Genomic DNA, 142978 nt, shown 5'->3' on the forward strand with positions numbered 1-142978 from the left:
CACATACTCACGTCCGTAAACTAATGGACTGGGAAGAATTAGAAGTAAATAATTAGAAGACAACTTGCAGCCTGTACATTATGGCAGTTATCATACGACGCGTCAGGAGTTTTCAAGCGATTCTCCACGCGGTCCCTCAATTAGTTCGTGTGTTAAAAATCGACGGTGCCTACTACCTTGCCAACCCCCGCAACCGCGACTTTGACCACATCGTGTGATAACCAGCGACGTGCTGTTTGGTGTCAGTGCATCAGCCCCATAGTCATGATGTTATAAAAGTCACTATCAGTCTATCGACGTGCGTTTACAACTCCGAAATAATAAGCAGCAAAACACAAAAATAAAAATATTTTATCTTCCAAATACCTGTTCCGAAATTGAAAGCGGAAATAATCTATTTTATTCCGGACATATTAACTTTAATAAGACGGGAGAAAATTTCGTCTCGAGATTTTAATAGACCCGTCGTGGAAATAATGGAAGGACTGAATATTAATACCGAGGTGAATGGCAGCTCATCTTTGCATTGCAAAGAGATTTACTACGTTCAAATTGAGTCCGCTGGGCATTAGAGCGCTATGACGAAGGACCGCTATGCTATATGTATAAAGTTATTTGTTTATAATGTAGCGGAAATACAGTTCTCGAAATTCGCAGTTTCCTAGGTTAAAGATAAATTATTAAATTCTGATTACTAAATAAAAATAGATCTAAAGGGGGCAAAAACATTTTCTTTTTTCAATGGAACTTATTTATGAATTTTAATCAAGAAAAATGTAATAAGTGCGACATTTTTGTCATTTTTTTTTATGACGTCTCAGGTTGCTTACGAATTCCATAGTAACTTCGTGTTCTGACGTTTAATAAAAACTAGTCAAATCAGTTACTGATTTGACTAGTTGTAAACTACCCTATTGTATTGGATATCGCGTGGACAGAAGTGTATGAAGTACCTACTGAAAATTAATTTTCTCGTCACACCCCTTTTATAATAGCTGTTTGATTTTACTTTCCACTCCAAAATAAGTTTTTAAATATGAATTTCTTAAGAACCTTAATCAAATCCTATTCTTTTGGGAAAGTAAAAGAAAATGGTCTGTATTTTTAATTATATAGATTAAAAGCGACCTCGGGGATTTCAAGAAGGTTGTTTCTGTGAAAAAAAATAAGAAAATCTAATATACCGGAACTTTGTCACTAATGTATTCTGTGAATATTCAAAAGAGCATGACCCTTTTCACTTTACTCTTTTGTGCACTTGAGTTGATTGAAGAAATTGTCTAATATGTCCTTCGCTGTAAAAGTATCTATGCTCTTCTCTCTCCATATTTTTTTATTGGTTTTATATGCAATATAGTGTCATTGTCTAATTAAGAGTCATGTTAGTCTGTGATTTCATATCGAATTTATGTACTTACCAAAAAAAGTCCATGATCTTTGAATTCGAAAATATAGATAAAGTAAACTTTTATTCGAATTGTTATTCAAAACTTCATTCACAGAATAACCCTTGATCTGAAAACAGTAACCCAGAGTATAAATAATAAACAAAGGGGGTCTGCCGTCGCAATGAAATATGGACGAAATAAATCCTAATTCAGTGCATTACATTACAACAAGCGCTGCCCGGCCGATGATAATCCTGATTTATGAACAGTATACTCTGTCTACCAACAATTTAGATACAAGTTCACGATTTTTAATGACTATAATAGATTTTTCAAATTGTATAGGCATGCATCTACAGCAGGCCAAACGGGGCTGTTTGGGGTATGCTAGCTAGCGCTAATTTGTATAATTTAACTGCTTGTTTGTTTTTTTAAATTGTAATTAAATGTATATATAATGTGTATTCTACTCTAAACATGACCACGTGTAGAATTAGAATTAAGTATTTGGTACCTATCACGTTGGTCTAACAGAAAGCTCGGTGACGTGTGGGTACATAGTTCACTCACTTTCAATAAGACGAAATAGCTTAAATCCAATAAACCCTTTAACCTAAAGTTAAATATAGAACCTAAACTATTACGGATGTGTTGTCAACCACGAGCCAAACTAGCGGCTTTGAACTTTATCGATCAAAACTTTATCAATTGCTCGGGACGTACACAAACAGTACATGTAAATAGATGTACGTCATACTAGATATGTACATCGCTTTCAATAGAATAATAGATACACTGTTATTACCATAGACTTAGAAATTTTACGCGCTTATTATGTACGCGAAGAACGAACGAACAGAGCGCGGAAAAGATAAACTACTCATTATAATGTAAACTGCTCAAAAGAGAAAGTGACAGACAACAAATCTAAGGTTCTTACGCATTCATCCAAGTATTTAATGCAATCTGAGGTTTTTTAATTAGTAAGTTTAGAATATTTCATATAGTTTCCAGACGGCCGGCACCTAACTCTGCTGTAGAGGCGGCCATTCTCCTCGCGACAGCAAACACTTCAGCGACGTCCTCTCAAATAGTACTCTGAACCAGGGTTTGCGCCTACCTAAACACCCTCAAATCAAGTACGTTGTCTTAAACAATATCAGATGAAGACCTTTAATCATTCCCCGTTTGCTGGACCCGAGGTCAAAAAGTAATAAGATTTTTGCTCAACTTAGAAGGCTTATAGTATATTACATCCCTAAACTGGGCACATGCCTCTCGGAATCCCATAAATCATGGAGTGTATATACAGTACCGTAATACTCTACCCATATACCTATACTCCATTACGCTGAAGGAAATTCACACAGTTGGCACGGCACAACCAGTCGTTATTTTCTGCCAACCCCAGAAGAGTCATTTAACGGTTCAGAATCAAATACCTACATACAAAAAGTATTTATACTTATATTTCTTATTTAAAATTACTCTTAGTAATCTACACATAAATACAAAAAGTTTTTTGTGAAATGTCTTTTTCACTGTGATCTTACAGCCTCTGTGGTCCAGTGGTTGAGCGTTGGGCTCACGATCCGGAGATCCCGGATAGAATCCCGGTGGGGACATATCACAAAAATCAGTTTGTGATCCCTAGTTTGTGAAATGATCCGTGCTTCGGAAGGCACGTTAAGCCGTTGGTCCCGGTTACTGCTTACTGATGTAAGTGAGTAATCGTTACATGAGCCATGTCAGAGGCCTTTGGAAGTTCAATAATAACCCTGACACCAGAGTTGATGAGGTTGGTAATTCACCTCATAACCCAAACGATAGAAGCAGAAGACTGTTATCTTAAATGACCTACCGCTTCTGTCAATATTAATGGTTACCTACTCGATAAAATAGTCGCCCTGAGTAAGTTATCCGTAACGGCACATTGCTAGTGCTCAGTATCTACGACGCAACGTAAGCCTTTCCCAAAACCTTTCTCATCCCATGCAGGTATTGTGAAGACAAAATATGAATCACTTCGGCGAAACGTAACACATACCTAAACATCTGTGTCCGTAATAAACCTTTTACGATGGTAACACTTGCCCATTTTTCTGAATCCTGCTTTTTTTTTTTTTTTTTTTGACGTGACTTATTGTAGATTTGCCGCAGATGGCATTAACTACTTGGCCGGACAAATGGGGAGCGCTGAAGGCTCTCACCCGGTACAACGTTTAAGACAACAGGCCTGAGGGTGCCCAGTTGGGCGCGAACCTCGGCTCAGGGCGTCGTCTGAGAGGAAAAATATTTGAAAGAATTAATCGACCCTAGTGGGTCGATAGCGATAAGCGCTGAATGAGGGAAATCGTCGACCACGCCGGCGGGGTCGGTATCGGGGTCCTGAACTGAATCCTGCGAAACCGTCACCAGTATTGTGAAAAGGACAAAATTTCGTACCATCGCACCAAAAAAAAACTTTAATTACGCCCGTGGGTTCCAAATTCAGAAATCATCCAAATTCGTAATGTAATTTGGCCTAGTGGTATCTATAGAATGCAGAAATAAATACCAAACTCTTGCGCTATAGTTATACTAGTATTAGGCATAATGACTTGAAGCCGTAGTAGCCCGCTTGGTAGAACGCTAATTATCGATGCAAACCGATGATTATCGAATTTCTTTTCGAATTCATGTTTGGATCATAAATGATTTATCACGTGCTCAGCAATGGAGGAAAAACATCGTAAGGAAACCCACATTCCCAAGAAATGCATTTTCGTAGGTATGTGACCTAACATGTATTGGGCTAATTTTTGCCTTCGCTAGGGAGATGATGTGCTCAGGTAATGAAAACAGGCTCGTACCTTATTATATGGGACTTATGTAGACATAGCTGGCGAGGTACACCTCTGCCTAGCCTTTCGGGGACACAAGCGTGATGCTCTGTTGTTCTATATTATGTAGTCATCATTTGGGAAAACGGCCTCTTCATTTTCGAGATAGGATGTCTTAAGAAATTCCATCCCTATCATGTTAAGTTGTATACTTACTCAAATGGTCTGTCCTGAGAGATGCTGAATAAGACACACGACTTCGGTATCTCTTTTGACTCTTATTAAAATACCCTAAGCTACATGAGATCCTACCCGACTGAATGGAATACTAATGGCTGCTGGAACCAAAACAAAACATTTTGGTATTTTTAAGCTACAACCAAAACCCTGCAGATTTCAAAGCAGTCCCAAATCCTAAAGAAATACATAATTTTCTTCGACATAAGAAATACTTAAAACGAAAAAAAAGAAAGAGAGGAAGAGGGAGACCAAGAAGAGCTTACATAGAACAGATTGAAGAGAAAGCGAACGTCGTGTCTTATAAGGAAGTGAAGGAATTGGCCTTTGATAGACAAGAATGGAGAATGCTACACCGACAAGAGCGTGGCTCTTAAACTAGTGATGAAGAAAATCTTAATAAATACAGAAAATAATAGAAAACGTATAAAATTATTTACCAACTCTATCTCTCTCTCTCTTAATCGCGAGCACGGCTAGCGTTTCACTTCTTTTCCTTTTTCGTTTAATAATTATCTTTCAACCTGGTATTAAATTCTGTGGAAGTCACTGTGGTTCTGTGGTACACCGGCTTGTTTCCCAAACGGGGAGCGCTGGTTCGAAGCCCGGTACCGGACTTGCACCAATGAGTTATTAATATATCTGAAATGCAGTATTCACTAATACAGTCGGCTCGACTGTTATATACTGCGATACGGCTCACCACCTACCACGTTGGCGGAATTCTTTAGAACTTGAGTAGCTTTAATAAATATTGTTGGTTTTATAAATACTTACCTATATCTACAGATCTTTTTTATCTGAAGTAGGAAATTAGATTACGTTATTTAATTTACATTTTGTACGTAACAAAACAAACTTCCTAATTAGTTAATTAAAAATGTCTACGTAATATTGAGGAAATTTCTATAATTCTTTCAAGTCCCTTGAAATTAAGAGGTTTCATTTATGTTTATGAAAGCCGACCGAGGCAAATTAAATAACAAATAAAAATAATAGTTTAAAAACTAAAACCCGACTACGGAAAAATCACGCTCTAAAAAGTATGAAACAAGAAAGTAGATAATACTCAAAACATTTTTTAAAAGACCTCATTGAAGCTAGACATCTGAAAAAGTAGTTTTACTAGATGAATTGCTTCAATGTGGCATCTTTAGCCTCTCTTTATAGTCGAATAATACGTAAACAGACGAACGTTATTCGGGTAGCTTGGGCCACAAAACTTTAGAGAGTATCTTGCAGCCATGTTTTAATATGTATACCTAGTACCTAATAAATAACAGGTGAGAGGTGACCACCGTATCGGCTATACTTAATACATCCAAATAACATTTACGACGTGAATCTATATGCGACATGCTCGGGATGATAATGTGCTTTACCTATTCGTTATCTTTCAGTTTTTATTTCCAACAAGATCATACAATGAACTTCACATAGGAGTGTTTAACATAATTATTATCTCAAATCTTGGAATGTTGCTATTAGCGTCGACTAATATGAATCCATAACCAAAAATTTCAGCACGCGCCAAATAATGTCGGGGAGTAAATGTAGGTAAATATTTTTACCTACATATAAAAGCACCTCGCATTAGAACAATAGCAGTAGGCATAAAATTTAAACACCTTTTATACCAATCATTGGCTTGCAACCGACCTTCAAGATCATTTATTACATGAGGTTGTTGGGTTAACAGCGAGAAGTGCTTTCCATCTTCGTGTCAATGACAAATCGTTTGAATTGACCTATTTTTTGTCCGGTTCCAACCCCGGTACCGAACTTGCGTGTTTTCATTGACACGATTGGCTCGACCTTTAATAATGGCGATACGACTCACTACCTATCGCGGCAGTGTAACAGAAAGCTCGGTGAGGAGTGGATACTTCGTTCACCTTGCGATGGATGTACCTATAAGTACCCCGATTGGGATATAGTCGTGAGCTTATGTTGTGTTATTTTTTGTCAGCCTAATATGCTGCAACAGTACGGACGGGAGCCCTCAGATCCACTCGTGAGAAAGATTCAGGGCACTATAGACGTGAGCATAGGTAGGACAAGGCCTACGTTATTGCTCCACATCGTCTGTGAAAGCTTACCTACCACGTCATTATTTACGACAATTCCAAATACAGGAAATAAAAAATATTTTTTAATAAGGATAAAAATCTATTTGAAAAATTTCTCCAAACGACGGCGGCAATCCTCTTATCTTACCTTTCTCAGAAAATACCTACTTTAACAAATACCTAAATATTTTGACAGACTTAGACTGATATTATCTTTTTTATTGTGCCTCGTTATGAAATGCTATATATAATCCTAATTCTTCATTCGTTTCCTTAACATCCTTTAAATTAGACCTACTTTTATAAGGATGTTGACTATACTTTCACAGATACCTATACGTTGAGGACGTAACAATTAGTATGGAAAAAGCGCAGCTTATATTTTGTAACGCTCTCCCTACTCGGGAACCTGTCAAACACAACAATGTTTTTATTACAATTTGATTTAATTTTAGACTCCGGCAAATGCAATATAATACAAGTACTTAAATGAACCTTTCCTTAACATAAAATAACATTCGCAATATTAACAAAAATGCTTTTAAGTTATTTTTTTTTCATTATCACTTAAGGAAAACCACAAAGGGAAAATTAAAGGTGACTCGGACAGGACTTGAACCCGCAGCTCTTGATCTTTCGATCTATGTATCGTCATTAAAGTGCTTTTATTAAAATATGCGCAGTAATTTCATCTATTATGTTGTTTATTAATGTTGAAAACAGAGTGCTTTCACGACAAAGTGGTCTTTATTATTATAATATAAATAAATAATATACTTACTTACAAAGAATGTTCGCCTTCCCTTTCATGTGCTATAGAAACGCGACTCCTCGTAAAATAGATAGGAAACAATATAAAGCAAACATTATCAGCGGGAGCCTTCATAACCACACCGTTTATGTCTTTATCGACTCAGCTTACCACATAAAATGATTTCGTTTAGGTATACCAAAACACAATCTCATTGCAAACAAAGGAACACACACCAAAAACAATATAGATGGCGTTGTACAGCTTTAACGTGTTAATTACCTATTTTCTCATTACTCGGGTACATAATTATTCCAAAATACAATGTGATGGCCGAAGCAATAAAAATAATTATTGCTTGATATTTGGATCACGGTGAGGAGCTCGGTGGCGCAGCGGTAAACGCGCTTGGTCTGCGATTGTTGAAGTTAAGCAACTTTCGCAAAGGCCGGTCATAGGATGGGCGACCACAAAAAAGCAGTGGGGACGTAATGGGCTGATGATGATGATGATGATTTGGATCACATTATGTATAGAATTATATTGCTACCTATTTTGTTCTCTTTATTTTGATGGTGGGTGGAAGATGTGTTGTGACAAGGTTCACCATTTATACCCAAAAACAAAAATAAAAGATGTATATGACTGTTAAGGTAAACCTGAACAGCGCCATGTATTTTTCTTTTTTTGGGGAACGTAGCCTGGAAATTCTTCATAACATGTGCATAAAAGTATACAATAAGAATATACTTAGGTACCTGAAAAAATTTAAAACGGACCTAATTTACGCGAATGGCTAATTACTAATAGATTTTTATAGTATTAGTGTTTTTTTATATATTTGCATGCTAATAATTAGCGGGATAGAGATTTTGTAACACTGTGTTATACCATATTGTGACATTTTACCTAAACAAGAGTAGGTGAGGAAATTCGTCCCAATTAAAAATCCATTACGGGTGACTACTTAAGGGATCAAAGAATCAGCTTCCAAATGGCCCTGAAGTGATGTTTACGATTACAAAAGAATCAGAACGAAAATATTGTATTCCATTAAAATTATCATTTATAAATGACCATTTCAGAATTATTAATTCATGCTGTCACCGCCAGAGACTTGGCTTTGAAGTATAAAGCTAGTAATAAATAAAACGGTACAAAAGAAAAAGAGACAAAAGATTCAAAAATGAAAATAATGTTGGTGTAAACTTAATAACAAAAGAAAACTAATCCTTATAAACCCGAGAGCTGAAAGAGAAAATTCGTGTTCGAGAAAGTTTCTTTGGAAGTAATAAGTAAAACGGCGGAGGATATAAATTCCGCAAGGAAACCACATTTTACATCCAATATCCAGACATTAATACAGATTTGCCACGACTATAACATATTGGAATACTTTTAAAAAGGCTTGGAAAGTTCTCGAACTCCTTACCCTTGTAACTTCATCCTGATAAAGGATAACCGTGAAATATTTCTGAGTTCATGAAGAGATTTCTTAAATGTCTCACTGCTTCTGATAATAATAAGTAATATTGACTTATAGTGATGAGGTACCTACGCTAACAGTCAACTTACCTAAGTATCATCAGTCAGATTTGAGTATCAATCAACTTAATTATGTTCTCGCTAAATAAAAAAAGTAGAAGATTTTTGAACAAAATTTTTGACCCTACCGGAAATCAAATACGGGACCGTAATTTAAGCAGCTTGGCAGTAGATAGAATAAGTAAACAAAATGGTAATTTCTTCCCGTTTTCATTCCAAGTTAATTGTATACTGAATTGAATACAATGGCTACTGAAGCAATAGGTATTTTTAATAGATAGTTTGTACGCATTACGCATGGATGAAAATTGTTTTTTGTTCAGACATATGGTTCAGCATTTAATTTATATAATTATATATATATATATATATATATATTAAGATTAATATTTAATTATCAATTATGTATAACCATAGTGTACCCGTAAGCGTATGGATTGATACAATATACCAGCCCATAAAAAGCCTAGTCAAATATATATATATAAATATTAAATCTTAATTGCGTATTTTATATCGTGACATTACCGGGATAATAATGATACATCGTAGACCATCCTACTAAATTCTTCCTTTGATCCCTGAATATAAAAAAGAAATAAGCGCCTAATCAAGTTTCTGGAGTCTCTAACGTTAATCATAAGTATGTAATTATTCAGAATAAATTTCCGTTTGATTTACCTACATAAGGATTCCTACTTTCGCGTACTTGGACTCATTTCTAAATAGGACAACAGATTGCAACACTCACTCGTAATTAAGTACATCGGTTAATTGTTTTACTTTCTTGAAAACTTTATCATATAGCGTTCAGCATCGGCGCTGAGCACATCACTTAGGATTAAGTACTGATAGATTTTTTTCATTTATCATGGAGAAAAGCAAAGTGGATCCTCGACCGTCCTTAAGTGAAATATTTAGAACATTTGAAAAAAGTCTAGGGTTCAAAAACGACATAAAATGGGTCAATTTTATATTAATCACTCTCTACCACATAATTGGAATGTATTGGAGCTACTATTACGCCTTTCCTGTGAAGTGGCAGACGTTGGTTTTTGGTATGTACAATTTTTATCATTCCTTTTTTTAAGGTTCCGAACCTCAAACCTGTCCGTCCGTCTGTTCGTCTGTCTGTTAAGAATGGCCGGAAGTATCGAGTTGTAATGAACATTTATACTTATGCGTGTGGTCCCTTAAAGCTGTAAAAAAACGTAAATTTGTAAATCTCTCTCTTTATTTACGAGCTGCGCTCTTGTCGGTGGAGTAATCGCCTTCGCCTTTAAATTTGTAAATAAAATAAAAAAATGAATGTATTAACAAGCTACTGGTAGGAGTTAACATTCCATGTATTGTCAGGAATGAAAAGAAAACTCTAAAATGTAACATGCTGCTTATTAGCACCCCTATTAAGTACAGGCTACATAGGTTAAAGCCTAGGAGCCTTCACCACAAAGAGGTCTCCACTAATGGTCTCTTGGCACAAAAATTGTGCAAATGAAATATCTAGATGGAGTTCATTTTCGACCTATAAAGCAATGTGTGCAAGAACTTCATTATTGGCAACTCTGTCGCCATTTTTATTTACGGCATCATAGCCGCTACTGCAGGGACAGGTACTGTCAGGGGCAGGGGCTGTAACCTAGATCCTGACAGGGCAGCAGTAACTGTCAGTACTATTCAGAGGCGAAGGATCCTAGTACGGCTTTGAAATAGACTACTCTGGGCGCCACCCCACTCGCGTTTGTCAGAGTTCTGCGGGGCGGAAGGCAAGAGGGAACCACTGCCCTATTTTTCCCTAAAAAAGTGGCATAGAGAATGCTACATCGATAAGAGCATGGCTCTTAAATTAGTGATATGATGAATAGGGCCGTCACCACGGGTGTAGCCTAAAGGGTCACCAGACCCTAAATGCGGCGCTGCTGCCTATCATACCGGCCATGTCATGCCCTCACGAATTCCTATCATCGACTCTCCTCACGACTATAATATCCCAATCGATGTATTCAAACGTACATCCATCGCAAGATGAACTAAGTACCCACAGCTCACCTAGCATTCTGTCAGAACAACGTGATAGGTTGGGAGCCGCCGTCTATACCTAATGATCATGCCAACTGTGTTAGTGAAATTCCGCTTAGGGACGGTACTGAAAAGTATCGGCGTCCGAAGGACGTAATATACGATCCCGACGACCCGATTACTCTAGCTAGCCATAGAGGCAGCCAATCAGCTCGCAACACCAAACACTTCAGGACCCCGATACCGACCCCGCCGGCGTGGTCGACGATCTTCCCTCATTCAGCGCTTATCGCTATCGACCCACTAGGGTCGATAATTCTTTCAAATATTTTCCTCTCAGACGACGCCCTGAGCCGAGGTTCGCGCCTAACTGGGCACCCTCAGGCCTGTTATCTTAAACGTTGTACCGGGTGAGAGCCTTCAGCGCTCCCCATTTGTCCGGCCAAGTAGTTAATGCCATCTGTGGCAAATCTACAATATATCACGAAAAAAATAAAAAAATGTGTTAGTGAAAACTGCTAACTCATAAATGCAAGTAACTGAGTTCGAACCGGCGCTCCCCGTCTGAGAAGAAAGGTGGTGAACCACAGAACCACAGTGACTACTAAATAAAGTTAAAAAAAATATACGTGTCCCCTTGTTTATTTCAGCTGCAATAATGTACGTGGCAAGTGGTTTCGGAGTAACCGGAGGAGCGCACCGTCTGTGGACACACAAAGCTTACAAAGTCAAACTTCCATTGAAACTTTTCCTTCTCATGTGCTTTTCCAGCGCTGGACAGGTAAGTCTTTAAGTATATTCAAAAAAACAATAAGGAGATAGACAGAAAAAAAATACTATTCAAATTCATATAAAAAGTATCTTGTTTTAGTAAAATATCACTTACCTATACATAACACGTTTCTTTTCGGTTAGTCACAGTCCAATGAACTACTGATAAATGAAGTTAAATGAAGGATAAAATTAGAATACAAGTTCAATAAATGTTCTGTGATGATCCTTTACGGTAAATAAACATTTTTAAAATTTTAGAATTCCCTCCTTCAATGGGTCCGCGACCACAGAGTACATCACAAATTCAGTGACACAGAAGCTGACCCTCACAATGCTAACCGAGGACTGTTCTTCTCACACATTGGCTGGTTGATGATGAAGAAGAATGAAGAAGTTCTCCGCCGAGGCAAACAAATTGACATGAGTGACATTGAAAATGATCCCATACTAAAAGTATACAACAGGTAACTACAAAGAGGCTGACACGCTGATATAAAAGCTAACGTAAGGATGGAAGGATGATTATTAATTATACAGATAATAATATTCATTTCTTCGAACACCGGAAGTCATTATCATTTTACCGCCATTACCGGGAGCCCAAATATATATTTGAATCTTTTATCTTTTTCGAATACCCAGTTAGAACTTATTTATCTTGCAAACTGGACATTTGCAAAAGGAAAAATATTCTAGAATATTTTTGCGTTAACGGTATACTTAATAAGATTGACCGCCGCCGCGCCGCCAGCCGGTGTTCGAGATCTACCCATTCCTTCCACAAGAGAACGGCCTGAGTCACTGTCAAATAAGTATTAATAAATGCTAATTACACGGCTTTAATACCTATTGGATTTAAAGACTATCGACATTACTCCATATAAAATACAATTGGGTAGCTTCCTACGTGAAAGATAAATTATGAAATACTAAATAACGACAGATCTAAAGGTGACAAAAAACGTTTTCTTTTTTCTATTTAACTTATTATGAATTTTAATAAAGAAAAATGTAATAATAAGTGCGACATTTTGGTACGTTTTACAATGACGTCACATTCTTTTGCTTTTTCATTCAATATTCCATAGTAAATTCGTTTTTTGCCGTTTAGTAAAAAGTAACTGATTTGACTAGTTGATAACTAACCTAATTAAATTCCACTATTTTTCCATTCAGGTATTTCGGGTTCTTCAAACTTCTCTTCTGTTATGTTCTGCCAACGATGATCGGTATATGGCTTTGGGGAGAAGAGTGGAAATGCGCAGTCGCATGGCAGTGCTTCATTCGATACCTCACCGTCTTTCACAGTGAGCTGACTGTCAACAGCCTCGCACACACCTTCGGATATAAACCTTATAACAAGTAAGATCTTCTTCGTTTTATTCATATTATACATATCCTTTGGAACTTCCAGTGCTGCTGAATAGATTCGTTTATCTTCGTGTAATGTTGCAGAAGTACGGGGTGCGAACGGAAATGTATTATAATACACTTCGTAATATATTTACCTCCGTTAACATAATTATGATATTATGCAATCCCTATAGGTACGAGTATTTATGCAATCCCACCGTTGACGACCAATTTCGTGACTTTTTATTTAAAACTAAATAATGGAACTCATCTGGTTGATGACCAATTTCGTGATTTAAAATTTTCTACTGTGATATTATCTTTGCAGGACCATAATGCCCGCTGAGAACCGTTTCGTATCGACATGTAGTCTTGGCGAGGGGTGGCACAACTACCACCATGCTTTCCCCTTCGACTACAAGGCAGCTGAGCACTTTGATATCTTCAACTTTGGTGCTAGATTCATCCGATTCTTCGGCAAGATGGGCTGGGCTTATGACTTAAGAGAAGCCACACCTGAAATGATAAACGGTATTGCCGAGCGAATGGGCGATGGAACCCCAGTACACTTTCCATTGAAATCAGATTCCCACGAAAATAGGGCTTGTGGATGAAGAGATATTTAACCGAGATATTTATAACTAAACTTAGCTTCTAAAGTAGTGTTTACAATGTATAGATTCTAGAGTATTAAATCATAAATATATACATATAATCTTTTCTTCTTTATTCTCAAAGTTTTACGATCATCAAAAATTAAGATTGTCTTGTCATAGCAGTCATTGCAGCTCACACATTGCAGTGTGTAAGGTTATAATTTGTAGCTGTGATATTTTGTTTAATTTTCTCAGTTTCTATTCATCTACTTTAATAACAACATGCCCGCAATTGACATAACAAGGCCTGATATTATTAACTTTCTTATTGAAAGCTATGATAAGACGGCCAAACTACGTATGAGATGGAATACTCTACATCAGAAAAAACTGCACGAGGCCGCTTCCTTCCATAAGGAAGAGAAGGGTTATCGCGATGTGGACGTGATAGAGCAAAGCATGACGGGTGGTATGCCCGCTACATCGAGAGACTTCGTCGCTTCTGGTTATAACAGGCGACGTATTCCAATTCGCGATGCTACGTTTGTCCCGGGAGTAGCAAATCTTCGTAAAACTCACACCATCGAAAGCGTAGGACTTGGCGATCGGAAAGAAGACCCAAGACTGGCCCGTCCAGACACCGATACAACTTTTGATCCTGTTATGAGACCAGTGGGACCGGAACAACAAAAACTAATATACAAGGGTTTGCCTCGTTATGGTCGCGAAGCATATTTGAAAGTACGTAATAGAATAACGCCAGAGGATAAGTACTATTTCCAGGAATGCGGCGGATGGGAGTATGGTTGGAGACTTAAGGACAGTTACTTCTCACGCCACGCTCCTTCACACGGGCGTGTGTTTCGCATGACTCACGGTTCCATCAGCCGCACCGGCCCGCAGCCTGACCCACCACACTACAAGGCCTCTGATATCCCCGGCCCATCTAAGTGCCCGGAATAACAATTTATACGTTATTTATTTGTAGATTACTATTTAATACCTTGTTGATTTACTTACCCAAGTTATTGCGTTTATAGTAATATTAATTTATAGTAATATTATTTTATTAATACCAATAAAAATATATTTTAAAATGTATTTGTAATTTAAATAATTTTATTTATATTGTTTTATTTTCAAACTCCACAAAAAACAATAAACGTTTTGAAGAATTTTGACCAGTACCAGATCATCTATAATTGCCGGCTTTTAAGCTGCGTGATATTGCAGACCAGCCTCAAGCACATGGGAAAAGAATAGTCTGTAAAAACCAGAAGCGCCAGCCCACCGCGAGTCTTTAACCACAGAATTCATTTTCCGTTACAACATTCATGTATTTCTTTTTTAATTATTTATATTCTATACTTTTGCGATGGAAAAATTCACTTGATATTAACGTAGAATCATGGTCTGGATCATCCCTCAAAGTTTTCGTTACGATGTCACTAATACCTGTCTACTACTTAAAACTTAAATGTTGTGGTTCGAGCTCAAGAATTTGCAACAAAAGGAGAACATAAGTACATTACAGTTTTTTTGCTCAACATTTGTGCTAAGTAGATTGATAGCTTAGGATAAATAAACTACACAATGATTGTATTTATTCAACCAGGTATTTATTGTGTAGGTATGTAACATATTATACATCAATGTATATATCACATACACATGTCAATACTTAGAAACATAATGTACTTATTCACAATGTTACTTATTATTTAATTATTCACAACTTCAAGAAGTTCGATAGCTAGACAAGTCTGCTACCTAAGCATATCTCCAAAAGCAGACATAGGAGGGTGATAGGTTCAAGGAAGAATGGCAACCAACTCCGTAGTTTTTTTTTTAAATGCTTGTAAAGGAATGAAATCAGTTCAGCTCGTACTGTAGATTCTATTACATTGAAAATGTTCTGGTTTGAGATGAGCCCTGACATTTTTTGCTCAAAGCATTCTTCAGAGGTAAATCAGTTCTGCTCGTACTATTGAGGAATTCAGGGGTAGATCATTGTTTTGTATAGCTATCCGAGGTAATATAGTCAAACCATGGTGTCGTATCTAAAGTTAACAACAATATTAACAGGTTTATTCATGCAAAAAAAATGCATAGTCCATATAATAGCCGAACCCATTGCCATTAACCGAGCTCAAATCCTGGAAACCACGTGATATCAATTATCAAACTCAAAGTCGAATCCAGTGGTTTAGAACCTGAGCCGGGATTCGAACCCCGGATTATTATGGATTATCACCGTCTTGCCGCTAAATAAAGCATCAACGAAAGAAACGACTGACATCTTCTCTTGCTTTTATTAAATTGAACGAGATTGCAAAAACTCCTGTCGTGTCCCAATTTGTATTCGATTGTCTTCGATTACTATTAGATTGCTCCATCTCCTTATATATCGAATCCACCTTTAATTCAGCTCTTCTTATTATTTCGACCCACAGACTGGAAGGATTTGCAGACAACGAGAGTGCAGTCGGACTAGGAGTCAGACAATTATAATGATCTTTCGTCACTATATTTACTTGGCTGTTGTTTGTGTCGTAAATCTTTCTGCAGACTAAACACATAAAATCGTCTTCTTTTTCAATCCGGATTTGATAAGGTCTAGCTTCTATTTCATTGAAAATGTTCTGGTTTGAGATGAACCCTAACGTTTTGTGCTCAAGGTATTCTTCGTAAGCGGTATCGTTCTGCAAAAGATAGTGTAGATGTTGGCTGAGCAATTTCGGCGTTGGAAAGTCCTCCAGCAATATGGCCGACTTGTTGTTCGGCAGCCAATCCCTTATCGACGGTGAACCATAATAAATCGGCACCACACCTATCTCTATTGCGCGCCATAACTTTTCCGTCACATAATCAATGCAAACTGTGTTCTCTATAGCTATAATGAACTTGTATCTTGCAAGATATCTCATCAATATATCTTCATACAAGTCGTCTACGAGCCCTAATACAAAGGGAAAATCCTTGTTGTGAAGACATTCGCCATATGAATCTATCTGAATGTATTTACTTAACTCCCTGACATACATTTCTCTTTCAGTAAAAGTGTGACAATCTCGATTAAAGAACACAACGGGCGCAATGTCACGAAGAAGAACATTCTTTGTCGGAGTCTTGACAAAGTATTGAGTACTAGTAATGTTTTCAAGTCCTCGTAACATATGCAACGGTATAGGAATATCGCTATGCCTGCTAAAAGTGGACGAAAGGTTAAACAAATTCAATGCTTTCTCATGGAACAATATCGGATTTGTTAAAGGAGTCTCGTCCATTACCAAACCCCAAATAGTTTTAGGAGAGCGTGGCAAAGGAAATCTTTTGATGTCCATGCCATAAAATACATACGCATCGGGATCCTCTGGCGCCCAGTCCTGCGACTCTGATAAGTACAAGTTGCATTTGAAAGAATCAAAGCCGTTATAGCAAGTTATTGATTGCGGTCTTTCTGAATCTGATTTGTACCATGAATAATCGTGCCCATAAAGGACTATGGCGGGGTTCTTTGAAACCCTATTCGTGACATGTTTTTTTGAAGACTTGCTGCATCTTAAGGGAAATATCAAAAAAATATATAAAGTAAAGGCTATACGTTTGTATTGCATTATTATAAAACACCCGTTTTTCTTGCAGTAAGTATTATGAAGAGTTTATAGCTAGAAAGCAGCTCAAAAATACTCTCGCTTTCACATCGATTTTTTTCACAAAAAACACTTAAATCAATATTTATAAATGTGGATTCGAGTAACAAGGATCTTGTGGCCCACTTGTGGCACTTGGATAACAGTGACGTGAGCACGGGGTTCACCCACAGACTGAGTCCATTGTCCTCTATTCTCTATGAGGATAAAAACAAGCTCAAATGAAGGCGGCAGCACTGTTGAGAGTTCCTAAATTTTGTCAGTTCTCCTTACAGAGTGTCAAATGGAGTGTATCACATCTGAAGGATGAGTTACGAAATAAAAAAGCAGCCAGTTTGAAAAAGGCAGTTTTATTCAAAATAAGTTTCTCTAAGTCTCCTTTATTCCGATCTTTAGGGATAAATATAACACTATGATTTTACAGTTCAACGCTGCGCAATAGTTATAGTATAATAACAACCAAAACAATAATATGTTTGTTAACTGCAATCGTATGGGGAACTGTAAAAATTTAAAAACACTCAATAGTAGTGACACAGGCAGTTTTTATCTTCTAGGTGACTTATTATTTATTCGTAGTTCTAGGTACATATATCACAGATTAGAAATATAAAAGTGCCTTCACAGCAATAATGCCGCCCATTTGTACTGTTGCTAAATACTTTATAAATGTTTTATTTGTGTGCAGTGAAGTATTTGATTTTGATTAGGTACTTACCGATTTTCGAATTTTTTCCTTTACTTGTACTGTAATACCTTTCTTCTTCCCAAACATGATTCTAGGGCTGGTATTAACAAACTAATCTCAGCTTTGAGACTGCTCTCAAGATCATGTCAATGTGACAGTTCTTATATAAAAACAGGTACTTGAGCATGATCTTAAGGGCAGTCTCAGCTGAGAGTAGTTTATTAATACCACCCTAGGTCTATGGGAATTATACCCCACAGGTTTTTGGTATCCTACGAAATGTATGAAAATAACGTTAAAAATTGCCATATCTTTGAATTGCATTGATATAGAAGCTTGATTACGCAGACATAGACACCTCCATTCATATCCCAGAAAAAGGATCTAGATAGACATACAGACGAACATCAAAGTGTTCCTATACGGGTCCCGATTTTCCTTTTCAGGTTCGGAACCCTAAAACCCAAATAAGTTCATTTGATTATAACGGTAAATTACCTAAGTCTGCCCCTGAAAAGATACCTACTATACCCAAATGGGACCAAGAAATCATTAGCACTGTCAACGTATATGCAGAATTCAGGAAGTAGGCGTGACAGCCTAATAAACAAATTCACTTTCGCATTTATGATATTATTTGGTACCTAACGATTTTCAAGCAATCGTACACGATCCCCATCTAATCATAATGAGACAAAGGTTTTAGAATCTACAATAAGAGAATATGAATGAACGTTTTGAATAATATTGACCTGTATCCTATCAGAGAGTGAGAGAGGAGAGATACTAAGAAAGGTCTTTGTGGTTTTTTTTTTACCACATAAGTAATATTTGCTCAGAAATAACACGATAGTTCTGTTTAATCACTTTTTTAAGTATTTATTGTATGTGCCTAATATGGTACACACGCATAGAGCAACACGAGCCTCCATCCACACTTATATCACTTCGCTTCACATTCAACAAAGAATTGTCAATAAATTCTCAAGACATCGGTACGTTGGCGAGTTTAAGATAGAATGGAAAAATCTCCTGCGTATCCCAATTAGTATTCGATTTTCTTAAATGACTATACGATTGTTCCATCTCTTTATATATCGAATCTACCTTTAATTCAGCTCTTTTTCTTATTTCATCCCACATACTGGAAGGATTTGCAGATAGCGATAATGCAGTAGGACCAGGAGTCTGACAATTATAATGGTCTTTCGTCACTATATTTACTTGGGTGTCGTTGGTGTCATGAATCCTTCTACAGACTAAACACAAAAACTCTTCTTCTCTTTCAACCCGAATTTGATAAGGTCTAGCCTTTATTTCATTGACAATGTTCTGGTTTGAGATGAGCCCTAACGTTTTGTGCTCAAGGTATTCTTCATAAGCGGTATCGTTCTGCAAAAGGTAGTGTAGATGTTGGCTGAGCAATTTCGGCGTTGGGAAGTCCTCCAGCAATATGGCCGACTTGTTATTCGGTAGCCAATCCCTGATCGACGGTGACCCATAATAAATCGGCACCACGCCTATCTCTATCGCGCGCCAGAACTTCTCCGTCACATAATCAATGCAAACTGCGTTCTCTATAGCTATGATGAACTTGTATCTTGCAAGATATCTTAGCAACTTACGTCCATACATATCGTCGTTTTTCTCGTCTAATTCAAAAGGGAAATCCTTATTGTGAAGACAATCACCATAAGAATCTATCTGAATGTATTTCTTTAACTCCCTAACATACGCTTCTCTTTCAGTAAGAGTGTGACAATCTCGATTGAAAAACACAACAGGCGCATTGTCATGGAGAAGAGCATTCTTTGTCAACGTGTTAACAAAGTATTGTTTACTTCTTATATTTTTAAGTTTTCGTAACATATGCAACGGTATAGGAGTATCGCTATGTCTGCTAAAAGTGGACGATAGATTAAACAGATTCAATGCTTTCTCATACAACAATATCGTATTGCTTATAGGCGACTCGTCCATTACCAAACCCCAAATCGTTTTAGGAGATCGTGGCAGAGGGAACGTCTTGATGGCCGGGCCATAAAAAATATATGCTGCTACATCCTTTGGCGCCAGCGATGCTAGTAAGTACAAATCGCATTTGACAACAATTAATCCGCTGTTGCAAGCTATTAATTTTGGGATTATTGGTGGTGGTTCATACCATGGAATTTCGTACTCATAAAGGATTATGGCGGGATTCTTTGAAGCATTAGCCGTGACATGTTTTACTGGCCAGTTGCCGCATATTGGAGGCAATATTGAAAAAATATATAAAGTTAAGGCCGTACGTTTCCATTGCGTAAAGAAACATTTGTTTTTATTGAAATATTTTAAGGAATTCTTGTCCTGAGCGAGACTTGACAACACATTTGTTTTCACTTCGAGCATTCTTCAAATTAAACCTGCAATTAGCAATAAGTGAATGTATCCTCAATACTACGTAATAGCCTAAAAGTACCACGTTTTACTTTATATTACCTACCTACCTACATTCCAAATTGGATTACTTACCTAATTTCTTGAGTCTTTATAACCTGATGAAATTTTGTATTGGACATAGAATGTGCATTATTAAATACATGAATTCACGTTAATAATAACTAACAGCGTAGGCAGAGCCTCATTAAAATAGATAAAGCTTTCAAATACTGACCCAATTTATATGAACGTACCTATGGTCCGTAGGATGGAAGTATGGTTCGGGTTGACGATAAAAACTGTTATCTTTCAAATCCTTTGGGTCTTTGGTCAAATAAGTCAAGGTAATGATGATAATATAATTCTGTGCAATAAAGTATATTTGATTTGATTTTGATTTGATTTAATGACGACGTATTAATGACTAACCACAGACATACTGTGAAAACAGTAAAGAGATTCTTATACGTATATGACATTCAAAATTTAGTTTTTCATTTATTTATGTTATGGATTTCTGACATTTTACGATTTCTTATTTTTAGCAAGTTTATTTTTAAGTTGTTATTTTTTATACTTACATTTTTCGAAGACATTTTCTTAGGTAATAACTAATAATGCCTATACTCGATATAACAAAACCAGAAATCATCAGGTTTCTCAATGAGTGTTATGAGAAAACTGCTAAAGCTCGATTGCAGTGGTTAAGCAAACATTCTGATAAATTAAAGGAAGCTGCTACACTGACCCGTGAAGCGAAAGATCACTTTGAGCAAGACGTCCTTAAAGCTGGGATAGAGACATTCATGCCAACAATTTCAAAAGACTATGTTTCATCTGGCAGGAACAGAAGACGTAAAGCCGTCTTTAATGGCCATATACCCACCACAGCGGACTTAATAAAGGGACACTCAATCGTAGAAATGGGACTGGGTGATCCGAAAGAGGATCCCAGACTTGCTAGGCCTGATAGCAGCCTAACCAAAGATCCCATTATGCGGCCTGTTGACAAAAATCAGAAGGCAATACTTTACAAAAATCAACCAAGTTTTGGTCGAAAAGCTTACTTGAGGAGCAGGAATAAAATGCAGCCGGAGGATAAATTCTACTTTCAAGAGTGCACCACCTGGACTCATGGATGGAGATTCAAAGACAGTGCATTTGGCAAAAATGCTCCATCTCGCCCTCGAGTCATGCATTTGACCAAAGGAACTCGAACACGCACTGGACCACAACCGGACCCAATTCATTACAAGAGTCCTGATAAACCGATGCCCACGACATGCCTTTAAAAACCTAGTAGCTATTTTATATTTTTATTAACTTTCTATTTCTTTTTTCGTTGCTTAAAGAAGTCGTTTGTACTTGTAGTATACTATATTTTTCTTTTAATCCTTTAATAATGATTATCTTTATTTTCTAAACCCGATATTTTATTTCTTTTATAATTACATTTATAGGTAATTTATGGTTGTGTTAGGCACAGTAGACACCGCAAGACGAATGACTATAATGACTGCTGCTGCGTTTTACGCAGCTATAACCTTGTAACCTTATGTAATAACCTTTTTTTTATAAGTAGATGAAACATAAGGTTATTTGGATTACTAAGATATAAAAAATCCTTAGGGTTAGGTAGGTACCAAGTTTATTCTTCCTTATTTATTATTTACGATATTTTTTCTCAATTTTTCTACATTATTTTATAATAGTGTAGACACGTATTAATAGGTATATTTACAGGAAATTGATTGCTGTTCAACTTTTAATACGAGTATGTTTTCAAAAATATCAGCCCTAAAAGCATTAAAAAACCTAAATGGACTAGAAGAGAAAATCGTAGGTAAGGTTGAAGCAACATTTTATCGCATAAACAGAATCGCACTTGCGCTTATTTATTCGTAGGCTTACGCAGAGTATTATTGGTCCACAGAGGTCCGTGTTGCTCTGTGGTTTCACCCGTACATAGAGGTGCAATGAAAATAGTAGTGACCTGTGAGTTGTCTCCTCAGCACTCACCCGCCGTAAGCCAGTTTTGTACTTTAAATAAAATAAAATTATGCTCATCATCGTGTGTCGCAATCTAACTTTAATAAGGTACCTATAGAAAAATAGAGAACGCGCCACGAAAGAAATCCCGCAGCCGTGGCGCAGTATCTGCATATAATTTTTATGACTTGTCATTTAGTTCCATTGAAATCTGCGGGACTTCTTTCTTGGCGCGTAGATACTTTAGATACCCTACCATGAATGAATATATAATTGTTATTTTGTTACCAAGGAAGTATTAAGTACTAACGGTATAATTCTATTGGTAATTTTATTTACATACATATTATACTCTAACTATAGGTGTACCAGAATCTGATGGCAAATGGGGAAATAAAATTTCTATAGAAAATTATTTTTTTTACTTTTTTATGCCATCAGATTCTGGTAGACCTATGCGCTTTGGACCAAACACTAATACTCTTTGCTTTGGACTCTATCAACGAATGATCAACGATCACGGTTGAATTTGTATCTATAAAAAGCATAGAGCAACACGGACTTCCTATTTACATTCTCTTTGTTTTGTATGGTTTACATTCTTTTTGATACCTATTTTTACTAATTTTAACATGATTTATACAAGTGTTTAAACTTTTATGTTTTTATTATATTACCGTTTTTCTATATATTATTAAAATGCCAATAGACTACAAGAAATACGCATCCGTAAGGTTTTATAACGAACATGCTGAGAAATTGGTAGTCCAACAAATAGCCTGGTACGAAAAGAATAAGGATAAACTAGCCCAAGCATGCACCTTTAAATATAACGCAGGGCGTACTGAAGAAGACATTTTGAAAATATTGGTTGAAAAATATCTCCCTGCTCTTACTAAAAGCCATGAAGTGGCCGACTTATATCGACGCAAAAAGCCTATTCGAGACGGACCAGTTCAGTGTACTCAAAGACTTTCCGAGTTTCATGATAATCTAGGTACTTCCTACCTCACCAAATAAAGTTATGTACCCCGTAGATCCGAACGAATCTAAAATACTTTACGACGATCAACCAGACGGAGGGAGGCGTGCGTACCTCAAGGCTCGGAAACGGAAAATTCCAGAACAGAAGTACTATTCGTGTGAAACTAGTTATAGTAAATATGGCTGGAAATTTGTTGAGACTTGCAAAGCAGCACAAAAGATAGATAAAACCACATGCCGACGACCAGTGCACGGCTGTCGATACACGCTAGTAGAGCACGGCCGAACATCAGGAGCGAAACCAGATCCTAGTTATTATCAAGAACCAATTAATGAAAAATATTCTGTGGTCTGTGCCGTTTAACGCGACGAATCGGATGCTATTATATAATAAATGTCTATTCACGCAAACAAATATAGGCATTTTACTTGTCTACGAAACACATTGTATTGACTACAGAGATATATAGACTCAATAGGCGATACATGAGCCATGCCAGGGGTCTTTGGCTGTTCAATAGTAACCCTGATTACCAAGGTTGGTGAGGTCGGTCATTGATCTGACAACCCACGCTAGAGAAGAAAAATAGGCTTAATATTACATATTATTGAACTTATGTGGTACTTCAACACAATACCCGTATCTGTTCGAGCATTGGGTTGTATTAGAGGAGTCATCCTGAAATCTCAACCTTTTTATTCGTAATTTTCAAATCGGTCGTAACTACCTATATGGCCAAGAAAAGATAGCTCTACATTTATAAATCAACTCGAGGGTGATTTCCCTTCTTTTCCACTTGCTTGATTAAATCACAAAAGCCTAGGGATGTTTGAAATAATTTTCAGTTTGGCAACAGAAATAGTAGCTTCGATTCAAAGTAAATTAACCCTATGGCAAGCAGATCCCTGCAAACACAGTGTAATGGCCACAGGGGACGAAACTTTTATCATCTACCCGCCACGCGCCGGTGGTAGGACTCGGCGTTTGTAACTTTTATTTTACTCCTAAGCGCTGTTGGTAGACAGTTGGTGGGCTCTGAGCCCCTGATATTCTAACCGTCGAACAATTATCATCGTACTTAGAATTTTACGCGCCCCAAAGGCGCTTTATACCGTTATCTAAGTAACTTTTCGTGTACCTGCCTATCCACGAATGAGCGTAAGAAACAATCTAGATCAAAATAAGGAGTTCGTGTTCTTGCAGACAGACACAATCATAAGTGATTGTTTTTATACTTAAAAAAAATACATGAACAGCTTATATGCGTCCTACTGCTGGCTCCCCTCAATCAACCGCAAGGGGTATGGAGCATACTAGATCTTTGAATTAACTCCGGTAAGGATGCTTTCACATTCCAGACTGTCCTACAGTATAATATTATGGGGAAATTGTTGCGAGGTGAATGATATATTTATCCTACAAAAGAAATGTGTAAGAATTCTTTCTAATATCGATCATATGGTATCCTGCAGACCCTATTTTGTAAAACATCAAATTCTGACCCTCACATCTATCTATATTTTAGAATCGTGCAAATTTGTAAAAAAACATCCTAACTTATTTACCCCACTGCAAAATAATAATAAAAGAAATAACAGAAACCTAAATAAGTTATTAACACCGTTCACCAAATTAAAATTAGTGTCCTCCAGCCCCCACCACATGGTCATCAAGATATATAATCATATCCCTTACCATATTAGGAGTATAGACAAACCTACACTCTTTCACAGTAATTTAAAAAAGTTCCTTGTAGGCAAATGTTATTATAGCATTCAAGATTTTTTTGCAGATAAACTAAATACTTAAATGCTTTGATGTCTCTTTTTTCTTAAGTTGTTTTTTTTTTCTTTTTCTAATCTTGTTATATGGTTTTACACGTGTGGTGCGGTACACACACTAAACAACTGTATGATATAATTTTGTACCTACCTAATTACTTAATAATAATATTTAGTTAGTTGTTATAATATAATTATAATAAGGCACCTAGTGTCGCCTGTTTTATATTGCCGTGCCCTTGCAGGGCGTCACATGTACTTTTTTACTATGTTCCACCTTAATTTATGTTTGTGACATGCAATAAATGAATATGAATATGAATATGAATATGCTTCTCCAGTCACTACAAAACTGCTTTAGGGCAACATGATATACTTAGTATTGTGCGTATCCCCGCCGTTTATAGATGGAAACATACTTTTGATACGAAATCAAAAGATATGATATGATAGATGGATATGTCGTAGCGACTATAATTACTACTCTCTATAGTTAGGTACCTACATTTACGCATTCCAATTTTTTTTTCTAAATAAACATATAGGTATCTAGGTAACTACTACATTCATAGATCATCATAGATCAAAAGCGAATTGATGCGAACGTGTAACTAGAAATTAAATTGCTTTATTATTAGCTACGTATTTACTAATTAGCATTGCAATATAACAGATAGTATTCTAATCTAATATCTGTGATTCTAATACAATATGCGACCTAATTATACTTACTACTATTGAGTATTGCTATAATACCTACTTGTACTGTAACGGTAGTTTGATTCAATAATTTTAACAGCCCTATATGGAAATAAGTAAAAAGGCTGCATGCAGTCTCCGCAAAATTGAGTCATTATTTTCCTTTAAGTTGTTAAGTTTTCACCATTTACTAGGATGTTACTTAGATAGGTATTATCGTTGGTGGCGGTCAACCTGGTCCTCGCCTGCGATACTTTCCAGCAACCTTCATCAATTATATTTAGTTAGTTAGTATATTTAGTATTAAGTATTTATTTATCAAATGTAACTATCGATTACAAATACATTTTGTAGTGCATTTTATATTGTTGTGTATTGTATATTCTACAGCTTCGTTTTAGCATTGTGGGGCTTGTTATCCTCTTTTTAGCGTGCAGGCAGGGTTTGTTTTTATAATTTATAACTTTTTAGTTGTTTTTATTGAAAATTATTACTTAAGTACCAGCATTTTCTAGTAACTGTTTTTGCCTGCTCCTGCCCTCTGGTGTCGAGTAGCGGAATCAATGAGTGCGCGAGATGAAGATATAAATAGATACATTTTTAGTTGATTTATTTAACGAAAATTTTGCAGATTATTATGTAAATCCCAGCCTTTTCTAGTAACTATTTTTGACTGCTCTCTGATGTCCAGTAGCGGAATCAACAGCTGACAGCAATCTTTCGCTTCTTGTCAACAGATGGCGTTAGAATTATTTATTGATAATTTTGTAAACAAACGAATGCAACGAATATCCCGTTGGACTTTCAGGATAAAATGTGTCCTATGACACTCCAGTGATCAAACCGAATCTAACGATACCTCTTACATTAAAATACATCAAGCCGTTTAGGCTACAGGAAGCCACAAAGAAACATACATACGCACATATACATTATATTATTTTTTTCGTCAAGCATTTTTTTTTTGATAATTAAGTACATTTTTTGAATCCTCGTCCTCCAGTTAACGACAATTTTCCGACAACTTCTCCAAGACTCACTTCTTTATCCGTAACAACTTCTTCTATCTTTATAAAATCTTCAGAGCATGCTTTGTTTTTTTTTTCAACATTTACCGTGCCATTAATGTAAATCCTAAGTTTTACCAACGGAATGGTGGTAAAAGTTTTTGGTAAAGCTTTTGGGATATTTACCATTAGGAATTGGTAGATCTTAGGTTATACTGGAATATCTTAGGATTTTCTGCAGTTCTAGCTTTTACAGTAACATAATAATATACACTTGAAAAACATTACCCTCCTCCTTTGGCAGTCGGGTAAAAACACCTGTCTACCTAGTGTTTTATATATGTGGCTTTCACATAAAGAAATCCTTATTTCCAGACTGAGTGCTTTACACATAAATCAAGTTAAATCTCTCCTGTATCGTTTAAGTGGCAAGATCGTAAAATATAAAAGTTCCTAACGATAGAAGTTCTCAAATCCATCATAAGCAGGCAGGTAGCTTCTTGGGTTCAAATGGAAAGCGTTAGTCATCTTAGGATTATGTAGCAGTGCAAACTATTTATACGTAACCTACTTACACCTGCACCTTTTCCTGCACTTCACTGCATTCTACTTATACCTACATTTGTTAAGACTACAGTAAGTACCTAACTATTTACCTAGTTGCATTTTTCTTAAATAGTTTGTCATTATCTGCGCTAGTAATCGATTGTGGATCTTTAGATTCAGTGCAGAAAAATTGTGAAGAATTACTTTGCGAATATCACTAAATGTGCGCCTACCATGAAAAGCCATTTTGCGATCAAGGAGCTTTATCATCGTATTCATCATAATCGAATAAACAAGGAATTTAATCATAGGATCACACCTACACAGCAGCCTCCGGACTCACTCCATTCTCCAAGACCAAAAGACCGTATGAGGATTCGGCGATTGAACTTTCCCTCAATTTTTATAATGCTAAATAAACTTGCTCCATATTTGTGTCTCCCTTGCACTTCTGAAAAACGTCAATATGTTATCCTCAAGTTATCCTGCTGTCATTTCACACCTATGTTTTACTGGAACACAACGCTTTGTCAAATTGAAAACACAGGGCTTTTTGGCGGGAAACGGGAACGGGACTTTTGCTTTCTTCATTGAATAATCTAAATAATTAATACGAAGTGGTGTTTTGTGGTTAACGGTCGCATTAAGTTAGTCGGAAGACATTCGCGAGTGTTAATATATCGGAGTATTCAATAAACAAAGTGTATCTGCCTATTTTCGCTTCGTGCCAAGAAGCCGCTTCATAACTCGAAAGTTTATGCGGACTTTTGAGTTAATTCGTTTGGGGTTCGGAGTAGGAGTCTACTCCGAGGGTGGGTTTCATCATCATCATCTTTCATCATTTCATCAATCATCAAGAAAAAAATACGTAAGACATGGCTGTATGGCCATAGTTCCCTTTGCCTTACCCTTCGGGGAAAACCAAAACAAAAAAAAAATTGAAAACACAGTTATTACTCAAAAAGATGGATGAGAAAGGGACAACGCTATTCAACTATCGATCGTTTCCATTTCTCACTAACGTTCAAAACTTTACAACGTAAACGTAATATTGTGAAATGAAGGAAGGAGCTGTAAAATATACTGTAAAAATCTTCATAAATATTTATATGATTACACCGTGCACATACGTTTTTCCAATCAGTAATTGACAATGCTTTAAATATAGTTTCTATTCGTGTGTTTTTAGTAGTTTGGGAACTTTGTGAGCGGTGAATACCGTTACTCTTTATTTATGAATGTGGGAATCTTCAACAGAGTTAACAACAAGGCAAGTTTTTTACCATAGTTTCTGATAAAAAGTGTTTTTCCTCTCGAGCTGCATAAAGCGGGTTATAAACCGCGATGGACAAGGAATATAAGGTAATAAAGATGACTCTTAAAATGTCTGGTGCTCTTGGAAAGTAACATTACATTTCTTGTAGATTACTAATATATTTACAGTTATTTCCATAACAATTCTAAGCATAATATCAATACGGCCTGGCCTTGCTGAAACAATGAGACCTAGTAAGTTAAGTATTTGCATGTATAATAAACAGCACACATAGGTACAGGTGTATTTAGTAATATAGGAATATAATAATAAACATTTTAGTCATTAAACTCACTAATAACCAACATAAGTTTTTATGTTCTTTCGAATGATTTGGAGTTGTGCACTAGCCAGGATAATAAATAATTTTTAAATAGACAATTTCATCAGCCGACTGATGAAATGAAGGAACAGACCTGCTTATGGTCTTCGGACCGATTGCAAGTGGTCACAAAATAAGAAAAAAAAATACACAATTTAGATGACTGATATTGAGTATCAACATATGCAACAACAATAATTAATGCAACATATGTTTGTACGACAGTACAGTACAGTGTTATGATGTGTCCATCATAGTTACTTTATTACTGTAACAATTGTTAAAGGCATCAGTATATTCTGGGTGATTTGGACAGCTTCAATATGTGATATTTCCATTTCTCCCAATAAGATTCCTTATATAATATTACAGAACAGCGATTGCGACGGCATGTATTCGGAGTGGAGTTCACTGCCATTGGAGGGAGGGGGGCGCGGCGTGCTAGGGGTGGTGGGGGGCAGGGATGTCGTGCTGGCAGTGGTGAGGCAACTCGCCTCTCATGAACCTAGTCCACTGAACACAGACGCTGAGGTAAACAGGAAAAAGATTATTTCTATGAAACATAATTACCTTGCAAATGGCTGATAATGTTGTCTTCAAGCCAAACTAAATAACTAATGAAGGTTACCCACCTGGGGGTCACAAATCCTGGGGTTGTCTGTATGTCATAGAAATTAACTGCACAATACTAACCCCATCTTTCTTGTGTCTTTGAGTGAACAACATCGTAATATTTGTTGTGTCTATTAAGACATTATTAACTTCTTGTGTACTGGAAAACAGATCTCTACTAGACACAATGTAAAATAATTGTATCTGGTATCTCGGCAGATTAGAGGTTAAGCTGATCAACTTGCACATTTGTATAACATGAAAAAGATATTAGATAATCTTTTTGTAAAAAATGTGAAAAATATTTTTTGTCTATCCTAGGTGGAGTGGGTTCTAGAAGTCATCCGGTATGGGCTGTCGCTCCCTCTTCATGAACATGAGGCGCTACGCGACTGTGTCCGCGTGTGTTGCTCGTGGCTATCCCCGCTGCTTCCCCCCACGCCGCCCGCGCAGCCGCCGCCCCCGGCCGTGCCACCACCTGTTGCAGCTGCGCCCGCTAGATATGCCAGGAAAATACTCAAACATCTACATAACTTATTTGTTCCTAGGCCCAATGAAAGTAAGTATGGTTAATAGTAGTTTGTCGCTCTTGCATGATATTCTATTGTTTCTTCTTCTTTCGGGTTGATGACATTGTACAGTTTTGATCTTTAAAGGCATTTTTGCAGTAATTGCTGAAAGAGGATATGGGAGTGATGTCTATAATTATATTATTAATCTAATAAAATAATAATAATTTTGTATGAAGCCCTTACATTGTTACTGTTTTACTTGGATAATGGTGCTAATTCCTGTAAATACCAGTAAATTTTATTTTAAGTTATATCTGTCATTTTCTTATCCGCCGAAAAGGAAAGGGACGGGTAATCGACAAGCATAAAATTTATGGAACACACGTAAATTTTAAGCACAAATCTAAACCAACCATCTAAAAATTTTACATCAGTCAATTACCCGACACAGTTAAATAGACAGCACGTCAAACGGATTGCATACCAGCGACGTACCTTTTTGATTCGCCCGGGTTATTCATTCATTTACTCATTCTTCCTAAAATTAAGAGCTGTGAATCATCCGTCCCTTTCCTTTTCGCCGGATATGAAAATGACGGATATAACTTAAAATAAAATTAGGCGGTGTCTGCAGGAATATCGGGGCCATTGTGTAGTTAGTGACTAATTTTTTAAGCCAGTTAATTTATTTCTGCACTTGCACGAACTTTAATTAACAGCTTAATATTTTCTTTTCCAAGCACTGACATTCATATATCAGCTGGAATTGGGTAAGTGGTGCACAATAAACTAAAAATATATTGTAAATATGTAAGATATAATTCTGGGTATTATCTGCAAACTGCTATAGTACTAATATTACAAGTAGTTTAGTTATTATATTATTAAAAATGATTTATGTTTTATAACATTGGAAATAGACAATTTGGTGTTCAGAGTACTTTATTGAGATATTACACTTTTAGATTCAACATCAATAGAACGAATTAACAGAACAATACATGCAATTTATGTTTTATATGATACAGGTGGCGACCTCATAAGCAAACAAGCAGTGCTATGCCACCGCGTGTTGCGGCTCGCTCGTAATCTCGCTGGTAATGCGAACCTTGGCGCCAGCGAATGGAGATCGTTATTACTGTTGCTTTTATCTGCTGCGTCTGCACTGTTATCGCCTCCAGCGCCGCACCATTCCGCTGCGGAACAACTGTGCGAGCGAGTGCTGTGTGTGCTGTTTGAAGTCTGGATACTGGCTTGTCATAGGTACGAAAGAGATGGCTATAGAACTCTTCTATCGTGTGGGTTGTGAGGTGGAGTACCAATCTCATCAACCCTGGTGTGAGGGTTACTTTTGAGCCGCCAAAGACCTCTGACATGGCTCATGTAACGACTACTTACTTACATAGTAACCATAGATATATAGAACTGCAGTACAAAGAGAATATAAATAAGTTCATTTCCCACTGTTTTGTCTAATAATAAATCAACATGTACTATATTAAAATAGCTTGATTAGGATGACAGCTAGAACATTACATTTTCCTAACATATCTCTTTCGAACTGCTGCTAGCTGACTCCACCATCAAATGGGAATAATAAATGCCAAAGAGAGTGCTGCTGACTGTATACTATAGCCCTTTCAATGTAGCAAGATTATTGTGACAAAACTGTTACTGCGAAAGAGACATATCTCTCGTCTCTTTTCTCCTAGGCCATGTACTATATCTCTATCCTGCTGTCATTCTAATCATGCTACGTTATTAGGGGTATAACTGTAAACACCTAACTTTTTCAACAACTCAGTGTCTTGATAAAAATTTTTCTTCTCAATATAATATGTGACATAATAATTGTGATTATTAACTTTTCCACGTTTTCTTTAGTCATTTAATAGTAATAAGAATTACCCGGATAATAAAAGTCGTCTATCTCTTACAGGTGCTTCCCGTCGCCGCCTCTTTGGCGTACATTACGTGAGCAGTGCATAAGATGGCGCCACCGTGCCCCTCTCACTGAGCAATGGACTCGCGCTTCACTTTGTCTAACTGCAAGGCTTTTAAAGCATATGTATGGCCCGCTGTTCCCTGCCATGCCTATCAGTAAGTACCATATTCCTAATTAAACTTTCATTCGGTTACATATTATAGACCACGATGAACGGCGATACGGCTCACCATCTATCAAAACAAAACCAAAACCGTTGGTCTAACAAAAAGCTTCGCGAAGCATGGGTACTTAGTTTATTATGTATATTGTTTCACATACACTTTATAACAGCCTGGTCCAGAAGTTGAGCGTTAAGCTCACGATCCGGAGGTCCCGGGTTCGAATCCCGATGGGACCATGTCACAAAAATCACATTGTGATCCCTAGTTCGGTCAGGACATTACAGGCTGATCACCTGATTGTCCAAAAAGTAAGATGATTCGGAAGGCACGTTAAGCTGTTGGTCCCGGGTACTACTTACTGATGTAAGTAGTTGTTTCATGAGCCATGTCAGGGGCCTTTGGCGGTCAAGTAGCCAATTCTCGCATCCAAGCTTTTATGGCTGATTCCTGGTAGTGTGCTTAGGCAGGTGGAATAAATTGCTTCAGGGCAATAAGGGCACCCATTTGTGCTGTTGCTAAATGTTTTAAAAATGTTTGTATGTTTTGTTTGTGTGCAGTGAAGTATATTTGATTTGAATCCTCGCCGAACGCCGTCACATAGGTCGAATAATAGCTTTTCTTAAATCTCGATGCCGCCCCGTATGGTTCGTCCATTTCGTTTCCGCTGAAGCAGATGCGCATTTAGTATATTTTTTTTTCTGTGAATTATATCTGCAATCAGTAAGCGTCAGATTGTGTTACTATGAGCAGATGAGCTGAAGTGGAACTACACTACAATAATTTTGACCTTTTAAAAATGTTTAGGTGAGGAAGATGCTAACCTAATACCAGCGGATATGAGTGCGGAAGCCGTGATGCAGAGCTGGTACAGAATATTGCACACCATCGGGAACCCTGTAGACCTGTGTCGACCGCATGTTATCAGCCAAACACCCGACTTTCTACAGGTCAGTCATTTTTTAAAACGCTGACTCAAGTTCATAGATTGAGATTACTATTCAAAAAAAAAATTTAAAAAGTCTGCAGTAAAGTGTCAACGAAATTGTAGACTTTATTAATTTTTAAGCGAAACTTTTTTTTTCTAGTGCTATTTACACAATTAACTCCCTTCCAATATTTTCCAGTATTCAATAACCCAAGAGGATGGGGCTCGCGATCCGAGTCAGCACCCTTGCCTGCAAGCTTTGCCTTCCATCTTCCACAAGGCTATGAAAGGCATAGCTGCCCATGTAGATGCCTTCCTTGGTATGTACTCTGATGTTTTACTTATGGGTTATGTGTTCGAGCTAAATAAATATCAACCTGAGAAAGGTGATTTTAAGTCTCAATTTTAATAAAACACTGACTTAGTCATACTCTTAAAATCACTTTCCCGGCTTAAATTCGAAGTTTTTGAAACAGCCATTGCACTTTTTTAATTTATTTTCTTTTTAAGTAGTTTAGAGATTTGAGTAAATTAGAATTTAGTTTGTCACTTTTTGGCGTCACAAATAACATGAGTTTTGGGATGTATTTTTTGTGTTTATTTGGTATTTCGTTTGATTTTGTTTTATTTTGAAAGAATTGGGTTGTTTGGGTTGTTGTACAATCAATTGGTCTGAAAATGCAATTCATTTCATACATTGGCATTTGTTACTTATTTAAAAAACAAGATGCACACATGATTTGATTGGTCACTGCTTATCACATAATATTTATGCTATACTAAATGACTTATTTTCTCTCTGGCTCTGTTTTTTGAACGATAATGTGAAGGGTCCATTTCTTCTATGCAAACTATTGCAAACACGTTATTTAAAACGCACAGTACCTTCTTCTACATTATCTTGATACAAATAACTACTCGGCAAAGCGTATAAAAAGTGCTATCTTTATAAAATCATGTTTATCTAAATAACAGAGTTTTCGTTCGATTATGATATAACTTTGCCGAGAAGTAAAGGTACGGTTTTGTCCCGATTTACCATTGTTTAACGGAATTGTCACCTTTTATACAGGTTGTTGTTAACATCGTAACGAATACTGAAGGGGACGATTCAGACCATAATTCTGATTAATATCAAGTGGAGTTTCCGGTCGGAAATTTCATGTCAATTTTAGTGCTTTTTTAAATTATTTTCAGTTCCATAGCTGACGGATAATTCCACTTGATAACTACTCAGAATCATGGTCTGAATCATCCGTCGAAGTTTTCGTTACGATGTCACTCTATCTGACCTCTTAGTCCTGTATTTAGTCTCTCTCTAATCTTGTTAACTCTTGTAACATCGGGGCAAAACCGCTGTGGGTGTGTGTAGAGTACTGTATAGCATTGGGTGTGCACGGGTAGGGCGCGGGGCGGAGCGCTGGTGGGTGGCGGGCGTCGAGGCCGTGCCCGACGACGGCGACGTGACCCCGCCCGCACACCGCCGCCTCGCCAAGTCCTTCAGCGTGTCCGCCAGCAAGCCGAGAGACAAGCAGCCCGAGAGAAGTATGTTTGTCGTCTGTCAACATTACCACAGTTCTTGCGCTCTAGCATGGTGCGCATGACAGCAGGACAGTAATATAAGGTACAACTGAGTGCGAAAGAGATAAACCAAGAAAATGTAATCACTACTCTCGCAGCTGAGGACAGCGTTATAGTTATAGTATGGTGTGTAGGAACACACCATACTATAACTACCACGCACCAGGTACCATACTATAACGTAAAAGGTTCTTTCATTTTTATTTATTTCTTTAAGATATAAAGCGTTATAATTCCTATTGCAGATGTTGATGAAGTTTTTTAATGTATAAAAGTGCATAATTAATTTGACTTTTTGCGTGATGCTCAAACAAACCCGGAAAAGTTTCAGCATTTTATAGTAATTTTGACAGACAATTTATATATACTGTGTGTGACTTTTTTTTGAACGTAAATGTGTGATTGGTTTTTGTTCTGTGTGAAATTGCACTAGGGGTTATTCTTATTGGTACTAAAATAGAGTAAATAAATGTAAGAGTAGTTAGTTTTATTGCACCAATGTAGATATTAGTTTGTTGCACAATGTATTTGAAACCTGCACCGTTTTATTTTAGCTTTTTTGTTAAATGTATGTATATACATACAGCCACAGCCAGTTGAGATAATAATCGTCTTCCCCCTATAGAATACACTCTCATTTTAAGAATATAAAAAATGCTAATAACAGTTTATACTTTTCGAATTTTAAAAGTTATTTATCTTCTTGTATCATGTGGGTTGTGAGGTGGATTACCAACCTCATCAACCCTGGTGTCAGGGTTACTATTGAGCCGCCAGAGGCCCCTGACATGACTCATGTAACGACTACGTATACCGACTTAACTCTTAACGTGCCTTCCGAAGCACGGATCGTCTTACATTCGGACAATCAGGTGATCAGCAGTTGATTTATTGTCGTTATAGTGTACTTCTATCTACTTATGTTGCATGTAGGTACGCCGAGGACTTCTCTTATCGGTCTGACTAGCAGCCGCCCCGCTAGCGTCGCGCCTACTACACCGCCTAACTCTATTACTTCACAAGGTACGGATATATTTTGATCAGTCATTACATATTACTCCATTTCGCTAAAGGATATTATGAATTTATGACACTTATGAGTGGACACGGGGCGGAAAGGGGGGGTACGGAGAAGGTTCAAAGAAATTATAGAGGGAGATGTCAAGCGCAAACATTCCCCTCGTTTATGGAAAAGTTGATTTTTCTTATGAGTGTGCGGCAGTGGGTAGATGTGTGCTGTACTAATTGGCAGAAAAATATAGCCCAAAGGCTACTCAAGGCATTGAATATACTAAACAATAAATGATGACGCGATAAGTTAAAAACACCGACACTTCCAACTGGTAACTTGCAGCCTATCACAGCTATAATTTGTGATTTCACGTGTTTAATAATCGGACACTCCAACTATATCATATAAGTTTATCACACCTATATGACCACTTGTTTTAGTGGAAAAACCCACTACTTCTTAACCAAATCCGAACCAACCGAACCGGCGTCCGTGTATGAAACGATTGATGAATGCGGAAGCAAGAGAAGTATGTCGAGATCGCAAATGGAATTCCAAAGTCTCTGCTTACGCCTGGGAAATATGCGTGAGTTTATGTATGTATGTGTTCTTAACCAAATTAAACATCATAAGATCATTATGTAAGATTTGTTGTGATTTAAACAGATTAGATAACGCTTCTAGGATAAGGAAATGTTATAAACATACTAAATTCGTAAGCTGACATACTCTAGCTATGGCATGTATGCGGGAATTTGGTATTTTTACTTCGTTTTGCAGTTGGAGAAGTTGAAAAACCGCCATTGACGCCGTTGCGTCCAAAAGTGAACTCTATCTTCCATCTATTCGGGGAATGGCTGTTTGAAGCAGCCCTAATCGGGACCTCACCGCCTTATAACAACCAACGTAAGTTTATTTTATTTTTTACGATGTAGTGACTCTACCCACCTTCGCCAGAGCATACTTTGGAGAAATTCTCATTCAAATGTATTAACTGGTCCTCGAGATTAGCTCGAGCAATCGAGCATATACCCTTATATGTACTCCCTTTTATACTATAATAATATTTAAACAGTAAGGTTTTTATAACATTTAATCCTCCTGCGGTCCAGATTTTCGTTACAGAACAGTTAAACAATTGGATTTTAAAATGACTTTGAGCCTTAAGATCTTGAAGCTAGTAAGTCCAATATTCTTTTATTTAAAATACACCCTTTGTTATCCCTATTATACAGGTGTTAGTGACATCGTAACGAAAACATTGAGAGACGATTCAGACCATGATTCTGAGTTGATATCAAGTGGAATTTTCTGAATCATCCCCCTCGGTATTCGTTACGTTGTCACTAACACTCTGTATACCTATGTAACCATATGTCTGGAAACCAGACCTTACGAAATCAAACCTGTTAGCTAAATCAAAAAAGTGTACTTACACAATTTTTACATTTTTTGTCTTAATATTGACGTTTTTGATTTTTTATTTTCTACAGCTCGTTCTGAAACTACCCCGCCACCGCCTTCTTTGTCTGATTCACAATACAAATTGAATATGCTGAGCTACCAGCCAGGTAATTATTATTTATATTCACCTCAATAATTTATTTATTTATTTTTTTATAATGATCACGCTAAAACTCAATTGACAAGATCCTCCTGCTAAAGATCCTGGGCGTGTCGTAAACGGCCACTGAGGAAGCATGATTTTTCAACATGATGTCTATATGGCCTATTTGAATCCAATAAATACCAACAGGCAAGAGGACAACAAATGATATAATTCTATATAGTATATTTCTATATAGAAACACAATTATGACGTCATCATTAAACGTGGTCAAACGAGATTAATTCAAGTCTATATGACGTTAGATCATGTTAGATGTTTGCTTGACAGTCAGACATTTCGATTTTCGTCTGCGCGCGCACTTGCGGATTTGACGTTCCTGGTGATGTACTTGCTACCTAACATTATACAGGGTGTTAGTGACATCGTAACGAATATTGAGGGGGATGATGCAGACCTGAGTTAATAAAGTGGAATTTTCCGTCGCAAAATTCATGTCTTTTTTTAATATTTCCAATTCTATACTTTACGATGGATAAATCCACTTGATATTAACTCAGAATAATGAGCTGAATCATCCCCCTCAGTATTCGTTACGATGTCATTTACACCCCGTACAATTACATACAAGTAGCCATACGAAAATCATGGTCTGCACCATCCCTCAGTTTCGTTACGATGTCACTTACACCCTGTATTATTGTCTTTTATTTTTAAATATCCTACAGGTCGTGCGGAAGCGTTAGGTACTCTGTGCCGCGTATTGTGTTCTAAGCAATGTCGGGAGGAAGTCCTAGCTCCGTATTTGGCTAGGTGCTACGCCGCCATACACCGCGGTTTGAGGGACCCCGCCACAGCGGCCGCTGTCGTATTGAATGCGGCTGACATATTCAGGTAAGGTTTATGGTTTACCATAAACAAACGGTTTTTTTTTACTACCTACTACTAGTAGTGGGGATGGTACATATATGTAGTTTTTGTACTTTTCTACTTATATGTAGTGTTGTATTTATTTATTTATTTGTGTATTTTTCTATTTCTCTTTTGTTTTGTATTTTGTTTTATCCTGTTTGTGCAATAAAGTATTTGTTATGTTATGTTATTTATCCTACACCGTTCATCATTACCCAAGCGTTTATCTCGTTTTTGTTTTTAAAAAGATTATTGACCGATTCGAGAATACAGAAGCAACTGCCACTCTGACCTTTCAACTCGTATAGAAAACTAGCCTATATCCCTTATAATGTGCATCATTAGAGTGACATTTCAATCGTCTCTTTCCCGCTAGGCGGTGTACATCAAGAGACGATTACATGACCTAAATTATAATTATACCCTTTTATAACGTAGCATGATTAGAATGATAACACGAATGTGATATATTTCTGTCCTGCTAATGGTAGTAAACAGTTTTGAATATATAGTTTATGCCTATAACACTTCGTCCGGGGTGTGGCCGTGGTAAGCCAACTCTTAGGACAGATTAACATTCGACCCCACGGCTATCTCCTAACATCACATTCTTCCGAATAGAATTTCAGAAAATATACCTATTTTCTTGTTTCATACTTTTTATAGCGTGATTTTTCCGTAGTCGGGTTTTGGTTTATAAACTTTTTACTATTTTCATTCTTCCAGGCTGGACCTCGACGGAGTATTGGTCTTAGTACCGGACTTTATAACGGCTTTAGATCGCATTCTATCCGAAAGAGAACCAAAGCTGGACTGTGGTTCTATAGACAAGCGAGAACTTCGCAAGGCAGCCATCAGCGCTCTATTGTCTCTGGTCGCTTTCCCACATCATTACAAAGGATTGGCTGTTCCAGAATTTCCGGGGTGTAATGAGTAGTGAGTATGGATTTTTTAATTATGATTTCTTTTTAAAAGTGACTTATTCTCATCACGACCCCTAGCATTGTATCGTTTTCACAGGGTCCGCTTACCTGACCTGAGTATTTGACAGGTCCAGTTTTATAACTGATGTCTATGAATCCAAGTTGTGTTGGTACGCACTAATGCTTACATCAACCTACTGATTACTGATTTTAATGCATAAAATTAACAGTGTTATCAGCATAAAGATTACTTTTTTATACAAATCAATACCCAAATGATTTTTATGAAATAAACGTGACATTTTCAGCGCCGGAATGACTTTAGGCGACTTCGCAAGAGGCAGAATATCGCTAATTTGTGTATCAGCCGTACAAGTTGAATGCACTGATGCATTAGCTGTCCCATTACTGAGTGCATTATACTTGTGCGTACGACATAATGCCCATGTCAGTACAGGGAAGGCACATAGTGCGCCGCCTGGCTCTACCCTGTCCCATAGCACGGATTATAAAGGTATGAAGAAGGAAGAATTAATTGTGTTACAAACAGATTATTCCAAATATGTATTGAGGATATACGGCGGTGTACTTTAACTTCAGGAATCATTTATCTCCGCAAACATAAAATACCCGCTTCAGTTGGTCTGTAGTACCTAAAATGATATAATGATATGTTTATACACCCCCATTTCTGTATACATATTTTGAATATTCTCTTGTTTGGTTTTCTACTTTACATTCACAATTTTGTCACCTTACGCTTTCCTACATAAAAGAGTAAATCTGCTCATACCTCTAGCATTATAATACTTAACTTTTCACAAATACACATTTACATTACAGTAATTGCTAAACGCAATTTAGTTTTGATTTGCAGAACTTCACAAAAGAACAATATTTATTAAACGACACCAAATGCACAGAATACATTTTAAATAATATCTTTATCTAGATTTTCATAAGACTAAATAATGTCTTCATGCCTTAACGATCTTACAACAAAAGAAAACTAGGGATGAACACGTATTTAAGAATTTGACAGCCAAGAAAACTTTAATTAATTTTGTATCAAATTCATAACCAGTGAGAGCTGCATGGGTTCCTCATCGCTCGCAAAGCGTCTAACATGCCAAATTTCGTACCTACGTACATACAATGTCTACATACCTACGCAGACAGTTTACGCTGCATCGTTTGATCGAAGCTTGTCATTATAAAGCGCACCTTGGATACAGTGACTTACAGTTTAAAAAGATAAAGGACCGGTAGATGTTATTTAGTCTTATTTTATAGCGCGTTCGGATAGCGGCAGCGCGACCGGCAGCACGGATCACTCGTCGCTCGAAGACTTTGCTGCTGACGTTAGGGAGCTAGACCCTTCATCGCCTGTATTCGGTAACTCCACACTTTATTTGAAAGATTTTTAGGGAGATCTTTGATTAACTGCTGCTCTTTGCATCGAAAATTGGCCGAAGAAATTAAGAAGAGTAACTGCTCTAAATTACGCCCCTATTAATTAACCGCATAGTCATGTAATTTTTCAAAGATTATGTTTAAGGCGTCTGAATTAACAATAATACTCAGTTTTAAAAAGAACGGAAAAGTGGAAATCAAATATCTCCCCTTTTTAAGTTATGCTTTTTGTTAATTTTGTTATCAATGCTTGCAATGATCGTTGTTTCATTTGAATTTTCATGCAAGATTTCATTTTTTATTATTTTATTTGTCATCATTATTCACATGAAGATGACTGGAATAAGCACTTAGAATATCGATATACAAATCTACACGAGCAACAATGTAAAATTGTCTAGTATCTCGACGTATCCGTGGTTGAAATCATTGATATCATTCTACAAAATTGACTTGGAATGTTTAGGTGCTGCCTTGGTAGTCCGTGCTACATACCTCGTTTGTCATCGATTAATATCCTCGTGGAAAGGTGACTTACAAGTTTCCCTGGCTGCCCTGGAACTCTTATCTGGTCTTGCCAAGCTTCATTCTGCTAAACCAGGTTTGTCTCTTCGAATATTTTCAAAAAACGCTTCCAATATTTCAAAAGTCTCAAGACTCATAAATTTTATCGTTCAATTTCTTTTCACGCTGTCTAGAATTTGTGATTGGTAAGTGAAAATAGGATTAAGCTTATAATACTCTAAACATGTGTCCAAATCTGATACGTAACGTTCTCTACAAAGCAGTCCTATTCCGACAAATCAGATTTAATCGAATTGGATCAGCATAATATTCTATATTTTCTCAGTGTTAGAGGCGCTTACTTTGTCTTATAAACCCAACGCATTTCCCTCAGAGGCAATAGAACGGAAGCGTGCAGTACGTTGGATATGCGACTATATCACAGTGCAGTGCAGTCGACCACCGCAAGCGCACTCTAGAGATCTCCACTCGTGTGTAGTCGCTGCGTACTCTTGCCTAACCTCGTGGCTTTGTCCGGCGTTACTGGCAGATCCTGACTGTCTAGCTACTTTGATGGAGGTAGTTGAACTGGGAATATCTGGAAGCAAAAGTCAAGGTGAGTTCATTTTTTTTTTTTTAATTTTGATTATCTAAAGTCACTTTCGATAGAAAACTTAAGAGACCTGAGTTACAAAGGCCACATCGAAGCAATTCATCTAAAAAAGCAATATTGCAATTTAACGTTTGCGCATATAAAAGTAAGTGCGCAATGCAAACAAATGTCAAACAGTATAACTTTTTTAGATGAGTTGCTTCGATTAACCCCCCTGTATTGTTTCTTCTATGATTCCTTTTTATAGAAAAACATCCTCATAAGCATCAAAGTACATTGTATTTTTCTTTCAGGCAAACCTGGTGAACCACCAAAGATGAAAGATGAAAAAGAATTGAAACCCGTATCGATGAGGGTTCGTGATGCCGCCGAATCTTTGCTGATGCTAATTTTGGAACAGGTATTGTTTGGAGATATTTTTTAAAGCGATACGTCACATCTAGTATGGGCATATCATATACCAGGTGTTTCAATTGGAATCGATCAAGTACTACCACTCTTCGAACAAAGGTGCTAGATTTGATTACTCAGAAATCGACAATTTCGCAGTGATTCTATAAGGCTGTGGCTTTCAAACACACGCGATTAATCCCAAACTTCCAAGTAATATGAGTTTGCTCACACTGTTCGTATGTGCGCATGAATCGAGTGCAAAACGCATCCAGAGTGCAAAAGAAGATCTCAGTAAAACAGATTTTCTACAGTCTTTTCGTCTGATTATTCTCAGGTTGGTAACAGCACCACTGGAGGTGCATGGTGTCGTCTGGACGAGCGTTGGCTTTCAGCGCTAGGACACGGAAGACTCAGACATTACATCGCAGATGGAAATATTCTGCTCTCCTTGCTTGAAGAACCCCTTGCCAACAGTCAGGAGCCGCAACCTACTCTCATCGGTATGAAAAGTTATTGATTTTTTTGTATGACGTTATCGATGTTTTTGTAATTTTCCATAGAAATTTCTTGTTTTGACGTTTCGTAAACATTATATTCTCTGTGCTCTAGCCTATACTCTTCCATCCAATCAGCCCGCATCATCCCACTGTAATAGTGGGTAGAGGACTCCTCTATTTTGCACCATCCACAGCTTTTATCCATCGACCGGCCCCTCACCTCTTCTTTGTCTAGCCAAGTATCCGGCCCATTTCCACTTGAGACGAAAGTTTCCGCTTTCCCACGTCATAGACTCTTACACTCCTTTAATTTGATATACCCGCAGTAATAATCCGGTGCGGCTGGGGTCGTTACGCGTGGTCGCTGAGCAGCCGCGGCGCGGCGCGGTGTGCGGGACGCGGCGGCGGTGCGGCGTGTGCGCGGCCCATTGACATGCTGGAGCCGCCACCACGCCCGCAACCTACCTGTGTGCCGCTGCCGCAGGCACCGCCTTGCGCTGTGTACGTACAGATAGATAGATAAAACATTTAGTCTACAGATATACATGCTTACAGACAAAAAATCAACAGACTCGAAGTCAAAACTCTGATAAACACGCTAGACAGCGTAGCCAAGTTGCAAGTGTTCCTGTTTCTACGCTCAAATGTAACAACACGTGACTTAAAAATCACTGAACTAATTAATGCATTCACATTATTTTTACATTATGCACTTAGCCTAGGTTCAATTTTATTGCAAATTATTAGCATTTTTTTCACGAATAATCACCATGTAAAATAAATATTTATAAGGGTCGCGCAGGCGAGCCAGCCCGGCAATAACTATGACATCAAATATTCGAATCAGATGAAAGAACGTCGGCCTCCAATTTCAAAATTTGAACATATTAACAAAACTACAAAAAAATAAAAACAACTGTTCGCGCGCTGCCTTCACGATTCAAGTCTAAACTATGTTCGGTTAAACCCAGAAAAATTACAAAACTGTAACAATCTCACGAGTCGCCGCCTGTTCAAAGAACCGAATATTCTAAAACTATTGATACCGGCAGTTTTGCGCGCTTTTCACGGGTTTGTAATAAGAGTTCTATTATAACAGAGACTCCGCATTTCCGAGCTTGGAAGCAGTGTTGAGACAGTTGAATGATCCAGAAGCACCGACACTGTTCAAACTGTTGGAACAACAAGCTGCTATTGAGAAGAAAGTCAGAGAGAGTGAGGATAATGTGGTGAGTGTATGTTCTTTACCACAACTTTGTTAATTTTTTACTTGTCGTGGCTCGCGGTAGTCCGTCAAAAAGTTATATTTCTATGAAAGCTTCTGCCATTTGTATTGTTCTCTACTTGTTACTAGTTGTAAAGAAACTTCTAGGTCCATATCAAACGCTTCTCAGCAAAAACATTCGAGAGTGTTCCAAATATTAAAACTGTTTGTATGTACATTTTAGGTGCCTGAGGAATACGTGCCGCCCGAACCAGTGACTGAATTCCAAACTGCGAGGTTGTTCCTGTCACATTTTGGATACCTGAATATTGGAGGGGATAAGAAGGTAAGTTACGCTGCAGAGATTGATTGTTGTGAAAAAGGGTCATTGCTCAATAGTGGAATATATTCCACGAAAGGCACGAAATTAATCTTTTCCTACAAACTACTAATGCAAACAACAAATGATACCACAATACTAGGTGTGATTGCAAATGTCTTGAATTGGTGGGATTATTTGCGTGATTTATATTACCACTAGTTTTCCGCCCGCGTGGACCAATTATTGCGCGCGGCACGTTTTTTCTATCTACTTTTCATCCCCTTAAGGGAAGATTTCCGGGATTAAATTTTACTCAAACTATCTCCATACCAAACATCTCAATCGGTTCAGCGACTTAAGCGTGAAAGGTAATAGAAAGACAAGAGTTACTGTCTTATAATATTATAGAATGTGGATGTGAAATTATCCATTTGTTCCTTTTGTAGTTATTGTCTGCTAATTCCCAGGGCGGCCCACCGCGTCTGGTCGCACTAGACGACTCTCTGCCGGGCTTCTCATCAGCGCTGCGTCGCATCGACGCGTGCGGCAGTCGTTGCGCGGTCACTGCGCACGTGTTCTGCGTGCGCGCAGGACAGACCACCGCGGCAGAGATAGTCGCCAACGCGGGCAGTTGCGACACCGTACCGCCTGGGTTTATTCGCATGTTGAGAGGGTGAGATATTTGTAATTATATAATGAACTTCATATCACCTTTTTCCGTATATTCTCACAGTTTAAACCTTCCCTAGACTGTAAGAAACATTCCAAAACCAAAATCAGTCCACCGAGTCGTTCTCGAGTTTTAGCGAGAAAAACAAAGAACAATTGATTTTTCTTTTATATAATATTATCTTATAAAGATTTTATCGACTTCCGTGATTTGTGTCAGCTCGTATGTTCCATTTACGAACCTCGGAAGTTTGCAGTTAACGCTTTGATGTACCTTTCAGTCTGGGCTCACCAGTCCGAGTCCGCAGTCACCCGGGATGGACAGGACACATAGATACCAGCTACGATGCGCTACCAGATTACCACCACTCCGGTCCCCTACCATCCGTTATCGAAGAAAAGGCGCCTGCCTTGTACAATGGAAAGGAACAGGTGAAAAACTGATGAAAAAATACACTAACCTAACTTTCCGTTCTAGCATGATGCGCATGACAACAGGACAAAAATAGAGTACAACCTAAATTAAATATTACGATTAATCCTCAACATTTTAGTGAGTCGTGGTAGCCCAGTTGGTAGAACGCTTGCCTCTCACTTTGAGGTCGCATGTTCGAATCCAGCACAGGCCTTGTCGAATTTGTTTTCGAATTCATGTTTGAATCATAAATGATTATTACGTGCTCTTCGTAAATTAAACATCGTGAGAAAACCCACATTCCCGAGAAATGCATTTTCGGAGGTATGTGACTTAACCTGTATTGGGCTAGTTTTCCCTTCGCGGGTTGGAAGGTCAGACAGGCAGTCGCTTCTGTAAAAAAAACCAGACCTGTGAAATCTTCAGGTTAGGTAAGCGGACCCTGTGAAAAACGGGATAATGCTAGGGAGATGATTTTAGTGCGAAAGGGAAATACCAAGAAAATGGTTTATTTTGACAGCGTGTCACACGCAGCATACTAGAACGCAAATAACATAGTAAAAATAAATATTTATAATCAACGACCTCGGTGGTATAATGGCTTGACTCTTGTAGAATGAATTCCCGGGGTGTTGCTGGTCGGGCCAATTAAAAGTAGATGACTTTTTTTTTCTTTTCATCAGTCTACGTATCTGAAATCCGTTTTTTAATATTTCATCTTAACGACCGATATAGTCATAGTTAGAAGGCCCGTTCTAGCAAAACGGTATATGTAATGTATGTATGACTATTTTGGAACTATAATGAAAAACTTCATAGATTTTGATATTTTGTAGCTACTAACACTATGCAATGGGATGTGATGATGATGATGAGATCCAGCCGGTTTCGGCTACGGCAACTGCTTAGCTCCGACGTTCATATGCTTGTATGTGGCTTATATAACCTTGTTATAAAACTACCTCGCACATTGCGAGATGTACAAATATATCAAACAGCTTATGCCATGTATTTTGTTTAACAGGTGCTGTATTGGTCTGATTCGACGAATGAGATAGCATTCGTGGTGCCCTCAGGCTTGGATACTTCGGAGAGCGACGACCGGCTGAATGATAGCATCAAATCAGACGTCGACGGATCTGTACTCTCCGTTAGGTTAGTAATTATGTTCAAAAAAGACTCATTACATGTCATTAATTTAACAGCCACGTTCTTGTTGGTGTAGCATTCTCCATTCTTGTCTATCAAATGCCAATAAATTATTTTACTTCCTTATAAGACACGACGTTCACCTTCTCTTTAATCTGTTGCATGTAAGCTCTTCTTGGTCTTCCCCTTCCTCTTCCTTCCTTTACTTGTAGCTTCCTTTCTCTGGTGTTTTTAACAAATTCGTCGTGTCTTATTATGTGTCGTGTTTGTTGAAGTATTACTACACCAAAAAATAAGTGAGTAGTATGTACTTCTGCTGTGTGTGTTTTCGTACGAATTTGACTCCTGCGTACACGTACACAATCTCATACTTTCAAGTGTAATGGGAGCGCGTACACTTGGACTCATCAAGATGGTCGTCGTAGACCACTGTTGCAACGTGTACAAGTGCGATCAGTCTACCATAATTAATGATGTTTTGTACGACTTTTTGCTTTGTTACGCCAATAGGGGTTCAGACAAAGCAGCCGGCTCATGCTGGGACGTGTCGAGCAACAGTTCTGGAGCGCCGTCATACGAGCGCAGCATCAGCGAATCAGACAAGGGAGAACGCGGCAGGGCAAGTCTCAACGAGAAAGTGCGCGCGTTGTCGCTCGAGCTTGATAAACAGCCTACTACTGGACTTACAGGTACTTAAATTTTAATCAGATTGTATTACTTTTCTATTACTACAATAACAGTGTTTTATTTGTGAAATTGTTGCCCAAGTACACATAGCTACCCATCCGAAACAAAGAGAGTACTTTACTTCTGCCTGTGACTATGCCGTAGGCTCGGGGACTATCTTCTTTTCTCGTATGTCATAGATTAAACAATAATACGTATAGAAGGGATACTCTGCGCCCCGCACCGATACGAGCTTGATTGAGTAATCAAACCCCCGATTTGCGTACACACTTCGGTCCGTAGGATGTAAGGAGTAAGGGAGCGCGTGCAGATTGTTTATCTCGCTCACAGGCACAGGTAAGAGACATTTTTGTATGGAATGTCCGGTGTGTGGTCCGACCTCACCAACACACTGGTGGTTTTTTTTTTTTGACGCGACTTATTGTAGATTTGCCGCAGATGGCATTAACTACTTGGCCGGACAAATGAGGAGCGCTGAAGGATCTCACCCGGTACAACGTTTAAGACAACAGGCCTGAGGGTGCCCAGTTGGGCGCGAACCTCGGCTCAGGGCGTCGTCTGAGAGGAAAAATATTTGAAAGAATTAATCGACCCTAGTGGGTCGATAGCGATAAGCGCTGAATGAGGGGAATCGTCGACCACGCCGGCGGGGTCGGTATCGGGGCTCTAACACTGGTGGCTACACGTATAGGGATTAAGAGAAAACAGCCGATTCGTGCTGGGATGTGTCGAGCAACAGTGACAAATCGTCTTCTCTCTCGCTCTATCCCACGCTGTGATTGGTCAATTCCGCTACGCTCTACTTCAGTGAAAATCCGTTGTTACTGTGCCGACCTTATTTGGTTCCATATATTTTTGTTGGTTCTCTTTTTTGATTGATTTAAAACAGTGTACGTTCCTAATTTGTTTCATTACTGTAATAATTGAGTATATTATGAATTTACAGGAAGCGGCCGACGCAACAGAGATTTTACAACAAAAATCCTAATCATATGGCTTGAAGACTTCGAAGATCATCTTAACTTACCAATTGGTAAGTTTCGTTAGTTTCAATTTCAGGACCCCGATACCGACCCCGCCGGCGTGGTCGACGATTTCCCTCATTCAGCGCTTATCGCTATCGACCCACTAGGGTCGATTAATTCTTTCAAATATTTTTCCTCTCAGACGACGCCCTGAGCCGAGGTTCGCGCCCAACTGGGCACCCTCAGGCCTGTTGTCTTAAACGTTGTACCGGGTGAGAGCCTTCAGCGCTCCCCATTTGTCCGGCCAAGTAGTTAATGCCATCTGCGGCAAATCTACAATAAGTCACGTCAAAAAAAAAAAAAAAAAGTTAGTTTCAATAATAAATATTGTAACGGCAAACCAGCCTTGGTTTAGCGATGCACGCATCTGAACTGTTCTAAGATACAGGTAAGATTCACTTACCTAGTTTAGGCATCACAAACTGTACTTAAGTAGCTAATTTTAATATATTTTGTATCTATGTGTAATTAGACTTATATTATGATTTTTATTTTCTTATGTTTAAAGTTGCATTAAGTTAATAAATTATAATAAACTTTTTCAGACGATCTACTCCGTTACTGCGAGACCGGTCTACCGTGGCGTCGTCACGAGGTGACCACATTATGCGTGAGCGCGCGTCGCAGTGGCCTATTGCGACTCCGTATTGCTCCCGCCACCGCCGCGGGAGTGATAGCTGACGGTGCACAGATATCGCCGCAACTCATGCCCGCGTGCCTCCGCCGAGCCGCTCTTGACATAGCGCGCCGCAGTCGGCTTAATACTGATCTGTAAGTGTTTAGTATAGTCTAATTTTGGTTTGACAAGACGTGAAGATATGGACTAAAGCGGTTACGGAATGGTGGCCAGACGGGTCTGCATGACAACCGCGAATTATATTGAGTGCTTCGACCAATAAACGATACGAATGCTATCTACGTAGATGGACGTCAAACAAAACCGTGCAGAGCCTACAGGGGATGGTATACGATATCGAGGCAGACCACCAGCCCGATGGTCCGTTGACATTGTAAGATATGCCGGAAAGCAGTGGATGAGACTTGCACAGGACAGGACAGGGACAGGAGGACAGTAGCACAGCAGAAACAAAAGCGATAATGCATCTTTTTGTTCATGTCAATTCTATTAAAAAGACGCTTCTGATGTTAATATGGCCTTAAATATAGTCTTTAACATCTTCCCCATATCCTAACAAACGAAATATACTTACAGGTACCAGCCCCCTCACGTCCGAAGGCGCCATCTAATACAGGAACTGCAACAACAGTACAAGAAGGACCTCTCTGAACCAGAACTACTGGAATCATTGTTCCGTACACCTTCGTAAATAATATGAAGAATATTCTTTATAAAACGGCAAGGCACCGTGGTGGAGTATACTGCATTCCTCCGGTTGATTGAGGGGAGGCCTGTGCCCAGCAGTGGATTGTTTGTAGGTTTTTTATGAGAAAAAACTGAGATTTTGAAATCCAATACTGTAATAAATCAATATTTCTTCTATTAGAAATTAGATTGTTAGATTGTAAATTTTCATAACGCTTTATCTCGAAACAATGTTTTTTTAGTTGTTGTGTATATCTTTTTAATCCGGCAAGGCACAGTTCTTAAACGTTTTGGTTCGTACAGTCGTACACCTGATAGACAGATTGGCAGCTGAAAAGCAGACCAATCGTGTGACCGAAAGTTGTTTGTTATTTTTTTATTTATCGCATATGGAGAAGACTAGTGTCCTTACAGCCTAGTCTGTTGCATTTATAGTCTATGAAGGTCTTTGGATGTTCTAAATTATATTCCTCGTAATGCTTAACTTCGATTATATTATTTCCAGGCCTGGTGTAAAATCACGTATTATATTAGGGCTCGAATATTTTTATTAACACATTAATAAGGCTGATATCGGTTTAGCCTTGGGGGTTTTACGGGGTAGTATTTATTTACAAAAATATTTTTATATAGCACAATATACATATAGTATTATCATAATCCATTTTAATCGGTATTATTCCTAGTATCATAAATCTAAATCCAATTATTTGAGTGCTATTTATAATTTATATTAATTCTAATAATCATATTTTTGTAAGGCTGTTAATTATAATTTACAAATATATCCATAAATTTCAATTTTAACATTCCCTAAGTAAGTATTACTAAATATAATAGTATTTATTTTATTATTTGCGCATTGTACTTACATGTTATTGTTGATTTATAATAAATATAATAATCTAAAACGTTTGTTTTTACTGGGATATCTAATAATGTATAAAAAATATAAACATTTTGTAGATAAACTCTGGCGCATCAGAAAATAGTCAGAAAAGGAATTAGAAAGAAGGAGTTATAAAAGTATTAGAATAATGTCCCAGACAACCACTAGCAATATCTCCACCAACCCGCACTGGAGCAGCTTGGTGGAGTATGCTCAATAGCTCCTCCGGTTGATTGAGGGGAGGCCAACATAAAAGCAGATCTCGAAATATCACGCATTGTCAGTATTTTAAAAAGTTCTGATCTGTGGTTCTCTGGCTATGGGATATTTAAAATGCCAACTTTTTAGAATTCGCCAAATTATACTTTTTCATTGTACTGGCATTCACAACAACTGACAAGTTCTAATTTCAAATCAACTAACAAATTCTTTAGAAATTTTCGAAAATGTTGACTTGAAAATTTACAATAAAAACGTTTTGTCAGAAGTGTTTTTGTAGGATTATTATACTGTTTATACATTTAAAACTTGGTGTTTTGGAGGATTTTTTCCCAGCCAAATCTATGTGTTAGCAGACATGTTAATAAGTCGAGTGCCAGAGGATGAAAGTGGGGCGGGAGAAGGGCATGAGGGCAGTGACACGATTGTCGACCACGCGCACGAATACCAGACTGCTAGCGAGCTGTTTGATCTCATGGCGAGGAATCAGAACTTCCAACCTGATGGTAAGTTACACATGACTACTGCTTTAATATTATTTAGACTATAAACCCTAGTCCAATAAGCTGTCGTTTTCCGAAAGTGGGAGTATTTCACATATAAGGGTGTCATTTCGTAAAAAAATCCAGTTGAGTACAACAAGATCTTGCCCAGCAAATAACCTTTCCTTCACCCCCATAAATTCGTAAAGATGTGTCAATATCCATGTACTTGCTCCTTTTACAGAAGACGAAACCCTCACAACGCGAGATCTAGTCCTCTTGTACAAAAACATTGACTTAGGCACTAAACTAATGTCCAACGCTAATGAATTTAAAAGAAAATCTCCAAACCAGTACGTAGAGACGATTGTGTACGAAGATCTCGAATCCGACTCAGACCTCAGTGAAATTTATAGTACTGAAGACATCCATAATGTAGTTTTGGTAAACAAGGAGCGAATAGATTTGTTGAATAACCCGCCATCTTTAGAAAACACGTTATGCCACAAACTCGGCGATTTGGAAATACATTCATCCGATTTAACCACACAGTATGATCGGAAATACTTAATCAAAGATTCATATATCAAGGATCAACTTAAAAATTTAAATATTTTACCGAGTTGCAGCGAATACGATGGCAGTGTTCTCCCAGCCTCGTTATTAGATTATATTTGTTGTAAACGGTTAGAAGATAACTACAATTTTTACTTGGACAATATTATAAAGTACGTCAAACATACTATTGATCAGTTAAAGCGTATCAGTAACGGCGATTATCTAACTGACAAAGCTAAAGAAAAATGGAAGGAAGTTAATGAAGACGAAACAAACACTCAGGATCTAAAAAGCAAAGTATTAGCTACTTCAACGAGCATTCCTTTATATATTGAACGCAAAATGACGGGGCATGCAACGAAATGGGATGATCTGGTGCATTCCGCAGTAGACATCAGGTCACTTTCCAAAATATTGGAAAAGAAGATCGTCATAGAAGTACCGAAAGCGATATGCGGTTCATTCAAACTTTTCAGTAAATGTTATAACGATAATTTAATCATTAGTTGCAAAAAGGATCCGCAATGTGCAGTTATACCGGAGGAAGCTGAAGAGTCACGAGTAGACGTGGTTTTGCAGTTGAACCGTTCAGATTCCGGGCATGTAATTAGTAATATCAGTTCAGTTATGGTTCTACAAAAAAAGCCCGGTAAAAGTCTTAACGTTAACAAATAATAACATTACTCTTGGACTCTATTGTTCAAGTTAAACTTGGCCTTCCTTTGAAACTGCAGTGAGGGGTGAAGGAGGGTTCCAAAATGTAAAAGGTTATAAGCTGGTATAAATTAAAATAGTAAACAAATAAATTATCCGCACATTCCTTTTTTCAAATTGATTATTTTTTTAATATTAGATAACAATCGTCGAATATTCAGGCTAACTGAATATTGAGATAATGTAAGGAAAGCCAAGTTTATTCTCCAATCCAAGTTAATTACTATTTATTCAATACTCAATTATTTTTTTGCAGAAATAACTAAGACCTTACCATTACCTTATAAGAACGAAGAAGATATCGTTAACACAGCGGTAAACGATGTCAAAGAGAAAAATATATCAGTTACGGGTTCTTGCGAAAAACAAAAGATCTACAGTAAAACAGATGATGGTGAAATACTTTCTGAGAAAAATGTAGAGTACACAACTTGTCCTACATTTCATACAGAAGTCCATCAAGGCAAGAGCCATGTAAAACTCTTTAATAATGAAAACGATTTGTCATCTAAATTTCAGACGCCAACACAACAACCTAACTATGCACATTTTTATAAGAGATGTAATTTACGTACTGAAGCGTCATGCGAACTGATACCTTCTGATGAATTACGATTGTCAATTCAAAGGTTAAGTATGCAAGGATCTCTTCCAGAAGAGGTGTTCGAAGACAATACATCTTTTCACACTACTAACAAAAGGAAGTCACCTACACGTAAAAGAATAAAGTCACCATACGAAAACAAATCATTTCTGATCGAAGAGAAAAAACGAAAGAAGCTTTTAGAAGTCAGACAAAGACGCGAAAAAAAGAAGATTGCATTAACTGAAAACTGCAAAGTTAATAAACATAAATATACCAAAGGAGTGGCATCACCACATACAGCTAGTTCTATTACCAAACTATCTATAACCAATAAGTCTTTTTACAATTCAATTTATGGACATTCTGCGCCTGAAAGTGTAGATAGTAGTAGCAAACAAAGCAAAATCAAAGGGATCAAAAATAGAAAAGATTCTATCCTCGACGACATTGCAAGAAACTTCGAAATAAATGGTGATTCAATACAACGAAGTCAGGAGCTCCAAAAGCAAAAATACATAGACAACAGTTACTACTTAGACAATCCTGTCACAGAAGTAATGTATATGGAGATGAAACAAAAACAAAGTAAGGAACCTCAAGTGAATTTCTCGGAGAGCACTTCTGCAATTTCAAATGACTTTAATATGGACTTGAAAATATTTTCTCAACTAATAACACCTTGCGTTATTAAGATCAACGTTGGAGACGGGTCTGCTGCACCATCTGCAAGAGATGGAAATTTTCAAGGGTCTGTAAACCTTTATTTCAATTGAAGCAAATAAATTGAATTAGTGTTTATCTTTAGCTTATGTTTCAGATATAGCGAAATGATCAAAAATATGGAGCATAACCAAATGGAAAAAATTACTTCTGCCCATAATATTCAACAAAAGGTGCCCGACAATAGCCCTAAAGATGAAGATGAACAACGCTCCGAACAATGTGCTGAACATGATGCTAAGATGAGTACGTCAGCTGAATTCAGAAAAAGTATTGACAAAATATATGAATTAATAAAGAAACTTGAAAAAACTGAAGGCACGGAAACAAAACTTTTTAAAAGTAAATTCACAGCAGTTGCAGAGAGGAATACGGGATGTGGAAGCTCTACCATTCAATACAGTGATAGTGGCACCAGCGTTAAACATCACCTTGCTTCTTCAAACCCAAGCTGCTTTAGCTTTGATAAAACCAATAATCCAGAAAACTCGTCAAAAGCGGAAAACAAAAAATCCGCTAACGGGCCCCCAACAACTGTTGTCCCTAAAGTGATTATTAGTACAAAATCACAAACTGCGAAAGTGGAAGAAAAAATTAATAAAAAGGATCGGAAGAAAAATAGCCCAACAAAAAATTACAACGAAAATCCTTTGAGAGCCATATCACAATTACTTCACGAGTTTGATAATGTACAAAAGATTCGGACCAAATCAACAACCGATGCTAAGATTAGTAAAAAATCTGAAGTTAATGTTACTGACGGGAAAGCTGACAATGTGTCAAGAGGAGCTTCTAAACATGACAATCATATGAAAGACAGTAGTGACCAGCATTCTGAAAAATGTGCAAGAGCAGGTTTGTATAAGGATCGACGACCTAAACCGCCGCACGCAGCAGAACCATTTAAATATCCTCATCAACCGAATCATATTGAGAACAAACCTACAAATAGATCGCTAAGAAAAAAAGTTGTTGATATAGTCGATGAATTAAAAGAAGCAAAAGGCCAAGCCGTACGTGGACCATCTAAACTAAATTCTAGATTAAACTCACTCGCCCAGCCAAAAAGAACATACGTTCAAGCTCAAATTGAAGAATTTCAAGCAAGATACGGTAAAAGCATAGTCACGGATCGGTTAAGGAGGTTAAATGCGGCACCGCCTAGTCAAGTGGCCGAACGGTCTGGTTCTCCTAAACACAAAAAGAAAAATAATGTAGAATCGGATGCACCTGTAAAGCAGTCACCTTCGGCGTCTCCGGTTTTAGGTGTGTAAAGGTGAATTTTATTTATTACAACGTTTAACTATACAGGTATTTATGACCATGTACATACTCATAACTAAATCTTTCTTGCGATTTCATTATAGAGAAAAATCTAAAGAAGTCGACTAGTGCTAATGGCCGCGATTCAGTGTCTCCTACTTTAGTAAACGAACAGTGTGCAAAACATTCAATTGTGGTTGAGACACCACAAAACCTGTAAGTTCTTATTTGTTCTAGCATGTTATTGTATAGAACCACTGTCTATTACTAAATAGTTAAAATGTGTTTTGTAGAAAGAAAAAGATGGTTGCAGTGGAATCATACTTGAAAAATCACTATGGACGACTTACGGCGGCTACGGACTCCGGCGACTTGATGCACGACGGGCTAAAGTCACGAGTTCCGCTCTTACCAAATGATTTAGATCTACGTAAGATTTCACATTCACTTTCTTCTGTGGCGTGCGTGGTGAGATAAATAACTGACTTCATCAACCCTTTGTTCGCTAAAGGGCTCGCTATTGCGCCGCTATAGGCCCCTGACATAGATCATGTAACGACAACATACCAAAGTATATAAATAGTACCCGAGACCGACTGCTTAACGGATCATCGCCCGCAATGTCCTTATAACCAAACCAGGGATCACAAAGTTATTTTTGTGATTATGTATCCACAAATTCGAACCCGGGACCGCCCGATCGTGAACTCAGTGCTCAACCACTGCGCCTCGAAGGCCATCATTCATATTCCCTTTAAACCTTCTATATGTTTGTAAGGCATTTATTTAAATCCCAAAGATATTCAAGTTTCCCAACAAAATACTTTTGCAAACAAGAGAAGAACTTCGTAGCTACTAAATACGATTAAACTTTAATATTTTTTACAGCTTCGATATCGTCACCTGGTGAAGAGTCTTCTGCGATAGAAAGCAAGATTCACAATATTATTGACACCATGCTTCCTTCTCCGTTAGCTTTGTCCGTCCTAACCGAATGCAACGAAAATTCCAATCAGAATGAAAGTAGTAGCCCTTCCGTTTCTGAAAGCTCTTTGAAGAAAGACGAAGCAGTCAATTACGAAAACTACTCCTGTTATCACCATAGCAGATCTACAGAAATGAATGATCCTCTCATAAACTTTAAACATGAAGGTATTGTAGGCGATATTATCCCTGAAGAAAGTGACCTATCACAGGACGGTGAAGAACAAATCCTCACGCAATCACAGAACTCTCTTACTGAGTTGGAAAAATTAGAGAATGCATTATACCGCCGCATGTCAATAGGAGCGTTCCAAAAACGGCTTCGACTCAAGAATTTAACACTGACGCCTAAAGAATCCACGCAACAAGTCTTACTATTACAGTCCGGTGATACTAACTCCGTAGTTCTAAAATCAACACTATCAAAAATCAAGAATGTTAATAATGACGGGGATTTAAAAACACTTACCGACCTACCTAAGTTGGATTGGAGTTTTGCAGAGTTTCCGATGCAGATTTCTACTGTTGGCTATAGTTTTCCTCATTTTCAACACCTTGACTTCGACCTAACTTCAAATAATAATAATTCTTTATGTGAAATTGACTCGCAAAGTGAGGAAGTCTCTGAAAGTATTCCTAGTTTAAAGTCTGACAAAACTAGCCAATGTTACAAAGGCGGTCAAAGCTTTCCAGAATGTGCTGCACAAGTTGATGTAAAAGAATTTATAAGAATATCAAGCGTTTTGAAAATAAGTTCAACCCTCATAACAGAAAAAAATGATCAAACTGATGTTAAAAAAAAGGAAGATGAAATACATGATGTTAAAAATGATACTATTAAAAATGTTACTCAAGTAATGACTAAACCTACAGTAGCAAAAGAAATTTCAATACAGACATTTGAGTCAGAAACAAATGAAAGCACCACCAAGACAGTGCAAAGCAGATCTAGAGATGTTGATTATACTACATCTCTAGATATTTTAGTCGGACTTTTGAATGAAATACAAAAAATCACAACATGTCAGACGCAAATAACAACTCCTGATGCGTACTCCGACACCGAAGATCAGAAGAAAGATATTGAACATATTTTAAAAAGTACTGTAGCTCTAGAAAGCGTACAAAAAGAAGCTCGTAACATTATATCTATCAGTTCTCTTGATAAATTGAGACAGTTGGAATCCAATCCTAGTATTTACTCGTTCTATCTATCCAATAATGGCGATAAAGACTTCGAAAATAAGCTGGTTGAATTTAAACCTCTATTCGCAGACAAAGAAGTGGATGCGATAGTACATGAAAGAGAATTTGTAAATAGGTGCACTGATGTGCCATCAAGATTATTTCCAATAACTGTAAGCCACTCCACAAGTGTTTCTAATACTGTATTAGGTGTGCTAAGCGAATCATCAAGTCAATCAGTATTTGCATTTAATGAACATGCTGCGCAACACAATTCATCTTATTGCAAGAATATCATTACTCTTCAGAAAGATGAAAACCCAAAAAATTACAATAATCATCTAAAGAAATATGTTATTAAAGATATTCACATGAATGAGAATATTCAAAAGCCTAAAAATATAGATGATCAACTTGCAGTACGCTTCAGACAAATTAAACCGCCCGAAAAAAATGATAAAAAGGTGCATAAGAAGAAAGGACTTCCTCAGGATGCGAACAAACAAAGCCTTATTCCACTTTATAGTAATGCAAGAACCACAAATAATCAATATGTTTCTAACGCAGACTTTGACCCAGTTATGAAAATGAAAAGAGATATCCTTGTGACGATGTATTCAGTCCTGGTGTTAACTGTATTTGCTGCCTTGTCGTTTCCTGAAATGTTATATCGGGCTTAAGCTCGAGATAGTTGGTTATTGTGGCGTAAATTTATCGTGAAATGTTTATTATTATTTATTAACTATTTATTTTTGGTATTGTTATTTTCAAAATACAAGTTTTTAAACTATTCTGTGTTTTCATTGTTGTTTGAAGCGGTGGACCTACTTTTATTTAGGAATATGTAATATTGACCCGAAAAAATGGCAACGGGCAAAAATGTATGGAATTGGTCCAAGAACCTCTTCCGTATGATCTGGCAAAATTCTATCTGGTTCTTTTTTTCTACGGTCATGTCTTCTGGCTATAAATGTGATAAATGCCCCTCCGGCGCCAGTGGTCTACTTCTAAAACTGTCTATTTCGCATCATTACCCACTTCTCTGTTTGACTACTTACAAACTGGACTCAAAATTTGTTGCTGAATAACTAAGTCTACATCACAATAATAATATAAATACAATATTAATAGTATTAAGAGAATCATTTAAAAAGAGGAAGTTTTCCAGACTCCGAAAAAGGATTGCGTAACGTTTGTAGCGCCATTGTTTCTCGTTAGCTAAGAGTTTTGCGCGTCTTATCCCTTGCAAGGAGTCCTACCGATTATTTTTCTTACATCAAAGTCTTACATACTACAAATCATGGTACCTATTACAAGAAGACCAGGCTTTTGGCGGGAACGGGACAGTTGCTTTCTTCATTGAATAATCTAAATAATTAATACGAAGTGGTGTTTTGTAGTTAATGATCGCATTAAGTTAGTCGGAAAGCATTCGCGACAATTTTATTATATCGGAGTATTCAATAAACAAAGTGTATCTACCTATTTTCGCTTCGTGCCAATAAGCCGCTTCATAACTCAAAAGTTTATGCGGACTTTTGAGTTACTTCGTTTGGGGTTCGGAGTAGGAGTCTACTCCGAGGGTGGGGGCTTAGGTTTCATCATCATCACCTTTCATCATTTCATTAATCATCAAGAAAAAAATAAAGACATGGCTGTATGGGCATAGTTCCCTTTGCCTTACTCTTCGGGGAAAAATAAGAATGTGACCATGTTACAAATAAGGATCGCAGTGTATTAATAATAAGGTCGATTTTTGATTTAATCCTATTGGTTGTACATGACTTTAACATTGATGACATGAGTTGTACCCTCAGGTTGTACCATAAGCAAGCAAGCATGAAAGGAAAAGAAATATTTGAGTTACATCTTTATAAGAAAGTCAATTGAAAGTTTATAAATAATTTAACACGTGTATTTGTGGGTCAAATTCAAATTCAAATTCAAAAATATCTTTATTCAGTAGGTAACATAGTTACACTTTGAATCGTCAATTTTACATAACGAACGTCTCATCCGCCTAAAACTACTGCAGCTTCTCACAACCTGTATAGCCGGGGAAAAGAAGCTGCAAGAAAAACCTGGTATCATGAATACTATAACAAAAGGAAAAATACCGAAGGTATGTCTAAAATCGTTATTTGTTTAACATCAATTTAACATACCTATTCCAATTTTATTGACTATAATATTATGATTAAAAATATTTCAGAGAAAAATACAGATTGTAGAATTTGGTGCGGAAAATATAGACAATACAGCACCTGTGAAGAAGATTTTGGAAGATTTGCATCATGCAAACAGTCAGGCTTTTTCCTTTTACTGCCAAACTATGAGGCCAAGGCGAGCCAGTAAAACCCAGCATTACAATTTCCATTTCGTTCTCACGGGGCACCCCGTATATGGTTTTACTGATGATTGGGAAGGGGGCCTTAATTCAGGATATTTTGAGCCTTTTCCTTACAAAAGTATGATGCCCAAAATGATAACCTCCCTAAGCAATATGAATAAAAGTGATCCTCTAACAGATTATATGAAAGTAAAAAATGACTGGATTTGCGACTGTAAGAATCTACGTCAAATTATTGGTATGTATGTTTGTTTCTACCATGTATTTTTAAAAGAACGAAAATATGTTAAAACTAAAAACATTTACTTACTTAACAATGCTCTTTTTAGTTTCCAATTCTATGCTGGATAAGTTTGAGAGTTTTAATGAAGATGTGGTGAGATGTCCAAAGCAGTTTATAGACATCGCAGCTCACCTGGAAAGTGATCCTGACCCATATTTTGATGATTCATACAATTGGTACTATGCTGGAAATGGGAATATGCAGCTAATATGCATCAACTGGATTCATTACATATTGCGCAGTGTATTCAACAAGTTGTGTAAGTATTTTTGATACATCATTGACCACATTTTGCTTGACAGATGGTAACTTTGCTGCAGGTTCTCTGGTGACTTATCCAGACAATAGCGTCATAGCTGTGAAATTTATGTACAATGATTTTATTTATCATACATCACATTCTTATTTTATTTACAGATTTATTATTTTTCAACAAAGAAGAGTTCAGTTTACATCCTGAACATGTAGCAATATTCAATTGTGATGAAGATGAAAATATTTTTGAAACCATTTGTTCTTCCCACAACATAGTAGCATTGAGAACAAAAAATAAAGTATACATTTTGAAAATTGTTCCTTTAAAGGATGAAATAGTATTTGAAAAGATTAAGGCAGTTGAATCTGAACTGCCATTTACAAGTATATCCTTTGACAATCATCACAAAAATATACTGTACATCACAACTTTGGATAATAAAGTGACAATAGTTAATTTAGATAGACTGACAGGAAGAACTGTGAAATTAAAATCTAAGATAGATACCATTATCAATAATTGGAACATGGTTATTAGTTCAGACCGTTTAACATACACTCACGTCTCTAAAAATTCTATTAATGTTTATGATAAACGAACAAATCATGTAGGCCTGTCATGGAATGGAGTAAGAGATACAACTGATCATCTTAACTGTAATGATATAACTGTAGCCAAACAATGTCAGGGTAGTATGTCACTATACTATGGTACAGATCACCACCTTTTTTTAATGGACTTGCGTCATGAACATAAGGTGACACCTAAACCAGTAATGCGGTGGACACATGGTATGCAATGTATGCCTACATACATATCAATGTGCAACTTTGAATTCAACAAAGAGATCATTTGTTTGAGCAGTCAGTGGTGTGAAGATGTATGTGTAGTTCCAACCTACATTAACAGTGTTATGAAAGGGCCAGAGATTCCTGGTGTAACCACCCCTTATAGACCTCCAAGCATTTTAAACACTCTCAACGAAGCAAGGGAAAAGTTACTTTGTTTTGATCTATACAGTCCAGTAGATGACAGGTTGACCACATCAATAACTGGACAAATTATTATTGAACATGGTGAGAATTATGCCATATTAATGCATAATTCTCTTGGAGATATATCATGTACCATGATGTACCCTGAACACATGGAATCATTTGTAGAAGATGATAGTTTTCAAAATTTACATGAATGGAGCAAATCCTTCCAGCTGGAAAAGAGAGAATTAGAAATATCATCACTTAAAGACATATCTAATGTATGGAAAAACTTGAAAAGAGTGCCAGACAGTTACAAGTTTGGTGAAATCAGAAAAATAAAAGACAAATCCAAAATTGAGGAAAAGGAAATTTTTTATACTTTTGAAAAAGAAGAATTGGACAGTGGACTTCTGGATGTATGGATACAAAATAATAACGAGACAACAGTTAAAGACTCATCACTTGCAATACATTTACATTACTCTGATGATTCTAATATGAGTGAATAAATAAAACACCAAAAAATATTGATAAACAACTATATTTCCTATCTATATGACTGAATTCATACATTCTCACAAACATGCCATCTACAAATATGCTCAAACGTTTGTACATTAAATTATTTCATAAAACATAACAAGGTGTTGTAATTTTAAATCACTTTTATTTATAACAATATAAGTACATCGAATTACTTTTAGGTGGAGGAAGTAATTTTAAATTATACTCAAATATAACAGTATATATTTTTAAACATGAAACTTAGGATTTCACATAGTGACTGGCACAAAGATAGCTTACGGAAATACGAAAGAACTTTAAAATAGAACATAAATGCGAACAAAAGTAAGAAGTTGGAAGGCTAAAGTTTAGTAAACAGAAATAATATTATAGGTACTATAATATTATAATTTACTGTGTGAGTTACTTTTAAATGTTATAAAATAATATCAAAAAATATCTGCCCAATATGATATATTAAGTTTAAGAATAAAATGCCATTTCAAAGTCAATAACTAGCATTTACAATTACCTCATGAAGTTAGTCCATTAGATTGCAGTTTTCAATGTTCTCTTAGAGAATTGTCGTCAACGTGTCACATTTCTTGACAGCCATTTCAGGCTCTGTACTTCCATTATAGAAAATATGGTAAACTCATACAGTTTCTACCGCTTACAAAGTATGGAGAGCAACTCACTGACAGTGTTTTGAAATGCGGTACAGGTAGCTGCAATATGAATAAGCCTGTCTTGAGAAACTGAGGATCAAAATTATCAAAACCACCTACAAGGAACATCATTCGGGCCAAACAGTTGGTAAATTTAGATCCAATATAATGAAAGAAACTGTTGGCAGTTTTGAAAACACATTTTGTCGCCTTTCTTACGAAGCGGTCAATAATCTCATACCAATAACGTGTACTTTATACCTCGTCAATTCATTAGAAGAATTATTTTAACTTGAGATTGTAATACATTTGAGTCAACGCATACCTATGAAGTGGCTTAATTCAATGACAATTTAATTTTTATATGCAGAACGACGCTTTAAATAAAACGAAATTGTTTTCAAAATAAAACGCCTTCGATCGTCAATGCATAGGTTTACGATGACTCGTAATTTTCTTTCTTAAGTTGGAATCAATTCTACCGATTCTACGCCACATATGTGCAAATTCACCATAATTTTTGTGTTTCCGCAATACATTCCAACCCTAACAATATGCAACCATCTAAAAATGCCTGTCTAAAATCGCAATATACAAACAATGTGGTAGGTTAACTCTTCTCAACCTATCCGATTGAACTCGGACACTCTTCCTATAATAACAAAAATAGTCTCAATTGTGCATGGACATCATAGCTCATAACTCGACGTAATATCTATAATGTTCGGGAACGTGAATCCGCCACACTGTCTGCATATTTATAAAGCAGGTAAAGTGTCTGGCAGTAGGTCACAACCAACTGAAATTAAAATGGAAGTGTCTACTGTCACTCACGATGCTAACGTCTCGTAAAGCTGCGAATCCAGCTGCTGGTGAGAGAGGATTCACTTGTCTTGGCTTCTTTTTCCTTCTCCTCCATTTGTTCCATTAGTTTGCGCTGGTTCTCGCGAAAAGCCGCAATAGGATCGTCAAACTGGCTGTAGTAAGTAAGAACTTCACGGACATCCACCACATTTGACATGGCTATCGCTGGAAAAGAAAGAAGGTCATGTGAACTATAGAAATAATATAATATTAAACAGTTACATATAATTTTAACGAAGTCAGAAATTTTCACTGGAGTTATTTAAGTAAGTATATTGAGCTAAAATAATTACGATTTTACTTACTTTGTAGCAAATTAGCAAGGTCTAGCAATGCTGTATCATCATCAGCTCCTTTCCATTTTTTGAGTATGAGTGCATTCTCCTGGTGAAACTTGGTTGCTTGTTTGTTCCAGTCTACCACTATCACCTGTAAATATTAAGTACACAAACTTTGTAGTCATTTTTATTTATTTATTTCATAATTCATAGCCGAGCTGCATTGTGTGACGGATGCAGCAGAGACTTGGTTAAGGGAGCTTAACACGTTGGCGCGCGGTACCAGCTATAACCGTTAATTTGGACTCACAAAATAGCACGGTACGGTCACTTCCGCAAATAGTTGTAGTTCTTATAATCATTGCTACGGTCAATGTAGCCCAGTTTCGATACAATAATCACTTAGGCCACGCCCACTTATTTTTTAGACACAGACCCTTTTGTTGCTACTGTCAAAATTGAGTAAAATATTTTAAGTTTCTTTGAGCCATAACTCACACATATGCAGTCTACACACACATCCACACTACGGTTATAACAGTAATAGGTGTATGCAATTTTGTTCGCCATAATACGGCTGAAGCTGTACTGAATCTTAGATTGGAGAGATGTGTTTCTCAACAGTGTAAATACGGTCATGACAGCACTGCGGTTGAAGCCGTACTTTGATTCACCTGGATCCTATATTATGCTAGGTAGACACAGTACGGCTATTGCGACTACGGTTTTAGATGTACTGATCCTAAGTAAATATTTTTTCTATATTACCCTCATCAGTACGGTATATGCAGATTACTGTCATAGATGTTACTATAGTTATGTAGTGTTTTGATTTCTCATAAATTTAACAGTACGGGGTCGATAATTACTACTGCTAATTTACGAAAAACTACCGCGCGCCAACGTGTTAAGCTGGATATTTGATCTAAGCAGGATATTTGTCTGCCATATGCAATAATAATAATTTATTGTACACAGGATAACACAAACACAATATGACAACATGATGATAGAATGAAGAAATCGACAGAAGATAAATTGATTCTGTTAGGCCCCTGGAACATCAGTGTAGACTTTTATGATAATCAATGGCAGATGCACTCGGTAATTTTGGAAGCAGAGTAAGGCAACATAATTGTTTAAATAGCATTAAACACACTCAATAGACACCAAATTTCTTAAGACCTATAAAAATAATAAAATACCTTAGACAGATCCCGATTTAACCCTTCCAGATTTTTTACATGCACTCCATCTATGAAATGTGTCGAATCTCTGAACAGTCTGTAGGCTATAAATTTATTCTCTGGATCTAACTTGTCTATGACAGGCCAAATCATAAATGCATTTTCTGAAGTAAAAATTATCACTTCATAGTCCGAATTAGAAACTTGTTGCAAGAATTGGTCGACACCTGGACGTTTCTTAAACCTGTAAATCGATTTATATTAATTATTACATTGTAAAACAAGGATACATCCCAGCAGGGGATAATAGGATTAACAGAAGAAAAAGAAGCAAAACTTGCCTTTGTACATGTTCATTTTTGTTTTTATGTAATTTGTTATCATGCAATAAAGAATAAATAAATAAGAAAATAAGGATACTACAAAAATCATTTTTGGTCACAAAATAATAAAAGAAGGAAGGCCTTTTAGGCTTTGTTATTTATGCTTCTTTCTATCTTTAAAAACAAAAATATATATTCATCTTACCTCCACCCAGTCTGGTAAGACCAATCAGGGTGTACCAGGACATCAGTAAACTCCAGGACTAGTGTATAAGTTGGTTGGTATGGCGGTGGCAGGGGGTCGGGCAGCAGCTTCTCACGAGATGGCTCTTTTATCATCTAACAAAAAAACAACATGTAAAGAGCAGTCTTAGTATGTTTAAGGCTTTTTTGTAACATAAACATTGATTGAAGATACAAATATGTACCTACTTCCTTAGGATACAAAATGAACTTTGAAGAAATATTTATTGAAGCAGACATTCTTAAGCATAAATCACAAAAACAAATAAATATACCTTCTCATAGAAAGTAAGTTCTTTCCAAGTTCTTCTTAGATACTGGAGGACTATGGGATATTCTGAAAACTCATCCTCAATAATTTCTCCATTGTCGTCTCTCTTTGGTGCACCCATCTCAACTATCATGCAACCTCCCATGATAGTCATTGCTCCTCCAAATAATCCAAAGCTGAAGGAAATTATTACACACTGCTAATTATCAAAGTTGAAAGCACAAAAGCTTGTTACATTAATATTCACAATAGTAGTTTTCATTGTTTTATATGTAATTGTAGTTTACCCAATCTTCATCCTTCTCCAACTCTTTTCATTTTCTTCTGCTTTTTCTTTCTTCTCTTTCTCAAACCGCTCTTGTTCCTTCTTAACTTCTTGTGCATCATCAATATTCATCTGTGCCTGGGGAAAGAAACGTCCCAAAATATCCACTTTCTCTGTTGGTTTAGCATTGGGATCTTTTTTATCTCCTGAAATGACATATAGATTTTTAGAATTGTTCAAATCAAAAGCATTACTGATTAGACTAAGTAAAGGTTGTAAAATGTGTGATGTAATTTGTATATGTAAAAATAAGTACTTTCATATATATATAGTATTTAAAATGTAGCCAGATATATATAAGGATGATTATTGATCGTGAAAAGAGAATAGTTTAGAAATAAGATAAAATCAGACCTAGAAACTAACCTAAATTATCGGCAGAATAAAATCGAACAGAGTTGGCTGTAAATAACCACACTTTCTGTCGTGAAAAATTTGTAGTTTGTAGCTTAGCGGTATTACAACACACCGCTTTCGTCAAAAATAACACTTTTCTAAGAGACATTACTTATATTTCTGAAATTCCAAAAAACCCAACAACAATTTTCGTTCAAACTGTCAAACTGAAACTAAAAGAGACAAAAAAGAGATTTCAGTTTAGCTTTTTAGTAATAACACGGAAATCTAAAAGAGAACGCTATATCTTTCTTTACCTCGCTCTACACACTAGAACTTTTTATTCGTGTTTATGGTCAATTTAACATTATTTTGCAATGGAACGCGGAGGTCATTGTCCCGTTGACGTTTTTATTCAAGGGCTTTTTTTTCTTTGCTTTTTTGCATTCCAGAGTTCCAGAGACTCGGGATTTTGTGAATTTTGTTTTGTGCGAGTTGAGCTTGTGACTTATTTTAAATCGGTACAATAATGACTGATATTTCAATTATTATACCTATATACAATGGCGAGAAATGGATAAATAATTGTATGAATTCAATAGCCGGACAAACTATTCTAGAACATCAGATAAAAATAGAAATAGTTGTGTACAATGATGGAAGCAATGATGGAACCGAGAAATTACTAAGCAAATGGGCAGAATATTTCAGTGAACGTGGGGTATCTTTTATAATAACTGGGAATACCACCTGTAAAGGTGTCGGTGCAGCTAAAAATGGCGCGGTCAAAAGAAGTAGCGGCAATTTTCTTTGCTTTCAAGACATTGATGACACCATGAGGTGCGATAGAATTTATTTGCAATATAATACTGCACAAAATAATCACAAAGCACTTATTGGTAGCAAAATACTACGACATCCTGCTGAATCTACACCTCGACTAGTTCGTTGGGCTAATAATTTAAGTACAGAACAGTTAACACTGCAAATATATACATCAAATGGTCCCACAATACTTATGCCGACATGGTTTTGTCATAGATCAGTTTATGATAGAGTAGGCGGATTTGTGGAAACTGGGTGTGGTACTCCAGAAGATCTTATATTCTTTTATGCTCACTTGGATGCTGGTGGAGATGTTTTCAGAGTCAATGAAGAGTTAGTCATATATACCTATCATGAAGGAGCAGCTACATTTTCTGTATCAAGAGATTCTATTTGGAATATCCAACTGAATAAATTAGAACAATGTGTTTTTCCAAACTGGGAATATTTTACAGTTTGGAATGCAGGAAAAGCTGGGCGTAAATTAGTAAGATCATTGAATAAAGAAACTTTAAAAAAAGTTAAATCTTTTTGTGATGTTGATATTAAAAAAGTAGGTCGCACAATAGAATTATATTGTCCTGTAAAACGAACAGTAGATATAAAATTGCCTGTCATACATTTTACTCAAGCTAAACCTCCTTTATTAATTTGTGTTAAATTGGATCTTACTGATGGACAATTTGAAAATAATCTGAAATCTTTAAATCTTGTTGAAGGAAAAGATTACATTTTGTTTAGCTGACATGATCATCAAATTACATCTATTTACTTCTGTACATAATATAATAAATAATCTTTCAAGTAGTTATATGATAATAAATGACAGTATACTAATAACTGTACGATACTATGCTGATTTTTATTAGGTGCCCTGTTGTAACTAATTAGCCCTATTATCTCAGAACAATAACTAAAGCATAGAAGGAAGGCTAAAATAAGAATTCAGAAACTATAAACCGGCTCTCTTCTAGCTTACGACACAAACTATGAGTGAGAAAAGGACAAATGATTCGCTCTTTGCTTCATTTTTTCCGAGGTTGTCACAACATGAAATGTCATTTGGACCTATTGGACTCATTTTAACTCGGCCAAATACATAGTAACATACATAAGAAGATTTTACTTATATTTACCGAACTATTTGACACGGTCGCGTCAACTGTGTTTACGAGTGTCTTGTGTTCAGATTGTTTTAAGTGATAATTTAACAATATTTTTCCAAATAAATGGAAAGAAACTTTTATTTATATCAAATAATTGAGTGTCTCGACTGTGTGACATTATGTCTTGTGTGGTATGGGGCTGCAGCTCACATTCAGGAAGAAAAGAAAATAGCCAACAACTTCTGTCGTTTCATCGGTAAGTTTTTTGTAATTTTCTAGTGAAATGTGAACTGCTGAACAATTTTAGGAAAGTAATATGTTTTGCTGAATAGATTTGTAGCATAAAATATTTGAGATATCCATTATATTATACGTTTCATCGATGAATACGGAATTGATTTGAGGTTATGTTGATTGTCCATAGTGATGTACTAAAATTATCGATACTTTTAATTTTTAGATTTCCTGTAGACGATAACAAAGAGAAAGAATGGATAATTCGCATTAATAGACGAAATTGGATTCCAAATAAGTACAGCCGTATTTGCTCGAAACATTTTACTGCGGATTCATTTATGTGTGTTCCTAATTCAAAGTGGAGGCGTCTTCGAGACGATGCTATTCCTACATTGAACATTATAGATCAGACAGATGAAATGGTGTTTAAATTTAAATTTCAGCCTAGCCTGCATCATCTCACTGCTGGATAGATAGATAAGATATTTGTATCATGTTATCACAACACGTTTATACTATCTATTAGTGATGTAACGAATATTCGCATTCGCATTCGCATTCGCGAATATCCGCAAATTTTTGAATATTCGCATTCGCATTCGCATTCGCAAAATTTATGCGAATACTTAGCGAATGTTTTAGCGAAAGTTCATCTTGAGCTACATTAGAGTGGTGAAAATGTGTCGCTTTCTTTTTACATTTGTTAATGGCTGCAATGATTGATTCTTGTGACTTAAGCCCTTCTTTAACAACAAGTTGGATTTGGTGCGATGAACAATCAATGTTTTTAATGCTCAATAAAGAAATACCTTTTTTCATGTTAGTGCCACCATCTCTTACAATACATAATACGTTTTCTTTGGGAATTCCCCACGATGACAACATAGTTTCTAACTTTGCCGCTATATTTTCTCCTGTATGTCCCCCATCGTTGAATACTTCTGCTTTCAATACAATCATTTTTCGTTCAAAATTATTGGTAATTCCGTGACAAGTGAAACTTATACGAAACGTCAAACCTATCAAACATTTTAAGCGCGCTTTTTTGACATTTTAAAATATTCGCATTCGTATTCGCATTCGCGAATGTTGAAGATAATTATTCGCAATCGCATTCGCATTCGCGAATGTGAAAAATCCAACATTCGTTACATCACTACTATCTATCATTCAACTACATATTATTATGTACTTAATAAACTTAGTATATACTAAGTCTGTAGTTGTTTTATGTCTAAACAATTATGAGTTGTACACGTTTTATATAAGTAAATTATTATTATCTTTGATTTCAGATATTAAATCCAAAAGTGTCGACTGGATTTACATGAAAAGGTATATCAAATAATTTTCTTTTTTTATATTTTTAACATGATATACATATATAGAGTGTATAATTCAACCAGCTGCACAATGCACTTAAATCAGATATATTTTACTTTTATTTTTATAGATTATTTTGTACATATACTATTTTAACATTATTATTAAACTTTATTTCAGTCAGTTCAAGAAGACGAGATGAAAAATTTAAAAGAAAAGCTGAACAAGTCCCGCCTCAAGATCAAACGACTTAATGAAAAAAAAAAACAATGTGACAGGGTGTCACAAAGACAGTTTCTAAGCAAATTGACACTGTTTAGAAATTAATAAATTTGTATTTATTGTAAATATAATGTACATAATTAATAACGTGTGAAATAAATACTTGCTAATGAACAGATTTACGATCTAATTTATATTTCATTTTACCTCCTGTTCTTATTTACTCCTACTCCAACACTCCAGGTTGATACGAACTGCGCCCAATAAAGAATGTAATGAATGTTATAGATTTGTGTAAGCGACTTAGATAAATCTTGACTAAACCTTCCTTTACAAATACAAATATACTTTATTGCACACAACATACAATACTTACAAGTTTTACACGAAAGATACAGTACACCACCTACCTACCTTTTACTTTCCCTTTCTGTTCTCTTATGAATACTTGTATGCCGTATTTTTTTAAGTATAATGCTATATCTAGTAGGTACGAGTATGGTAATCCTAGTATTGAAACAGCTTGTAGCCCTAGTAAAGACCGCCATTTTATGTTTACAGAGTGGCACGTTTTTTCTGTAGGTATTTCCAGTCCATACTCTTTTCTATGTCTATGGCGTGACCCCATCGGGCCTCTTACCGTCTGTGCGGCTTAGACCCGGCGGCGGCGGTTCCAATTTGCACGGCACGTCGATCGACACCAGTGCACGGCGGATGACATCATAAATAAATTCGAATATTACAAAATACTTACCGATGAAACGATAACAGTTGGCTATTTTCTTTCCTTCCTGAATGTGAGCTGCAGCTCCAAACTAATATAAACCAGACAATATAATCCAAAAATGGTTAGATACTTACCTATCAGAGACAGAGTCTCCTTTCATCAAGAAGAAGATAATTGCATCCTACAAAAAGAAATCTTGTAAAAAAAATTTATCGACATTAATTGTAAGTAAATTTAATTTTATCGACATATTACTAAAGTGAAACCCAACACTAGGCAATGAAAAACTTGTGACAACCTACGAAATTACGAAACAATTTTTGTATATGCGTCTTTGTCTAACATTACGCCGGTTCCGTAAGATAAAGTAGAGCAGAATTATAGAGTTCTGTTGCTATTTTAGCCTTCCTTCTATGCTTTAGTTATTGTTCTGAGCCTATTATAATAAATTAGGTCCTAGTGCGAAACGCCCTAATAGTTCATGAAGTGGGCGTGGCAGCCACGAGCTCGCCATAATATATGTACCTACGATTCATCGTGCTTGCCGTATTGAATTTAGTATGGCCAAAGACCTTGTATAGAATAGACGGAGCATATTTAAGAGGAAAGAAAAACATAGGTTTTGTCTTTCGCACTCATGTGAGCCGTCATAAGTTAAAAAGAGATAAATATACTATCGTCGTAACGTCTTTTGTACTCGCGTAGCGGGTTTGTTATAGAAAAGTACCTATAGTATATGTTTTTGTATCAGAACCACTAGTGCCGTCCATGTCTTTATCGACATTATTATCGGCTAAATATTTCATGTTAGTCCAAGATCTAAAAAAATATACATTACAAATTGAATGATTAATTAAATACAGAAATAACGACCTAGTATCCATACCTGGGTGGGTAGAACCACAAGTAAATTAGTTAAAACGATACCTATTTGTACCCTGATAGAAAGATACCTAAGAAGAACCGTACGTTGCGGTGACAGATTCAGAACCACTTATTCAACGTAATTATCATGGACAAACTTGTTAAAGGTCAATTTATCATTTTTGAATCTATGTCATTTCGCAAGGTGTTATGGCCGAGGAGGTCGAGGACGGTCCATCTAGTCCACATATACTATAGTATCATTTTAATACGACATTGCGGCCACCCTTTGGTTGCTATAAATCACATACCTACCCTTTTATAAAAATTAAATACACGTTTTTCATTGACTTGACCGGAAATCGAATCGGCTCTCGATACAAGAAGTAGACGACCTTCTAGTATATTTCGGGGATTATCTCAATGCAACAACAACTTCTTGCTGTACAGCTGTCTTTCTTCCCTATGGCAATAATCTCTGTGGAAAAAAGAAACAAACATAGACAAACACCGCACTTGACCATTATTCTGACGTCAACTTACGGAATAAAAGGCTATCAGGGAAATCAATCAAAACTAGCAGAAATGTGATGTTAAATATCGCGTATTTGTGTTCATACTTAAAATCCCCGCATTTTCCCCGAATTGAAGCTCTCCCCACACATTCCCCAATCAGCTTTGCTTTCCCCGCAGTTTGGGGAATTCCCCACAGATCGGCAACACTGGTCTTGAGGGCAGTCTCGGCTAAGATTGGTTTATTAAACCCACCCTTAGACAGCTATACGTCTCTTGGCTGGGCTGGGCATAAGCCTCGCCTCAATCAACCGTAGACAGTGCAGTTCACCACGCTCACCACGCTGCTCCACTGTGGATTGCTGAGATACTGTATTACAACAGTTTGACTTTGGCCCATGTAGCTAAGCATTGCTTTATCGTGGCTAATGAAAATCTCTTCTATTTAATTTATTTGAATTAAATGAACATCCCGAAAAGTAATATGGCAAGAACATGCCATTCACCACCACTTAATAATAGCGTTTTATTGCTGGGAACTTGGGAACCATGAATGAAGCACATCACTATATTTGACAATTTGACATTTCAATTTTCATCTTGCCTTTTGCCGGAAAGTGAAATTGATAAAGTTCTTTATGTTATTTACAATTCTTATATATTATCCATTTGTATCTTTATATTATGTATATCCTTTAGTGTAGTGACTGTGAGTTTGAATTTAAACTATGGAAGACACAAAGAAAGGCGCCCAAACGCCGACTGTAGAGGAATTAAAGACGAAAGGCAACGAGTGTGTCAAGAACGAGAAATTTATTGAAGCCGTGCTTCATTATACCCAAGCCATAAAATTGGACCCATGCAATTACGTATTGTACAGTAACAGATCGTTTGCATTTTTAAAATTGGACCAACATTACTTATCACTTCAAGATGCAAATGAAACTGTTAGGTTGCAACCAATGTGGGCTAAGGTAAATAGACGACCTCAATTCCTTACGACATTTACCATGAAGTTTATTATTTCTGTATATGCAGATGTTGGTACTTCTACTTACCTCTATACAATCACTATACATAGACAAACACCAAAATTAGCCCAGACACATACACTTGTATGTAACTAATTAAATTATACATTCCTCTGAATACTGACCAGTTCAGGAATTAAATTATTCATTAAGTATTGGTGTTAGCGGGTTAATGGTTGTTTTGACTTATCATCATTATAATAGGTAATGAAATTCAACCCTCTTCATCCTTTTATAGAAATATTGTTTCTGAATGATGGACAATAAAAAATAAGAAATAAATGATTACTCTAGTTCTTAGTAAGTAATTTAGAAATAGTTAATATAATATTCTTTGAATGTAACAGGGTTACTTCCGCCGTGCAGAGGTTGAGGCAGCCAGTGGATTACATGACGAAGCAATCATATCATACACAAGAGCTCTGCAACTGGATCCACAGAATACCAAACTGATGGAGTGTATTAAAAGCATTAGTGACATGCAGAAAAAGAGGACAAAAGGTACTTAGTTTAAAGAAAGAAAACTGTGTAAATGTAAACAAGAATAACAAAATAATTGTAAAAATTGCACCTAAAATACATGTTGTGGAGGACCTTCAATATACTCTTACATGACTTAGAAGGGTTACCATAAAATGAAAGGGTGTTATTTGTAGCCAATTACTCGGATTTGGTTGCCCAGGCCCTGTTTAGAATAATAATAATAGTTTATTTTATTTTTCAGATAATCATAACATAATATGGATTTGTACTTGTGTGGGACTAATTATAGGAATTGCTGTAGTGGTATTGGACTACTCTTTGACAGCTAATCCTACTTTAACAGTAAGTATAATTTTTAATGTCTGATTTACAGGCTTTTATTATTATACATTTTTAATGAGCCAGATATTATATTTTGTAAGGGTCAGCTGGACAAGAAATCTTGTTAGAACTAAATTTATCCATAGTCTGATTTTCTTTTTATTGTCCTGTTTATAATATATGAAGTTATAAGATTCTATATTGTGTGTAACCAAAGTATTGTATTTCTTTTTGTTTTTTTTTTTTCAATTTCAAGAATGTCTAAAGGTGATGTCCCATTTCCCACTGTCATTATGAATGAAAGGTCATTGAGCCATGTTCCGTATCCATGAGTTTAATATTGTTACTTAAAAGATTCCTTCTCATTTTCAGCATCCGTTTAGTATGGTAGCATTTTCAATAGCACTGGCTGCATTGGGGTGGTCCATTGGCAAGGGGGCAACACTGATGAACACGTGGAGTGCAGGCAAATCCTTACAGCCCCCAGAAGATTTAGGTAATTATTCTTATTGTTATATTAAATGGGTAAGGCAACAGAGAATACCATAGCCTATATTATATATCCCATCGAGAAATAGATGAGATTTCAGTATGTATATAATATAGAAATAATATTATATGAAAATAACATTGTTGTCATTAAAGTTGTAAGTAAGGTATGCACCAACAGCTTAAATGTTGGGAAACAACAAATTGTAGTCGATAGCAAAGTAAATAATAGGTAAACAGTTTAAATAGGGAATAAAACTTTAATTTCAGATGTGAATCATGAATCCAAAGAAAAAGACACTGTGCCAGAGAAAAAAGCGAAATACAGCAAAGCCCAAGCAAGACAGAGGTATAAACAGGGGAAACTATAGCTATGAGAATTTTTGTTTTGTCGTCAAATGTTTGCTTATAGAAATCTAAGCTTATAACCTGGTTATGGTAAGGCGGGTGTTTGTAGAATGTAGGGATATCTAAGTGATGTGTTCAAATGAGTGGATGAAAACATTCTTAGGAAACAAAAGACATTTCAATTGGTGATAATGACAAAGACATGATTTAAAAATGTACCTCAAATCTTCTTGAAAATTTATTCCAAACCCTGTTACTTTTGTACTTAAAATACGAGTTCTTTCGAATATTTAAAGTTTACACATTATTCCTTTAGAAATAAAAAATAACATTAATTATTGATTGTTTTTTATTATATTACTTTGTAACTTATCTATAATGGATAAATAAAATCATCAAATAAAAGGGGAAATACTTTATTGATCCTAGTGTAAAATGTATTTCGAAAATTGCATCAATACAATATATCCTTTGAATAAAATCTTGGTCTCTTACCTTATACTTAAAATAAGTCCAACACTGTATGGGGGGATAAAAAAATCTGTACAACATTAGGATACCTAACTTTACAAAATGTAACTACTACATTGGTGCTAAAAATTTACAATGCACATGACGTCATAAGAACACACTTGAATACCCCATTTTACAAGCTTTCAAAATTGTGGAAAAATTTTACTATCCTTACTGTTGGTGTTCAAGTCCTAAGATTGTACATGTTCTTACAACGTAGTCCGACCCCATGCTTTACAGTGAAAGGAGTTCATTTAATTATTCACAATAGACTTTCCAGCTATGACAAAATCACTTTGAAACCATGAGGTCGATAACATTTACACAATACGAGGCAAAAAAACAAAATGTGACAATAACTAAGGTACCATTCTTGGAATCGCACCTATGTGATAAACATAAGGTAACAGACTATTATGTAATTATTATAGTAATTAATTACACATATCAATATTTATTGTATTGTAGAGTTGCACTTTGGTGTCTAAAATTACCATTCTTTTTTGAGATATGTCAATCGCTATCTGAAATCGCCTTCTTTCGCCGTTTCGCTTGTTTAGGCTTCACAATCTCCTCTTCCTGAAAATATAAGTTGAATAATATTATTTATTACAATCTAATACAAAGATAAATTATTTCTTAATTAGCAGTGGACTAACATGCCACCTTCAGTTGCTTAAAGAAAGTTCTTTTACTTGTATATTCATTTCATTGTTATGCAATAAAGAATTCTTATATTGTATTGTAAAAGTATATTCCTGTAGCGTAAACCAACAAAGAATCTAGGTTACCAACATTCAAATCATATCTGAATAAGTACTTATTATTTAAGTCTTTATTTATAATTTTATCCAATACTTTGCCCTTGTCCTTAAATAACTGGTACCTACTTTAAATGCTAATGTGAGGGACAGGAAAACTATTTACTGAATGTTAATGAGTGCTTTATAACTTATAACATTTCCTCAAATAAGTTAATGCAAGTTATTAGTTATGTGTGCAGTTTTGTATGTTAAAGTAGGTTATTTAAATATTTTTGGTTTCAGGGTTGGGAAATTAATCTGTAAATAAAATTTGTGCAAAATGGGAATCAATGTTCTCTTTAGGCCTGGTGAAACTATCAATATTGTTTTAACTTGAGTTAATGGTGTTGGCAACCACCAACTTAATTTTAACTTAATTTACTAGGACTAAAACTTAAAACTAGCTGTATCTCTTTCTTGCACGTCTTATAAGTGAAGGATGGTACTAATTTAAGAGCTGTCGAACTAAAATTAGGTTTAGTTTGTGCGCGCCCGAATAGGCACCATTGCACCATTTTACTACTTCCAGACAAACTATCAATGTTAGGCAACTTCACATGTAAAGTAAAGAAGAAACCAATCAAATCGTATAGCAGACTATTTCGCTTCTTTATCGTTTGCATTAGGAAGAAGTGAAGTGTATTGTGCTGATTTGTAGGCTACCCACCTAATAGAGTCGGAATAGGAAAGCCTATCTAACATACTGAAATTAAATTCGGAATGTTTTAAAGAAAAGCACTCTTAAACTGACTTACCTATATAATATAACCTAAATTTTGATGATGATTGAGTGTGAAGGAATCGAGAGTAGTATGACAAGATTGAAGTAGAATTACGTGGCAACTGCCTCCTCAATAATCAAATACCAATGTCATAGTTACCTCACTATCTTCATTAGACGATTGCAAGTTTTGGTTTATTGGCATTGAATTCGTAACTAATTTCCTAGCCCGCCTTGAAATAGGCAATTCGTCCTCCCACGCCAGAGAAAATAAGTCGCCATATTGTCTCTGAAACGAGAATAAAACAAAGGTTAATTCATACATACAAAACAAATGTAATGTTTTGTCTAATATAACAAAGTTTAATAATTCTTTGTGGACTTTGTGATCTGATCACACAAAGTAGTCTTCAGGTAGTGTCTAGGAATTCAACTACACCTTTAGTGTGGCGTGGGTATTCACCCTTTAACAAGAAGAAATTGTCTATACTCCTCCTTCTCCTTCCTTTCCTGGCCGTATTCGGCCACAGCGACTCGACAACTAATGAGAGCGACTCACCCTCACCACCTCTCCCCCACCTCTTTGTCTATACTCACCCTTAAACTATCGTTACTATTCGACTGTGCTTGCTGTAAAGCTTTCTGCATACACTCCATATTGAAAATTGACATGTCATCCTGTTCTACACAGCAAATTCTCATCTGTTCCAAATGTCCAAGGACCTGTTGATGAGCAGAAGAATCAGTAATATTAATAAGAACTAAGAAGAATAGGTAGAATTCCACAGACATAAATTGTATTCGTGTCTATTGTTAGTAGGTATATTTGAAGTATTTTTATAGGCACGAATTAATTGGTCATATGTAAATAAAAAAAAGCGCAAAAAAAGCAAGTGCCAGAAAGGCAGCAGATTTTCTTCAGTCAGAGGAGTGTAGAAATGATCTATAACAATTTTTGATTCTTCATACCTAACTATGGGTTTAGGTTTATAAGTTTGGTAAGTAGGTAGGAAGAAATAAATTCACGGTTCTTGTTGTTGGTGTACACTCTTCCAGATTTCAGAAAGGTATTGCGTTCGTTTCATCATGCTATCTCTTTTACGTAGTAATAAATATCGAATAATATTGAACAGCAAAATCAATATTTTCATAATAATGTCTTGGTATTTAAAAATGTTCCAAACTTACCAACTCAGCAGAAGGTGGAGCATTAGGAGGGATGCTGTGCTTTCCGGGTCTTTTTCTCTTGTTGGGACTTGTGCCTGGATACCGCGTGCTCAGTAAGACAGACACCAAGTCTCCAACTTTATCCTCGTAGTCTTGACACCAGTACATTAAAGTTGAAACTACAAAAGTATCTTCATCATCAATTGCTCTACAAAACAATTGTCTTATCACGTCGGCAGTGGGTCTCTCTTGCTTTAACATCAGCAGTACTGACGTCATCGCTTCCGCGTGATCGTTATAAGACAATTTCGGAATGATCGGCAAGACATCTTCTACTGATATATCGTGTGCTGTCAAAAGCTGCCATAGGCAATACTGCTCGAAAGTTTCCCAGGTAAGGCTGGTGGACAGCATCGTCGTTATATCATCAGATTTGAACATCATGAGTGTTCCTTGTAGAGTGAGACACACTAGGCGCTGCAGTTGAGCTGCATCTAGCGTTGAAACGATCGCGTGCAACAGTCTAATGTGGTTTTGTGCTAGATCTTTGAACTCTCTATAAACATCTGGTATCAACAATACTAAAACATTTGCGTCACCCTCCTGGCATTTTTCAAAGTCGTCTGCTATACTTTCGCCAACTTTTAACTCCATATAACTACAATATTCTTTGTACAAATCTGCTTTGAACTTAACATTTCTTCTTTTGACTGCGTCGCGTTCGGCGCGCCTGTCCCGTTCGTAGCAGACTCTTAAGTAAAATAGTAAACTGTAGCCGACACTCTGAATTCCTTGACCACGAAGTTCCTTCAAAGTTTCGAGAACTAATTTGCGTTTATCTTCAGCACCTGTTAGGAAAGTGAACATCGCAAATAATGGGGAATCTAAAGCAGTTTCAAGTTCTGCTAAGTTAGGATTACTACTAACGCGAAGAGGCGGTGATTCTTGTATAACTGCCACGAATAAGTCGGACAGGGCTATCGACGTTGGCATGGGTGAACTACAAGCACTAAGTAATGCGGAGGCTGCAGCAGATGTTCGCTCATCTAGCAGTGTTTCAGCTAGAGGGCGTAACAATAAAGGCAGTGCAGCAGCCAGTTCTGGGCGCTCCCGTGCCCGAACTTCTGATAAGGGCAAGTCATCGTCATCAGTGTCTTCTGCAATGATTGGGGGTGGATCATCCTCCTCATCAGAAAATGCTGGTTCTTCAGGCCCGCCTCTAGGTAATTCCTCATTGCCTTCTTCTTTTATGCCTGAAGCACCTTCACCATTCCCATTTGTACAAAATTCTTTGAATGTTTCTCTCACAGTTGTACGTAATTCTCTATCCAACTTAGGTGAATCAAACAGTGGATGCAAATTAGGCAAAACACGTTTCTCAATTATTTGTTGCAAAGAATTAAAAATGCCTTGTCTCACTTTATCAGAATATGCAGGGTAAAAATTTGGAATGATTCGACATAAGAAATCTAACAAAGTGGCAGTTACGGCTGGGTGAGATCTCATAGAGTGATGCATTACCAGGATAGCTGGTTCAATGTTCATAATGTTATCCTTTTCTGGATCATAGAATAACCAATCATAAAACAATGCAAGTTTTGCATTTGATGCAGCAACATTAGATGTGCATGTTGTGAGAAGCCATCCGATTACAGCCCACCTTGGAATGATATCAGAGCAAAGTAATTCATTTGTGGGATGTATAACCCCAACAATAAATCGAATCATATCACTTCTTAAAGACTGCGACTCAGGTGTTGCCAGATATTGGCGTTGAAACCATTCTTGATACTTTTTATGATGCCCAAACCTCACTTGGGAAGTCAAGAACACTAATTTTCTCTCCATATCAGGTGTAAGTCTTGATTGTAAGTATCTTCGGGACGTTCTTGTTTGTAAAATTTGTAACACACTTGTAAATGTAGGACATAGTGACTTTGGATTTGTTAAAATATCTTGCCATAGCTGGTTGAACTCTGGAATGCGAGCTACATTCTGCAGCAGGCGCACAAGATCTCTACCCAAAGTCAGTATGTCTGAAAATCTTTCTCTTATTAGAGCAATAACAAAATTCACTTCCTTCTGCCTTAAGGCCATAAGTTGTGGTATGTTGTGATCTTCTATCAACCTCAAATATGTATACACAACCATACAAATAAGTACAGGAAATTTATCTAGCCATGCTCGGTTCTCAATGTAAATGTCGAGAAGAGATTCTACTAAGTATATGTTTTTTGGGGTGATGTCACCTCCAGAAGCATATCGCATTAAATTCCAACAGACACTATCCACGCCCGTCACGGCATTTCGTATCATTTCCTTCACTAGCCATAGTAATTGATTGCGAGTTATATCATGGAATTTCAAGTACCTTTCTAAGATCAAGTTGGAGAGATTGTTGAGCACGCAAGTCAGTCCATCTCTAGTAACAAGTGTTAGATCTCTGTAGCACTTCACTGCATTATGCGGTTCTGTAAGGATGGACATCAGCATACCGAGAGACACCTCCTCATGACTCTTACAAACTGCGTTATTGAGCGCATCGTGAGCTTCTTTTTCACTGCAGTCGGCGACTAGAGATTGGAAGAAATTGTATGCCCTCTCGTACCGCTGAAATACACAAATAGAAATTAAGAACTCACGTGAAAACTTCAATCTTATTCAGAAACTTTAAATGTTCGCGCCGCGAAAAGAACAGCGCCACCACCGTCAATATGAGAAATGATCGCCTTACATGGCCGACTAAACGATTCTTTGTTGAGAAATTGCATATTTGGACACTTTACCTCCTCTATTTCATCCTTGTTTTCTATGGCGGTCGACACAAAAAGCTTAGGCGAATTAGATTTAGCCTGCTCCATAATTTGTATATTATTAAAACTACTTATTTTATTAAAAATCTAGCGCAGGTTGTCTCCTGCATGGCTATCGTAGGCGAAAAATATTTATGAAGCAATACACAATCAAAAACATGAATGTGTGCGTGTATATGTCATCCGGGATCCGGATCGCGAGCGACAAAAAATTAAAAGAGACGCCGCTAGGGAGCGCTTCAATTTGTAGCTTTTTGTAAACGTTTCATTTTACAAGAAAAATATTAGATTTTTTCTATATTAGTTGCTTTTAGGTAAGGCTTATAAAAGTAATATATATTGTAATTTAGTCTTTCATGACTTGTTTCATCTTATTTACATGAATTAATAATTTTCCTTTTCATTTCAGTATTTTTTGCAAAGAAAAGTAACACTAGATTTTGACAAGTTTTGTGAAAGGAAATGGTATTACAAATGCTACCAACGTTACGAGTTTACGACACAAATTATACCATAAAAACGTCCTTGCAAACAGAACCTTATACTTCTGTTCATAGACAATATCCGTTTGACGGTAATATTTACATGGCAACATTTTTTTACGTCACCGAGTCGACCGCCATTTTGTGAAAAAACATTACATTACACGCGCTTACGGTGGCGGTTACGCATTGGAGATTTTAGGTGATTTATATCTTTTTCTGGAATATAGTGATAGAAGCAGTGTTTTGTTAGTTCACAGGTATATGATAAATTCCAGTAATTTTGTTTTAATTGCATGGAGATGCCGCTTAGTGAATAAAACAAGTCCCTGTAACCGGCATCTGTGTATCGATTTTACTGTTTTTAAGATGGTTTGCATTTTTAATGTTTGTAAGTGTTTGCCACTTTATTTCAGGTAAAATTTGAGCAATGGACAATCAAAGAGAGAAGGAAAGGGACCGCTCTAGACGCGGTGATAGGCCTTCTAGATTTTCTGATGCCACTCGAGATCGTTCTAATGAACGTTCTGATCGGTCAGATGGTAAACGTCTGTTTGTATCCAATATACCGTATGAGTTTCGCTGGACAGAATTGAAAGATCTGTTCAAGGAAAAGGTAGGTGCATCGCTAAAGTACCTTTTTACCAATCCAACACGTTTATTACCTATGTAGATGTCTATCTATAAACCGACTTTCGATGTACAAACAATAATAGCATCTAATAGCCGAGAAAAACGCATATTGAATTAAGAGATAACTAAGACAGCAAACTTAATTCGCTTAAGTTAACTTTATAACAAGCAGCTATCCACATTCTCTTATTCTAGCCTATGTATTAAAATTATATTACTTCATTGAATTTCAGGTGGGAGATGTGGCATATGTGGAGCTATTTAATGATGAAAATGGAAAACCCAGGGGATGTGGTGTTGTGGAATTCACCAATTCTGAAGCTATGAAGAAAGCACTGTTTGTCATGCACAGATATGAACTTAATGGACGAAAACTTGTGCTAAAAGAGGAAACTGGTCAGTTGTTTTAGGGATATTCTAATATAAAAATCTTAATCAAGAATTAATTAATAACTTTGTAATTACTAGCAGTGTTTTAAATGCAATGTAATTACTTACTATTATTAATTAGTACAAGTCATTTATACCTTTTGTATTTTAAATTTGAAGCCCTTGCTTAGTCTTTCTAGTTTTTTATTACAAATAATAATGGTAAAGGTACTATTGTAAAAACATTTGTAAGGATATTACAAATAAAAAATCTTTTCATTTCATATGCAACACAACACAATTTTGATATTGATGGTGACACATTTGTTTTTAGGAAATGAAAGGAATAGATTGACCACTTCAAGGTCAGGAGGTGGTGGTGGTGGTGGTGGGGGCTCCAGAAATACTAAAGATGATAGAGATGGGTATGTCATATCATTTATTTTCATATTAATCAAAAAACAGATGTTGGCTAATACCCTCAAACCTAAGTCATTATGGTATCTAAGCTAATTGTGTATTACATTGCAGCTGGGGAGTAAACAAGCCAAGGGAACCAGAAAACTTCAACACATATGGGCTTAGTCTTCAGTTCTTAGAATCCATCAATGTTCAGCCACCATTGGTAAAGAAAGTCTTTGTTGCAAATGTAAGTGAGCCTTTTACTTCCTTTTAATTTATTTCAGAGATATGCATAACTGTCTTAACATTTGTACTGATTTTAAGTTTGGATTACATTATTTAGTATTTTTCATATAGGTATCACTGCCCCCATATGTACTATGTCTATAATAATGACTAAAACAAGATTTACAAAAAAAATTGCTTAGGTTTTACATACTTGAAGGGGCTTTATACAAGGTTTTAACTAGGTCTAACCAGACTGTCTATTGCATGAATCTGGGTATTCCGATTCTAAATAAATAAAAAATAATTGTATAATAAGATATTTTCCATTTTAGCTGGACTACAAAGCAGACCGTAACAAGATTAAAGAAGTTTTCAAAATGGCGGGCAAAGTGCGTAATATCGACCTGGCGGTAGATAAAGATGGTAACAGTCGCGGGTTCGCCGTCATAGAATATGACCATCCAGTTGAAGCTGTTCAGGTAATATAGATAGATGTAGCCTTAATTATGAACTTAATCTAACTAAACAATATATTTATATATAACCAAAACATAAAAACTTGATACTTAGCTTAAACTTAATATTTAAAATTTGTTAATATATCCTCTTTTGACAAAACCCTCAGGTTTAACTATTTATTAACCTCTCATCTGCCGAGATACCAGACACAATAGATTTTACATTGTGTCTGGTCGAGATCCGCGTTCCGGCAGATGAGAGGTTAACTCTTAATAAAATCTTGTATTATGAGTTGAGATAAATAAGCCACATATCCAAATATTTCATTTTATCGTAATCATTCTTTAATCGTGTTTTTACGATAAATAATAAAAAGCCAAGAAAGAAAAAGGCTTAATGAAAAAGCAGCGACATAAATCGCAATAATTAACCTTGTCGCGATAAGAAATCGGTTATTGGATTGTTACACTTTAACTTATCATGGTTTGAGTATAAAGTTTTTCATTTTGTTTGCAGGCAATTTCAATGTTTGACAAACAGACTTTGTATGAGAGAAGGATGACAGTAAGAATGGACAGAGGTACAGATAAAGCTGAATTAAGGATGCCTGATGGCCTTAAAGGGATTGGTTTGGGTTTGGGACCTAATGGGGAGCCATTAAGGGATGTGGCGAGGAATTTGCCACAGCCTCAAACACAGAATAATCTGAACCTCACAAGTACAGGCTCGACCCTTGGCACTAGTGTTCTTGGTGCTGTGCCTGCTGCTGGTGTTACCCTGAACGGCCTTGGCACTGGATTATCAGCAAATACTCTTAATACAAACACTGCGCTAGGTGGAGGCTTGGGATTGCAGGTAAAGTTTATAAATCTATTTTTTATACCTTAACTGTTTTATTCTTCTTCTTATCGTGTGGGTTGTGAGGTGGAATACCAGCCTCATAAACCCTGGTGTCAGGGTTATGATTGAGCTGCCAAAGTCCTCTGACATGGTTCATGTAACGATTACCCACTTACATCAGTAAATATTAACTGGGACCAACGGCTTAACGTGCCTTCCGAAGCACAGAACATTATTCTATTAGAACATGATAAAAAGGACTGTAAATATGTTATCGTTGTAAAGCATTTTAAGTGACTCATTTGCATTAGAAACTCGAAATTAGTTTTAAATTGCTGCATATTTCATTTGGGGACATCCACTTAAATCATCAAACTTTAGCTTGTATTTAGTATTTTCCAAGTTATAACTATCAACATCATTTCACCTTGCAGGCTTTAGGATTAACAGGATTAGGAGCGCTACAAAACCAATTACTCCAACAAGGTTTGACTGCAAGTGACCTGGCGACGATGCTCACGGCCCAGGCTCAGGTAGCCAATGTAAACAACGCAGCCACTTTGAGTCTTGCCAACGCGGACCTCACTTCTAATGTTCTCGGCAACTCTGGACTGTCAAATAATGTTTTGGGTGGCAATTCTTCCATGAGCAGTGGACCACTTTCAGGTAATTTTGTTACAATGTTTCTCTATTCATTGTTTTTATGGAGGTCACGACTGTACTCCTTAATGGAGGAAATGAAAGGCCATCCACCCATTAAGTTTCAAGGTTGAGGAACCCATAAATAATAATTAATTTGCCACAGACAACATATTAAAAAATAAAATAAAAACATAATTACCCACTGCTGGGCACAGGCCCCCCTCAATCAGCTGGAGGGGGTATGGAGCAGAAATTACAGAGGTGTTAGGGTAGTATCCTGGGACTGACGGGATACCGTGCAACCCGAAGAACGAAATCATCTTTTTGGTGATTGAGCTTGCAATGTCCTAGCCAAACAGAGGATAGGCTCACAAAGTGATTTCGATGATGTCCCAATTAGTGTCAGTAATAAATAATATTTTTTAATTTTAGCGAGCAGACAAATGGGCGGTATGTCGTCGGTATCGAACCAGGGTTACAGCCGTGAGTCATCAGTACAGCATCAACAGTCGAACAGAGATAAGCCCTCCGACATCGTCGTTATCACCAATGTGAGTTAATAGGTGTTGATTTATTAATGTCTAATGCCTGAATCTTATTTATTTGTTTTACAGTTTATTTACACAGACAAACAATATGAAGATAATGTGCTACAAATCTATAATCTAAATTCGCCACTTGAAATCTTCGCGAGGCTGATTTCCTACTCACTAAACTTGACATATTTTTATAAGTTCTCAGAGATCTCACATGACTTGTTTTTCATTAACTATACTAGACACCGAGAAGTAACCGGGTGAGAGCCATCAGCACTCCCAATTTAGGCAAATCTACAAAAATTCGCGTCCAAAAACAAGAAGAAGTAAAAATTTACCTGCGAATACATATCCAACTTCTAAGTAGTCTACATCTGACAAATGACCACAGATTTATGGTAAAAACTTTGGTGCCAATTCAAGCAAAATTTGTAATTTGACAGGACTAAAACGAGGTCTATCTCTTTCTTGCACTTATTGCAAGTGAAGGACAACACTACTTTAAGTGCTGTAAAATTATAATTAGGTTAAGTTTTAGTCCGCCGGAATACGTACCAATCTCAATTGTATGTTTGTAGCTTCCGCCTACAGTAACATGGCAGTTGATCCGCGAGAAGTTCAGCGAGTGTGGCGACGTGAAGTTCGCGGAGATGACCGCGCCAGACACGGCTATCGTGCGCTTCCATAAGGAATGGGACGCGGAAAGAGCTATCAGTATCCTTTTACAATAATATATCTGCTGATACCACTGCTGGTATGTCGCTAGTATTAACTTGCAGTGAAGTAAAAAGGAAAGTTTTTTAAAACTACCAAGGAACAAAAGAAACAGATTTTGTTTAATATTTAGAACGTAGCGTAATGCGCATTCAAATTCAAGTTAGTATTCTACTAGTATACAATTAAATGCATGAAAGAGTACGAAAGTGTTTACAGTTTAGTAACTATTTCGGTTCTAAATTGCTCGAGCTTGGCATCTAAATGAAATATAGTAGTGTCCTAACCTAAGTAAACAATGATTTCCTTAGCGTGATTTCCAGAAATGTTTGACAGGACCCGCATTGATGGCAGGACTATCGATGTTCGTTTCTTCTAAGTTGACGGGTAAGTTTCAAACTCCAATCTCAAATATTTGCTCTTGGGTCATTCTGAGGCAAGATTGTGAGATAACTCGACTCTTGGCACTTCCAGCTACACGCTTTCTGTGTCTACAAACCAATCGCGTCGTATGTTTCTTGCCCTGCAGATGTCTCATTCTGTGAATACCGGGTCATATAAAATCATGAGTAGATTTTTCTTAACACATGATTTCTACAATACATTGTCTTGATCTTATCATTCAGCGTATTCGTTTCTTTCATCATGAGACAAATATTTTGTCTGTTACGTGTTTCACCATTCTCGTACTCTCAAAAACATCAAAACATGAAAATCTTGAAAGTTTGGGGACTGTTGTAGTGTTTTATTGGTCGATTTATACCTCATTACTGTATTTCACGGACAAGTTCCACCAGAATTTACCAGCAGCGGCAAATGAGCGATCGTTAGTTCGTGTTGTCGGTAATTTGAGTCCGTTGGTGCGTAGTCATTACGCTTTCTCGTCGCAGACCTCTTTAGCGGTCGATGACTCCAACAAACGACGGCGAACTACACCATCTTTCATTTGCTGTCGACTGGTAACCTCTATAACTTCACAAAAATATTGACGAAAAATCTACTCATCGTAATATATTCAGCGTATACTGCAAAAAAGATCACGATACTTGCTTTTGGTGTCCTCCAAAACAGATTTCACTAGTGAAATTGTATGTTTTTTATTGATTTCAGGAATGTGGTATTGAAGTCGGTCTTTTCTGGGGTTTGTATGACGCTCTGCTGCCTGGATAGAAAACTGATTCCTTCTTCGTTTTAATTTGTGGCTTGATTAATGTTCTGAATATTTCCTTCCGGTTACATTGATCTATCGACATTATAAATTGTATTTTAGCTTAATTTAGCGTAAGTGTCTCTGTTTGCTGTACTTCTGATGATAAAGCTTCAATAAATCTGATTAAAGTGGTAATACAAATTTCGTCTTAGTTGCTCTACGTCGTAAATCCCACGAAACGGTAAAAACGAATCCGCTAACTATTGGTTGTAGGCAAAATATTCGATGCACTTTTGCTTATTTCGAAGTTGCAAGGTATTATGATGTTCTTAGTCGGTTTCACTACTTTGGTTTAACTCGACCTAATTTAACATTGTTGGTGGCACCTTTATCAATTTTGTTCCCGCAGGTATATAACATTCTGCGTAAGTACCGGATTGAATGACAGATTTTGGTGAATAATAGCATTGTAACCATTGGAGGAGACAGAACTCGTGACTTGGAACATTTTAGGCTCCGACTAGGTTTCGAACAAATTGTCAAAAGAAAAGCCGATAGAAATCTTCCAAGTATACTTCATAAATCCAGCTATATATTATATTAGGAATATTATCAATACCTGCATATAGAGGTTGATAGCCTAGAATAAGGGTAAAATTATACAAAGTTAATGTGTGTAAAGTACTGACTAACACTGTTTGATGTGTTTTAAGCTCGATATTAAGAAATTCAAAGTTTACCCTGAGAAACCTCTTTTAGTTTGAGAGAAATCCCCGCCTGCTTGATCATTGCTGCATGTAACATATTTTTGCAAACAGTTTAGAATAATATCTATAACGCTTCCTACGGAGAAGGTCAATAAAGTTCGAACTTGCCACATCGAAATATGACGTGGGTCTGCTCAGGCACAAGTTTTGATCATACCAGAATGAATTTTCGCTTATCAAACGACGAAGTGTGCTCGTCTTGAGCACAGATTTCGGGCATCACACAACTTCACAACTTATCCACCAATCGAGGAAGCGTTGTTCATCAGGGCATCAATTCTCAGCGGCCACATGGTGAACTTGGGTCATCATAAGGACTTGTCATCTGATTGGTCTATCATCATTGGAAGCGTTTTCGCTTGTCACGCGGAAAGGTCTCGCTTATCAGAAGCCGAAGTTTTGCAATCAAGCTTACATCTTCTACGATTTGCCTTTTTGAACACTTTGGTAAGTTGTGTAGTTATCGAATACGGACTTTTGTTATCTTATTGGTTATGCATGGGGGTTTTCGATAGTTATTACTTTCACATACAGGTTACCATTACGTTGGCCTGATAGTGACGATGCACAGCCAAAAATATTGTGTTCAGATCCTTCACGTTTGAATCGCTTTACATTTCCATCCCATAATCACTTTTCGGGCGAATATTGTCTTATGCATGGTCAGCAACATAACGGACAGAGAGGTAGATTTGACAGTGGATTTATCTTGGAAAAAGCGCTTGAAACAACAACGTCGGGATCTGTTAGATAAGTTAGTAGTTGCTCAAACTTAGCCAGAGTATAGCCCTGTTCAAGGGGAGGTATTCGTATAGAAAATTTGTATCCTGTGAATTTTCGAGAATATACTGGACACCCTGTAGGCTCCGCTAGTGACTACGCATGTTTTTGCTTCATTAGCAGGAGCAACGGTACTAGGAATTGTTACGGCTAAATGACATGTGGGCAGAAAATCGTCGTTCAGTGGATTTAGTCGATTTAGTGCATCCGTGGTAGTCCAGTTGGAAGAACGCTTGACTCTCACTTTGAGGCCGCAGGTTCGAAGCCTAGCACGAGCCTAAACCAATGATTTTCGAATTTGTTTTAGGATTTAAGTTTGGTTCATAAATGTTTATCACGTGCTCAACGGTGAAGGAAAACGTCGTGAGGAAATCCACATTCCCGATAAATGCGTTTTGGAGGAATGTGACCTAACCTGTAAAGGGCTGGCTTTCCCTTCGCGGGTTGGAAGGTCAGATAGGAAGTCGCTTCTGTAAAAAAACCGGAGCTGTCAAATCTTCAGATTAGATAAACGGACCTCGTGGATACGGGACAGCACGAGAGAGATGATTATGAGTGGGTTTAGTACCACGTTCTAAGCCTTACATTATAAAGTTTTCACTTGACCGGTTATATCTCTTAGATCTGGAAAATAATAGTTCAACGTCGAAGTTAATCTGCTCCTCTTTGACTTTTCGTTTTATAAACAGCGTGATTTTAAAGGATTTTAAGTTTTTGATATTTAATAATCTAATTTGCACCGATTATTAATTAAGCTTTGTAACTTTCAGGAATTACCAACAGGAAATTAATGCATTAAATGGAATTTAAATGATGTCTTATACGACACTGAGAATCTCGGATACTAAAGAATTGCATGGCCAAGTCGAAGGGAATTGGACGATATGTAAAACCAACAGGTACTTTACATATTTATTTTAATTTAAAATCTATTACGTAGTTATGTTATGGTTCGAACCCTGGTATCGGACCTGCACCAATGAGTTATTAATTTATCTTAAGTGCAGTTTTCACTAACACAGTTGGCTCGACCATTATAGACGGCGGTACGGCTCACCACGTATCACGTTGGTCTAACAGAAAGCTCGATGAAGTGTTGGTAATTAGTTTATCTTACGATCGATGTACATAGATTGATCTATTTAGTCGTGAGTTTACGTTAACTTATTTTTCTAATCTTCTAAAAAAAACTAATGTTTACCATTACCATTCCCTATACCTAAATACAAAATAAATGGGGATGTAGTATTAGGTATTTTAATATTGTTACAATTTATTTATTTAATTTTACTTTTAGGCATGCAGTCTTGGAAGTGTAGAGCGTTGGACCAAGGAAGGTGCAGTCGTGAAGTCTTGAACCATGCAGTGGATGACGAGCTGGTCGGTAAGTACATTTTATGGTGTTTAATAGTGTTACTATCGTTGAACTACATGCTTTGCGTTTGATACTTTTTATTCTCTGTTTCGAAAACATGCTTAAAAATGTTCCGTATGCATTTAAAAAACAATAAATCGTATTCTTAGATCATAAGATCATATTTAATATTTTATCAAAAGCGTATGATTAAACAAAAATTGATTGTTTCAGATCTACCGTTTGGAATTAAATAATTATAGTTTTTTTTGTAATAAAATTATAAATTCAAATAAAATTATGTTGACTAATTTTAAATAATTTTATTATAGCTTCATAAATTGTCATCAAACATTTTTTTACGCCTTATGAAAGGAAAGAATAATAATTCTATCCTTTACGTCTTTTTTAAATTATGTTTAGATTACATACATTATGGATTTACTATATAAAACATAGCCTTATCGTAGTTACGCACATTTCCACTAGCGATAAAATTGAACAGCCAATACACAGATTTACTACGCCTCCGATTCTCACTGGAACAAAAAAGAAATATATTTTTTTGAAGTATTTCTTTTTACATTATCAATATTGAAGAAATTCATTTTTCCATTTTTGTTCTCATTTAATTATTGGAGGATTAACTATTTGAAGCCCGAGAAACATTGGTGCTGGTACTGCAGACTGCAGGGCAGGATAAATTTACGGAACACACGTCAATTTTAAAGAAACAAAAAGGGTTCTTTAAGAAATCTTAAAAAAAATCCTGAACATATTTTTTTATAAAAATAAATAAAAATAAAATAAAAATGTTTTTATTAAAGGTAAAAACCCAATAATTACATAATAAATATACTTGTATAATACAAATTACTTAAAGGTACAATAGTACCTACCGTCTATAACACAAAAAAAAATTAAAACAACACAAAATAAATGTGGTGCGATCATTTTTTATTTGATTCCCGATGTACTTTGATCCAGTACCGTATCATCGGGCTAGTCAAGTCTCGGCTAACAACTTTAAGCATGCTATTATCAGAGCAACGCAATTTGTCCCAAAATGAAGATATACGTGCCCTAACAATAGCAAAAAAGTCGGGCATTCTCGCCTCGGCAAACATGCTGGACGCGCTACAAAAGCGAGGAAGCTTCATAAGAATGCGATATGCGTCATTATACTGCACTCTTATGGTGCTAAAGGACGCCCTCTTGTGTCTATACCATAATTGGCAGGTGTAGAAGCACTGACAAAAGGCCCTAAAGAGTGTGCCCTTCACTTCATCATCATCAGCCCATTAACGTCCCCACTGCTGGGGCACGGGCCTTCCCTATGGATGGATAGGGAGAACGGGCCTTAAACCACCACGCGGGCCCAGTGCGAATTGGTGGTTATTAACGACTGCTAATGCAGCCGGGACCAACGGCTTAACGTGCCTTCCGAAGCACGGAGGAGCTCGAGATAAAAACTTTTTTTATTGTGGTCACCCATCCTATGACCGGCCTTTGCGAAAGTTGCTTAACTTCAACAATCGCAGACCGTGCGCGTTTACCGCTGCGCCACCGAGCTCCTCACTTCACTACTACATTTTGCAAATCGGCGCGCAAGCATGTTACACCGAACCGACAATGCCCGTCTTTCCCGCTCCATATCGAGATCATCCTTGCGGTCTCCAGTAACGATGTGACCAAGATATTTGAACTGCTGCACAAGCCGAATTGCCGATCCGTTCAAAAACACTTGGGGTATACTCTCCGGAAATTTTCCACTCCTGAAAACGAGCATCTCCGTTTTTGCCACATTGTACTTTAATCCGTGAGAGCTAGCATAACTCTCACAGACAGACAAAAGTTTTCTGAGTCCACCAATCGATGGACTGAGGAGCACCATGTCATCCGCGTAACTGAGGTTATTAAAACAAACACCGTCAATATGGCAAACGACACCAGTGCTCCTCAGTTCACCGATCAGCCCGTTCACATACGCGTTGAATAAGTCCGGAGAGGTTAACCCACCTTGACGCACACCGCATTCCAACCTGTATGCGTTGGAAGTCGTGTCGCCCCATCTCACATAGTTCGTCTGTCCTCCGTACCAGTATGCCAACAGTCGAACGATTGATTCAGGTACCCCAAAGCCGCGCAGTTTGGTCCAAAGAATTTCATAATTCACCAGGTCAAACGCGCTGCTGAGGTCCAGAAAGCAGGCATAAACTGGCGTATCACGATTAACGTAATAGTCCATTGCGTACTTTAAACTGACAATCGCCGAATCTGTTGACACACCAGGCCTGAAGCCAAACTGTGCATCCTCAATATCCAGGTTTCGTAGCAATTCGGGCCGTAGCAGCCTCTCAAACACCTTGCCCACGACAGTTCCTAGGGAGATAGGCCGATAGTTAATCGACGAACTCAAGTCTCCTGTTCTGTTCTTAACTATAGGCACGACCACTGTTCGCATAAGAGGGTCAGGTAGGTATGAGTACTTTACAAATAAATTGTAAATCACACATAACAACGACCACAGCGGCTCTCCCGCGTAAAGGACGTGCTCTATACTCAGATTGTCATGTCCAGGAGACTTGCCCCTTTTCATACCACGTATCGCCTTAACAACATCGTCAACAGTTTTATGTTCAGGATTTTTTTTTATGCACAGACCAGCACACGTCAAACGGGTTCTATACCAGCGAGATGTCTATTTAATTCCGCCGGGTTATTAATTCATTTTAAAGTTAACAGCTATCAATCATCCGTTCCTCTCTTTTTTGGCGGATAAGAAAATGACAGGTATAACTTAAGATTAGGAGGTGTTTGCAGGAGTCGGCAACATTAAGTTACTTATCATTTTATCGATCACTAAATAAATACTTACGCATTATGTCATAGAAGCTGAAAATAATGTCCCTCACAACTCTAACTTTTGGAAATGAAGAGATGCCAATTCTCAACCAATTCATGTCTTTTTGCGGTATAAAATTTTCGTAATCCTTCTGATAGACATCGGTTTCACATTGACTCGGACAGTTACAATCCTTAGAAGTCCTCGGCAACGCTGTTGACGTTTTGAAGCTTTTCAATGTTTTTTCCGAAGTTGATAATGATAAGATTTCTTTTCTATATGACAATACGCATTTTAGTTCGTCTATGCTGCATACTCTTTCGTAGTCTGTGGAAGAGAGGACACCAGTAAGTAATACATAGGATATTCCAGGATTCTGCAATAACCAATTGTAGTTTCAATTAAATTCCTTTCGTTTCTGCCACTTGAGTATATAACAATTCTTCAGATAAATCAGAACTGCAAACTTATTCTAGGTCTTACCCAAAGGTTTGTAGAAATGCGGAATGCAGCCACATAGTTTTATAATCATTTGGATTCTGCACTCTAACAAACAGTGATTGTAAGTATAAATCGGGTATCGCTCACTAATCGGTTCGCTGATGAATCTGAAAAACAAGAATCTTGCATTATTTCTTTTCAAATTATATTTTTCTTGTTCTAACTATTTATTATTAGTAGTTAAATAAACAAAGGACAAGCATTGAACATTTTTAGGTTCTTGCCGATACCACTCTTCTTCTATCGCGTGGGTTGTAGGTGGATTACCAACCTCAGCCACCTTCATGTCAGGGTTGTTATTGAGGCCCTCGATATGGCTAATGTAACGACTGCGTACTTACAACGCCAAGTATTAACCGGACCCAACGGCTTAACGTTTCGGATAAGCGGGTGATCAGTCCGTGATGTCCTAACCAAACTAGGAACCTGATATCACACTTACGCTCTATTGTTATTGACGTACACTGAATTCAATTAATATAAAAAGCTTTACTATTTACTTTAGCAATTCACTTATACACCTACATATCTAGAGTATTAACACCTACCTGCATTTCCTAAGTCGCATTGGCGCCAAACGCAATTCCTCTGATATTTTAGTAGTCCACACTTGTACACCAAACGACATGAAGCCTCTGAGAGATTGCGAGTACGAGGGAGACGTACTCAGGATTGTCTCGTCTGAACCGTGAATGAAAACCTAAGGAAAGTATTATGTATTATTATTTAAGCTTATCATAATGGAGTTTATTAGACGTTACAATATTGGTATGTTGTAGCATATTATTATAATGATGCCTTGTAAAGACACTGCATGTTACTTAATGTGAATAGAAACAGCTGAACAGGGTACATGTTGAATGGTATAAATTAATGTATTAACATAGCTCTAAAGTTTATTTTATGTAGGAGTGAGTAAAAGCGGCTGTCCTATATACGTTCAGACAAATATCGAGAAGCACGGTTGCACTGTTATGATTTGCATTTCTTTAAGAATAATATAGGGTAAAAATCGTCGTATTGCTAGTGTATTTCATAAATGAAAAAGCATAATTACCTTATAAATCTCTGCGTAGTTAATGATCTGAGTAAAGAAATCTCTATCATGGACCGACAGTTGTATGTTGTTTTTGGCGTAGGTCGTTACGTTACTACCCCATTTGCTGCGGACATAAAAGACCCTCACTAATGGGGCAAAATATGTGTTAAGTGTCTGTTATTACTTATGAAAAGTAATGTGGGGGTATCTACCCCCGGTTGTTTAACTGTTAACTGTAACCGCGACTTCCCGGTTCTATTCCCTTCTTCTAAAAATGGTGCTGATTCCAGCAGACAGCTCCTTAATCCTTATCAGCCGAAAAGGAAAGGGCAAAAATATGGAACACATGCCAAATTTTAGCAGAACTTTGTAATCAGCCAGACGGGAATAAAGGATTATTATAATCACATTACGATCGAAGAAAACCACAACATTACACAACTTGCAGAAAATTGAAGCTCAAACTTGCGTGTGATCCGCTACGTAAAATTTTACGCTTGCGGGACAATCGCGCGTCGTGTGTATAAAGTTTGTGACAAACTTACTTAGGGTTGTCCAAGAACGCCACATTGGAGTTGACCACGTGGCACATACCAAGCTCAGTCATTGCAGGTTCCACACTGATAGGTGAGTTAGTGTTCGTGGTAATTGAAGACTCGTCAAATACTTTAAATACTGAAGCCGCTATCTTTGCGTAGTCTCTAGGATCTATGAGCTGTTAATTGAATAATTTGATAGTGGTGTATCGGTAAGCTGTATGTATGCAATTGACGTTTTACTTTTTTACGAGGCCATGACGATTATTTTATGACTACATTAAGTCGATCTGTAGTAAATACCAGTTTACTTCGTAAAAGATTCAAGAAGAGACTTAACGAACAAATTCAAAATAAAAGCGAAAGCTTTGCGCACAGGATGGAATAAAAGTACATACTTACAATATAAATATGTCGTTGACTATACAGGGTGATAGTGACATCGTAACGAAAACTTTGAGGGATGATTCAGACCATGAATTTGAGTTGATATCAAGTGGAATTTTGCATCGCAGTTCCATAACTGAAAATAATTAAGAAAAACGCAAAGTTTCATGAATTTTCCGACAGGAAATTCATCCCCCTCAGTATTCGTTACGAACGTCACTAACACCTTGTATATTTTTTGAGCTGTACGCTTTGAAAGCCTTATTTATTGCACTGTGATCGCCGCTTTATGCTTCACCTCTAAGCCCTATACTATGACTTACCGACAAAGCGCCATTTGGTGGGACGTCTATTAGCTCCAAATTTTCAATATCGCCCAAAATTATTGCCCATAACAACAATTCTGCTCTTTTGTCGGTTTTGCTGCAATCATACTAAATTATTTACCTTAGAGTACTCAAAAGTAACTAAGTACCTAAGATTACTCAGAGTAAATAAGTACGGTAGAGTCTTTATGGTCTACAAAGCGTAAACTAAAAGGTTTTTTGGACTAAAATCGATCTCGGAGAAATTATAGACGGGAGTTATCAAGCGCACGCGTCCCTCTGCCGAAGTACGTGAACGATCGCCGTGTTTTGTTATTAGTGTGACGGTTTCGTTGTGGTGTGTGTTTATAGCGGAGTTAGTTTTATTATTATGACTGTACTATCTATATACGTGTGCTGTACGTATCTATATACCTCACCTCCAAAAACTGACATAAAAATGTAGTCTAGGTACTAGATTAGAATTTATTTCAGAATTTGATACTCACGTACACACACAGACTTGTATTTAGCGTGCACGTGTTGAAAATTGATGAATTATTAATATTAAATACCTACGTGGTTCCAGTGTTCAGAACCATGAAAATCTTTGGTTCTTATTCTTTGTTTTCGTGGTTTCGCGATTTTTAGGTACCTACCTACCTATCAGTTGAAAGCTTCAGTTTTTAGAAATGCTGGCTGGCTGATTAAAATAAGACATAGGTACTCACTTAATAAGCTCTGTGAAGGCGGTAACATCAACTTTGAAGCTAGGAGCAGGACACAGGGTGAACGCTGGATATGAGACATTCCAGTTGAAGTAGTCCATCTCTACACTCATCACCGTCGGAGCTTCCTGAGAAAAGTATATTCCAAATTATTTTGAATTCATGAAGACACTTGTGTTTAGCTATGAGCAAACTGCCTCTAACTAAACCAGGTCTGAATTGCGTTCTTTATGTCTAAACGAATGTTTAAACACAATGGACACGACATAAACTGACCACATGAGGCACTTAAAGAATGTGATGTCGGTTTTATTTCCAAATCACTAGGTAAGGTAATCCAAAATATGAAGATAAATAATTACTTAGTTTTGCCGTTCTCGTGGAATTACAAACTGAAAGCTTTGTAGTGTATCTTGCTACATTCTTGGTATAAAATTAATGTTTTTTTACAATACTTACCATAAATCTTTCAAGTTGTTGTGTCAGTAAATAGAAGACGAGAACCGTACATGCAAAAAAATTGGTCGCCCAAAATAATCTGTAAAAAAACAAATATAACTTGCAAACGTAAATAATGAATAAATATCACTTTCAGGTATGTTGGTATTACATATATTTATTTTTGACATTGTAGATAATTTAATACTAAAGATGCAGTCCCTATTATTATGAGGAGTTAACTAGAAAATAAAAAAGTAGTAGCTGAAAATTCGATTTTTTGCATAATGCAAAGTTTTAAAATGCAAAATGTTCACTCCGCTTTAAATCCGTATAACTGGAATAGCATTGTCAGAAACGCGAGTAGAGCCGATGGAATAACAATATTGGTAGCATTTTGTCCCACGGTTCTAAATTCCTGAGTGCTGGTGGATTTTCATTGATTCACTTTGCTACCTTTCGAACCAATGTATTTCGTCGTTCACTATGTAAGGCAAGCCATGTGTAGTGGAGGTCTTTAATTCCATTTTCAAATAACTTATGCCTTTTTGCCTGCGCAGTTTTCGGCCGTGATTTTGCCGCCATTTCTTGAATATACGCTTGTCCTTGACACGAATAATTTTCTTCGTTAACGATTGCACCATTTTATTATTTTAGAGTTGCATTTGTAAGTTCACTAGCTAGGTGCAATACAGCAAAATTGGGGTACTTATTTCAATTGTTTTATGACGCAATTTGTTTTAGTAGAGTTGTTGCTTTTACAGTAGGTATTAAAACTGTTTTATTAACTGAATTACGTTTAATTCCAGTTGGTAAAATTAGACTCGTTATTTAATGGAACGGTGTCTGTGAACAGTACCTAATGGAAAACGGACTGAAACCGATTTAGGTACCCATTCCTGATTATACGTGTCTGCCTTAAAAGCACCACGCGCACTGGAACTACAAATGCTAGTAGACCTGTTCATATAATATATTTTTAATATTTATTTTTCGTAAGTTCTAAATTTTTATATAAATTCTGTTATGGATTTAAGTTATAAAGTATTTATTTAGGAACCAACATACACTAACAAAGTCGTAAGTTACTATTTTAATTTAGGCCTTTTTGAATTCACCTTATTTCTAAATTAGCGTTTAAAATATTATATAGGTACTTTATGTAAATGAGAGTATCTCAAATCGTGGGTATCTGGCACAGTTTGTTTTGTTTCAAACTTAATAATTAATAACCTAAACGCGGCTAATATAAACTTCTGACTTTGAATACAATAAGTACCTACCTATAGGTTCTAAATAAACAATTTCTATTCAATTCTAAAACAAAAATTCAGTGGAAATATATTCAATGGAAATTCGACTCTACGTTTTTTCTTTCAATAATTACACGAATAACAATTGAATACAGACTGTTCTTTGAAATAAATATGTTTCATTGTATCGTTATCCGTTATTTTATTATGTACGAATCGAATGTTGTCTTTTATATCGAAATAGTTCTAAATTGCCTAATCATATAGAATTTATCTACGAATTTATACACGTAGAATACATATTAAGCTTTTCGGTTATTTATATGATGGTACCAACTAAAGTTTTTATTGTCTTATTAAAATAATATTATTTGCCATGATAATCCTGAAATGATCTTAGAAATTAGTTCAATTAGCAATAAGCTTTTAATTTTTTAATTGTCCGTTGGTAATGAAAGGGTCTCTAATGGAGAGACTCAACGAAATGAGACCCAGCAATTTTAGATTAAAATTGGTTAATAAACGTACCTATTGCTCTAAATGGGGTCGCTTTAGTAAAATTAAAATGTCGCTCGCTTTTAATTTACTTGATTCCTTTTACATTTATACATATATACAGGGTTTCGATATCTTTTACTAAGTATAGGAATATATATATATATATAGGAACGGAGCCGAATCGCTAACGATGTACACGACATATAGATTTAATATTTACAATTTATTGTACACAGAAACAGATACATAATGACAACTTGATTATTAGGTACACACACAACAGACAAACAGTTCAGCTTATTTCTACTAATTTATTTCTTCCAGCTATGATATAGTTTATGCCAGTAGGTACCTAAATAAAGTGGAAGTGTTATCCACGTAGTGGCGAGTAGTTGTTTTCAACTGAGGCGGATTACAAATAGGAATTTGTTTTATGACTCTTGAATCACAAAGGACTAGATCAACCGTATATGGACTGCAATGCACATTGTGATTAAAATTGAAATTGTGACTTTTGGAAAGTGACGTACCTACCTAGTAAACATTTTTTAACGGTGTAGGTGGATTGGTGATTAAAATTTAATACATACATACATATAAACTCATGCCTATTTCCCACCGGGGTAAGCAGAGGCTATGGAATTCCATTTGCTTCTATCCTGTCATACTTCTCTTGCTTCGTCCACATTCATCAATCGTTTCATACAGGCACGCCGGTTCAGAGTAGTACTTACTGAACTTTTTCTAAGAACATCTCCAATTTGGTCAATGTACGTTCTTCTAGGTCTTCCTCAGCCAGCCCGACCGCCAAATTTCCCTTTTATGTACTGGTTTCGTAATCCCATTAAAAGTTCAATAAGGTCAAAAACAATTACCTTAATACTTTTAAGTGACGGCTTATCTATCTTTGAATATATATTCTTCAAAGATAGATAATTTGAAGAAAGAATTGACAGAAGTGGCAACTTGGTTTTGTGCGCTAGCTACATACAAGAGGACTATTTCTTAGCAATTTTAGCATAAGTGAGCAATCTAGAACATTACCCGTCCGAGCTTAACATGCAAATGTGATTTAACTTGGGAGCTATCTATTTGCCACCCATAAAACCCACGAGACTCGTTGCAAACAAACGCGAACTTTATCAGAATGCCCGTGTTGTAGTCAAGAATGCCCTAATCGGCCATTTGCTAGCGTTAAGCCCCTATTTATTATAGTAACTAGTGGGGCACTATCGCTTTCCGAGCGAGTCGGAGATCGTTCCGTGTTTCTTACTGGCCATTTGTCTGTACCCTCTTACTAATTCAACAAAACGCGGGCCGAGATAACAACTTCGTTTCGGAGATTGCCGATAGAATGTTGTCGATCGGGCCTGTTCCCACGGTGCCGCTTTTCTTACGTACTTACTCCCAAGATCGCTCTATAAAAGTTCAGCTCTATGAATTGCTGTTTGTGAGCTTATCGGCTCTTAGTGTTGCTATGAGATGAATATTGGATCGCCGTTTAGAGGCGATTGTTGCTCAAAAGTGTAATAGTAGATTGTAAGTTGCCAATAACTTGTTTTGTTACCCTACATGTTTTTTTTTCGTTCTACAATTGGGGAGCTTTCTTTTTGAGTGTTTTAGGTACACAAACTTATTTCAAAGAGTCGTAAGTAGGACGGTTATTTCTAGAAACGCCTCTAGCAATACACACAGGCAAGATAACTGTTCGAAGTGCCTACTGAAGCTCCTGAGTACAGTTGCTAATAGCCCATCCCGTAGCGAGTACTAGTATCAGAGTACGATTAGTAAAGCTTAATCCGTCTATAACCTCCGACGGTGTCCAATTACAAGTTTCTATCGTCTCTATCACTTAGCGCCTTTGACATGACTGATTGAATGAGGCTGCTATATTTCAGGTCGCATTTACACGTAGGTAACAAAGCACCTGCCAATTCTGGCAAGAATAAATAAAGGCGAATTGAACTGGTCCGTCGGAGTTACAAGAGGTGTCGGCGCGCTAGTGCTAGATCATTACTCTTTGTCGAACTTTCTCGGTCCTTCACCGCGATCTTGACAGGTCCGTACTTAGCCTTCCGTTGGGGGTCTAAGGAAAATATTACTGATATTTTTTCGTATCATCTCCTAGCGTTATCCTGTTTTTCACGGGGTTCGCTTATGTTATGTTTTTACAGAAACGTGTCTGTCTGACCTTCCAACCCTAAGGCAAAGCCAAAACACGTTTGTCTACGATGTTTTCCTTCACCGCTGAGCAAAATAATCCTGTAAGATACAAACATTAATTCGAAACAAATTCGTAAATCATTTGGTCAGGCCTGGGCTGGATTTGAACCAGGGACCTTACAATGAGAGTCAAGCGTTCTTCCATTTAGGCTACCAAGGTTCCCTGATCCACTGATATTTTTCCATACACCTACAAAGAAAAATGATGCAAGCAGCTGCTTTGGGCGATCTGTAGGTAGATACTTAGATAGTCAATTGTATCTATGACATTCCAGTCTCTTCGACAGTTACCAACACAGATGTCACTAAATACTCAAGGCTTTTCTAACATAACTTAAGTAAGTAGAGTTTTAAACATTTAAAACTTGTAGCAAAATAATTAGAAAGTTGACAAGCAAGTTATTGTAAAATGCAATTTAAATTCAGCGTTAAATAGAACCATTGACGATATAAAACTCTAGGTATAACACTAAAAAATTCTAAAATCAAACAATTATGCTAGCGGCCTGGAACACATACTAACTATATTTAATTATTCACATTCAAAAGCTGTTGCTAGCCTTCGCTAACTAGTTTATACCATGCTCGTATTATAATTAGCAGATATGAAAATGCAGTTTGGATATGGAAAATATAATCCTGTTTGGTTTCACTCGTGTGATTCTAGCTCTAAAAGCTTATTATATTTCAGTAATTATTGGTATCAACTACTGATACAATGTCAATTGTCACTAAGCCGAGCTGGAGATCTTTGTATCGTTTGGAAAGACTACTGGGTTAATTCCTATCCCAGGAGCCATTAGTAGCGGTAAAACCACCGTGATTCATATCTTCTCCAGTTCATATAGTAAGTTCACAAATCAAAACCAGAGATCTTAGTAACCGATAGACACATCCTAATCGCTCCCGTACCTCACCTAGTTTGTGTTGTTACAGAGAAATATAATATTACTTTGGGAGTTGAATCCGAAACTAAATGACTTGGTAAAGAGCTGAGTCACTGCTGCTCGTAGGATTTGCAGGCTGTAATGGCAGAGGGTTGATCACACCTGTCGCAAGACGGATGGTCGTTTGGTTTAACCGCGACTCGGCAAGTGTAGTGTTTAAAATGGATTTCGACTAGTTAGCAAATTGGCTAGAGTCGGTGATAATTACATTTAGATTTTTCTCCGCAGTTTTTGTTGAAGTATCTGACTTGTGGTCCAAACATGAATTGGAAAACAAAGGATTTAGTGGTTTAGATGGCGTAACCGCGAAAAAAATCTAAGTCTATGAGGAAGAGTCTGATTTAAAATTCGGATTCAATGTAAGCAACGCACATTATTTCAGTGCATTGTAAAGGCTACCAAGCTTTCACTCACTTCAAACTAAGAAATAAATCGATAAACTTACTATAGATACATGACCCCAGGCCTGAAACGGCTTCTGTTCACTTCAGTCTAGACCTCGCTTCGTAGATGTTGCATTTCGAAGTTATTTAAAGTTAAATAAGAATCGCGAACTACTGTAGGCCCCGTTGCCAATGCTACACCGCATTTCATCTTGTTCAAGAAAAATAAAAATATTTTTTGTTCAAAAGTCCGATGAAGCAAATTTTAACTTTAGTTTCAAAAGTTAATATTTTTCTGAACTATTTCTATCAGACAATACTTGTGCTGAGATTTATGTAGGTACCGAGATAGGTTCAGCACTGTCACTGTCAGTAATAAAAAAAACAGTCGTGCAGTTGGTAGGTACGTAGGTACATAATAATATGGATGGAAGTTATTCTTTCTTGACTTAATTACGACGATAAGCGTGATATAGTTTGGTAATACCTACATGTTGGATGGGCGCAATACTGGTCGTAACTATGGACAAAACGACCACTTCTGGTCTGTTGTCCTATTATTTACCTAGTACCTAATTATTTTCCAGTTCTGCCGTGCTTTACGGTTGATATAATCTTGTCAGTCACACTTAATATAAGTCGTAAAATCAAATGAAACACGTTTGTGTGCGAGAAATAAAAAATGCCATCTATTTTGCCAGATACCACCTAATTTACAGTAGAGCAATAAGGAAGGACTGCAGTGCAGTAGTATGACGAAGTAGGTACGCTCCATATCTGTTTCCGGTTCTATCCTATAGTAGTGTCATTATTATACAGTAGAAAGGAAATGTACATAATATATTACGTATGTTTTAGCTAATTGGCCCTGTATGTCACGCGTACGCAGTATCTAGGTAGGTACCTAGGTCAGATGTTTTACCGGTTGCCACGAGAAAAGTAGACCATTGACTGTGTTGATCACGGAAAATACGACACCAATAACAAAGTTGCTAAACCGAGACAATTCCCATCTTTTCACTTAAACTTACGATAAAGCAGTCTGTTATGAATTGACAAAGTTGGGCCCTACTTAAAAGTTGGAGTCGCGAAAGTTAAATCAAGTATCAAGATTGTTTTTGTAAACTTAATTTTCCCTTTCCCGCTGGTAGAGACAGATTGCGGGGTTACAACTTTTCCGGAATTTATTTAGACGCGAACTCGCGCAGTTGTCGTTGATATATCCTAGCGCTAAGTGCCTAGTTAGACTGCAGTCTATCCGCTCTACTTTGCCGCTATTTCAACGACGCTCTCGGTAAGATAAGTGGGTAGTTTCAAGTTGCTTCGTCTATGAGGTGAAATATGAAAGTAAGTTTGTTGTGCCCAGAATTGTTGTCTTTTGCAAGGGGGTATAATGTACAATATGATAGGACTTCACGTTTTTTATTATTGGTCATAATCATAAATATTGAAATAAGTAAGCACAAGATTTATTTTTTATTGAGATATGAAATAAAAAAAGAATGAAGTGGCCAAGTGCTTAGATTTTAAATGATTGGTTGAAAATAGCTGTAGGTAAGTACTGCAGTTAGTTATTGGCGTAGCTACGCATAATACACATAATTATGAATAATGCCTAGTGTTTTAAACATTGAAGTATAATATGTTATTTTAAATAGGTACCCGAGTTTTGCTTACTATAGAAATTTTATTTCCCCATTTGCCATGAGATTCTGGTACAACTATACCTACTTATTCAGTCACAGAGGATTTACCTGGGCATTCCATCAAATGTTAAAATGCACCTACTGCACCCACACACATACCTAGCTACGTCATAATTTATTTACGTATTATTTCGTTGCAAATATTTGAATTCCTCGCACTCTATTCCCGTTAACTGATATTTGTCCCAGTTCATACAATTATTTACTTTAGTTACACCATCTAAATTGATGGATGCTTACTTACATATTCTATAAGTACAATATTGAACTAAACTTGTTTGTCATAAACAATGACTAGGAATATCCACAATTCTATTGAGCCCATCCTTATATAATATACCTATAGTATAGGTGCGCGGATGCCCGTGTTGCTCGATGATAGGTACTTATAGTTTATTTTGACTTAATTTGTAGGTTTTTCATCGAACCGCATTCGCTATCTACTCAGCCGGACAAATAAATACGTAAGTAAAAAGCCCCGATTCCTACAAATATCTCCTAATTTTGTTTTATGTTATATCCGTCATTTTCTTATCCGCTGAAAAAGAAAGGGACGGATGATGGCTGCAGCTGTTTCAAGCAACAATTCTGCAGCAATTCTATTATGAATGAGTGAATGAATAACCCGAACCTCGCTCGTATGCAACCCGTTTGACGTGTGCTGTCAACTTACTTCTGTCGGGTTTTTGGCTAGGGTAAATTTTGGGAGGGTTTTTTAAATGTCTGCCCTAAAATTGATGTGTCTTCCATAAATTTTATGCCTGTCGATTGCCCATCCCTTTCCTTTTCGGCGGATAAGAAAATGACAGGTATAACTTAAAATAAATTAAATTGTGTGTACTGGAATCAGCACCATTATCAGACTTATACTTAGTAATTTGGTCTGAATTCCCGATTTGTGACCACATCGTACAAAAAGTATACAAATATAATTTACCTACCTACTTTAAATTTTCCATTCTATGAAGTCTTAAATTTTGTATCTACGTATGATCGTAACTATTACAGGGTGCTAGTGACATCATAACGAAAACTTTAAGGGATGATTCGGATCATGATTCTGAGTTCATATCGAGTGGAATTTTTCGTCGCAAAATTCATGTTTCTTTGTGTTTTTTAAAACTATTTTCAATGCATGATTCGACCATGATTCTGAGTTGATATCAAGTGGAATTTTCTGTCGGAAAATTCATGAAAATTTTAGTTCTTTTTTAAATTAATTTCAGTTTCATACTTTTGCGGCAGAATCATCCCTCAAAGTTTTCTTTACGATGTTACTAACTCCCTGTATTTTACACGTGTCACGAATTGCGTGATGGAGAACGCTTGCGATGTAATCAGTGGTTTATTAAATAGCCGTAGCAATCGTTTTACTGGATAGATAGGCTGGTAGTAGCAATACCTACCTATATACATTTAAACCATGATGGGATTGCCTCTGCATTTTTCATGAGATTCTACAGCTTAGATTTTATTGAATAAAAAACATATTTTTGATACAGTATTTAGTCAAAGTAGACGTTTCAATGTGAGTGGAATGAAGTGTAGGGACTGCTTACCTTAGAATATGTGATGTGATAAAATGTTAAATCACATTTGTAAAAAGGTTTTCACAATAGTAGTGATAGTGGCTGTATTCTTAGAGAAGATTTTACCTACTGTGATGAGCTTTTAAAATAAAAGGCGTCAGAATACGTATGCTTAGGGATGTCCGATCAAACCGATTTTCTAGAAGGAATATTTACGGTTATATAATCTACTGATTTTTTAATCCATTCAACAGGATCAGAGTTAAAATCGAATCGTATACCTGGGAGATCGTATGAAAAAATCGTATGATTAAATTAATAGTCAAATTATCGCCAACATTAAGGGTTATACAAACACACATAATAAGTATCTACAAGAAAGATAACACCAACACCATCCTAGGATAATACCAACCGTCCTTCATTAGGTACGATCCAAAAAATCGAATCAATGCAATAATAGATCGATCGTCCCTACTTACGCTATTTTTGCTTATAAAAATAAACTTTTAATGGCACATAAGTATGAAGTTCTACTGAAAGAAAAAAAAAATCGTGTAAAAGTCAGTTCATGCGGGAGCGACGGACAGAGTGGGCGGCAAAATATGACCTGAGAAAGTAAATTTTATTGAAAAGTAACTCCCCTAATGCTTAGTATCTAGGTAGCTCTTAGATGAGAATGTATCTTCAAAATTTTGTCAACGAGTCCGTAGCCGCGAAATATTCGAGGCGACTGCATATCGAGCGCACATTTGCTGGGAATGTGCAATAACCGGCGGAATAAATCTGTGGTGGGCTGCTTTCGGCGCAGGATCCACGACCACCGCCTATATATATCGCCCATACCGCTTTCAACGCCTACTCGGCGATATTAAATCGGCAGTGAGGAGAATTGCTTTATCGACAGCTAAATTCTCTATGCGGAAAATACAGTTTCATTTCCCGTTGTTTTTTAGTTTTAGCTTCTCTAAACAAGCGGGGCAGTGTCAGTTGCGGGCTTTAGAAAGTTGAGCCCGGCGAAAGCTTTGCCTATGTTTAGTTAAATTATTTTATACACAACACATAACATAATATGGCATCACGCCTTTATCCCCGAAAGCTGGCATTATAGGCGACTAAATTACTTTAATTTTATCACTTAGGTGAGAATTGATTAGGTAGCGGTCCTTTCGGCTCGTGTAAGTTATAGTAAAGGCGTCTGAAACCCTCGACATTAAAGTAAAATGTTCAAAAAACCTTTACTTAAACCCTTAATACACCAAAAGCACTTTGAATTTTCATGTTTGGGTTTCATTAGACTTAGTGGACACTATTTCCTTTGACGAAATGAAACTAAGTATTTCGCAGAGTACAATTAAAAATTTACAGCTCTAGAGAAAAAGATAACTATTGATTTTATTTTCATTTATTACGTATAGCAGTTTTGATTCACGAAGAGGAGAAATTCTTCATGAAACTTGAATGTTTCATACAAATTTTCATCCCGGAGACATGGAGACAAGGAATCCCAAAGTGTCAGTGTGAAGCTGATGGACATATTGAAAGAAGTCGATTGGTTTTCCGACGAGTTTCGCCTCAGAACGTGTAACGCGACAGTTTAATTTAAATACTTTTAGTTGATATAACATTTTTGTTATATCGGAAAGTAATAATACTTTCCTCTTTGGCAGAAAAGACGCCGATTTCAATAGAATTTTAGTAGATTTTCAGATCGATCAATCGGTTTACCAATTCGGATTGAATATGTATGTACCCTACTGCGCTGAATGGTTCCACAACTTTGGTGCAGTGCAGTTGAAATTCTATCTATTTTTTTCCCTTGTGCATTCTATTTTTTGTATGAAGTATTTTTGAAGGTTTCCTTTTGTACAGTTGTACTTGTAGTACCTACGTCTGTTTTTTGCAAACCGTTGTCGATCTTCGCTTGTGCCTATCGGTGTTTTTTTTTAACTCTAACTAGAATAGCTTTGCACACGCCTATCTCTCGTAACAAATTGTCTTTCACAGCTGTGCTCACAGGCAATGTGACCACAAATGGAAATAGTTATCGACCTCGTCGTCAATATAGGCGATACCATTTTATTTATTGTTGTGTAAGTTAGATAGATACACATTATACATATTTTATGGTGTTTAGAGAAATACAATTCCGAGCTTTATCCCGAGGTGAAGGGATGCTTACCCTGTCCTGAGACGTCATTTGTTGCGTCCTAGTATCGTGCTTCCGAAGGTATTTAGTCCAGTAAGATGCCTTGAGATGCTTAAGACTATGAAAAAGGTTGGTTGCTTGCTTAGAACTTGCCTATTTGTTTTAGACAAGTCTCTTGGATAGAGCTCGTAACCTACTCCGAAACATGAGGGAATACTTGTGCCATTTCGAGGGTCGTATACTTACCTACTTTACACTCTATACCTACTTTAGAGAGCGTTCTCAAGTTTAAAATACACTTCTCATCAAAAAAATCGAAACACCTTGCAAGTTTACGTTTTGTCAGGATTATCAGAAAAATGTGTACATTTAGGAATAAATGTTAAATGTCGTTTAATAGTGAGTAATATGAGCTTATCAAATCTTAATGTTAATGTTCTAAATTTAAATGAATTTTTCATAGGTTTCGTATTTTGTTAAATGAGTCATTTTTATTCCGTATGGAGTATAAAGGAAATGGATAAAACAACACACGTAAATGAAAAAAAAAGCTAAAAAACGTTTATTTAATAACTTGTATTCCCTCCCCGAGCTCTAATTACTGCTTCCATACGGTTCTTCATCGATCGGATGAGAGTCACGATCACATGCTGTGGTATATTGTCCCATTCCTCTTGGATTGCATCTTGCAGCTGGCTAAGTGTTTCTGGGGCAGGATCTCTTGCTCGAATTCGTCTCTTTAATTCATCCCACAGATGTTCAATGGGATTCATGTCCGGGCTTCTTGCTGGCCATTCCATAATAGAGATATCGACTTCGTTAAGATAATCTCGTACGACGCCCGCGGTGTGAGCCCTAGCATTGTCGTGCATGAATATGAAGCCGTTGCCAATAAAATGTGCATAGGGCATCACATGAGGCTCGAGACACTCTTCGACGTACCGATGACAGTTTAGTGCAGGCAGACGTGGCCCAGACACGAAAGCAAGCTCTGTCTTACCGTCGGCGCTGATTCCTCCCCAAACCGTCCACGAACCGCCACCATAGCTGACCATTTCTTCAATGCAGCATTGTGCATAGCGTTCTCCGTCTCTTCTGTAGACCTTGTTCCTTCCGTCGTTACCATACAACATAATTTTACACTCATCAGAAAAGAGAACTTTGCTCCACTGTAGGTATGACCAATTTAGGTGCTCACGTGCAAAGTTAAGGCGCGCTCTTCGATGGTCTGCAGTTAATTTCGGCCCATTTGCTGGCTTATGCGGTACCAGTCCACGATCCTTCAACCTTCTTCTAATTGTAGAGTCACTTACAGCCACCCTTCGTACAACACGAAGCCGCTGCTGCAGTTGAAAAGCGTTAAGGCGTCGATTTCTTAAAGAAGTTGTTACAATAAATCGATCATCTCGCTCAGAAGTGACCCGATTCCTGCCAGATCCTGAACGGCGCGTGAACAAACCAGTCTCCCGATAACGTTTATAGACTCTATGAACAGATGACAGGCTTAGATGCAGTCTTGCAGCCACAACACGCTGACTAAGGCCAGAATCCAGCAATGCCACAACTTGGGCGGCTTCTGTGGGCGAAGTATCCATACGTTTTAGAAAAAAAACCTTTTTTCAGACGTCCCAAAGTCACAGTATTGAAATAAAAAACAAAAAGTTTAAGGATAGGCGCCAATTTTTAGTTTTTAAACGCTAAATGTACTCCAACCCTAAACACACATTTGTCTCAAAACAGTGATTCATTTCGTTTATAAGATAAACAAATGAAATTCTAATTTTGAATTTAGAATTTTCGCTTATTACTGTAATGGCCAAACTGCCAGCTATACATTTATGTATTTTTTTTCATCGTATGAATTCTTTTTTGTGTTAAATTCGGACAGAAACAATGAAAACGGAAGTGTTTCGATTTTTTTGATGAGAAGTGTATAATCTGGATTTTGCATGCACTAACCGAGTGTTACATGCAAGCTATTTGCGTTTTATCCGGTTGATTTTGTATGCAGAGCGCATCACAATGTTTTCGCGACCGGGTTTTATTCCCTTGATAGGATTTTCATATTATATTTTCTATTGGCGTCACTGTATTTTTCTATTTCCGTACCTGTAGGTTTGTTTCATCAGTTACTAGAAAATGTATTTTATTTGTGTAAATAATCAACTAATTAACTCGTGGCTGTAAAGTAAAAGAATAAGAAGAAGAAAGTACCTATTGACTTTCGTCAATACAACATATTGTGCATGAAAATGCACATGCATTTTGATTTTTTTCGTCTTCAATAGGTACCTATGACATATTTCAAACGAATGTAGGATTTAGTTAGCAGTTCTTGCAAACGGTCGTTTCTTGCTGGATCTATGGAATCAAGTTTTTAAAATACACAGAAATAAATAGACTAGAATCAGAATCATTACGACCGAAAGGGACACGCGAACAAATTGGGTAACAAGGGAAAAGATTCTATAAGTATCTATATATTTTATTTAATTAATTACAGATGTAGATACTTAGTACTACAGTACTTAGGGAAAAGGTAATACTTATACTTACGACTTCTATGCGACCATTCTAGTATATTAGAAAGTTACCGTCGTAAAACGAGAAGTTCTGCGTAAGTACCGCACAGTAACGAACCGTTGAACACAATTTGGTAACATTACAGTACATGTTTGTAAACCAATCATCATTTCTGAAACGCTGATCATACAGTTAAAGTTAGCAATACCTACATTTCCCCTTGCGCATTTTCTTATACACATAAAAGCGGCAAGTATTCGAAATGTGCAAAGTTTCAACTAATTTAACTTTAAAATAGCTTTTTCCCAGTGTTGACGCGGGTGTCTTATTTGTTGAGTGTAGAACACATGTTTTCTTAACTACTTAGAGCAACATTTGCTTAAGTCGGTAATGATCGCGTTTTAGACGAGAATAGGATTGTGGGGGAAGTTTCCGATGCAAGTTTTGGTAGTAGATGTAGTAGAAATGAATGAGACTCGGTGACGTCTAAAATAGTTACATATATGTATATACTTTATTACTTTTTTGTTGCATTAATAAATACTTGCTGTATAAGTACGTAGTAGTTACCACGAGTCACGTCAGGGGCCTATAGCGGTTCAATAATAAACCTGATATCAGGGTTAATGAGGTTGGTTAATGAATTCGCAACCCACATGATAGAAGAGGAATATAGTACATATTTGTCAAATAAGTTAATGTGACAATATGTAGGTACATTTTTTTCCTCGATTGATTAAGAATTGTATACCTAGAGTTACCTAGGTAAGTATAAAGCTGGCGGCGCAATATTATGATAATGAAAAATCGATGTCGTCAGGTGTCGTCGGGGTCGTTGTATATCCAGAAAGCTAATGTACGTATGAATTATGAATTCGTAATATGACACAAACTTTCAGCGACGAAAATATCGTGTATATTCCCACCTAAAATTTCGCTTAATCTTCTGTAGCATCGACGGGCTAATTGTACTTTATATAATGATAAAGTAACATTGAAGATATTTATGGCTCATTTTGTGCCCTAACGGGTTACGTAACTTGAGAATCTTTCTTTTACTAACCTAACCACGAAAATTTCATCTATGTACGGTTCAGATACTTCAGACTTATTATAAAGGGCCTAAGTATTTAAATAAAGTATCAGGTACCTACTTCCAATTTTAGTAGGATATAGTAAATAGGTACCTATTATTGTTATTAAATTTATTTGTATGTATATATATTTGTATATTTTATAATTATTTGTAGATATAAGTAAGTCTATAATATTAATTGTTTCGATTAGTGTATTATTATCTATGTATTAATGTGTATGCTTGTACACGCTATCTGCCCTCCTTGTTAATCTTTCACTCTTACAGGTCTAATGGAAGAATTTTCTGTTAGAAATAAGTTGTGCCTTTTGTCTCTCCTCATGTTGTCATATTGTGTTTCTATGTTATCCTGTGTACAATAAATAGGATATAATTTATTCATATAGGCATTTACTTATAATTTGTATGCATAGTATAGGTAAGTTTCTTTTGGACGTGATGCATTGTACATTGGCCTAGTATGCCATAGCATTCATAATTTCGTCAGCGATAATAATATTTGAAAAGTGGCAAAGTTTTAGTATTTTTCTCGAACTTGAAATTTTCATTATTTTAAGAAAATTTCCTTTAGAATGAAGTTGTTTCACATGTCACTTGCTTTTAAACAAACCAACTTCAAAGAAGGAGGACGTTATACTTATTTATAGGTACGTATTTTATCAAGAAATCATTGCAAAGTATACCAATGATAGTAAGAATATTTTACTTGTAGTAGGTCAGGTAATAACTACTTTCACGTTCGAGTAAACTTGGCCACAGGAAACGAGTAAAGTACGGAATCTGTAAATGGAGAAGTAGAGAATCTGTAAATGCTAAAACAATAAAGCTTCCATCTTTATCGGTCAGTTAGGAAAGTTGCCAACGTTGCCGCTACACTGTTGTAAACTACGGGATCTTCAGCATGTTTTAGTCGAACACCGAACTTTTTGCCTTTGTGTAATTGCTCGTACTGTCTTATGGCTTTGAGTTGGCTTGCTCAGTAGGGCAAATCATGGCAGATTACTTATTTCGGTAAAGTTTTATTGCTAAAACACGGTTACAGCCGGTCTCGGCTCCAAACCGCTGAATTCGACTTTATGAGTTCGAATCCGTTTTTGAATCTAACATAATTTGATTGGTTTGTGCTCGGTTAATACCAATAAGCTCGCTCTTTATTACATGTGACTTCATAACCCTCCTTCTGACGCAGTCGGGTAATAATAGCGAGGAGTGGGTGCGTATCAGTGATGTGCCGTTCCCGGGAATGTACCCACTTTGGGAACGTTCCCAGCAGTAAAAAAGCGCAAAACTTACATAAAAAGAACTTTTAGGCAGATGACACCAAAGTACAAGAAAAAACAATTTAAAAAGGAAAAGAAGCCAGTGTCCCTACTATTAAAGAGTTTTTACAACGGGAACGTTCCCACTCTGGGGCCATTCCCGGGAATGGCACATTACTGGTGCGTATATAACTATTCTATTTACTCCTTTGCCTACGCGTGTATCCCACGCGTGTTTTGTTAAAACACGGTTCTTGTATTTATTAGAACGTTAGCTCCAGTTTACGAAGGTAATATAATTGTGTAAAATCAATAATAAATGCAAAAAAAATTAAATGGTAATTTTGTAATCTTGTGTTTAGAAATAAAAGTAGATACCTATTCGGATCCTTCATATTTTATTGAAAATCTCACATTTCCTAATAGGCTACATTAAAATAGAAGTATTTATATACGAAATTCACAAGATATAAAAATGGTAGAGCTTATTTTTTTACTGATCACGCGCGGAACTTCAGTGGTTATTTTCCATGAAAGGAAACTTAAGAATTTTCTTTTACTGGATCCAATCTACGGCGGAATTTGGCCTATATTGAAACTTATAATAAGAATCTTCTCGTTTCTACATATAAAGCTAACATATAATTTAATTTTGTTTAGATAGAAGTCATTATTATTTGTATCAGTTCCCATAACTCTTCAACTTGGCTATGCTATTTGTGTAAATGTCGAGACATGTTTGTTTGAATATATTTCGATGAGTAGGCGTTAACGTATTGCTTTTGACTTAGTTTCAAACTGATTGATGGTACCCTACGAACCTATCCAGTCGTAGGAAATAAAACACGTGACTAAAAATAAACGAACAGATACATTGTTTGCTGCAATAAATATTCATCATGTCAGATTTTTTTTTGTACGTTTATGATACAATATTCGTACAAAACAAAAAGGTTTAGCGCTGTGGCGAAAAATATACTGTACGGGATCAGATGGTAAAAGTTTTTCGTCTGTGCGAGATAATGGTAGGGTCGGCTGGTGGAAAAACAGTCTTGGTACGTGACCCAGAGTTTATCCTAAAGGAGCCGCGTTTGAGCCTCCCATTGATATATTGTGCCGGGAGATAGATCTGTGGGTAGGACGCGAGACTTCGGTATGGCGTTCCAATGAACTGTTGAGGCGGTGTAGGTTTTGTCTTTACTTAAATTGCGTTGAGAATAGCAAATTGTAATGTCAATTAAAATAGACATATTTATTATTGTCTAATATTGGGAAATAGAGTATACTTAATTATTTTTTTCTTACGGAATATACTTACCGGGTAAGTAGGTATCTTCAAAAGTAATTTATATGATTTCGTTTTCGGTTTATTTATGATATATTTATTTTTAGACAATTATAAATGTAGCTTATGCTCTATCATATTACTTCGAAATTTTTACTTAGTCGGTTGTCAAGCAGATTCGATTTTTCTGTCAGAATAAGTAGATTTTGAAAGATTCAGTTTATCGGCATACTGGTGCCGATTTAAACTTATTGTAATTTTAATTTGACAGTATATAAATAAATAAAATGAAATATACTTTAATGCACACTAACAAAACATACATTTTGTAAAACATTTAGCAACAGTGCAAATATTCGGCCTTATTGGTCAGAAACAATAAGAAATTAATTAGATGAGTAAAAGAAAGAGATAGTGCTAATTTTGAGAGCTGTTAAAATAAAATAAAGTTTCTAAGTCAGCGGGAATAGGGTAGATTCCAACGAGTCAAATCAGCTACTTTTTACTAAACGTCAAAACACGAAATTACTAAAAAACTAACCTGTGACGTCATAGAAAAACGTGACAAAATGTCGCACTTATTATCACTTTTTTCTTTATTATAATTTATAAATAAATTAAATAGAAAAAAAGAAGACTTTTAGATCTGTCTTTATTTAGTAATCAGATTTTCATAATTTATTGATAAGCAAAAATGAATATTAGGGCCAATTTGGTATATGTAGTATCCTAGGTTTTGACCTAGGTTTGGCCCTACTGAAACCACGGTTCGTAATTCCGCGTTCAGGTGTCCGTTCGTACCTATTGGCGGCAGTGTGTAAATCTTCCGACCTGCGAGAATTATCGTTCATTAGAGACGAAAGGAATCCCTGAAATATAGATGTTACTATTATTCCATAGACTATTCTGATTCATGTTATAGCTAGCTACTTATAGATATTATTATATATTTGCTTTCCTTCGTACAATTAGAATTAGATTTAGGCTTAGCTTAGCTTTGTTGTAAGTCAATTGCATACCGTTGTCACCTATAACTAGGGTAACAATTACTTTGTTATTTTGAAGATCTTACAGTAAGAGAGTTGTTGTTAATTCTGTTGGTGACCTTTAATAAATAAATAAATAAAAAATAATAATAAATAGATAGAAACATAGTTCTGAAAAAAAACATTGTTGTTTACTTGTCCTGTTGGCTTTAAATAATAAAAGTATTAATTTAAATATGCATAAATATAAATATAGATAACGTCTCTTATTTGGGCAATGACTTTGTTCAACAATCTTTTGAAGTAAACATTTATGCGTATCTAAAATTTAATATCTTATAAAAGTTAGCATTATTTTATCTTTGTTTTTCTTCGGAGCTCTCATTAATTTACATTTAAGCCTACCTTCTGCTATTGATATTCAACATCTATTAGTTTTAATATTGACAGTGACAATACATGATATTAAATCCTTATAATACGTTATATCATTTGCACTTATGCTTAGTATTTGCTAAGATATACGTTCAACGCACGTCTTTTCTTGATAGATGTATTGGCTTAATTAATATTTGATTACACCAACGTACGCGACCTCTCCCGTTCTCGGATTCAATTTACTTGAGAATTTCGCGTAATTATTAATTAGTAGACTTAATGTCAACAAACAGCTTTTAACCTTTTATTGTGGAATTATCATTTGTTCTTCCGATTATATTACGGTAAATTCTCATTGTTGTTAATGTAAATAATAATTTGTGTTGTTTATTTTGTTTGGGTTGTTTCAGCGTTTTGTTCTTGTTGGTTGTTTACTGTTTTAACTTGTACACATTGGACCTAAAATAGGACGAAGTAATGCGAATCCCATCAAAAACATAATGTGAAATGAAATGAGAGCCAAGTTCAATATTATGATACACCTATGCCTTGGTTGTTGACATACATACATACATACATACATAAACTCACGCCTATTTCCCACCGGGGTAAGCAGAGACTATAGAATTCCATTTGCTTTGCTTTGGTTGTTGACTTCAACGACAAAAGAAGTGAGGTCTCAATTGATGCCAAGTTCAATGGTCAGTCCTGAAATTTATTTATAACAACATAAAAAAATATAATTTCTTCTTATAACTTGAGATAATAGGCCGCCTGTTGTGCTTTTCTGTATATGCTGTCCTTATATCTGCATTTTGTGTCCATTGTGATCAATAAAGTATTTTATCTATCTATCTATAATAATAAGATTTATGAAACAAATAAAAGAGAAGGTGCAGATCGTGTCGTATCGGGAGGTGAAGGTTTTGGCGGGAAGAAGAGAGGAATGGCGATTACTTTAGGCGAGAGATCTATAATAATATATATTGTAGCCTAAGGTCCGACTTGGCTAGAACGCTAAATGAGCCCTTGTTTTATCTTAAAAAACGTTAAAATATTTAAAGTGAACCCTTACGAAACCACAGCAAGAGCAACGTTGATTCTGCATAACTCAAATAATGTAAAATATTCAATTGCTTACAAGTGCAAAAAACTTCCGACACTTTTCTTCTCAGAATTACTTTTGAAACCTATTACACTGCACCGAACCATTTTATACGATTAGTCATTTCAATCCGTAAAGTCTTGGCACAAGAACAGTTCGTGTATTTCGTGTACGTATTTAAATAAAATTATTCAATTTCGTTAAAACCCGTAGCAAATGTCAAAGTTTGTTTAACACAAAATAATCCGACCTCAAAAAAAAAACCGACACGCGATGAGGGACAAAAATATCATGCTCTGTATCTTTTTATCCTACGAAACTATCAATTCTTTTTTTTCTTTTCTTTTCTGTGCGAGTGAATAGGAAGATATCCAGCATTCTATAGTATACTCCTTTCTACTTGTGTTAAACTAATCCCTAGTCCTTGCATAGTTCAGACAGCCTCTCGTGTAATAGAACATCAATTCCCAGTTCGAATACGGATTTTAGGATGGTCTATATTTTATTCGCACTAAAACCCTTTAAAGCTCGGTATTTGCGTACTGTCGATCGCTCAGGTTTTCCTCATTATTTATACATATACGGGTACTATCGACAGGGCCTGAATTAAACCTGTTTCCCTGGGTGTAACGCAGTGATTTATCGTGCAACAATGAATAGGCACCCGCCGGGATATGTCCGTGGTAACGGCTAAATATCTTGCAATTGAATTCCCTCGCCGCCGCCGTCATGTTAGAATAGAATAGAATAGAATAGAAAAAGTTTATTATAAAAGGACGCCACTCACAAAAAAAAAGACAACAACATCATATCAAATTTCCACTAAAACAATTACAAAAAAGCAAGACGGATGTTTGTCGAAATGACCATAAGGTGGTGGTGGACGTCCTGAGATAAAAGGGCCTCACTCAGCACAAGTCGCGGCGTGAACCACGACGCTGATATTATGTGGACCCTGTTGGGTGACGCACGAACATCGTATTTCATAAACATGTGTTAATGGTGTATATATTCCAATTCAATTCCAAAATATACTTTATAATATATACCAAATTATTTTAATAGAATTAGAGTGTACATAGACAAATATTATCGCAAAGATGTATACGTAAATACTTAAGGTTAGAATAAAAAAGAAAGTTATTAATATAGGTAAAACTAGTAAACAAATGTAATAATATAAACAAATACGAATTCCATGAATGTGTATTGTGTAGTCTGTCTGTGTTAGAACCTATATGTATATCGCGCGCGCCGCACCCCGATTCTAGCTCGGTCGGTAAAGTAGTTTGGTTACTACTAGTACTTACAAACAAAATATTTTTTTTTCCATTCGACCGCCGCGCCGCCGAACGGGCACAACGTGTTCCTAAAGTAAAGCGAGATTATATATTTGTAATAGAATTGCGTATATTAATTAAAAAGAAAAAATAAAGTGAATCAAATAAAGCAAATATTATACATTAACCAAATTAGAAACAATAAATTACGTCCAATACACTCAACAACATCCATAGTAAATAATAGAAACGTGCAGTCGTTTGAAAACCCCAATAAACAATCCATGAGGTAAGCCAAAACAAAATATAGTGTTTTATGCTTAAAGTACCTACCTATACTATCCACTTATATTGAATAAGCACGCACTTTTTGTTTTTGATTGACGGATAACATAATTTAGCCTGTGTATAACATTGCGATTACTTTTCAGACCATGCAAACATTACCCGAAGGAAAATAATAATAATCATGACAAAGGTTGTGTCGCCGCATCCAGCCCGCTAGGAGGACTCCGCCACGTTGACGTGTCGAAACCAATTAGGTAAAATATTAATTAGCTTAATAGTTGCATATCTAGGAGATAGCATTTGTACTTTGATTTAAAGCTGTAAATTGTTTTCAGACTACGAAACGGCGGCGGCAAATCGTTCCAGCACCTGGATGCGGCGAACCTGAAACTGCCCCGGAAAGCGGTGGTGCGGTGACGAGGCACCGCGAGTGAGTAGTACGACGCACGGGTCCTGGCAGCAGTCACGTCGCGGGACCAAACTAGTTTGTCCGCAAGATATGGCGGTAATTTAAAATTAACTATTCCGAACATCAGCGTTGCAAAATGAAACTGTCTGCGATATTTCATTTTTAGGATTCTAGCCTTGTTTATGTAAGGTGTTACGTGTGTGCGGGGAGGAATTTTGAAGCAGAATCTAGCGCAAGCATTCTGTACTCTCTGAACCAGTTTTTGTGAGCGCGCCAGAAGCCGAGGCCCATACACAGCGTCCATATAATTAAACTTAGAGAGAATTAAAGAGTCGCATAGTTTGATTCGAATGGGAGTACTTAAATATTCTCGAATTTGGTACATTACTTTCAGTCTGTAAAAACAGTTGCTAGCAGTATTCGTAATGTGCTTTTCAAAAAGTAACTCTTCGTCCATTAGCAACCCTAGGTTTCGCGATTCCGACACTCGCTGTACCACTTCGCCCCGAATACTAACGTTCAACCCTTGACGCGTAATACCGTCTATCTGTTGTTTAGTTCCAAGAATCATATACTTCGTTTTACTTGCGTTAAGTACTAGGGTGTTCGCTTCTGCCCATGCTGCAACACGTTCTAAGTCTTCTTCTAGTCTAATTTCCGCCAGACGAGTATCACAAGGCTTACATGAAGTGTAAATCTGTATATCGTCAGCGTAAACGTGGAATTTACAGTTCTTTATTTGTTTCACCACATCGGCGCTATAAATAATGAACATAAGAGGACCCAGTATTGATCCTTGCGGAACTCCCCTTTTGACGGTTTTAGAGTCCGACCTGACAGATGAACCGTCCTCGTTGCACAATTCGACAATTTGGGCTCTGTTTTCAAAATAGCTACTAAACCACTTTATGCTGTCTATGCTAAATCCGTAATAGTGTAGCTTCGACAATAGCATTGGAATATTTATACAGTCGAAAGCCCTGGAGAAGTCCAGCAGAGTCAGCAAAGTCCCCTCACCATTGTCACGCGCAGCCAGTATATCATCTACAACATGTAGCAAGGCAGTCGTGGTGCTATATCCCTTCCTGAACCCCGACTGTATGTACGGTAGTATGTTATTCTTTTCCAGAAATTTTGTAAGCTGCGAGGCAACTACTTTTTCTAATATTTTGGACATACATGGTAGGATACTGATTGGACGAAGATCTTTCAATTCTGTGGCATTTGAAGATTTTGGTATCGGTTTTACCAATGCCTTCTGCCATAATGTACACAGCGAGACTCTCATTGATTTGGTCTGTACAGATGTAAAGGGGAGCTCTGTTGATGTCTATTATGTCCCCGAACTAGGAAGACATGCATTCCTTACATGTTTAATAAATATCCCCAAATGTAAACCCGCGCCATGTCGAATCACGCGTAGGTCATTACGGGACATCGATCTGAATATGTTCAACAAAGATCTGTCATCGTTATATTGGACCAACGTTAGTTCTTTAACAAATGTAAATGACATGGTCACCATCTACAGTGAAATGATTTCATACTTGTTCGATATCCATGCTCCCGTCAAAACCGTATCAGTAAAGTGCGAACAGTACCCGTGGATAACGTATAACATAAAACTTATGATGAAGAAGCGGGACGAGGCACATACCAGGGCTCGACTTACTAAGCAGGAAAACCATAAAAAATACTATAAAGATTTAAAAAAGCTAGTGAGTGAGGCATTGTATAGGGAAAAGCAGGCATACTACGAACATTATATTAACTCCACTGAAAATGACTCGCGTACGCTTTGGAAACATATTAAAAAAAATGTGAGAATTAAAAGTAGGCCCGAATTGCCAGCAAATATTTTCAAGGACCCGAACGAAATAAATAACTATTTTCTAAATGTACCCGGTAGCGATAATGTAAAAATATCCCAATTGACTTATTTTGAATGTCATCAATGTGTGTCCGACACATTTACTTTAAGCCAGGTCACAGAAAGTGATATTATGAAAGTCGTCCGTAATATTAAAACGAATGCTGTTGGAATGGATGGTATTTCGCTGGATATGCTACTGCTTACCCTGCCTGATACGTTGACTGTGATTACCAATATAATTAATTGCTCAATAGTAACAAATACGTATCCTACATTCTGTTCGACCGCTTTCGGTGTAAATACGTCTGTAGTAGGTAGTTTGGATTGAACTTCACATCGGGATTGTCGGTAAAGCTGGTATTTGTACGGTACGGATAGTCGCTTTGTAGTAAGCAGTGTATTCAAGAATTTCGGATTAAAACTTTTGTTGTACAAAGTTTTTGAGTGTTGGTCTTAAGTTATGTTTTTCTCTTGGGTTATGCCGGTTGCAGACCGCAAACTATGTTAGCTGCGTCGCGATCTGCAATCGTCATTATGCTGCCTATGCTAAACTGCTAAATATTTCTTTTGACGCAAAATACCTAGTATAAATAAATAAATAATAATAATAATAAATAAATTAGTATCAATATTCAACATACATGAGTTCCCGTGATTCAGCCAGCTAGTGTCCTTTTTCATTTCATATTCCCTCTAGCCGTAATGAATTTAACTGGAATCGCTATTCCCAATCGAGATTTAAAATATTTGAAAATAAAATTAATGGTGCCAATTCTGTGAATAAAACTTCGTCTTTTTTGACAGTTCTAAAAATTGCCCTATTTTTTCTTGCACTTATCACAAGGACAGTTATTGTTATAAGTGAATTACGTCACGTCACGTAACGTAGAGTCCTCAAATGAAAATAAAATTGTGTTAATTCGGTACCTTTGGTGCTGATTCTACCACCAACTTAATTTGAATTGAGTTTGGCAATTCTAAAGCTAGTTTTATCTCTGTCTTGCACTCGTTATAAGTGAAGGACGGCATTATTTTTAGCGCTGTCATACTAAGTTTTGTTTGTCAGAATCGGCACCATTTTCTGGTTTATCTTTTGACTAGCGGGGTCTTAAAATTATGGGTACTAAAAGTTCGGTTCATCGGGAGCTATACACGTTCTGTAGATCCTAATCCACACAAAGGCACTATAAGCAGTTTTCAGTCAGTTCCGAACACAGTTTTGTAATCCGGGCTCGCTTCCATCCCCTGAATACGAATTGGGCAAGGGTAAAGGTGTATTATTGGTCAGGCAGATTTCCGCCTACGTGATCAGATGCTTAATATAGTGGTTGAATTCTAAGTGTTTTCCCTTGTAAGGTTACCGTATCTTGGAGGGCAGGTAATGTGTTAATTAAAGGCCGTCGTTGGCTGGCAAATATATTTTCTTTGAGGATTATTTTTCATCGGTTACTACCATTAGTGATGTCGGGATCGATGATGATTGATTTTCAGGCTGTCTATATTATACATTTTTCAAATAAGTATTATATTTTCTTAACCATTCATAATAATATTACATATTTATGAAATATTTCTGCCACGAGTGTCCTTCATTACTAGGAAGCCTCATTATATATATAAACTGTAAGATTTACAAAAAAATTATTATTTCAAAATTTTCAATAACATCTTGGTATTTTAATAAGTACCTAAGTAAGGAGCTTTAACAAAGTACTTTCAGACAAATGTCCAAAAAGTTGTAGATACTATTGTATTATATCCAGCTACAATTATTAACCCTATAACACCTACACAATCTGTATAGCTTTCCATTCAACACGAAGCTCCAATAAAAACTAATTAGAATTCACAGCAGCAATATCGTTCCTAGCATTTTATCAAATTGAACAAATCCCTCGTTAGAAGAAATAATATTTTGACCTGATTACTATGCAATTCGCGCATTTTCTTTTAAAGAGCGTTGGTAAGCCAATTGTAGATGTATAAAGTTATAATCGTTCTGTTTGTGGTGGTAATTCTGTTCATGGATCCATTTAACAAAGGGGGTTTATTTATCTACAAAAGAACTAGGTTTACTATGGCATGAAATAAATAATAATTCATTATTCATAAAAAGCTTATTAGGTGTGTACCGAGTGTTTATATGCTCAAGAATGATGTTGCATTGTTTTTACTTTCAACTTGGTTCAGGTATAATTTCGAAATTTTCATTTATATTATACTTCTCTCTTAAAACATTTCATTCTTAAAACATTGCCCCCTATCATACATAAACAGGTTATATCCGTCCCATTGCTGGGCACAGGCCTCCCCTCCATCAACAAGAGGGGGTATGGACCATCATTCTACCACGCTGCTCCTCTGCGGATTGGTGGAGGCATTTGGTCTAGTAGTAACCCAGGACCAACGGCTTAACGTGCCCTCCGAAGCATGGAATCATTTTACTTTTCCAGACAACCAGTTGATTCAGCCTGCAATTTCCTAGCCAAAACGGCCTCACAAAGTGATTTTCGACAAGGTCTCCCCATCGGGAATCGAACCCGGACCTCCGATTGGAGGGTGTTACATATTTATAATGTGACACAGAAGCGAGTTGACAAGACCATTTAAAACGCCACTTAGCTTAGGAAACTAATATGAAGTGCTTTGTGTTTAATGTCTGTTCCTTAGATATATATTTCAATTTAAAAAATCTGCCACAGAAACCGCCGAACAATATTAACGTAAAGAACACGCTTATGCATTGTTTCCATAGGTTTAGTACCTACTCCATTTCCTAGAATTATTCTAGGAAACCCTTACTTGTTGTCGACGACCTCCGGGAAAATATACTTGTATTATTATAATTCAAGACACGAACCTTCAGCCACCGTTTCGCGTGTCTGACGAATATATGGACTCTTGCATTCTTAGGGGATTTCGAGACTACTAATGGTTGTACTTTGATATATTTTTTTTTTAAGCCGTTATCCTCAATTTAGGACACGTACTTATCAAGTATTCCATATTATTAGTAAGAACAACATTATTTTTCTAGGTTGTTTATTCGGGAAACTATTTACCCTCGATCTTATTTCATCATCATCATCATCTTATTTACATAAATAAATACATTCCTACTTAAAATTGCGTATTCATTATAAGTAATGTAATAGATCATCGTTTTGGAAAGGACATTTCAAGCATTCCTTTCAGAGTACATCAATGAAGCTTCTTTCACTGAAAAAGTTACGAGTAATGTAAAATAAAACGTGTTACTAAAAACGTGTTAACGCGTATTGCATACTTATACATAAATACAAAAGATCACGCCTATTTTTTGTTGGGGTAGGCAGAGACCACGGAGAGATCACTTACCACTTATTTCGCTTCTTCCATTCTAATCATAGATATTATTATTGTATCCTTATCTAATCAAAACACTTTTCTATTCTAACGTGTTAAGGTCACACGTACTAGGATTGTATCCATAGAAGGGATATCGCGGTGACCGTCTTACATAAGAAAAATGATTAATTTATTATTGATACTAGCTTTTGCCCGCGACTCCGTCCGCGTGGCGTGTTATAAAAGAAAGATCTTTGTGTGTGTGGGAGAAAGGTTAAAAAATGCTTAATTTTATTATTTTTAAATGAGGTTACAGTATAAGTAGCTCAGTTAAATAATGAATTGTTATTAATTTCTAGATTATTAGTTTATGATTTGGTTTGATATTTTGAAAATAAGATCAGTTTCGAAAATTTAAACAAAATTTAAAAATTACAACAGAAATACGCCGTGAAACGTCCGCCTGGAAAATTCAACAGAAAACTACCTACGAAAGATTTGAACCATCCAAGAATAGTGAAAAGTTCGTCCGCAAAATTCAATATTTGACACGATCATCAACGACGTCTGCCCTCACGCGTATGCCGCGTTCCGGTTGCTCACTCGGGTATCTGCCCCCTCTCCGTGCCTCGCCACCGCTGTCGCCGCTCCACAAACGCCGCCGCGGCCGCGACGTTTCTTGGTTGCCACTACCGCGAGCTATAAATTTCAAGCCTCTAACTCGCTTCCCGTTCCCAGGGAAATTTTTAACTTTGCATTCACTAAGGTATATAATATATGCATGTCAAATTTCAAGCATCTAACTTATGCAGTTAAGATTTTTGATACAATTTGTTTTACCCGCCAATTCCCATTTTTCAAAATACAGCCATAACTAAAATTTATATTTACTAAGGTATGCCTGCATGTTTTTATTCGTAGCATGCATGCTATTGAAAACATCTATCTTACGCGGTTTAGATTTTATCATACAAATGTTTTTTCCCGCTAACTCCCGTTCCCGTGGGAATTTTGCAATATCCAGTTGCAACTAAGCTTTAAGTTAACTATGGTACCTGCATGCCAAATTTCAAGCGTCTAACTTAAGCGGTTTAGATTTTTTATACAAAAGGGTTTTCCCGCTAATTCCTGTTCCTGTGGGAATTTCGGGAATTCCTTTCTTAGTGCACCTCTACGGTACCTAAGCTACGTCCCTTCCTAATTTCAAGTGCCTACGTTTAGCCGTTTAGGCTGTGCATTGATATGTCAGTCATTCAGTCAGTCAGTTTCTCCTTTTATATATTTATTTAGATATTTCCGTCATACATGATTTCTATGTAACTTTAACCATTAAGGCTGCTCACGCGACGGAAGCTTAAAAAATGGAGTAACTTCTCCCGTTTTCCCAAAATTTCCCATCACTACTCTGCTCCTATTGATTGTAGCGTGATGAAAAGTATACTATAACCTGCCCAGGAGTATGAAGAATAATTGTACCAAGTTTCATTAAAATCCGTCCAGTAGTTTTTGTTTCTATAAGGAACATACAGACTGACAGACAGACAGACAAAAAATTTACTGATTGCATTTTTGGCATCAGTATCGATCACTAATCACCCCCTGATAGTTATTTTGAAAATATATTTAATGTACAGAATTGACCTCTCTACAGATTTATTATAAGTATAGATAATGATACTTAGCGTTATACAAAACGTTATCGCGAAGAGGTAGGTTCTTGCCGTGGGCGTAATAATTTATTTACTAGTTAACAAAGGTCCAAAGTTACAGAAATTACAAGTTGGGAACACGGTCTTAATTTGATGAGAATTTGAAGATCGTTACCTTTGCCTAACCTAGGTACAAGTACATGAGAAATACCTTTGTTTCGATAATTAAAACACATAATAACGGGTTCTTACCGCGTTTAAATGGGGATATGAGACTGGATATGAGAGGGGATATGAGAGGGGATATGAGAGGGATTTGTTTCGATAATATTAATAAATGAAGATGGCTAATTATATACCCCCTTTTGAGTTCCAACTTTCATTTTGTGAAATTACACTTAAAAAATGTAGGAACACTGCTTAGCAAGTGGTTTGAACTGCTTTTGCAAATGTTTATACTACTCGTAATTTACACCTTACGATCATGAATAATTATTATTTTCAATACAATTTTGCTCTACCATGCCTAAGTTATATTTTTTATTTCATTTAATGTAATAAAGAGACGAACGCGTTTTTCATTGCGTTTCTTTGCCTTATAAAATTGATTTTAATGAATTATTTCTGTCACGTTCATGCAGTAGGTATTTCTCAGGGTCATTTGCCCCCAAGGGTCCATATTACATATATTAAGCAATAAGCAAATTCCGCTGATCGAAACGTCTTATGAATATGTATGACGCCCTTGATATTAATCAAGCGTGTAATTAATTAACCACAGTCACACGGTGTCATGCCGATATAGAAACTTTCCCAATTTTCGGTTACCGTTAATTTATAGTCAGCCATTATTAATTTATTATTAATCAATAACTTTCACCGTTTCGTGGTAACAAAGCTAAAGTTTAGACTTTAGCTTGCAATTAACAGGTATTTCCCATTGTTTTCATTTATAATAATTTATTAATACCTAAAAAAATTGACGACTATAAATTGTGATACGTCTGATGTAATTTTTCATAAAGCATCTAATTCTCGCCGCTGAGACGTGTATAATGAGTGTCGAAAACCATCGGTAAGCCCCGGAGAGCTCTCACGAAATATTCTTTTGATTCTGCCCTTTGATCTCGTTGAATAAATTCAAGAACATGTCTTTGAAAACCAAATATTTACTGAGAGTCTTCTGTAAGTACGTGTACTATGCAGGGGCGGGCAACTGTTGGTACGAAGACATCTACCGTGAGACGATATTGTACCGGCTGTATAGTCTCATAACATTCTCTATTTACACGACGATGATTTTCCTCGAGAATGTGGCGGCTTTGTTCGGTACTTTCCCCGACGTGGAAAAAAATTCAGCTGTCATGTTCGCCGCTATACACAACATCGTGCTCACTAAAATGTATTTGCTGTTGTACCACAAGGATTCCATAAGGAAATTGAATTTTGAAATGGCCACAGTCGGTGAGAAATTGGAGAAGGCGGGAAACATGAAGAAGCAGTATAGGAAAGTGAAATGGGGGAATTTGTTTTATGTAGTCTCTGTGTATTTATCTTTGTTCGCATACGGGGTCGAGAGTACGCGCCGGGCGGTTGTTGACGGTGAGTTTATTAAGTGCGAAGAAAAAAGGAAGGCTGTTAACGCCAGACCTTTACAGCCGCCTGTCTGATAAGTTTCCGTTTATTGGATTTGTTTTCTCAGGTGTTTTAACTTCTGTATAGGTTCACTGTTATCGTTTTGTAATTTCAACTTCATCGGACGCTAAACTTCTTAAAGCAGTCTTCTTATTACAATTCGCTATAATTTAATTTATTTATTTTGTTTTAATTCTAAAAAAAACAGCTTCGTAGCTATTTGCTACGGTAACGTAACACTCTCGTAATCATGTAGCTTTAATTAAATGTAGACGTGTACATTTGTACAACAGAGATAAAAAGAGAAATTAAATCTTTATAAATTAAATCTTCGATAAAAAGAGAGATAAACATCCTTATTTCACTTACCTACTTATTGGCCCTGATTCCTGCAGACACCTCCTAATTTTACTTTAAGTTATACCTGTCATTTTCTTATCCGCCGAAAAGGAAAGGGACAGATGATTGACAGCTCTTAATTTTAGGAAGAATAAGTAAAATGAATAAATAACGCGGGCGAATCAAAAAGGTATCTCGCTGGTATGCACATCGTTTGACGTGTCCTGTCAACTTAATTCTGTCTGGTTATTAACTAATGCAAATTGTTACGTGTGTTTCATAAATTTTATGCTTGCCGATTACCCGTCCCTTTTCTTTTCGGCGGATAAGTAAATGACAGATATAACTTAAAATAAAATTAGATACTGTTTACAGGAATTAGCACCATTGTCGATATTAACTATACCTATCATTCTACAATATTAAGGTATTTAGTGTCGTAGCTGTATTGCAACGAAACGTAGCAACAGCGTAGCAATAATGTACATAACTTTTCTATTTTCTTATAGGACGTCCATTCTACACAGTAGTGACGTACCTTCCGAAATACGCTGACGAATCGGTAACGGCGGCAGGGTTCCGTATTTTCTTCTACATAACATGGTTATACATGATGCTACCGATGATGTCGGCAGACTGCCTTCCTATCACCCATCTTATCACCATGACACACAAGTTTATCACTCTATGTCAACACTACGAGCGGATAAGACAGCAGTTCGACGAAGACATTAACATAATACCCAAAGCGCAAGCGATAGAGAAGTTGAAAGCGGGGTGTTTAGAAGGGATACAGATGCATCAGAAGCTTATGTTGTGAGTTCAATCATCATCAGCCCATTAACGTCCCCACTGCTGGGGCACGAGCCTTCCCTATGGATGGATAGGGATCTCCCTTAAACCATCACGCAGGCCCAGTGCGGATTGATGGTTATTAACGATTGCTAATGCAGCCGGGACCAACGGCTTAACGTGCCTTCCGAAGCACGGAGGCCGAGATGAAACTTTTTTTTTTTTGGGGTCACCTATCCTATGACCGGCCTTTGCGAAAGTTGCTTTACTTCAACAATCGCAGACCGAGCGCGTTAACCGCTGCGCCACCGAGCTCCTCAGTGAGTTCAATATCATTTATAAATATTTATGGTATTGTAATATTGTTAATATACGGGGCTTATTGGATTGTGGGATGACACCCGCTGATCTCGTTGATTAAATAACGTTTATTACCTCTATAGTAGATACTCGTATAATGTTGGAAAGATGATTGGCACTTGTCTGTGTCTAATATCTATTTAACCTACTAAGATTAATACCAGACGAATGTGTAACATTATTTATTACACCTTAGAGCGTCAGTAGGTAACGTAGTGTTTAGAGAAATATCGACATTACATTTCATTTAGAATAGAATTTTTTTTTCTGTAGCCTAATCAATGTCCCACTGCTGGGCAAAGGCCTCCCCCTTCTCTTTCCAACCCTCCCTGTCCCGAATAGAATATAAATTGTTTATTATAAAATTATTAATTATTCAAAGAGACGTAGTGTAAAAGATATAGTGACTAAGATTCAAAAGGGAATCTTAAATTGGTTTGGACTCGTAGAGCGGATGGAGGATAATAGGATTACAAAAGCAGTATACAAAGCGAAGGTTGATGGTAGGGCTGGAAGAGGAAGACCAAGAAGGACGTACATTGGCCAAACTGTACTGAACCGGCGAGCGTGAACAGGAACGATTGATGAATTTGAAGGAAAGAAGAGAAGTGTGTCAGGGTCGAAGCAACTGGAATTCCATAGTCTCTTCTTAACCCAGTGGGAAATAGGCGTGAGTTTAAGTGTGTATGTATGTATCAATTATTTATTGTTATAGTTAAGAATTCCATGCGTTTTTTCTCTGGGCAATAGTTTTGATAAACATTCTTTAAAAAGAAGAAACATTTACATAAATAGCCTATACGTGTCCCATTGCTATGCTGGGCGCACGCCTCCCCTCAATCAACTGGCGAAAAAAGTTAAATTATTAATTAGCATTAAAATGCTGGAATTATATACATGTACGCATATATCTGTTACAACGAATCCATGTCGAGACTACTACCCTTAGAATACCGATATAAAACTAACGATTTTATACCTACCAACTTTTATGGCCCATATTTGTATGTAAACTAAGTTAAGTTCCAGGGAGCTGATATGAAAGAAACACGCCAGTAAAAGTTTTTTATCGTTCAGTTTGGCAGAGGAAATACACCGTGTGTTCGGAATCATAATGTCGCTGCAAGTATGCGAGAGCTCCGCGGTAGCAGTTCTGCTTTTACTACGGCTGGCGGTAGGTGCAGTGTGTCACGATCAGTAGACGGTCAGATCTGGCCATCATCATCAATTAAAGAGCCACGCTCTTGTCGGTGCAGCATTTTCCATTCCAGTCTATCAAAGGCTAATTCCTTGACTTTCCTATAAGACACGACGTTAACCTTTTCTTTAATCTGTTCCATGTAAACTCTTCTTGGTCTTCCCCTTCCACTCTTTTCTTCTAGCTTTCCTTCTATGATGTTTCAGATCTGGTACTTCGTCTATTTTTTATTTAGTAAAAAAGTCAATAAGTTTTTACGATAATTATAAAAAAAATAAACCCTACACGAGACCTAACCGCTAAACGTACTAAATTAACTTCATTGTCTCCTTAACAAGCGAAGTAAATTGTCCCTTAGGAATAAGGTGAAAATCTACACGACTTGCATCCGTCCGATCATGACCTATGCAGGGGTAGTTTTCGCTCACGCGAGTCCCTCTCAAATTCACCGTCTACAGGTAATACAAAATCGTTTCATGCGGAAAGCCACGGGAGCTCCGTGGTTCCTTCGCAATGAAAATCTGCACATTGACCTAGGTCTGCCAACCATTGCCCAATGGCTCAAATTAGCTTCCAAACGTTTTTTCGATTCTGCTCCGCACCACCCAAATCCCCTGGTAGTTGCGGCTTCCGAGTACATTCCGCTTAGGGACGGTACTGAAAAGTATCGGCGTCCGAAGGACGTAATATACGATCCCGACGACCCGATTACTCTAGCCATAGAGGCAGCCAATCAGCTCGCGACACCAAACACTTCAGGTCCCCGATACCGACCCCGCCGGCGTGGTCGACGATTTCCCTCATTCAGCGCTTATCGCTATCGACCCACTAGGGTCGATTAATTCTTTCAAATATTTTTCCTCTCAGACGACGCCCTGAGCCGAGGTTCGCGCCCAACTGGGCACCCTCAGGCCTGTTGTCTTAAACGTTGTACCGGGTGAGAGCCTTCAGCGCTCCCCATTTGTCCGGCCAAGTAGTTAATGCCATCTGCGGCAAATCTACAATAAGTCACGTCAAAAAAAAAAAAAAAAAACTAAATTAACTTCTTAGAATCCGCAATACCTATCATAGTGCTTTGCAAAAAAAAAGATTCATTATTATTGTTAGAGTAATAAGGTAGATTTACTATCTTTTTTAACTATACTCGCATTTTAGATAGTTATGCCCCTTCAGCTGTCTTCTGTAAACATCGAGCATTCGGCGATTATGTTATTAGTTGACATGACTATCATTGTCTCGCTACGACTCTTTAATTTCTGGGAGTACAGAGTGAGATGCAACGCTAAGAACCAGTGTAAGGTTATGGAGTAAAGTCTATCATATTTTGAATTTAACATCACTACCGCACCAAATCTGACCGTCTACAAAACCTCAAGTAGAATTCACGTTTAAGTTTTCGGGGACGGCGATGTTTTTACGACATTTTGATGATGAAAAGTTGTCTAACGTAACTTTAAACCAATTTTGCATAGAAGCAACAATTTACTTCTTTGTCTATCTAGTTACACAAAAGGTTTCGTAAAAAATAATAATATTTCATGTCGTTGAAAAGTCCCGCCAGTAACCCCTTTTTGGACTGGGTGGGTAGTCTTAGGTTTTCTACAGGCTACAGGCACACCCCGAACATTTTATATAATACACCTCGTTTTACACAGACACTTTGATGTTATCATTCACGCGCATTTATATGTGTGACGTCTGACGCCCATATGATTGCAGACTAAAGTAAGACCGAAGGAGGGTGAGATAAACCTAGCTTAGCCGCTAGTGAGGTGCGGAGAGTGGCCGTTCCGTGATATTACTTATTCCCTATTCTGTGCTAAAGGCTTAATACAGGCGTCTTTCGTTCAACAGTTATCCCCTCACATGGATTTGACGAACGCCTTTATGACGTATACCTTCGTGGGTTCACTTTTCTACTTACATAAACATAAACTGCCTATATACGTCCCACTGCTGGGCACAGGCCTCCCCTCAATCAACCGGAGGGGGTATGGAGCATACTCCACCACGCTGCTCCACTGCGGGTTGGTGGAGGTGTTTTTACGGCTAATAGCCGGGACCAACGGCTTAACGTGCCCTCCGAAGCACGGAATCATCTTACTTTTTCGGACAATCAGGTGATTCAAGCCTGGAAGGTCCTTACCAAACAAAGGACAGTCTCACAAAGTGATTTTGACAATGTCCCCATCGGGAATCGAACCCGGACCTCCAGATCGTGAGCCTAACGCTCTAACCACTAGACCACGGAGGCTGTTAATCTGTGGAACGCCGGCGAAGTGACTTACCAGGTAACATTTTGTTGTTTCAAGGTTGGGTTTAGGTCGACTTTAGAGAAGGGACAACTAGAGAAGGGATTACACATGCTTATAAGGTCTGACATAGTACGCTCACCTCATTATTTGACTTACTTGTGTAACGTTATAATATTAGTTCCGGTATTTGTCGTATTTCAAGGACCTTACGAGTATATTTGCACAATTTTAGTATTTTACATGCTATAGAATGAAGTAAAACTTCTAAATGGTCTGTAGAAAATAATTCAACAGTTTTAGTTTGTTTCTTCTTGTGCATACAAAACAGAATGATCGTCACTCAGCACTCGTAGTAACTGTTTTCAACATTGTTCACGTTAGTTTCACGCTAGATGATAAATAGCAGATCTTTTAAAACTGGCTAAAGTGGCATGTCGTTGGGATAGTTTAATACCTCTTTGGGTTATACTACAAGTGATCAGAATCAATTATTCAACGTAATTATCATGGATAAACTTGTTGAAGCTCAATGTAACATTTTTGAATTTTCGTCATTTCGCAAGGTGTTAGAAATGACAAGAAACTGCAACAGCAACACATCTTTTAAATCAGTGAGGGTATACATACATTACAAGTTATTTAATAACTAGAGGAACACATTCAATAACAGACATTTTATCATTTAGGAAATCATTTATCTTATAATAAGCTTTACGTATATAAAGTAAGCTTCACATGAGCTTTAAATTTATTTTCTGAATATAACGTATTGCGTGATACTGGAATGCGATGTTTATTAAACTAGGTACGATGTTGTACCATGAGGTGGTCATCCATTTATCATGTTATAAATTAATGCATGGAACTATCCCGTCGATATATACCTTAAGAGAATTCTGCATATGTCCTCAGGCATCTCTCGTTTCGCCTGCTATGTTCTATTGTGGATGGCATCTCGGTGCAGTGGACAGGCACCCACATCGAGACATCAGACGGTTGGTTCTGATTGGATGTACGCAGGCGCAGAAGCCACTTATACTCAAGGCTTTTGGCATACAGGACTTGTCTTACGAGACTTTCGTTTCGGTGAGATGTAAACATTATTACGTCAGTTACGTTAGTGGCCGACAGGGATCTTGTGGCACTTCCATGACATTGACAGAATCATGCGCTGGTGTGAACCTTCTCTAACATTCTCCATTAGTAACAATTGCAAAAAAATACGTTTTCATAGAATGCGGCGTTAGTTTCTATTATGCCACGTGCGAAAGATTCTTGTTGCTTCATACCATACATGCCAGTTACGTCAGTCTGTCATAGTTAACGACAGTCACTTATATATATTTTTTAAATATACTTAAATGTGTTTGGGTCAAAAATTTAAAAAGATTTAATTTTTGAATTCGCGATATCTTCGCCAATGGATAGTATATGGATCCATTAATTAAATACATTTTCTCTTTTGTTTTGAAGAATAGCTTCTGGGCGTTTTCCAAGAACTTACAGTTTACTGTATTATCTAAACTCAGTGCATTTCTTGACACAAATAAAAAAAAAAACAGTCAATTAAATTGATTTTGTTATGAAAATAATTCAATGAAAATCCTTTTTCAGGTTGCAAGAATGACTTATTCTATATTCGCAGTATTTTATCAGCGTGGAGAGTGAATGAACAGTTCCTCGAATACAAATTATGGCCCCATTAATGAAATAATTACAAGCTTTCATTAAATGCATATTAATCAGTTCAAAAGGCCAATTCGTGGAATAAAGTTCGGAACAATCGACGAATTTTAACAAATTTTCATCTTCATAAGTTAAGGAGATGCCAACAAGTATTGGTGTGTTTTCTTAAAATAACTTGTTTATCCTCGCACTAAATTGTTCCATTGAAAGGCAATAATTATGTAAAATTTAAACTATTTTAAGTATTTTGAAATTAAATGAAAAATGTTCTCTTTCGATGGTTTCTATAGGTACGTATACGTAGTATTATTACTTATTCTATGCTATAGGTGAACAATACACTAAACTTATTTATATACATACACAAAGAAACTCACAGTGTTGTCGACTTTTGAAAAAGTGCTGTTTTTGTCGTTGATATTAAGTTTATTGAATACAATACTTATTCAGTCGATATTTAATTTATTATATTTATTATAGTCGGTTTCTTAGGTAGTTAAATTTGATATACTTTATATAAGTTGATAAATATAAGAATATTACATTTTTACTTGTATTATTATTTTGCCTGTTCACGTGTTCAGTCGATTTTTACGACATTCCAGGATGATAAACTTCGGGGATTATTCAAAGTTTTCCTATTCGCCCTTTACCACATCTCCGTAGCATTTTTCCGTTTTTCACAGGGTCCGCATACCCCACCTGAAGATTTGACAGGGCCGGTTTTTTACAGAAGCGACTCCTTGCTTGAACTTCCAACCCACCCAAAGAGAAAACCAGCCCAATACAGGTTGGGTCACATGCCTCTGAAAATGTATTTCTCGGGAATGTGGGTTTCCTCATGATGTTTTTCTTCACCGCTGAGCACGTGATTATTATTTATGATCCAAACATGAATTCGAAAACAAATTCGTCAATCAGTGGTTTAGGCCTGAGCTGGATTTGAACTTGCGACCTCAAAGTGAAAGGCAAGTATTCTACCAGCTGGGCTAACACGGCTTCTTATTCGCCCTTTACCGTGCATGGCAATAAGGATAGTAAGTATATTATTTTCTTTTAATAAGTACCTTTGTGGTATCCTAGCAGCGCCTTATAAAACTGGTGGCGGTATAATAAAAATACCTTTTGTATTCCTGTTCTCCTTTACAATCCTTTTATCTTTGTGTTTTCAGCAATTTAGTGTGCTTCGCCTAATCCTCATTATAAATGTAAATTTTAGGAGCATTTATATTATTTTTGTTGAACCTAGAGAATTATGTAACGCCTGAAGTATTTAGCTACATTTTAGAATAATCAGAGCGTGACTGAAACCAGCCCAGAACGAACGAGACAGTTTGCGGGGCATGCCTCGTAAGCTTTACTTAGCATAGCTTATGCCAGATTGCCAGTCTTTCAAAAAGTACCTATACAAAAATATAAACGTGCAAATTCAGATGAACTGCTTGCACATTTAAAGCGTTCTTCATCATTAACAGCTTAAACCAAGTAAAGAGAAAAGACCGAAAATTTCTGTATTTGGACGGACTATATAAACATAGATAGGTACATATTTATTCTCCTAACTCTAAGTCCTTATTAAGACGACTAGTTTAGACGTGCTTGAAGCGCCACGCTTTCAGTGTGCCCGTAAACCCGAGAGAAGGTAACGACCGGATAAACCTCGGATGAACTTACGCCTTTCTACGGATAGGATAAGATAATTAATATGTAAATTGCACTAAATTTCCTTTTGATCTTCAAATCAGACACTTAAATGGATCGTGTTTACTAAGTAATTAAATTGTTAACATGTCCGATGGATGTATGATCTGCCAAGTAGAAACGGGTCCCAGAGGCACTATTCGTTTATCCGTCGTGGTCCCTTTATTTTAAATGACTACGATCTAAAAGGTTCCCCTCAAAGTGGCAAAGTAATCTCATTTCCAATTCAATCCTGAATTGTGCGTTTCTAAAAGTGATTCCTAGGTGCTTTAAGGCTCTAATTGTCCTGTTAAACGATTCGGAAGCCCTTCTATGTCTTTCTTACACACGGGTTAAAGTGCGATGTAATGTTTTGACTATCTAGTTTTAAGGCTTAAGTTTTAATCATATTATGTTATTGACTTTAATTTTGAAGACTAAGATAATTTATTTTTGTAAAGTTAGCAAAAACAAATAGTGTTAGTATAGTTTGTTTAAGTTTTGTTTGTTGTCGTCCTCGCGTCAGACAGAGTACTGCGGGGCGGAAGGCAAGAGGGAAACCACTGCCCTATTTTTCCCTCAGCATGGAGAATGCTACATCTATAAGAGACCTTAAATTAGTGATGAAAGTTTAGCATCATAAATAAGATTAAGTTCTTATAATGGAAAATGTTATAGATCTTGAATAAACTAATATGTATAACTGATCAATGACAAAGCTAAAGAACGTGAGGATTGCGAGGAAACTCAATTGAAGTAGGTGTAGGTGACGCACATTAATATTTACTCACTAAAATTAAAATATCATGATTGGCTGCCCTGATTGGGAATGGCCGTGATCTTATGTTATGTTGCAAACCTATTTTAGTATTTTTGGTACATGTAACGCCATCTAGTGTATTTGTTTTGAAATAAATTTATAAAATCGTTTGTGGGCAGCTACAGCCAACACATAATATTTTTTGTTTGATAACCCTCGAATACTTTCTTTTTTAAGTCAATATCCGCCGTCGGGTTGGCTTACTGCTCGCACCAGCGATTTTCGGTTTTGCTAAAGTTTTCGCGTTTTTAATCAGCCTATCATCTACAAAAAGTTTGGTCCCTCGAGCCAGATCGCGACTGGCGGGATGTATTCAACGCCGCCGCGAAATATAATAATATTTGAGAAAAATAATGTTGAGTAATGTAACGTAACCTGTAACTTAGGTGATTGATCCTCCCTTCGGGTTAGAAGTTGATGATTTTTATAGTAGACATAAAACTTAAGAGCAAAGAAAACTACAAATAAAATACAGATTTATTTTTTTACAGTAACTGCAGGAAAGTATTATAATTTTTTGTTCCCTGCTCTCCGACCTCGTTTCCGATATTGTTCTTTCATTTCAAATCGTATAGCGTATTCAAAATTTTATATCTCCTTCATTTATGACGGATATAAAAACCCCCCGTAAAAATGGACTTCATATCAAATGAGACGTAGCATTTACGGTCAATTTTCGCCCAATTGGATGTATTCAAAGCTATCTGAAACGATTAGCGGGAAGTTGTGGGTTCCAATACATATTAATGACTACCATAGTGATTGCTCCGGTATACCAGTATCCATCCTGTATAAAATTAAGGGATTTACGAGTTTTCTCTGGGGCCGTATAAACTTTATCTTAACTAACCTCTGTGCCGCGTTCGTATAAATTCGGGATAGATCCGAAATATGTAGACTTACTGTGCTCTTATTCGATGTGCAATTACCTCATGTAGACCGACATACCCCGGACACATCTTACAAAACACATCGTTTTACACAGACACTACACATTGATTTTATCGTACTCGCTCGCGCATCTGTGCGACGTCTGACGCCCATACGTTGGAGACTAAAGGGGGATTGGGTGAGGTAAACCCAGCTCAGTCGCTGATGGGGAGCGGAGAGTTGCCGTTCTATATGTAGTATTATTTCTTATTCTATGCTAGCACAGTTTGTGTTTAAATGGTGGTAAGGTGTTTTTAAAAACGCACTTATTTATTGGGTACCTTTTAAAATATATATTTTCAATCAAATTGTGTGAAAATATGGAGACCTACAGTACTTACCTACATACATTTTATCACGTGGTACGAAGTGTACACAGTGTATACAGTCGGCATGAGTTTGAACGGCTCCTTTGTAGTACTTCCCGGTAATGGATTGGCATCAGAAACAGGTGTTCTGAGGTATTTCGCACATGTTATTCCATTGAGGCTTAACATCTCGGGCTTAAATGTCGTTCTGATATTTAACAATATGGTTGATTTTAAACATTTGAAATCATAGCGGAATCGAATGGCAGAGCCACAAGTAATCAGAAGACAACTTGGATCTGATGAACCTTATGGTGAAAACGGATCAGCCTATCGACCATAATGATAGTCCATCATATTAAAAAGGACACAATCCCGCTGCCGGATTACATAGTAAAACATACATAACATAATATAAAGGCTTAAAAATTCTCCTAATTCCCAGTAGTTTTACCGAGTAGTCTTACCAGCTGAACTATTGGGAATTTCCTTCCCAATAGACTTACTGGTAAGACCTCTGGGAATTTTGTACCCAGTAGACTTCCTAGTAAAACAAAATTTCCATTAGTCCTACTCGTATGTAGACCTTGGTAATTGATAGATAAATTTCGGTAAGACTATTGGGAATAGGGGGAAAAATACATTACACGCAGCCCAGTATACAGATCACAGTTATTGTCTCGACCATTTAATTTTACGTATAAGTGGGCGGCGATTCGGCTCACCACCTATCCCGTTGGTCTACGATAGATGTACCTCTAACTTTCGGAATATAGTCATCGAGTTAGGTTAATACATCACCCTCCCCTCCTTGCGTGGCGTAGTCGGGTCTTCTTCTGTCGTGTGGGTTGTGAGGTGGAGTACCAAACTTATCAACCCTGATGTCAGGGTTATTATTGAGTCGCCAAAGGCTCTTGACATGACTCATGTAACGACTACTTACTTACATCAGTAAGTAGTAACCGGGACCAACGGCTTAACGGGCCTTCCGAAGCACGGATCATCTTACTTTTGGACAATCAGGTGATCAGCCTGTAATGTCCTAACCAAACTAGGGATCACAAAGTGATTTTTGTGATATGTTCCCACCGGGATTCGAACCGGGGCCTCTGGATCGTGAGACCAACGCTCAAACCACTGGACCACGGAGGTAGTCGGGTAATAAAAACGTTGACCGCGGAGGGGTGAATTACAGGGTAGATTATAACTTCTTTATTCCGTAACTCTTACTCTTCACACAAGTTGGTATAAGTCCAGGCGGTCTAAAATGACTACATCAAAGCAAGACATTTTCCATTAGCGCATTTAAAAGTAAGTGCGCAATGATAACAAATGTCAAACAGCAATATCGCTTTTTAGGTGCTAAAAAAGGCGGTTTTTATACCCCCAGATGTATTTAAGTTGGTTATACTTATACTTATATCTACACAATTTTATTTGTCTGGCGGCATTTGTTTCTTCAGATAATACACCGACTAAGGAGATTCAATTACAACTGATAGGTTTTTATCAAAGCACGCATTAATTTTAGTTATCTTTGGAAACGTTGAAGACTTAACACAAATGTGTTTTTAGAGGTCAAGTAGGTAGAACGGTAGTTATTAATATGTCTACGACTTATTTATTCGTAGGTCTACGCTTAGATCGCTCGAATTGCTTGACAGTATCTTTTCTACAAAAAAGAATAGTATTTTATTGACAGGCAGCATTGTGATCACACAGAATTGAAATGAATTGACAGGGTTTGGGAAATAACCTGAGAGGTTTTGCGCAGTTGCAGATTCGTGGAGAAACTTCAATTATTGTTGAAGTTCTTTTACCGGAAAGCACGTATGTAGATATGCGAGAAATGTTGGGGACATTTGCTTATATCTACTTAGGTTATATAGGTACGTACAAAGTATCTAGCTGCAGACTAGGGTTTTAATGTAATGACTTTCGTAATGGTATTTGCGACTCCAATTGAAGAATTGTAACAAATAAACGATTAAATCGAATCAACCGATCGACATTGTCTACGTCGTAATTCCTACATTTAATGTTGGCAAATAACATTAAAGGTACCTACTGGTGCCAATTCTAGCAAACACCAACTTTCATTTGTGTTACTGGTTCTAACACTAGCTTTATCTCTTTCTTACGTATATCGTAAGTGAAGAGAGTTGAGAGCTGTCAAACGACAATGAAATGAAGATTTGTCTGCCAGAATCACTGTGGTAAAGATTACAACATGAGGTGTGTCCATGACTCACCGTTAAAAGCTAGAATTTCCTTTTGTATGTGGCTTATTGTGTTTGCTTCGGATAGGCCGGACAAATGGGGAGCACTGAGGGCTCTTACTCGGTAAGTAGAATTTACGTAAAACTTAGTCTTCTATAAGTAGTAAAATATACACACTGAAGATACGGTAAAGTTAATTTAACAAAAATAGACTGAAGGGCGCGTCGAGAGTCGGAGACATTCAATATCGTTTTTATTAACAAAGTTCGAGGCACCTGTCGGGGTTCTATTACTGACTCTTCGATGATGCCACTCCAAACTTTTTACTACTATTTTAATTTCTAACGACTGATCCTAAGAGAAATTATTTTCTGTCATAATCCCCACTGTTACGAAATAAACGACATTCATAATGGATGATTTTGAATTTATTTATTTACGCTGTCAATTTTTTGATTCAGCAATAGGCAGGTGCTATTGGTTTTCTTTGCTTCAATGATTTAGATCGAATAAAAATACAAAGATAATGAGATATGACATGTTTATTTCTGGATATGAGGAATTGTATCCTTTCTAACATAATGGGCCATTACATTGGCGAGGTGGACTGATCACTTGTAGCTTACTGTTTATCATTTACCCATCTTAGGACTGCGTAGTGAAAATTTTAGTTTAAGTTTTGTAAAGCGTACTTGTGGTTTAATCCACACTGAGGGGGATTGCTGGCGTGAATTTATGTAGTGTACATGACGTACAAGTGATAATGCGATTATATAATATGTACTTGATCGAGGAGGTGTGCGTCAAGCTAGCGGCCTCAAAAAAAAAATGGGCACGAAAAAATAATTTGACCATACCAAAAAATAGTACTCTTATTGAAAAAAATAGTACCTGTTGTAAAAAAATTAGTACCATCACGGTTCTGGATTTATAGCCATGTTTTATTGCACTTGCTAGCTTGACGGTGAGCGAAATTTGGCGAGAGTTAACGACAAGGTCTTTCGCTTTGATTTAAACGCCAAAAAATAGTATCGAAATAGTACTCACCCCCTGCAAAATACCGAAAGTAGTACTTCAACGGTTCCAAAGTTATAAAGGTAGTTCTTTGATCCCGCTAGCTTGACGTTTTGAAAATACCTATTATCTGGGGAATGCTTGCATACTTCAGTTTGTAACTAATGTCAATAAACTCGTATGAAATAGTACTCCCTACCATCATAATTTGGACCTGATTCTCTTTGTAGAAATATGTCAAAAAGTCATTATAACCTATGTCATACATTTATCAAGACGAGTACAGTCGCGAACAAAATTATTACACATGGTCAAGAATGTTGTCAGATTTCAGTATTTTTCCCCATTTTTGGGTAAAAATTGGTGAAGTGCCAGGGTTGTTAGATGAAAGTAATATCATTGTTGAAACTCTTTGAGTTATTCTACAAATACTGCAAATTGTTTATTAACAAACACTTCGATCCGTAACAAATTCAACATGAAGGTATAAATTATAAAATAAAACAGCAGATTAAAAATGTATTATGATGTATTAAAATCACAAAATGTTTTCGATAAGAACTAGACCCATGCTGCCATTTTTTATTAAAATTAGTGCATATGGGTGTATGCAATAGGAATTTTTTGTAATAGCAGCACTGAAGTGCAAAGAAATGGTAGGGTAGACCTCCAATATGGCAATACTTACGAATAAATTGTGAGGTTATGTAATTGTCTACGTGACTGTATCAACAACAAATGTATGGCATAGGTTATGATGATTTTTTAACATTTCTACAAAGAGAATCGGATCAAAATTATGATGGTAGGGAGTACTATTTCATACGAGTTTATTGACATTAGTTACATACTGAAGTATGCAAGCGTTCCCCAGATAATAGGTATTTTCAAAACGTCAAGCTAGCGGGATCAAAGAACTGCCTTTATAACTTTGGAACCGTTGAAGTACTACTTTCGGTATTTTGCAGGGGGTGAGTACTATTTCGGTACTATTTTTTGGCGTTTAAATCAAAGCGAAAGACCTTGTCGTTAACTCTCGCCAAATTTCGCTCACCGTCAAGCTAGCAAGTGCAATAAAACATGGCTATAAATCCAGAACCGTGATGGTACTAATTTTTTTACAACAGGTACTATTTTTTTCAATAAGAGTACTATTTTTTGGTATGGTCAAATTATTTTTTCGTGCCCATTTTTTTTTTGAGGCCGCTAGCTTGACGCACACTCGAGGAGCTCGGTCTGCGATTGTTGAAGTCGCAAAGGCCGGTCATAGGATGGGTGACCACAAAAAAAAGAGTTTTCATCTCGCGCTCCCTCCGTGCTTCGGAAGGCACGTTAAGCCGTTGGTCCCGGCTGCATTAGCAGTCGTTAATAACCATCAATCCGCACTGGGCCCGCGTGATGGTTTAAGGCCCGTTCTCCCTATTCATCCATAGGGAAGGCCCGTGCCCCAGCAGTGGGGACGTTAATGGGCTGATGATGATGATAATGAAATTGATAATGCGATATTTTGTAGCCTAAACTTACCCATTCGTGACAAACCATTTTTTTCCGTTGTGATTTTCATTTAATTTGAATACCTTCACATCTATTAATATTTTCGTCTGTATTTCTCTGACTTTAAATAAAATAAAAATATCAGTCTCTCTAATCTCTCTAACGTATTTTGTAAGATTATGTTACCTACGACATTTCAATTTCCATATTTCATAAATCTCCGTTGATTTCTATACAAAATCACTGAAAACCTTTTGTGTTTGTCGGTGCTCACGAAAATTCAATTAAGAATACGGCTTGGCAAACAGTAGCCGGCAACAGTAGCTTCACTTTAATAAATTGGAAAATCAATAAGTTACCTAAACTTGTTAATAAGCTTCCAAAGATGCCGTAATAAATTTCAGAGACAACAGAAATTTAATATCGGCGCGAAAGATGTAATTTTACGGTAAAGTTTAGCAATAGCTAGGCAACTTGGCTCATTGGAAGTCTTCCTTAGATATAGAACTTATTGAGTGCCATTCTCCACCTAAATCAATATGGTTTCGTGAACAATACGAGCTTAAGTTACTGCATGTATTTGCTCATCGGCCAGCCGGCAGGCATAAGTTTGAGGAAGCTTAGAGACAATTGTTTTAGTTTGTAGGGCTACATCTAAACATTACTAATATGTCTAATGTGTGAGTATACTTCTGTCTCACTTTAGCAAAATAGATACCTATATTAAACGTGGGCGTAGTTTAAGTCTCATCATGTTTGGTACGCAAACAAGTGTAAAATTCCTCAAAAATCACTAATATTATGAATGCAAACAACTCAATCTGTTACCTTTTTACGCTTGAACCGTTGGATAGATTTAGAAGAACTTTGGTATGGAGATAGTTTGAGACATCGGGAAGAACAATTTTAGTTTATAACCCGGAAATCGCCCGGAAGGGGATAAAAAAGGGATGGAAAAAACGCCGCGCGCAATATCCAAAGTCCACGCGGACTAAATCTAGTATATTGTATGATTTTCACAGTTTAATCCGAGTGCAGTAATAAGTAAGATTACTAGTAAATTTTACTTAAATACGTAATACCTGCATAATCACGTGATACTGGGAGCGTAACAGTTTGGATTTCTGTGAGATGCGCGTACCAACTCGAATATTACTAAAAAACCCGCCTCTGTCTGTGTGTATAGAGCTTTGCTGAGAAACAAGCAATATAATCATAATATGGGTAAGCAGGAGGCACGGTTGCCAAGCTATTAATCAGAACACGTCTACAAATGTGAGATCTGTCACCATGATCACTTCTTGTTCGGAGTTCCGGCTTGATTTATCGCCGCTCGAAACTGTTGCTTCTCGGCTTTAAACTTCCCAGATGGTGACGATTATGATTGGTTTGGAAGCTTGATTAAGTAGCTTGAGACTTGGAGTAAACTTTTAGGTAGCTTTAATGGATATCATCAGTACACTTCTCTAAATGCGTAGGTATTAGTCATTATAATTACATTCGAACTATTTCTGTGTCGAGTGAATACTGAGACGACGACTGACATTGATGGAAGGAAGAGGAATACACGTGCCGACCCCACTTAGAGTGACGTAAGTGCAGGACTTGATGAATATGATATTTTTTGGACTTTTCCAGAGTTCGTAAACAGACGATGAAAACAT

General features: G+C 36.8%; 13 protein-coding genes across 20 annotated transcripts; 9 read left to right on the forward strand and 4 right to left on the reverse strand.

Annotated features, from left to right (window-relative positions):
- The first annotated feature begins 9301 nt into the window (after positions 1-9301).
- Positions 9302-13660, forward strand: LOC126370985 (acyl-CoA Delta(11) desaturase-like). Its single transcript, XM_050016170.1, has 5 exons — positions 9302-9870; positions 11482-11612; positions 11864-12069; positions 12782-12967; positions 13287-13660. Exons 1-5 carry the CDS (start codon positions 9684-9686, stop codon positions 13570-13572), a joined length of 996 nt encoding a protein of 331 aa, XP_049872127.1. The 5' UTR covers positions 9302-9683; the 3' UTR covers positions 13573-13660.
- A 160-nt stretch (positions 13661-13820) lies between these two features.
- On the forward strand, positions 13821-14588 carry LOC126370999 (uncharacterized). Its single transcript, XM_050016197.1, has one exon. It carries the CDS (start codon positions 13837-13839, stop codon positions 14515-14517), a length of 681 nt encoding a protein of 226 aa, XP_049872154.1. The 5' UTR covers positions 13821-13836; the 3' UTR covers positions 14518-14588.
- Positions 14589-18879: 4291 nt separating this feature from the next.
- Positions 18880-19875, reverse strand: LOC126370819 (alpha-(1,3)-fucosyltransferase 10-like). Its single transcript, XM_050015841.1, has one exon. It carries the CDS (start codon positions 19873-19875, stop codon positions 18880-18882), a length of 996 nt encoding a protein of 331 aa, XP_049871798.1.
- Positions 19876-28354: 8479 nt separating this feature from the next.
- Positions 28355-49893, forward strand: LOC126371043 (ral GTPase-activating protein subunit beta). Of its 3 annotated transcripts, XM_050016247.1 has the most exons (30): positions 28355-28593; positions 29333-29491; positions 29894-30131; positions 30825-30854; positions 31113-31347; positions 32024-32184; positions 32998-33140; positions 33318-33438; positions 34523-34663; positions 35633-35722; positions 36492-36617; positions 37205-37282; positions 38007-38172; positions 38917-39126; positions 39422-39627; positions 40407-40508; positions 40993-41127; positions 41425-41646; positions 41937-42043; positions 42371-42536; positions 42860-43034; positions 43633-43762; positions 43982-44083; positions 44527-44732; positions 45010-45160; positions 46168-46298; positions 46803-46981; positions 47926-48012; positions 48550-48775; positions 49218-49893. In XM_050016247.1, exons 1-30 carry the CDS (start codon positions 28558-28560, stop codon positions 49330-49332), a joined length of 4374 nt encoding a protein of 1457 aa, XP_049872204.1. In that variant the 5' UTR covers positions 28355-28557; the 3' UTR covers positions 49333-49893. The 3 variants fall into 3 exon arrangements, with proteins under 3 accessions (XP_049872204.1, XP_049872207.1, XP_049872205.1); XM_050016250.1 differs by lacking the exon at positions 34523-34663; XM_050016248.1 differs by lacking the exon at positions 30825-30854.
- Positions 49894-50794: 901 nt separating this feature from the next.
- Positions 50795-57608, forward strand: LOC126370820 (uncharacterized). Its single transcript, XM_050015843.1, has 7 exons — positions 50795-50942; positions 51163-52125; positions 52447-53524; positions 53594-54762; positions 54864-54975; positions 55053-55189; positions 55648-57608. Exons 1-7 carry the CDS (start codon positions 50795-50797, stop codon positions 57606-57608), a joined length of 5568 nt encoding a protein of 1855 aa, XP_049871800.1.
- Positions 57609-58731: 1123 nt separating this feature from the next.
- LOC126371039 (uncharacterized) lies at positions 58732-61440 on the forward strand. 2 transcript variants are annotated; one of them, XM_050016242.1, is made up of 5 exons: positions 58739-58851; positions 59012-59050; positions 59141-59516; positions 59608-59820; positions 59979-61440. In XM_050016242.1, exons 2-5 carry the CDS (start codon positions 59018-59020, stop codon positions 61304-61306), a joined length of 1950 nt encoding a protein of 649 aa, XP_049872199.1. In that variant the 5' UTR covers positions 58739-58851; positions 59012-59017; the 3' UTR covers positions 61307-61440. The 2 variants fall into 2 exon arrangements, with proteins under 2 accessions (XP_049872198.1, XP_049872199.1); XM_050016241.1 differs by having other exon boundaries at positions 58732-59050.
- LOC126371040 (mitochondrial import inner membrane translocase subunit TIM50-C-like) lies at positions 61323-66035 on the reverse strand. Of its 2 annotated transcripts, XM_050016244.1 has the most exons (8): positions 65827-66035; positions 65423-65606; positions 65140-65311; positions 64827-64960; positions 64317-64542; positions 63139-63262; positions 62804-62998; positions 61323-62029 (listed from the first exon to the last, which is right to left on the reverse strand). In XM_050016244.1, the coding sequence occupies exons 1-7, from the start codon at positions 65963-65965 to the stop codon at positions 62808-62810; spliced, it is 1170 nt and encodes a 389-aa protein (XP_049872201.1). In that variant the 5' UTR covers positions 65966-66035; the 3' UTR covers positions 61323-62029; positions 62804-62807. The 2 variants fall into 2 exon arrangements, with proteins under 2 accessions (XP_049872201.1, XP_049872200.1); XM_050016243.1 differs by having other exon boundaries at positions 61323-62998.
- A 155-nt stretch (positions 66036-66190) lies between these two features.
- LOC126371044 (UDP-GlcNAc:betaGal beta-1,3-N-acetylglucosaminyltransferase-like protein 1) lies at positions 66191-68832 on the forward strand. The gene has a single exon (XM_050016251.1). It carries the CDS (start codon positions 66326-66328, stop codon positions 67364-67366), a length of 1041 nt encoding a protein of 346 aa, XP_049872208.1. The 5' UTR covers positions 66191-66325; the 3' UTR covers positions 67367-68832.
- Positions 68833-72187: 3355 nt separating this feature from the next.
- Positions 72188-74623, forward strand: LOC126371038 (small glutamine-rich tetratricopeptide repeat-containing protein alpha-like). The gene is made up of 5 exons (XM_050016240.1): positions 72188-72587; positions 72992-73145; positions 73369-73469; positions 73821-73944; positions 74208-74623. Exons 1-5 carry the CDS (start codon positions 72342-72344, stop codon positions 74306-74308), a joined length of 726 nt encoding a protein of 241 aa, XP_049872197.1. The 5' UTR covers positions 72188-72341; the 3' UTR covers positions 74309-74623.
- Positions 74624-74685: 62 nt separating this feature from the next.
- Positions 74686-80496, reverse strand: LOC126371037 (integrator complex subunit 3 homolog). Its single transcript, XM_050016239.1, has 5 exons — positions 80276-80496; positions 77511-80099; positions 76920-77045; positions 76483-76611; positions 74686-75377 (listed from the first exon to the last, which is right to left on the reverse strand). Exons 1-5 carry the CDS (start codon positions 80348-80350, stop codon positions 75312-75314), a joined length of 2985 nt encoding a protein of 994 aa, XP_049872196.1. The 5' UTR covers positions 80351-80496; the 3' UTR covers positions 74686-75311.
- A 417-nt stretch (positions 80497-80913) lies between these two features.
- On the forward strand, positions 80914-89707 carry LOC126371041 (heterogeneous nuclear ribonucleoprotein M). 3 transcript variants are annotated; one of them, XR_007566939.1, is made up of 13 exons: positions 80914-81044; positions 81201-81400; positions 81651-81813; positions 82121-82211; positions 82318-82435; positions 82749-82895; positions 83392-83730; positions 84150-84381; positions 84790-84908; positions 85472-85607; positions 85931-85994; positions 89075-89203; positions 89602-89707. XR_007566939.1 is itself a non-coding variant. In XM_050016245.1 (12 exons), exons 2-11 carry the CDS (start codon positions 81215-81217, stop codon positions 85984-85986), a joined length of 1587 nt encoding a protein of 528 aa, XP_049872202.1. In that variant the 5' UTR covers positions 80914-81044; positions 81201-81214; the 3' UTR covers positions 85987-85994; positions 86718-86958. The 3 variants fall into 3 exon arrangements, 2 of the variants coding, with proteins under 2 accessions (XP_049872202.1, XP_049872203.1); XM_050016245.1 differs by lacking the exons at positions 89075-89203; positions 89602-89707 and adding an exon at positions 86718-86958; XM_050016246.1 differs by lacking the exons at positions 89075-89203; positions 89602-89707 and adding an exon at positions 86718-86958 and having other exon boundaries at positions 80919-80986.
- Positions 89708-90102: 395 nt separating this feature from the next.
- LOC126370821 (sodium channel protein Nach-like) lies at positions 90103-96100 on the reverse strand. The gene is made up of 8 exons (XM_050015844.1): positions 96003-96100; positions 95290-95389; positions 94589-94758; positions 94062-94167; positions 93553-93704; positions 92987-93111; positions 92537-92830; positions 90103-90197 (listed from the first exon to the last, which is right to left on the reverse strand). Exons 1-8 carry the CDS (start codon positions 96098-96100, stop codon positions 90103-90105), a joined length of 1140 nt encoding a protein of 379 aa, XP_049871801.1.
- A 20306-nt stretch (positions 96101-116406) lies between these two features.
- On the forward strand, positions 116407-133267 carry LOC126371019 (uncharacterized). 2 transcript variants are annotated; one of them, XM_050016211.1, is made up of 7 exons: positions 125305-126185; positions 127067-127373; positions 128787-128883; positions 130762-130854; positions 131160-131198; positions 132075-132248; positions 132777-133267. In XM_050016211.1, exons 1-7 carry the CDS (start codon positions 125732-125734, stop codon positions 132828-132830), a joined length of 1218 nt encoding a protein of 405 aa, XP_049872168.1. In that variant the 5' UTR covers positions 125305-125731; the 3' UTR covers positions 132831-133267. The 2 variants fall into 2 exon arrangements, 1 of the variants encoding a protein (XP_049872168.1); XR_007566938.1 differs by lacking the exons at positions 125305-126185; positions 127067-127373; positions 128787-128883; positions 130762-130854; positions 131160-131198 and adding exons at positions 116407-117326; positions 117469-117579; positions 117661-117755.
- Positions 133268-142978: the final 9711 nt, after the last annotated feature.

The sequence above is a fragment of the Pectinophora gossypiella genome, chromosome 11, assembly GCF_024362695.1.
Source record: "Pectinophora gossypiella chromosome 11, ilPecGoss1.1, whole genome shotgun sequence".
Lineage (NCBI taxonomy): Eukaryota > Metazoa > Arthropoda > Insecta > Lepidoptera > Gelechiidae > Pectinophora > Pectinophora gossypiella.

What these genes read in the sequence shown, in the direction of transcription:
- LOC126371039 (XM_050016241.1), top strand. Translation starts at nt 59,018, where the DNA reads ATGAATACTATAACAAAAGGAAAAATACCGAAG. An exon ending in GAATCTACGTCAAATTATTG is followed by an intron (nt 59,517 to 59,607) that starts GTATGTATGTTT and finishes TGCTCTTTTTAG; the next exon opens with TTTCCAATTCTATGCTGGAT. An exon ending in CAGTGTATTCAACAAGTTGT is followed by an intron (nt 59,821 to 59,978) that starts GTAAGTATTTTT and finishes TTTTATTTACAG; the next exon opens with ATTTATTATTTTTCAACAAA.
- LOC126371043 (XM_050016247.1), top strand. Translation starts at nt 28,558, where the DNA reads ATGAATGTGGGAATCTTCAACAGAGTTAACAACAAG. An exon ending in CCCTTCATCGCCTGTATTCG is followed by an intron (nt 40,509 to 40,992) that starts GTAACTCCACAC and finishes TGGAATGTTTAG; the next exon opens with GTGCTGCCTTGGTAGTCCGT. An exon ending in ATCTGGAAGCAAAAGTCAAG is followed by an intron (nt 41,647 to 41,936) that starts GTGAGTTCATTT and finishes TTTTTCTTTCAG; the next exon opens with GCAAACCTGGTGAACCACCA.
- LOC126370820 (XM_050015843.1), top strand. Translation starts at nt 50,795, where the DNA reads ATGTTAATAAGTCGAGTGCCAGAGGATGAAAGTGGGGCGGGAGAAGGG. An exon ending in GGTTCTACAAAAAAAGCCCG is followed by an intron (nt 52,126 to 52,446) that starts GTAAAAGTCTTA and finishes ATTTTTTTGCAG; the next exon opens with AAATAACTAAGACCTTACCA. An exon ending in ACCAAATGATTTAGATCTAC is followed by an intron (nt 55,190 to 55,647) that starts GTAAGATTTCAC and finishes TATTTTTTACAG; the next exon opens with CTTCGATATCGTCACCTGGT.
- LOC126371019 (XM_050016211.1), top strand. Translation starts at nt 125,732, where the DNA reads ATGTCTTTGAAAACCAAATATTTACTGAGAGTCTTCTGTAAGTACGTG. An exon ending in AACATAAACTGCCTATATAC is followed by an intron (nt 130,855 to 131,159) that starts GTCCCACTGCTG and finishes TAGACCACGGAG; the next exon opens with GCTGTTAATCTGTGGAACGC. An exon ending in CTTACGAGACTTTCGTTTCG is followed by an intron (nt 132,249 to 132,776) that starts GTGAGATGTAAA and finishes ATCCTTTTTCAG; the next exon opens with GTTGCAAGAATGACTTATTC.
- LOC126371038 (XM_050016240.1), top strand. Translation starts at nt 72,342, where the DNA reads ATGGAAGACACAAAGAAAGGCGCCCAAACGCCGACTGTAGAGGAATTA. An exon ending in CAGCTAATCCTACTTTAACA is followed by an intron (nt 73,470 to 73,820) that starts GTAAGTATAATT and finishes TCTCATTTTCAG; the next exon opens with CATCCGTTTAGTATGGTAGC. An exon ending in ACAGCCCCCAGAAGATTTAG is followed by an intron (nt 73,945 to 74,207) that starts GTAATTATTCTT and finishes CTTTAATTTCAG; the next exon opens with ATGTGAATCATGAATCCAAA.
- LOC126370821 (XM_050015844.1), bottom strand. Translation starts at nt 96,100, where the DNA reads ATGGACTACTTCAACTGGAATGTCTCATATCCAGCGTTCACCCTGTGT. An exon ending in GCGTTCTTGGACAACCCTAA is followed by an intron (nt 94,168 to 94,588) that starts GTAAGTTTGTCA and finishes TTATGTCCGCAG; the next exon opens with CAAATGGGGTAGTAACGTAA. An exon ending in CAGCTTCTATGACATAATGC is followed by an intron (nt 90,198 to 92,536) that starts GTAAGTATTTAT and finishes TTTTTGTTCCAG; the next exon opens with TGAGAATCGGAGGCGTAGTA.
- LOC126370985 (XM_050016170.1), top strand. Translation starts at nt 9,684, where the DNA reads ATGGAGAAAAGCAAAGTGGATCCTCGACCGTCCTTAAGTGAAATATTT. An exon ending in GCTTTTCCAGCGCTGGACAG is followed by an intron (nt 11,613 to 11,863) that starts GTAAGTCTTTAA and finishes TTAAAATTTTAG; the next exon opens with AATTCCCTCCTTCAATGGGT. An exon ending in GGATATAAACCTTATAACAA is followed by an intron (nt 12,968 to 13,286) that starts GTAAGATCTTCT and finishes TTATCTTTGCAG; the next exon opens with GACCATAATGCCCGCTGAGA.
- LOC126371037 (XM_050016239.1), bottom strand. Translation starts at nt 80,350, where the DNA reads ATGGAGCAGGCTAAATCTAATTCGCCTAAGCTTTTTGTGTCGACCGCC. An exon ending in CTCCACCTTCTGCTGAGTTG is followed by an intron (nt 77,046 to 77,510) that starts GTAAGTTTGGAA and finishes GCTCATCAACAG; the next exon opens with GTCCTTGGACATTTGGAACA. An exon ending in ATAGTAACGATAGTTTAAGG is followed by an intron (nt 76,612 to 76,919) that starts GTGAGTATAGAC and finishes TTCTCGTTTCAG; the next exon opens with AGACAATATGGCGACTTATT.
- LOC126371044 (XM_050016251.1), top strand. Translation starts at nt 66,326, where the DNA reads ATGACTGATATTTCAATTATTATACCTATATACAATGGCGAGAAATGG.
- LOC126371041 (XM_050016245.1), top strand. Translation starts at nt 81,215, where the DNA reads ATGGACAATCAAAGAGAGAAGGAAAGGGACCGCTCTAGACGCGGTGAT. An exon ending in TGTGCTAAAAGAGGAAACTG is followed by an intron (nt 81,814 to 82,120) that starts GTCAGTTGTTTT and finishes ATTTGTTTTTAG; the next exon opens with GAAATGAAAGGAATAGATTG. An exon ending in AGAAAGTCTTTGTTGCAAAT is followed by an intron (nt 82,436 to 82,748) that starts GTAAGTGAGCCT and finishes TTTCCATTTTAG; the next exon opens with CTGGACTACAAAGCAGACCG.
- LOC126370819 (XM_050015841.1), bottom strand. Translation starts at nt 19,875, where the DNA reads ATGGACGAGTCGCCTATAAGCAATACGATATTGTTGTATGAGAAAGCA.
- LOC126371040 (XM_050016244.1), bottom strand. Translation starts at nt 65,965, where the DNA reads ATGTCTCTTAGAAAAGTGTTATTTTTGACGAAAGCGGTGTGTTGTAAT. An exon ending in TGGAGAAGGATGAAGATTGG is followed by an intron (nt 65,312 to 65,422) that starts GTAAACTACAAT and finishes AATTTCCTTCAG; the next exon opens with CTTTGGATTATTTGGAGGAG. An exon ending in AACTTACTTTCTATGAGAAG is followed by an intron (nt 64,961 to 65,139) that starts GTATATTTATTT and finishes TTTTTTTGTTAG; the next exon opens with ATGATAAAAGAGCCATCTCG.
- LOC126370999 (XM_050016197.1), top strand. Translation starts at nt 13,837, where the DNA reads ATGCCCGCAATTGACATAACAAGGCCTGATATTATTAACTTTCTTATT.